This window comes from Rhipicephalus sanguineus, chromosome 3 (genome assembly GCF_013339695.2).
Source record: "Rhipicephalus sanguineus isolate Rsan-2018 chromosome 3, BIME_Rsan_1.4, whole genome shotgun sequence".
NCBI lineage: Eukaryota > Metazoa > Arthropoda > Arachnida > Ixodida > Ixodidae > Rhipicephalus > Rhipicephalus sanguineus.
In genome coordinates, this window is record NC_051178.1 from 24,535,398 (window position 1) to 24,679,576 (window position 144,179).

The 144,179-nt window shown below is 48.8% G+C and overlaps 2 protein-coding genes across 2 annotated transcripts; one reads left to right on the plus strand and one right to left on the minus strand.

Moving 5' to 3' along the window:
* Positions 1 to 324: 324 nt before the first annotated feature.
* Positions 325 to 62,530, minus strand: LOC119386499 (uncharacterized). The gene is made up of 3 exons (XM_037653766.2): positions 61,631 to 62,530; positions 976 to 1,244; positions 325 to 628 (listed from the first exon to the last, which is right to left on the minus strand). The coding sequence occupies exons 1-3, from the start codon at positions 62,528 to 62,530 to the stop codon at positions 325 to 327; spliced, it is 1,473 nt and encodes a 490-aa protein (XP_037509694.2).
* A 63,823-nt stretch (positions 62,531 to 126,353) lies between these two features.
* On the plus strand, positions 126,354 to 128,066 carry LOC119385326 (piggyBac transposable element-derived protein 3-like). Its single transcript, XM_037652790.1, has one exon. The coding sequence runs from the start codon at positions 126,354 to 126,356 to the stop codon at positions 128,064 to 128,066; it is 1,713 nt and encodes a 570-aa protein (XP_037508718.1).
* The last annotated feature ends 16,113 nt before the right edge of the window (positions 128,067 to 144,179 follow it).

Here is a 144,179-nt window from a genome sequence, read left to right on the forward strand (position 1 = left end):
CGCGCTTGAGAGCTCACGCATTAGCGCGATTCACTCATTATATGACCCAGAGCGCTAATATGGTCTCTAACGCCGAGCGTTGGATATGGTGCACAAGCGCTAGGCCTTCTTGGCGTCATTCAATTACTTGTACATACCACCAAAGACCGCTTGACAAAATTTGCCCAGTCAGTGCAGTCAGTAGCGAAGGATTGCTCAACAACATGGGTACATGACTTCATGTGACATATACGCAATAGGTACGCATGTTATTACGAAAAAATGTCAAATTTTCCGAAAATTACAAAAAGCGCAGGGAAATTGTTGATGAGAAAGCGCGCCGTTTCACACTACTGTAGCCGCACTGCCGACATCGCAAGAGCTGCTGTTGTAACGGTAAGTCTCTCTGGCCGCGCGCCGCTTCAACAAATCGTCCTTTCCGACAAACATGCGGTCGCCTGGCTTGCAGTCGAAGGCATCGTTGAACCCCGGGAGCCTCGGCAGAAGCTGGTTGCAATGAAGTCGCTGGAGCATTCCGGGCTTCTGGTTGCACTGGCGGAAGCAGCTGAGCAGGAAGAACAGCTGCTCGGACGGGATGTCCGCGAAGTACGCCTGTTGACTGTTGCTTGCCCAATCATCCGGGCCGTATCTGCGTGAGTTTGGCAGATGAATATCAGTATAACAATATTCATTTGGATAGAGGGGTCGAGAACAAAAACGCAGCAGAGTCATATCATTAGCTGAAGAGCAGCCTTTCTATGGCCTGTTGCAAAATTCATTAGGACACCTAAAGTGCAGTTGCAAAGTACCCACTAAGCCAAAACTCATTATCACTTTACGATGCACCGAGGTATCCACAACGCGTCTGTAACGCAATGTGTGCACAGCTGCGCTTCTGCCACGCACTATTACATCCGTTCCCGTGACTCCTCAACGATATGACGGATCTATAGGGTATTTTTACTTAGACGTTTTAAGGACTATTTCGAGACGTGCCTAGGAGGGCTTTCAACGCACCTGTGTCTCTCGGGTTCAGGCGGAGGAGCTGTGCCAGTGGTATTCTGTGTAGGCGCTTTGGATGCTGTGTGAGCGAGGAGGAGGGCTATAGCCTCGATGGTTGCGCTGTCGAGTTCGGCCTCCGGCAGCGTTGTGTTCTCGCTTCGCCGAATAGCTCCCCGCAGATCCTCCTGGAAGTGTTCCATGGCGTGTCTCAGGGGCGCAGGGAATACGTTCCGCTCATTTGGAATCTTCTGGAAGTTGCTGTCCTGCAGACATATTCACAAGGCTGCTTCCAAAATTGAGCCATACAGGAGCTTTTCTATGTAACAGAACATGCGAGAAGCTGTGGGAAAACAATTACACCATCTTCCACTAAAGTGAACCATGTGGGGATGCGAAGCAGCGCATGGGTGGACTTAAAGTTCCGTTCATCACGGGCACCTTGCCCGATGTGAACGCGTCCTTGCAAGTGGAGCACACCATGAATTTATTGTACGTAGTTTCCGTCGATGTTACTCGTCCCGAACTCTTGTTGGAGCACGGCAGGCGGGTTGATCACCACGCCACGCGGGAGCACGGAGGTTCATCGCGCGTCTGCAGAATATCGTTCGCCGACGCCATCACGTGATTGCCTAGAGAGTGTAACGGGGAGAGGCCACAGCGTCTTACCCAGCCCCTTACATAGGCCCGAACGCGTGAACGTGTGCCAGCGCGTTCTGACTAGGATACAACGCGTTGGTTCACCGCAAGTCTGCAGAATCTCGTTCCCTGACGTCATCACGATTGCTGAGACAGTGTAAGGGGGGGGGGCGATTACATGGGCGCCACTAGGCTCGAAACAAAAACGCGCCGTTGCTACGACCGGGATTCGGGTCGTAGCAACGGCGCGTTTTTGTCATCCCCCCCCCCCTTGGTAAAAAGGCGACGCTCAAAGCATCCATCCATTCATCCTAGAGCACTGTGAGAGGAAATCGTGAAAAATGCAAGGTGCGTTCATGTAGCCTCCGTTATGTGGTTGGTAGTAGCTCGGCGGGCTAAACGCCCGCCAGCCATCGTATGCAGTGAGCGCTCATGAGTTCGACTGATGCAACGGAACTTTTAATTATAGTTTCCTTTATTTGCCATCTGATGGCGCTCATTTTGCTGACGTATTTCCGTGACGGAAAGAGGTCAAGGAAGTCTTGCTGGACCCCGGGATAACACACTTTCGTTTTAACACAGTGACAGTTTCACCTCAACGGCGAAGCAATAAATGTGACAGTAAGAAATCGGTATGTCACAGGGAGAACTGCAAGCATCTAGAAACGTGCTGCGCGCTGCTCAAGCACAAAGGACGTACAAAAGAAAAGACACAAGGCCAGCGCGACCAACTGTCACAGCTCGATCCTTGCGGCGCGCCGCTAGAACACAAAGAAAGACGCACGAAAAGAACACACAGATATACATATGACGAGCACGAACGGTGACAGTTGTTACTCCAACCATCCCCTACTTTGGCTCTTCTAGCTAGCAGCTCACTCCTTTGGCAAGCGCTGCCGCTGTAGCGAGCAAAGTGACCTTTATGCGGTCTATAGCTTCAACGCAAACTTCGCGGTGAAAGCACAAAACGTACAAAACTCTCCCTCAAGAGATAATCGCGCTAACACAATGGACCACGCCCTGTATGTCAAACTAAAAGCCGGAGGCGCACATTTCATCTCTGGCGAAACACTAGAGAGCTTTAGAACTAGCAACCAAAAAAAAATTACAGCATATCCACGGAGTGAATGATGATGAGTGGGCGAAGCTGCGGAGGTTCATCGGTAAACCGTGAATCTTCCGTGAATTCTGCCCAGTACATCATCACCGACGTGAGATCGGGCGCGTTTATACTAAAGGTTCGATGAGAGTTATGACGACTTGCAGCTCACTTTAATTTTACATGTACGCTGTGAATTTTCATTGTTTAGAAAACCATTGCTTTAGAAAACATCTGGCGTCTTTCGTTAAGCAGCTGGCGGCTTTTCGTTTTGCTTTTAGAAAACATCTGGCGTCTTTCGTTGGTTTATTTCATCAATCAACGGCGTTTTGAACAAAATTTTTATTGTTTAATCACTCACAGGAGAAATCTCACCAGGCACTACCTTGGAGGTAAACAATGGCTGCTAATGGGAATGAGAGACAGAAGAAGTCGGCTTTTAGCTAACACACAATTACACTTCTACTTCTACTAACGTTTCCTACTGGAATATGCCAATGGCTGCTAATGGGGAATTAGAGACAGAAGAATTCGTCTTTTAGTTAACGCGCACGCTGCGAATTTTTTATTGTTCAACAACGCACAGGAGAAATCTCCCACCGGCACCACCTTGGAGGTCAAGATCTGGTACTAGCGTTATGACTGGTTACGCACTACGACGGGGACAAACGGGTGCCGCTTTAAGGAGCTTCGCCCCTAATTGCGAGCCGCAAGGACGCATGCATAGAACGCAAGCCACTATCGGACTCTTGCGCTCGCTTTGTCCGAACACCCTGCAGCGCCTTCCTTTGGGCGGCGAACAAAAGTGGAGAGCACGGGACCTCAAGAGAAGAAAATAAAGAGCGCTTGGCAGTGGAACCTTAAGCAACGTCTCGCGTTCCCTGCAGGCGTCGATTCTGGTCATTAAAAAAAAAACGTCATTTCAGCCTAGTTGGTACATGTTACTGAGGCTGAAATTACAGCGCTAACGCCCTTCCTTGGCGTTCTTATTTCTTCACATTTTTGTCCCTGCACCCATCTGAATATGATTTCATGTCTTCGCGTATATAATGCACTATCATCCTAGGATTGTTACACGTTCTGGTTTACAGCGATTGTTGTGTGCGAATGTGCGATAGGATTGCCTTGGACTTATATATGCATTGACGGATGAAAGCATAAAGGTGTTGTTATTCAGCGCTTGTGTCCTACGCTTGTTTTATTCGTGGGTGCCTTGCGCGTTTGCGCTGTAATTTTAGCCTCAGGATTCTGGTTACGGTGTAGCATTTATACTGTGATATTCATGTTCAGCCGTCTCGTTTCTTCCCTCCTGTGACATAAGCCCACAAGAGCCAAAGCGTTCCCACTAGCTCGCGCCACCACGAGCCACGGGACGCTCTTCTTTTTCCCTGGCCGACTGGCAAATAGTGGCGCGGCGCTAGAACCCCAAAATGGAAATCTAGCGTGGGTCGCAGCAATACGACGCAAATGCAGCGCGGGCAACGATGGAGCATGGCCTGCATCGTTGCCTGCACGCATCGCAATAATACGAGGGTACTGATCCTAGAGACACGGCACCTCGTAGATCATAACAACACTGAGCCTAGTTGGAAGGCGCTACCGAAAAATGCCTGGTGCTGTAACACGTACACAAATTGCGAACATCAATGACCACACAGCCTCATGCGGCCGCGAAATTAAAACACTTATTGCCCTGATAATAGCCTGCAATTCCTGCAATAAGTTTAGCTAATGCGATAGCGTACCGCGCATGCAGCTGCGCACTTTTGGAGGTAATATTCTGACGCAGGGCCGCGAGACATTGCGTTTTATATACATGTTCAAACGAGACAGTACACGCATGTCATCACATATACGCAAAATAATGTATGGGAAAACCCTCTTGAGTTCAGTGCGCGTGATGTTCAACACAGTTTTTCGGTTTGGATATTCCCTGTAGCACTGTATCTTAAAGGTGAATACGCCGTGGTAGAACAACTTCAAGAACATGGTATCAATGTCCTCTGGGCTTGCGCTAAGCGTCGCCAGCATAATCCATGGCAAAACAGTGTCGGCTATGGGAAATATAGTAATAGAGTAATAATAATAGATAGACTTTAACGTACGAACACCTCCATACGATTATGAGAGAAGCAGTAGTGGAGGGCTCCTGAAAATTTAAACACCTGGGGTTCTTTAGCGTGCACCTACATCTAACTACACGGGCCTCGAGCATTTTCGCCTCCATCGAAAATGCGGCTGCCACAACCGGGTTTCGATCTCGCTACCTGCGGGTCAGTAATCAAGCACCATAACCACTAGACCACCGTGGCGGGTTCTAAAGCGAATATAGTCGTGCATTAAAGTGTAGGCGCCTTTAGCTTGCGTAGGGTCGTGGTCACCGCTTCGTTCTGACAGCATCAGTGATGCGTGCTGTCACGATGGCTTTAGGTCATTCAACTGAGTGAATTTAAGAGGAGGCTATGGGAGGCGCTTTCCCAAGAAGCCAGCCCGCTGCGCTAAGGATGAAAGATCTGTTCAGGTTACCGTAGCCTGTGCCGCTGCCAATGTGGACACCGCATTTGTTCAACAACACATCAACAAAGCCTCTTGACAGCATGTAAGCCACAGTAGCAGACCCAAACTCTATATAGTGACCAGCTAGCTTCATGGCAACAGCATCGGCAGACCTTCTCATCCTGAATTACATAGGACCAGAGGACGACTTAACTGTAAAGGACTTATTCGACCTTCACCTCCACGCTACCGCTGCGTCGTGATTGGGACGGGAGATGGTCGTCAAGTTGAATGACCAGCTGACCAGTGGCGCGCCCCAATTTCATCTCCTATTCACCTTCAAAAACAACGAATTGTGAAAAAAATCAAGAAGAATACTTCATCAAGCAATTAGAAGTATACGATGAAGATTCGTCCACAACCCATCAGTTGGAGACATTTAAACTCTGTAGCCACTGTAAGAAGCATTCATGTAGCGGCCATCTTAGCAAAACATGGTCTTATGTGACGAAATCGCCTACGATGTTACCATGTTGTGAGCCGTTTGATTATACGAAGCGATTTAGAATGCCGTGCACGTACTCTACATTGTATTGTCTCTGCTCTCTGAAATGCATTTAAGCCATGTTCCCAAAAGGCCCAACCTTCGGCCAGGTTTTGCTTGTACGCAAAAATCGCCATAGCCTGCATCTTCACTGCACTACCCTATCGAGGCAATATTCAACCACCCGATGCACTTGATTCCTGCTCTTGCATACGTGACCTACCGCCTAATTTTGCATTAAGTGGTTCTGCTATTTCTCACAACTCGCAATGTCACCAGCTATAAAAGACAATAAATAGCCAATAAATTGGAACGACTCGCAAGAAAGTTGCCATCTTGAGCTAATGGCAGTAAACGTAGCCAAAAATAGCCACGCGTGCGTGAAGAGAACTGCGAAGTTCTCACTTCAGTGACTAAATGCAAGAGACTTTTTGTGGAAGCGTAAACCAGTACAGCAAGGACCCTTCAAAATTAAAATTGCTGAAATAAAGCAAAAATTGCTGACTCTACGAATCCTTTATTGCAGGATGACGAAGCTTCTTGCGCAGTTGCAAGCAGGGTGTCTGAACGAAATGTTTTTTTGTTTCGGTTTTAGTTTCGTTCCCCCGCAAAAAGTTCCATTCCGTTTCTGTTCCGGAACGAAAAAAAATGTTCCGCAACAGTTCGTAGCGGTTTCTTTTTATGCAAAAATTTGAAGTTAGGGTAATCTTAAAAGCATTGGATTTGTGTTGTTGTTACTTGCCCTCCTCTTAGGGAAGTGGGACAAGGGTAAAATGCGTTCTTCAGGGGAGCGGAAGTAACTGTACCGCGAATTCGTACCAACTAGCACAAAGCAATATTAATTTCAAAGTCTAGTATTTGTTTTCGGAAAAGACAAATACGACTTTCTTTTAGTGGACTCACTGTTTTGTGTCAAGGTAGTGAGCACGATCTCAGAAGAAGCACGTGATTGAGTGTACTCTCTGATGTCCAAGACCATTGTTCTGATAAAAGGATCACCAGGCCTATGCGGAACACGCAGCACAGTCACAGCGAAAACTGAAAGAGCGGACTTTGTAGAGCCCGTTGTGGAGTCTCTTGGGGCAACTAATACAAGTACACATGCAAGCTACCCACTACGTGATAAATCATCGTAATTTTTCTGAAGCAGCGAAGTTCGCATTATGAAATTTTTCGTCATTTTTCGGAAAATCGTTGTGCCCGCTACACGTATGTAAGGCATGCGCTCTTTATGCTGTGGCTGATGATGAGGAAGAATTATGACTGAGCACTTTGCAGTGGATGGGAAGCAATGTTGAGGAATGGGAGCCTCCATTCCATTCCGGTGAATTAGAACTTGGCGGAATTTCATTCCTTTCAATTCCTCGGAATGAAAAAAGCTTAGCCCATTTCTACTCCGGTAATGGCCGGGCAGTTCAATTCCATTCCTGTAAATCCTCAACGTAGGAAAGGCATCTTGATAGTTTTATCGAGTTAAGAATGAACGCCCCATAAAGCTCATGCCATCAGATGCGTTACGAACTGCAAAAATACCCAAAACACGTTACCTTCGAGGGACAGTAGCTTGGTGACATATGTCGTGCAGTACAATCACCCTACTAATTCCCATAGGGGCAGTTCTTCCACTACCTATAGTATATGCATGCTCAGCATAATTGAACGAATGGTGATGTTTTAATAATGTTTAAGCTTAAATGTGTGTCACAAATTAGCGGGTTATAAAGCGCGCGCGAGGCCGCTTTCAAACTGCTACGAGACAGAACGGCGCGAACCGCTCGCCAAGAAGCGAAGACGAAAAAACAAGCATCAAAAGACGCCGGCGCGCCGCATCCTCCTCACCCAATCGAGCCAGGCGCAGACGACGCGATCAAACGGCCGGCAAATCCTGGATGTTTCTAGAAGGAAGGGGGGACGCATCCGCGAGCGATGCCGCCGCGATTCGAACCTGTGCCTGGGCGAAGGAGCGGAGCGCAATGGGAACCGACCGTCGGCGTTAGTGCGGCTTTTAGCCGCCGGGCGCCGCCACCGTAGTAGACTAGCCGTCGCATCGTCGCTCGCGGAAACGAATGCCGTGGCTGCATTCGAAGCTGCTATATGGTTCAGTTTTCGGCTGTATTCGCGTTGTTTAAAGTATAATGAAAACTTGTAAACTAGAATCATGAAGCACTTGTCGTTCTGGGCAACGAGTCCATTTCGAAGGCATGTGTCTTTCGCGGCTATTTTGATCGAGACGCTCGCGCGTCGTCTGCTAGCCCGATTCCAGAGAGCGCATGCCAGTGATGCGCGGAAAATTGTTTTGTCACCGTTACGTTCGCTTGACTGAGAGGCGTTTATTGAGTGCCTGAAATTCGATTTTCGAAAGCAGCATTTGCCAAGAGCTAATACCGAAAGCTTGGGCGCTTAAAGTTCCCCGATGCGTGCTACCGTCTACTGGTGTAGCACACTATACGCAAGCCATGAGTTCATGCGCTAAATGGCATGAAATGTCACTAAGGTGCTTCAAGCGACAATGTACATAATGATTTAATAGAACTTTTTGTTGGGCTAGTTGGTACATGCTTACTGAAAAACCAAAAAGACGCGTACCATCAAGGAAAAAAGTAAAATTATGAAATTATGGAACCATACTATATTAGAAAGAAGAAAGAATGCTGTGTTAGTGACACATCTGTTGCTCTGCGTGGGGGTGAATTTAGTTTCATCGATTCATTTTTCGATTAGTTAATCTTGTTATCGCGGGTTTTTGACGAGCTTGTGAGGCGATGTGCGCGCGCAGGGTCGCTGTGGTTATATATGATGCTGATGTTCTGGGAATAAAGTTAGTTGCGAGTGACGCCCTTTCTGTCCTGTCCTTACTTTTTTCCTTGATGGTACGCGTCTTTTTGGTTTTTCAGTATACATAATGATTGTCGGTTGTTTCGCCGGTAGCGCATGTAGTGTCCATGGGCTCCGATTCTTCAGCTTCGGGACCTAATGTCAGCGCTGCATGCACATGGGGGCGATCGCGAGGCAGCGTTGCTACTGGTACTACATGCATTGGTTGACTGTTTGGACGCAACATGGTCACGTTTAGGGATACTTGCCATGCTTGATTCAGTTGTTACCTTGGGTTGCAAACATGAAGGATATTCTGCAAAGCGTGACGCTACTGCATCCTTCGTAAGCCGCCGCTTCTTATATTCTATGAAATCTCCGTGTCGTAAACGACGGCTGCATGTTCTAGTGTAGTTTGAAGATGTATTAGACCAATTATCCCACCTAATTACTGCAAGCCACCCCTACCGAACACCAGCGGTAGGAGGAATTTCATGGAACGACAGCCGAACAGTGTATTAAGGCGAAAGCCTTAGATGCCTCATCAAACGCGAAAACTGACCATCGGCGGCGTCAGCTTGAGTGATGCAAAAAATAATTACGTGATGACGTCATCATATGACGTCACAAATCATAACATTTTGTGACATCGTCGTGACGTCACGTAACGTGACGTCGTCATATTACATCTTCGCTTGGTCAAAATGGGCCGATCACGGAGGCAGTGCATGCCTCCGCTGATGTGCAGAAAGCTTGCACTGCCTCCGATCCTTGAGGCTGTAAGAAAACCACTTTAGGCGCAGAAATATTTCGGAGGGAGGCAGGGAATGTTCAATAGATTGACTAGAAGAAAAGAATAAGATGGCTTTCGCCTTGCAGTCGTCTTAGATGAATGCATAAGGGACCCTGTGAGATTTTTTTCTTTATCAATAAAGGGAAATAAAAAAAGACAATCGTGATTTCTTTCAGTTTCATTTGCAGAGTGGAACACAACAGTATCACATACTAAGGCATTAGGGCGGTTGCAATAGACTGAAATAGAAAATAAAACGCGAATACTATCAAACTCGAGTGCAAGTATCGAACCGGCAGCACGGCCTGACAGTCTGCCTGCGGAATACTTACAGCGGGGATGGAAAGACACGCGAACATGCAGCATCTGCATTCTTTACTGTTTCGCATCCATTTTCAAGTGGTTATAGCCTCGATGATTGATGAGAACACGACGTCATCCATGACACAATAAAAGACCAGCTAGCATCTTTTTATTGCCACCACGGTTAGAGCGTGGTGAAAACAGCGCGCCGCTATGTTCGCGTTTCTTTCCATCCCCCTGTACCTGTGAAAGCCTGCAAGAAGCACAAATGCAATGAAACTCGGATGCATACACGAATTCGTGAGCTTCGTGATACGCGCGGCCGCTCAGCGCCAGCTTCCCGTAGTCTACTTGCACAGCGCCACCACGCGGCAGCGACGAGCGGACGCGGAGCGCGCGCTCGACGGCCCGAGGAGAGCGTTCGCCCAGGCACTGTTCGAACCTACGAGAAAGCTCTCGCCCTTTCCCCAGGCTTAGCTGTACTGCACGCCGAAGAAACATCCCGACGCTTCTAGAAACCGGGGGAGAAGGGATAAAAGCGTGCAATCGACGACAGGCAGTCAGTGAGACAGTCAGCGAAGGAGCGAGCGAGTCAGTCGGCCCGGTGATGGTGAAGTTATGCGAAGTGTGGCTCCGTTATCCAGAGAAGACGTGTTTATGATGGTGTGCGGTCGGCCGATCGTCAATTTGGAAGAATTGGATGACGACGCCGTGTGAGCCGTGACAAGTCACGACGACGGTTCAGCTACGACGATCAACGCTGGAGCTGGCGTGAGTGTTTCCTTGAAGAGAAGCATTTGATTACCGTCCAAGTATTGTGGACTGGATACGCCATTATTTATTCAGGACTTTAACTGTCGTTGAATAGTTGTAATGCATGCGATTGCATGTGTAGCGTGTGATCTGTTTGTTTAGCTCCCGTTGTGTAAACACCATCTGAATTATATTGTGAAGCTGTAACGGGTACCAGCCGAGTGTGCATGTGTTTGTGTTATTTGTATTGCCTTAACTGAGAATATATTTCGTTTTCGTTTGTGTTATCGTCTCTCGGCTCTGACTCGGTCTTTGGACCACAACCGGCGTTCGCTGGCGCACCAAAGGACCAACTCTAAATTGTCCGCGCTTTCGTGGTGCATTTTCGGAGGGCCGTGACGCCAGCCCTTAGAATCCGCCCGGCGATTGCCGTCCCCATTAACGGGATTAGTGACAATTATTCTGGCGTCCGCGACACAGGACCTTTTTGGTGCACAGTGTGTCCAAAGTAGGGAGAAAGAGCCTTGAGACGTTGATAGTGCTTGCGAACGATTTTTGGTGGTTGCACCGCGTTCTCGTTAACCTGTGTGCAGAGTGTTTTGGAATTCGAAGTTAGGCAGAGATTTTGTGCACGCGGCTAGGTTACCGTTGACGGGCATCATGGATCTCGAGAAATTAGTTGCCCTTGGTGAGAAGATGGGGCTTTCTGGGGCCGAACTACGAAAGTGGGTCAGCCAAAAGGAAAAAGAAAGAGAAAGAGCTAAAGAAGAAAGAGAGATGAAGGAACAACAGCTGAAAGCCGAGCTTGAACGAGAGAGGTTGGCAGCTGAGAGGGAGAAAGAAGAGCGAGAGGCTAAAGAGCGACAGCTGAAGGAAGAAAGAGAACAACAATTGAAACGAGAGCTGGAGAGAGAGAGGCTAGCGTCTGAGAGGGAGAAAGAAGAAAGAGAGGCGCAGATGGCTGAGAGAGAAAGGCAACGGCAGCACGAATTGGAACTCGAACGGCTCCGTTTGCAGCAGCGCGCAGAAACTCCCGTCCAGGCTAGAGCCGAGGTCAGTGAAAGGGAAGATCATAGCTTCCGTTTGAACCCAAGCAAACTGCTTGTGGCGTTTGGTGAGAGGAAAGATGACCTTGATGCATACCTGCACAGGTTTGAGACAATAGCTAGAAGCCAAAATTGGCCGGAGCAGCAATGAGCAACAGCTTTGAGCACTTGTTTGAGTGGCGAAGCTCTCAGTGTGTACGGTAGGCTGACACCTACCGATGCAGCTAGTTACACGAAAGTAAAAGCTGCTTTATTGAAGCGATTTAGATTCACCGTGGAAGGCTTCCGTGATCGGTTCCGCACGGGAAAGCCAGCTGATGGCGAGACGGCAACGCAGTATGCCGCGCGGCTCAGCCATTATTTTGACAGGTGGATCGAACTTTCAGAGACGACACAGGAGTACGGTGAGCGTAGAGGGCTTCTTATCAGAGAGCAATTTCTCACCAGTTGCCACCCGAGCCTGTCGCTGTATCTGAAAGAGAGGAAAGCTAAATCGCTTGACGACATGCTTGAGTTGGCCGATCAATTCTTGGAAGCACAAGGTGGCACGAATCTAGCCAAAGTAAAAAAGGAAGTTCACGAGGAGTCGAAGAAATCGGCACCTGACGAAAAGAAGCGTGCACCGGAGAGTGTTCCGCGATGCTTTCTATGTAACCGGGTGGGCCATTGCGCTAACAGTTGTCGGACTAACTTCTCACGCCCCAGTGTGATGAAGTGTTTTAAATGTGGGCAGACTGCGCACAAAGCAGACGCATGTCGAATTGATGCGAGTAAAGCCCACCAAGCTGCTTGTGCGTATGCCCCGCCAAACAAGGAAACAGAAGCGATCAAAGATGAATTGACCGATCTGAAAAGCGGGAAGAAGATGCATTTCATTGGTGCTGCGGTGACAACCGACACAACGAAAGGAATGCCGACAGTTAAGGGGAAAGTTGCTGGAAAGGAAGTCACAGTACTAAGAGATAGTGGATGCACTACTGTGATCGTACGAAAGAAATTGCTCCGAGAGAGTGACTTCACAGGCAATTCCACCCCGGTTCGATTGCTTGATAGTTCCATTCGAATGCTTCCCGAAGCCAAGATTGAAGTTGAGACCCCTTACTTCAGCGGGAGAGTTACTGCCCTGTGCATGAATAACCCCCTGTTCGACCTAATCGTGGGAAACATCGACGGAGCTCGAGGGCCATACGATCCTGAACGTTTGGGAGAAGCCCCGAAGATGGAGCCCTCGTCAGTTCGGGAACCGCAACAGAAAGGAACCGCGGAAGAGAATCCCAGGAAGGATGCCGCCCGAGCTCAAATTGAGGCCGAGGTATCACGGAATATCAGTGAGGAGGCACCAACGGTCGCTGTACCGCCTGTGACGACGCGCAGAGCAGGTGATGTTGCAACTGAGCGGCCACCATCATCTGCGGCTCAAAAGATGACGAAGGTGGTCGTCCAAGCAAAACACCACGGCGCGCAGAAATTGGCGAAGCACCGCGAACGTTCCAACGAACGCGACGAAGCCTTGCCGGTGTCGAATGTGTCGACGGCAGCAGAGACGCCCCCCTCCGGCACCGTCAAATGGAACGGCTCGCAAGAAAAAGAAGAGAAACAAAAAGAGAGCGAGCGAGCACCGAAAGAAGGGGCGCAAGCGCGGCACGATTTAAACATTACAGGGTGTTGGAATTGAATTTGTTTGAAGTGTTTTGAGTTTGAAAGTGTTTGAAGTGTATTATTCCCTGTGTCATGTGTGTATGGCTAGTGAGCCCGAGTGTCGTTTACTTAACATTATGTGTACAATGCTATTGATATAATTGTATATGCATTATAATTGCAGAGCAGCTTTGTGCGTTCACATTGTTTATATGAAAGCTATGTTGGTGTTTTGTACTTATGTACTTGTGTTTATCTTTCATATGTTGTGACATTGAAATGCCCTGGAATTGTATTAAGAGTTCTATTATGAATGTGACGCGCATTGTGTGTGGACTGAGTTATGGACTCTGTATGTGGGACATTTTTGGATGTGTATGTCAGCGCTAATTTGTGTTGTTTGAATATTATGTGATAATATTCTTGAAGTGGGGGGCAGTGTCACAAATTAGCGGGTTATAAAGCGCGCGCGAGGCCGCTTTCAAACTGCTACGAGACAGAACGGCGCGAACCGCTCGCCAAGAAGCACGAAAAGACGAAAAAACAAGCATCAAAAGACGCCGGCGCGCCGCATCCTCCTCACCCAATCGAGCCAGGCGCAGACGACGCGATCAAACGGCCGGCAAATCCTGGATGTTTCTGGAAGGAAGGGGGTACGCATCCGCGAGCGATGCCGCCGCGATTCGAAACTACGAGAAAGCTCTCGCCCTTTCCCCAGGCTTAGCTGTACTGCACGCCGAAGAAACATCCCGACGCTTCTAGAAACCGGGGGAGAAGGGATAAAAGCGTGCAATCGACGACAGGCAGTCAGTGAGACAGTCAGCGAAGGAGCGAGCGAGTCAGTCGGCCCGGTGATGGTGAAATTATGCGAAGTGTGGCTCCGTTAGGCAAAGAAGACGTGTTTATGATGGTGTGCGGTCGGCCGATCGTCAATTTGGAAGAATCGGATGACGAAGCCGTGTGAGCCGTGACAAGTCACGACGACGGTTGAGCTACGACGATCAACGCTGGAGCTGGCGTGAGTGTTTCCTTGAAGAGAAGCATTCGATTACCGTCCAAGTATTGTGGACTGGATACGCCATTATCTATTCAGGACTTTAACTGTCGTTGAATAGTTGTAATGCATGCGATTGCATGTGTAGCGTGTGATCTGTTTAGCTCCCGTTGTGTAAACACCATCTGAATTATATTGTGAAGCTGTAACGGGTACCAGCCGAGTGTGCACGTGTTTGTGTTATTTGTATTGCCTTAACTGAGAATATATTTCGTTTTCGTTTGTGTTATCGTCTCTCGGCTCGGACTCGGTCTTTGGACCACAACCGGCGTTCGCTGGCGCACCAAAGGACCAACTCTAAATTGTCCGCGCTTTCGTGGTGCGTTTTCGGAGGGCCGTGACGCCAGCCCTTAGAATCCGCCCGGCGATTGCCGTCCCCATTAACGGGATTAGTGGCAATGTGTTAATGCTAAAATGACTACATAGCGTATTTTTATGCTGGAAAAAGTAGTATTCGAGAGATTACGCAGTTTTTCCACGCGCCTTGAGCGGTCGTGAATATGGATAGAACTAAGATTTGGTTAATCGGGAACAAAACCCTCTACATCTGCTGGTATTAGTTGGAACAATGCACCGCTAGGCCACCTTGTGCCTTTTCATCGAATACGCAACACTGGGCCGCACTGCTCGTCAGCACTGAGGCTTGTCAAGCGCGCCTCGCAAGCATAGATGGTGTGAGGAGAACTTTCTGTGTTCGCCTGTGCGCAGGTGTGTAGTGTCTTCCTTGTCGCAAAGGTTATTTACGTGTGTCATGTACTAAACTGCTCCTGAGAAAAATATTAGGCTATGCATAGAGTATTCGCCATTTTCGTATGGGAGTATCAATGCAAACCAACACGCCGGGGTAGTTTGTTTCTCCCTTGAGTATCTGCTGCGATAATGCATTTCTTTGTACGCTGACTTATGCCTCGGTTTGTAGTAGGCGCGTTGCTTATAAATTTACCGTGCTTGTAATCAGCCAAGTCATATAAAAATACTGCTTGATTGTTAAATTCGAGGCTGTGACTTACTAATGTTTGATGTTTGAAAAACAGCAGGTAGGCTAAAGCGTGCTCTATTTTCGGAAAAGGATGTTTTTTCATTACCATTCCTTTCCATGCAAAAGGCGCTTAATTCCATTCTCATTCCATTCCTCCAAGCGTTGTCCCCATTCCGTACCGGAGTCGCGAAAATGTGGAAAGATTTCGGTGTCATTCCAATTCTGGAGTGGCAACTCCGCAACACTTGTGGGAAGCATTAAACCACATTTTGCTGTATTACCATTGTGTGATGACTGGTTATTTTACTCTTCTGTCACGCTATATTGCGTATGTTAACACGATTTCTTGGCCGAAATTACGCGTGTATCGAGTATTTTTGTGAAAGAGTTACAAGCACCAGCGTGGCACTGTGGTGGAAGACTCGACTGCCATGCAGAAGGCGCAGGTTAAAATCCCATCCGATCCTAGAAATTCGTATCGCATTAAATTTTTTTCTTATTCACGCGATAGCGGTGACGGACACCGGCGGCGGCAGACAACTACGGCGCCAAAATCAGCTGTTGTGATCTCATAGCAGCTTTCGCTGTAACAAATTTCAGCGCCGACAATGCCCTCTCCAGTTTGCGTTAGTATTATAGGGGTTACTTAGTAACGAACAGATCCGCGCGTGCGAACCTGTCCCTCGTTTTTGGATCGCACCGCGCACTAGAGGAGTGTAGTTACTCGCTACTAGTGCTACGCAGCAGCCCTAACAGTCAGAGCTGTGACCCCTATCCCGCGGTTCGCGTAAGTTGCGACCGCGGCGGGTTTCAGGCCAGTGGGGACAGAGACAAGTCTTTCAACTGAAGGTGTTTATTCACCCCAGATGCCAATTGCAACAATAAGTAGCAAGCACATCAAGTTAACACCTCAGAGGCGGAGCGTTCCGCACTACTGGGGGAAACAATCGTTAACAAATAGCAAGCACACGTCGAGGGAATGATAAAGGCTCATCTCACCTCGCGTGGCTGCTTTTGCACTCCGGTCCGGGGCGGTAGTTCGCACTCCATGGCCGGAGCGCTGCAGGGGTTGATGGCGGCGGTGGTGCTCACGGCTTGGGTCCGATGTGGTCAGTCACACCGCCCAAAACCGAAGACCCAGAGGCCCCCAAGAAAGCTACGCGCATTCCTCGGGGTCTGGAGAGGAGTCTCTCCAGAAAAGGGCAAGGAGGGAAAACGGAACATCTCGACTTCGGCCAGGGAACAGGGCGAGAAGGCTGCGGGAGCGGCACAGTGCCCTCTCCCACGCAACCCCTCTCGCCACTGCGCGTACAAACGTAGCGGGAAGCCGAGGTGCCGCCGCGTTGAAGACAACGGGTTGCGTGTGCAACCCCACATCCCCCCCTCCTTAATTGAACCCTTTAGCCAAAAAAGAGGACCGCCATCACCAGGGGCTTTCTAAGAGGGGGGCTAGCGACTCCACCAGAAACACGGCGACGTCCGTGTCGATGAGGGAGCCGCGCGGAGACGCAGATCACAGCACCGTTATCGTTGAGTGATGGCACTGGGGAGACATGACAGCTGATGGGGGCGCGGCAGGAAACCAGGCAGCTCGGACCGTGCACGCTTTTGCTTGCCTCTGGCGTCGATCGCTGGCTCGGACTTCGCGGGCCTCGTGCTTTTGAAAGGGGGGGGGGGGGCACCCGGCTTTGGGCTCGATTCTGGTGGCCGTCCCGATGTTAGACGTTCGCTTGTGGAGGAATGGTTCTTTTTTTTTTCTTTTTGAAGATTTCTTCGTGTCGCGCGCCTCCGCTGCTCTGGGACTATCGGCACGCAAAGCAGCAAAGAAGGCGCCGACCCGTCCTTAGCGGCTCGCCACTAGTTGCTCAGCAGGGGGTCCGCTCTGCTCCTGCGGCCTCGTCCTCTCTCTTCCTCTTTTCTTCTAAGGCGTTTGGGGTCGAACGTCCCCCGACGCTTGCGGCTGGCGGGCTGCAACCACCGTTCTGCGCAGCGGGATACCACGCTCGTACCGCGGGTGCACTCCGTAGTTCGGTCGCCGGGTCTGCAACTCTTCGCCGGGCTGTGCAGTGGTTCCGCGAATTCTTCTCCACCGGGGCCATTCGGGACCGGAAGCTATTTTGCTGTTTTTCTTTCGCCTTGACTCTGGCTGCTGCTGTAGGCTTTGGTAGAACACTGTAGCTTTGGTGTCGCCGCTCCCTGCTCTGGAATGCGTGCGTTGAAAGTACCGGCCTTTGGGGCATCTGCCGGCGAAAACGGTGGTTTTGGCTTGGCTGTTGCTGAAATGCTGCCGATGGGTGATCTGCGACTCGAACAAGTTAGCCCCTCTCTCTTACTCTCCGAAAAAGCAAGCGCGTGCTCGCTCCCGAAGGTTGCATGCTAGATATCAGAGGAGCGTCCCATCCGATATCGTGCACAATAAAGTCCCTACGAACCGGACAGAGTTAGTTCTGCCGAGATCGCAAGTTGTAACGTCGCACTGAGCCCGTATGTCGAGCCGTGCCTTCGGATGCCACTGCCTGCGGGCGCGGGGAAGCGTTTCCCTCGGGCCACTCGCTCCCTCTGTCATAGTAGGGTTTGAGATCACAGACATGCACCGGTCCGCCGATCGGTCTTAGCGTTAAGTCCGTCAGCTTGTACACGAGAGAAGAGACAGTCTCTCCTACCCGGTACGGTCCTATCCACTTCGGTGCCAGAGAAGCTGAGAATTTCTTACTGGCATCGCTTAGGACATGATTGCGCTTCAACACCAGATCGCCCACTTTGTACTGAACGTCCCAATGAGAGCGGTCATACTGCGCTTTCTGCTCTTCACGAGCAGTGCTCAGGTTCCGTCGTGCTTTGCCCAAAGCCTCCGTCACCTTCGCGCGCAGCCCAGCTGCATAATCAGCGCGTGCTGATGAAGCAACCAGTGCCATGCTGCATTCCTGTAGAGTATGTTCTACAGCATTTGGCAGCTCCCTTCAAAGATTGAGGGTGGCGGGGGTAAAGCCATTCGAGCGTGTTCACAGTAGCCCTGAGAGCAATTGTGCGTCCCCGCAATTTCAACGAGCATGTGCTTGATGTTGCGGTTCCCACGTTCAATGAGATTTGCCTGGGCACATTACGTGGTCGTTCTCCTGCGCTTAATGCCGAAGGCTACGCAGGAGTGCACGACGATTTCGACAGATAATCAGGACGAATTGTCCGTTATCAACTGCTTTGGATATTCGAATCACGTGAACACCTCAATGAGCTTATGCACGAGTGTGCATGCCAACGTGCGGGAAATCACCGCTTTGAAGGACTCATGTGTATCCTTCTCCGCGGGGATTTATCTTAGCAAGGAGTGGTCAGTTCTCAGCGGGCAGGGATCGAAAGTAGGAGGAAACGCGCTCGCAGCGTTACTAGCTGCTTCAGAGCGCCGCGCACTAACAGCAATACCAGCTGCTTCAACGTGCGCCGCGGCCGCGCCGCCGGGCTCCCGGAGCCCATCAAAGACTTACAAAAGTATTTACAAAAGAGATCCTGCCGCTGTTCCTCTGACAACTCCCTTCGGCTAAGCAAGCTTTCCACTAAACTGACGCTAGTCGTAGTGGTTAGCGTTCTCGTCCTGCGAAGGTGGGTCGTCCGCCCTTCGTTTCGGACCGTCGCCGTCGAGCATTGTAACAGTTACTATATGCTCTCAGGCTGAGTTTCAAATTATCAGAATGAGTAGTAATGTTACCCCTCCTGACAACATTGAGCGTCGCAGCAGTTACGTCGCTCTCAGGCTCGGCGTCGGGCAAGGTGAGTTGAATAGTAATGTTACTCTTCTCACAGACAACGAGCGTACGCATAAGTGCGTCGCTACACGCTGTTCGTTCTCCCTCTGCAGCGAACAGTAAGTCGTATCGCTGCAGGAGGGGTGCCCATCGCGCCAGCCAGCCGCTCATACCCCTGCTCTGTGCTACTTCTACTCCTTTTGGCTAAAGTTCGCCGCAGGAATCGAAGGGTGCAGTAGCCGTTACCGCATCTTCGAACTGTTGCTTATTGGCAGCATCCGTGACAGCAATTGCAACGGCTGGAAGTCAGCCCTGTCTGCTGCCATGGTTGTTCGTGTAGTGGCAGTCACTCACACAAACTGACTCGCTCTGTCGTACCACTGGCCCCACGTTGGGCGCCAAATATAGGGGTTACCTTGTAACGAACAGATCCGCGCGTGCGAACCTGTCCCCCGTCTTTGGATCGCACCGCGCACTAGAGGAGTGTAGTTACTCGCTACTAGTGCTACGCAGCAGCCCTAACAGTCAGAGCTGTGACCCCTATCCCGCGGTTCGCGTAAGTTGCGACCGCGGCGGGTTTCAGGCCAGTGGGGACAGAGACAAGTCTTTCAACTGAAGGTGTTTATTCACCCCAGATGCCAATTGCAACAATAAGTAGCAAGCACATCAAGTAAACACCTCAGAGGCGGAGCGTTCCGCACTACTGGGGGAAACAATCGTTAACAAATAGCAAGCACACGTCGAGGGAATGATAAAGGCTCATCTCACCTCGCGTGGCTGCTTTTGCACTCCGGTCCGGGGCGGTAGTTCGCACTCCATGGCCGGAGCGCTGCAGGGGTTGATGGCGGCGGTGGTGCTCACGGCTTGGGTCCGATGTGGTCAGTCACACCGCCCAAAACCGAAGACCCAGAGGCCCCCAAGAAAGCTACGCGCATTCCTCGGGGTCTGGAGAGGAGTCTCTCCAGAAAAGGGCAAGGAGGGAAAACGGAACATCTCGACTTCGGCCAGGGAACAGGGCGAGAAGGCTGCGGGAGCGGCACAGTGCCCTCTCCCACGCAACCCCTCTCGCCACTGCGCGTACAAACGTAGCGGGAAGCCGAGGTGCCGCCGCGTTGAAGACAACGGGTTGCGTGTGCAACCCCACAGTATAAACATCTTTGGTTGCCACTGTTTTCGTTTATCGCACAATTTCAACATATTTTGCTCAGGAATTCCTGCCTGAGGTACGCGCTAATACTGCTCACATTATGGTCACATTGCACGAGCTGAGTTGCTCCGGATTGCGAAGTTTTCTCGTGAACTGAAAAACGATTGAAAAAATTTCGGTTTCACTCCAAAACGAAATAATATATCGAGTTTTGGTTACGATCTGGTTCCGCCCAAAAATATCGTTTTTTCTTCGTTTTTCGTTTTCGGTTTTCGTTCCGACACCCTGGTTGCAAGTATGACACTCTCTTAAGGGTCTTGCGTGACGTTTTTTAAAAGGACTAGAAGCAACAGTCTGTGGCAATATTAAAAATGAGTGTGCTCGAAATCACAGTTGCTGGGATTTAAGAACAATTTCCAGACACTTTCGCAAGTTTCTCGCGTGATGATATAGTGCGAGCAATCATTATTCGCTGGTCACCGTCCGTACGCAATGCTACGAAAGATGAAAAGTTGACAAGGAACATCCGATCTCTAATGTCAGTGAGTGCAGGACGTCCAGCATGCGGAGCGCTTTCGATTGTTCTGTTCAATTCCAAATAAATTTTAAAGTCGCGTTCAGCATTAGGTGGTCTGCAAAATGAGGCCCCATGCAACAGGTTTTCCCCGAGTCCAAGCCACGTATCCAAAAGTATTTCCTTTTGTGTAATGCAACTGGGGAATTCAATTTTGGGGGCTGGAAAGAGGCCTTCACCGACATGTTTTGACACCGCATGAACGCCGGCGGCTGCGACATCAAAAGATATTCATAATTGGGCTCAAATCCAGAAACGATCAAAACAGCCAAAGCAGACAAGTAGCGAAAGCATTTTTTTGCCGCCATCACCCTAGAAAACTAGTCAAACTGGCGCAATTCAGCCAGACCTGCCAACCCTGATTTAGATGGCTGCGTATGCAACAGACCAGGTGATATATCGGGAGATTACCGTGCTACGGCACGGCCTTTCCTAACGGGTCTCACGAGGATTTCGTTTAAAGGGACTGACAACCAATTTTATGGGCACCTATTTTCTTTAGCGCAACGGAAAGCTAACAGGTCAGAGTGTCTAGCCACGGAATGGTAACGTGAAAAACGCCGTCAAACATTTTTGATAAGAATTTAATTCTTTCTGGGGCGAATAAGAAGTAATAAACACACTTGGCAACACATGCTGCAAACAGTGAGCGCGACGGTTTACTGCGCACGCGTGCACTCCACGTGCATGCGCCGCGGCTGGACATTGGCCACTGGCGGCCTAAAGGCAGCGCCGCTTCTCACCGTGCAACTTCTTTTACCTCGTAGGCAGCACAGAACAGAGCGGGGATAGATAATAATATGCATACTCTGACTTTAAAGGGCCCCTCACCAGGTTTGACAATTTTGAGCTAACGAGTGCAATGCATACACTGGGCGTTCACGATCATGTCTGCCAAAATTTGCGACGCTACGCGCCGCAGAAATGGGCGAAATTTCAAGGTGAACGCTGCTTGCCCTTCCTCTCGCGAGGGCGCGCCTTAGAGAATGAGGGGAAGACGTACATGAGAAAATGGCCCTACGTAGATGGTAGTGCTGTGACGTCGCTCCTCTACGTAGAAGACTGTGCTCTGACGTCGCCAACAGTAGCACGTGACACTGCGATAATTATTTGACACGACATGTGTTCTTTGTCTAATTTGTTGCTGAATAGATTAATAAAACGAGAGAAATAATGAGACACACAAAGGGAATGTGTGCGTCTTTTTCATTTTTTTTCGTGAATTGCAGAGATGCGGGGCTAATGTGCCTCCCTTTCCCATGCGTTCGTGTCCCCGCGGTTAGCTCAGCGAGCAGACGCCAGCAAAGTAACGTTCTGGCGCGTTCGAGCACTCATTATGCTCATTTATTCTACCGCGTCCAAGTAAACGTCAATGCGGCACCGGCTCATGATACCGCCACTCTCGTGCCCGTACAATTGTCTCAACTTTCATGCCCGTCCCGCAGAAACAGGCAGTACACCACAGAGAACGCCGACAAAACGCCCATGGCCGCTACATAAAAAGAAGGTAGCGGCCGTGCAACGCCGCTCGCGTGCTCGGGCTGGCTGGGGCACGTCACGCGCACGTGACCATGCATGCGCATGACGTCTTCATGCGTATGTGTCAAGTGAAGAGGGCAGGGAAGGGATTTGGCTTGCGAAGGCTACACGGGGCGAGTGGCAAGGGTTTGAAACTCGCCTCCTCGCATCATGGTTTCGCGCCGCTACAAATTATTGTTTTTCTGGGCTCGTAATGGACCGATTTCAAAAATTCTTGTGGCATACTGCTCTTCATTCGGCACACAACAACTTCCAGAGTCTAACTAAAATTTGCTATGTGGCCTGGTGAGGGGCCCTTTAAGGATCAATTATGGCGCGCATGACAGCATCAGACTACGTGACTACGTACAGCAATGCGACCGACTTCATAATCCAGCTTCAAGGTTCTTCCGCTAGGCTGCGCAACTTACCTGTTTTTGTTAACTTTATGCACGATTTAAAAATATAAATTCTACTGACAACGCGAAAAGAATGCTGGAATCTGTCACTATATTGCACGGTCTTTTCATTTCTACCAGGATCTAATCACACGTTCTGCCCATTTGTCGGTCCCTTTAACATTTCCGCAAAGCGAAACATACTCTGAAAGAGTTGAATGTTGTGCGACATGGTGTTTTGATACTAAAGTCATCTTAAATAGCGCTACGACACGAGACAGCACAGAGGAAGACGAGCACTGGAGCGAACTGAAAAGTGGTTTTATAGAAACGAGATACACAGATTTCTGTCGAAATGTTTACATTTAAGGTTTATACACCCACAAGCTGCGCAGGCGCACCGTTACAACAAACATTTTATTTATGTTATATTTTTATTTTTATTTTATTCGTCGAAAAGCAGTTCGCCGAAAAAGAGCACATATCTACACGGCCAGTGGTCAACGTGAGCGCTTGTTATGGTAAAGAATGCATTAAGACATTCGTGACCGCGGAAAAATCTGTTTTTGTGTAGTCCAGAAAATGTTTCCTGCCAACGAAATTATTTTTTGCTAAAGTGTAGGGTATCAAATGGTAGAAGAAGAATTAGTCTTTCTAAGAGTATTTATGTCAAGCAGAGTAATTATTTTAAATATCAGAAAAAGTTATCAAACAAAAAATGCATCCAAAAGAAAAAAAATCATAACATCAACGCTGCTCTGCACACAGTCAGTATTAAAAAATATCGAAGTATTCGCTTTAAACGCAAAGCTCTCATAGAATAATAGTCCAAATATGAGCTCTATAAGTACAAAGGTTATCTACACAGATACAAAAATATAGGCCTTACTGCCTACCATGCCACCGCTCGAAGCAGTTTCTCGACGCGGTGAAACAAAGGCTGGCTGCACATGTTTCGCCAAAAATATTTTTTATGCTCAACTTCCCTAGCATAGTTTGAAGTTCTGGTGTTTTTCCATTTTTATGGTTGGTGCCGGGGACCCACCCTGAGCCAGCGTCCTCTGTATTCGTTGAAATGAGCAGTGTAGCCCGTTCTGCATCTGCAAAAACCCATAATGTTTACCCTCAATTGACCACTTTGTCCCCTCATATATTGCCAAATATCATACCGACCTTCCGATTTGACCATTTTCTCACCCACGGAAAGGTTAAGGCGCGCTTGAAAAAAAAAGCGCAGAAGAAACGTTCATGTGTTGCAAGAGAGAAGACACGTGGTGAAGCTTCCCGTGAGACGCGACGGTCGTCTTCTGCGGATCAGACACGCGCAAGAAGGCAAGCAACGCCTTGAACCTTTTCCGTGGCATCACTGACGGTGGGCGAAGGCCTCGAAATATGTGTCCTCGACACCAACAGCAATGCAGGCGTGGGACTTGAACCATTCCCGTGCACGCCTGAAGTCAGACGAACTTGTATATCGCCTCTTCAGTAACATCCCTCCGGAATCCGTCCCTATCACTGTACGTTGGCTTTTCGAAAATATGCATCCACGCATCTTTATCTGCATGATTGCACATCTCTCTGGCGGCTTCTGCAATGAAAAACAATATGAAGATTCCGCCGCGCGGCACTCCGGAGCGCTGGGTCAAGGTCCACTGCTCCGCGCCGTCTTCGAGGAGAGAACTCCGCTATTTCTGCAGCCAGCGGCAAATGCTTCCGCTCGAACGAAGTTTACACCTTGCAGATAAGAGCAGTTAACTTTAGTACGCGCCGGATACGTTTACATCGACGCGCTGCACGATCAAACGGGCCATGAAGAAAGCGAATCTTACCGGCGGATAGCTGCTGATGTTCCGGGGCGGTTTGACGCACTTTCGCCATCCGTACTGAAGTCTGACGAATAGAAGTCGTATTCCGTGTCCGTGGCGAGGTCCGTGTCGTAATCCGTCGGACCTCGCCGTTTCCGTGGAGCCCCCCCCCCCCTCCCCGACCGACGTCGACGCCATGTTTGAAACAACGAGCGCTCACCTACCCGACTGCGAACGACCTTTAAAGATCTCCCAGCGGCGGAAAAAAGAAACTCACAAGCGAAACTCATAAAAAACATGCTTTTTTTAACCTTTGGATTGCGTTACCTGTCCAGAAGCGTTCAGAGAACGTCCAAATTTGAACTTGAAGTCATCGTTACTATACTACCGATGGGAATAGGCGCGGTCTCGAAAGTGTTAATTAAGGCCTTGATTAAAGCGTAACGAATCACAATATTGCGGCAGCGTTCGCCGAAGCAAATGCAACAGGAGTGACGTCATAGCTCACGTGGTGCGCGATAGTGCGCTGGGTAAAAGTGGCGCCGAACAGCGAAAGGAGCGAGAAAACAGATACAAAATGTTTACTCAGTGCAGGAGCTCTGTGGTCTACAGCAGAAATTCATCGCGAGGACGGAATTCCGTGGCATGCCGGGTCCCATCATGGCGCTTCTTACGGCTGTTTGCCTTGGTGCTCGGGAAAGCAGCACGGTGAGGACAGTTGAGTGGGCGCGAAACAAACTGTTCGCGGGCATACGCCGATGCGGGTGCGGTTTACGCCGAAGAGGCGTCGAGAGGAGATGACTGTTGGCTGTCATGCGCGAGAAAAAGTGGTAGTGGCAGTGGAAATAATGGTAACGGCCGTAGTACTTTGTAAAGAGGTGAAGTAGGTGACAGTGACGAGCGCCAAGAGTCCGTCCCAACTGACAGGTGCACTTTGTCAGTTTGTTTAGATATGTAACATATCTGAGAGAAAGAGATATAAACACAGTGACAAAGTGCACGTGTCAATATGACTCTAAGCTCTGAATTATCATACGCTGATGAGCACACGACAAACCAATCGAAGCGGCGCGACGAAGACGGAGGATTGAGACGAACCAAGCCAGAAAACAGAAGTGAAACCGTTGCCAGGCGTCGCCGCCAGTCGGCGCCACGATGACAACACTGAGATCGTCGTCGTTATCGTGAGTAGCGAATCATCACTCAGGGGATGCGGCCGGTGTCGGCGGCCTCGCTGAACTCGTCAAAGTACTGTCGCTGTTACAGGGTGCTGAACGCCCCGTTGAGTCTTCGTACGCTGTTCACGCTTGAAATGATATTACTTCCACCGGGTAACGGACACAACTCGTACTTCGCTAAAGAGACATGGATACAAAGCAATCGAATGAAGGCCACATTTGGAGCTTGAAGTTTTACCAAATAGATAAAAAACCAGCGGAAACACAGGAAACAGGGAGAGGAAACGGCGGGACAGGCTGGCACTTACAGCTGATGAAAGCAGCATACATGAAAAGTGCATTTATACCCTACTAACTGCGCATGGGTGAGCAACCATGGGTCGCATTATACGAAATCTTAACGTGCATTCATGGTGTTTTGAAAGATCGTCTCTTTACCGTACGGATGCAATGACGTGTCGCTGGCGCAGTTTTTCTCTCTCTGTTTATATAGAAAGCTTCGAAGATGTCCCTTTCGGTCTTAGTAATTGTGCGTCTTCTTCACCGCAAAGACGCACATACCGGAGTGCTTGTTACGAGTCATAGCGACGGAGGATGATTCTTGGCAGTAGAGGTGTGCACGGGCTCCGGGTAGCCCGAAAGCCCGACCCGGCCCGCGGGCCGGGCTCGGGCGGGCCGATGTATTTTCACCTCGGGCCCGGGCCGGGCTCGGGCTACTTGGAGTTTTATTGGGCCGGGCTCGGGCCCGGCGCGAAGCCCGACTCAAGCCCGAAATATAGAGAGTGAACGGGAATTGTTTTCCAGCAAGCATACAGCGCCTTTTCCGCGACTGCCCTTTACCGCTTTTCCTTTCCATTCGCTATTTTAAACAAAAGGGGAGCAGGTAAAACACTGCCTCTGTTGCACTCCGACAAACAGAGAAGTAACACCACCTGAGATAGTGACGGCGCCACGCGACTGTTCCGCATTACATTTAAGGCCAAATCCCATATGAGTGAAAATGCACGCGACAGCGACGAGCGACCCGACGTAGATGGCCTTCGTGCAAGCTGACGCTTGCATGGGCATACCCCATAGATGTGACGGCTTTGGCGAGCGAACTCCATTGTTGCTGGCATGAGGCCGTCAACTTGTATAGCAAAAGTGCCGCGAACAGTCTCTATTAGAGACTGTTCGTCGTGTGTCGTTTGATCATAATTGATATGCTCAATAAAGTGCCAAATCGCCGGAAAACGATGTTTTGTTTTCGCAGCGAACCTTCAAAAAGCCGGGCCGGGCCCGGGATTGTGTTTCCGTTCGTCGGGCCGGGCCGGGCGGGCTCGCAGCCCTTTGCCGTCGGGCTCGGGCGGGCCTTCGACAAAGTCAGCGGGCCCGGGCCGGGCTCGGGCTCGGAAATACGGCCCGTGCACAGCTCTACTTGGCAGTAGTCGGCCGCTGTCTTCAGTCCAAGCTAGACGTCCTTGAAATCAACGACCCCTTAGCCGTCAAAGGTTCAGCCAGCGTCGTTGACGTCTTGAAACATGGTCTAGTAGGCGTGAGTACAGCATTTTCGGTGGACATTAAAGCACTATAATGTTCCGTGCCGCCCGATGAGCTCCTACCGGTGGTGCGTGAATTCGCAGAGCACAGTGCTGCAACGTCTTGGCAAGCGTTGTCCCCCTTTTCAGTGGGCAGTTTCTTAGAACTTGGAAATCTACGATTGTGAACTTCCGCGGTGACATATATGTTCAGAAACATGGAATCTGTATAAGCTCTGGTATAGCACCTTTGTTGACAAACATTTTCCTGGCAAAATTTCACCGTATGTTACGCGACAGTGCCAACGACGACCGTGTGGTCAAGGTTATGTTCGTCGATGATTTTTTGGTGCTTGTCGGTTTGTCATCTAGAAACTGTGGCCACAGATATTCTTAAGTGTTTTTGTGCTTGCGATGTGTCCCTTCGTTTAACACATGAATTACCGCAGAGTAATTCCGTTAGGATTTTAGACTTGGAATTATGGTTCTGCATTAATATGCATGTGTGCTGGGCCTATGCACCGGGCTCCCAGAAGGATATCCTGCCGTACAGCTCATGCCGCTCAAAGCTAACAAAAAGGGGCATTACAATGCTTCCTTTTAAGAACGCGCTGCGAAAGAGCTGCTTTTACGTGATACAGGCCAGTGTAGGGGAACGAGCTAGTAGACCGGGGGAGGGTATAAGTAAGTTTTTCAAGTATGGTGTTTTGATCAGTTGCAAGTGCCAGCCTGTCCCGCCGTTTCCTCTCACTATGTCCTGTGTTTCCCGCTGGTTTTTAAAATCCATTTTGACAATGTACCATCTAGACCAGTCCAACGCCTTGCTTGAAATTTTATGTCAGTGTTCTTTTAAAAAAAAGGAAATGTAATAGCATTATAAAGGTGTAAAATATATGGCAAACAGGAAAGCCGACACGGAGTTTAGAACCCAAACAGACGTTTATTAGCGTCCGCATGAGCCCAGAACGTAAAGATGGCTCCTTCGTTCCTGGTAGAGCGACCTCACGCGCTCGCTAGCCCAAAACTCGTCTTCCTCTTCTAGCAGGCTGAATGCGGGAAATTCAACACATTCCCGGCCGCGCAGTGGTGTCGCGTCTAGATGACCGGGTGCTTTCGGTGTTGTATTGTCACGTGGTCGTGACGTCGACGAAGACAGCAGTCGGCGTTTGCAGGATGAAACTGTTTATTTGGCCGAACTTGTGGCCGGAAAATGAGAACTAGAACTACAGCAATACACGCTGTACAAAGATAGCGGCGAACAGGGCGTCGTCCGTCGATCAACTGACAAGCGGTCAAGCGCGTCGGCTTTTATACAGGCGCTATCGAACTTTCCAGCAATATCGCTGGTGGCGGCGTTATCTCTAGACAAAGCTGGAACTTTCGCGTGCGGGGCGCAATCTTAACAGAACGATCTACTACAGACGGGAAGCTTCTCGAACACTGCTTCGCGGACAGCGTCGAGCGTTGATAACCGTCTCTGCCGGTCAAACCCGAATACATCAAAGCAAGACAAGAAGTGGGCATGGCAGTATTCTCCAAAAGGCACCCGTACACGTTGATGCTTCCGTTGCCTCGATGCAGCCTTGAGGTACCTTAGTCAGCCTTATACATTTCAATTCTATCCTTCAATTGCCGAAGATTCTCTCGCCACATGGCGTGGACACTGAGGTCTCCCTTTTCTGCCAGCTCGCAGATGTAGGTCATCAGGTTAACAGACCTCCCAGCACGCGCTGCTTTGACTGTTTCAGTAGCAGACTTCTCTTGCAAAAACGGTCCAGCAATGTCCTCAGGTTTGGCTTTTCTGTCCTGTGATTGCGGAGTTGGGCCACTTCCTTGGAAGACCGCACAACAGCGAGCCTTCGCAGCCTCGAAAAGTACTCGTGCTCCAGGCGCTTTTTGTCAGCCGAAACGTCTTTTGAGCATGTCTAACGCGTCTGCGTAACACGCTTCAGTGGTAAGAAGCCCCACTATACCTGCCGCCACGTCTCCTTTGAAAAACAGAATCAGGTAGTTAAATTTGTCGCTAATTGTACGATTCACGTTCTTGTTGATGGCCTGATCGAATTGCTCCCAGAGCTCGCTCCACTCGCACAAGTCACCAGCGAAAGAATTAACCGTCAGCTTCGGTAACTTGGCTCCTGGCCTATCAGCAGGTCCAATAGCCGCCGGCACGTCGCGAACTTCGATGGGCGGTGACACGGCAGATGTTTCGCTATGCTGGCATTGTTTGCTCCGGAGTTCGGCTAAGATGCGGGTTGCGTTGTCCTCATATTCAATTATCGTAGCGTACTCCATTCCACTCCACTGTCCTCCACTGTCGCCAGCTCGCCCGAGTGAACACTGAGGCAAGACAACAGAACCGCAAGAATGTCCATGATGCATCTCATAGTGCTGTGTTCTTCCACCCCGGCGACGAGGTGCTACTGCGGACACCAGTTCGCACTCCTGGCTTGTGCGACAAATTTCAACTTCGGTTTCTCGGCCCATACTCAGTCTTGGCGCAGACCTCTCCCGCTAATTATCGTGTCGAACCTGTTATTGCTCCAACTGACTGGCGCCGTCGCGGTACCGAGATTGCGCATGTATCTCGTATGAAGCCTTTTACATGGCGTTCTTCGTACCATAAAGTTGCGGTCAGGATGGCCGCTTGCACGCGGGGGAAATTAGTGTGGACATTTATCAGGCACTTCTTCATCATCTTTACACTATCATCACATTATAATCATCACATGGTGATCTTCATCATCTTCGCTTGTGGGGACACATCTTGATATTGTTCTGTGCCTCGGATGTGTTCGGTTCGCCAAGTCTCGAAGGCTTAATATGGGCGTGTGAACTGCGACGTCACAATATGGCAATGCCTGCAATGTATGTTCCAAGCCATCTGTATTTGTTTGATTTCATGCTTATGCTTGTGGGAAGACGTGAGGCGTTCACTTTCCCACATATTTTATTGCCGCTTGCTCTCCGATGGGCAACCACAGCCGCTGTCGTGCTTGTGGGCGTCATCTTCTCTCGCGCTAGGCTCGAAAGTGCGGAGCAGCTGAGGCGCAACTTCGTTGTCTTCTCTCGCGTTGACGGCTCGCCATATGCTTTTAGCCTACATCGCCAGATGAGCAGTTTAGAAGACGTTTTCTACTGCATTCTCAGATATTCAAGTAACTCTTTAGGCGCACAACCATTTATGCGACTACCATTCAGCATTGCATGACGCATACAGTAAGAACCTCAGCTGCTATTGCCTCGTTGATTCATTGATTGGTTTCTCAATCATGAATTGCGGACTTTTTGTCTTATATTCAAAACAAAGCGCCCCTACGTCCATGAACAAAAGCTGACCTATCGTGACTACGTAAACGTACATAACGTTACCTGGGTACAAGTGTAGGCCTCACCACATTTGCAATTTCCTGTTTTCTCTTGTAACCAACTTGGCTTAACGTATATGCAAACTTATATGGTTTAAACACAGTTAATTGTGGCAGCCAAATGTTTTCAGCATGCTTTGTGAGCCATCTCACAAGGCATCACTATGTTTTGGAAGGGCTCTTCCTCTCATTGCCGTCATGTTTGGCTGCAATGTAACAAAATGGATGGGTTCCTGCATGCCAAAGCCACAATATTGTTACGAGACATTCCATACTGGAGGACTCCCGATTAATTTTGACCCCCTGGTGTTCTTTATTATGCATTTAATTTTTAGCACTTGGGTGCTGTTGCCTTTCGCTCCCAATAGGTTTGTGGCCATCTTGGGCTCCACCCGCCACTGTGGTCGAGTGGTTATGGTGCTCGACTGCTGACCCGCAGGTCCCAGGATCGAATTCAGGCCGCGGCGGCAGAATTTTCGATGGAGACGAAAATGCTTGAGGTCACTGTGCTTAGATTCATGTGCACGTTAAAGAACCCCGGGTGGTCGAAATTTTCCGAGCCCTCCATTACGGCGTCTCTCATAATCATATCGTGGTTTTGGGAAGTTAAACACCAACAAATAATATTATCGTGGCCTCCAGAATCGAACCCCTGTTTTTTAGCTGCGCAGCGCAACATAACTTAAGCAATGTTCACAGTTCGTGTCCCATTTCAACATTTCAAAAATATTTGAGCGCAAACACACGGCACATTCGCACACGCACACACCCACACATCGAGGCACCAAAATCGTACAGCACTCACTTCCAACTATTTATTCATCTCACTAATGCTTCAATTTGTACATCTTCTGGCACATGCGTGCAGTAATACCAGCGAAGCCAACTGCACATATTATCAAGAGCATAACTCCTTTTCTTCTGCTCACAGTCTAGAATTGATAAACTGAATTTCATCGGGAAACCAAGATAGCAACGGTACGCTTAATACAACGGTGCTCATCTTTTTCAATAAAGAAAGCCCTAAACCTCGTGTGCTGGCTTCCTTTTGCTTCTGCCAAGAATATTCGTCTGAGAAAAACGTGCCTCACATCCACACAATACAGCATGCGCAACCAGGTGCGCATACTTTATTTTACTCAAGTTTTGGGCATGCTCCCTTAACCAGACATTAACCCACCTCTCAGTTTGACTGAACATTTTACAAATGGCCTCTCGTGATTCTCGCAGCCGCGCTTTTTGCTATTTTAAATGCATTGGCACAGCTTCCGGATTTTCACAGGCGTTGAGAACAATGGCTTAGGGAGAAATTTGGTTCGGGGAGGGCACGCCCTTGATCTGACGTGGGGTCCGGGCAAGCAAGTGTGGTCGAGTGTCATTTTTTGTCTGTATTACATGGCAGAAACAAATTCAGGAACGGAGGGGGGGTGGTACGGGCCCGGTGTGCCACCCCCAGGCTACGCCACTGGTTGAGAACACTATACTCCGCGCCTGCCCATGCTTCCGTACCGCTCGTGTTCCCATCGCCCGAGAAAATTGGCAAGGAGTGCCAACGCACTTGCATTAGCAAAAAGCGCGGCTGCGAGAAGAAGCATGAGAGGCCATTTATAAAATATTCCACGAGGGTCGTATACTCGATACCCTAGTATTGCGGAAAGATATACATCGGTCAAACCAAGAGGTTTGTTCACAACCGGCTAAGCGAGCACGACCAAAAATTATGTAAAATAGACAAGTATGCGAACCTGGTTGCGCATGCTATGTTGTGTCGATGTGAGGCATGTTTTTCTTAAACGAAGTTTCTTCGAAGAAGCACATAAAAGCCAGCATTTGAGCTGTTAGAGGTTTTTTTCATTGAAGAGGATGAGCACCGCTGTATAAGCGCACCATCGCTATATTTGTTTCCCGATGAAATTCAGTTTATCAATTCTAGGCTCTGAGAAGATGAAAAAGAGGTCTGCTCTTGGTAATATGTGCAGTTGGCGCGCATGTACCACAGGATGTGTAAATTCAAGTATTAGTGCGATGAATAAACAGTTGTAAGTGAGCGCCGTGCGTTTTTGGTGCCTGGATATGTGCGTGTGTAAATGTACAATGTGTTCGCGCTGAAATATTTTTTGAAATGGTTGAAAAAGTGCAGAGCCCTCACGGTCTGTAAAAATATGGGAGGCGTACCAGACGTCCAGAGCGTGTCCTGACCAGAGCGGGCTGCGACGTCGGCGGCTGTGGATAGATGTCTGTGGATGGAGTGGCGCTGCCCGGATCGTTTTAAGCGATGTATGCGGGCTTGAGCCTGTCAATCGAGACGCGGACGTCGTTCGCTTCAGTCGCAGAGTGAAGTTCTTGTCGTCGCGATGGTCGACCAGGTAGCGTGCACGATGCTAGCTCTTTGAACACGAAAGGTGTGGGTTTGCTGTGGTGGGCTGCAGGTGACGGGCGTAAGGCGGCGATGGTGCGTCGGAGCCGGGCGACGAAGTTGGTGGGATCTGACGCCGTAGTGCTGGATTGCAGTGCAGAGAGAAATTCACCTGAGAGACGGAGTGGTTCCCCGTAGGTGAGCTCTGCTGATGTAACGTGAATGTCCGGCTTGAAGGTGGCGCGAAGACTTAGGATGACGGCTGGGATGGCCTCGAGCCAGGTTGAGTCCGGCTGGCACATAATGGCTGCTTTGAACTGTCGGTGGAAGCGCTCGATCATTCCATTGGCGCAGGGGCGGTAACTGGTGCTCCTAAAACGTTCAAAACCGATGGTCAGCCCGCGGAGCCTGAAAAGGTGCGACAAGAACTGTCGTCCTTGGTCGGCGGGGGGCGCCTAAACGAGCAATTCAGCCGGTGAAGAAGGCCGAGGCGACGTCTTCCGCGGTGATTCCCTCGAGGGACCGTGCCTCGGGCCATCGAGTGTACCGGTCGATGGCGGTGAGGCAGTAGCGATAGGGTTCTGCCGGGGGAAAGGGTCCTATGATGTCGTGGTGGACGTGCGCCAACCGACCAGAGGGCTAAGGGAATGTTCCGAGTGGTGACCTGACGTGCCTGGTGACTTTAGCGCATTGGCAATGAATGCAGAAGCGCGACCAGGTGCGACAATCCCTCTGCATGGAGGGCTAGACATAGCGGTCAGCCACAAAGCGTGTCGACGCGCGTATGCCGGGCAGGCTGAGGTTGTGGAGCTGGTTGAAAAGACCACGGCGATGGGAGAGGAGCACATAGGGCCTACTTCGTCCTGTCGACATGTCGCAACAGATTGTGGTTGTCGACGCTTGAATGGGGACTTGTTGCAGCTGTAGCGAGGATCTCCCCTTGAGAAGTTCCTGCAGTTCGGCGTCCGTAGTCTGAGCCTCGGCGAGGACGTCCGCTCTTATCTGCGCCGAGCTGATGGCTGCTACACGTGAAAGTGCTTCGGCGACCACGTTGTGTCTATCCCGCTGACATGTTGGATGTCGGTGGTGAAGTGTGTAATGAACGAGAGATGGTTCTGCTGTACAGGCGGGAGTTTGTCGCGAAGTTGAGAGAAGGCGTAGGTAAGATTACTGGACTTCCATGTTACCCGCGAGAGCACGCATGTGGCGGAGTAATTGCGAAGGTTTGCGCTCGGCAAGTTCTGCGGACTGAAGTTATCGCACTTTCTGGTCTTGCGAGTGTGACAGCCGGCGGATGAGTTGGATCTTGAGCTATTCATACAGGTTGGCCTTTGGTGGGTTGGCAAGGATATCCCGGACCTCGTTGGCGTAGCAGGCGTCCATGTGGGCGACGATGTAGTCGTGTAGTCGTAGCGGGTCCGGTCTTGTGTGATGCGTGCCAGGGAGAACTGAGCCTCGACTTGGGTGAACCATATCTCAGGCGAGTCCGTCCAAAATGGCGGAAACTTGACAGTGGCACGCCAGACGTCCAGGTCGGCTACGGCCGCAGTGGTAGCAGCGCCTGCGCTGACAGCGACCGTTGGAACGGAGCTTTGGAGGGCTTAGTCCGCACGAAGCTGTACGGAGTCGTCAGACGAATGCGGTTCATTTTGCATGCGCTGCTGCTGTTCCTCAAGTTGTTGTTCAAGTTGTTCCACTTGCTGGCGAAGAGCGGCAAGGGCTTCCGGATCGGCCATGGCGGTGCGATTTGTTCGGTTTCCGGGTCACGAGATGTGGAATGCCGTGTCGATTAGACAAGAATAAAGAGCAGAGTTTGTTGGAATCTTTTGTTGCCTAAACGTACCATTCATACAGTAAATTCAAGCCGTAGAGCAGACAATCAGAATGTAATAAATAAATCATGCACACATGCTGCACCCGCATCCTGATGTGCCGTGCAATTGTAGAAAACCAAAACGAGCATCATGCAGATCGTACCTTTCGTCCGCCGGGATCCGAAAGAATTTTATGCCGGTGTTGCCTGAAGAATTTCGACACCACTCGGCACAGCACAATTTGTGATAACGGCGCGAATCCATTGATACGTCTGTTTCGCTGAACCTTGCAAAGGCTTCGCCAGTTTCGTTAAACAAACTTTACGGTGGTAAAAGCGGCCTTTGGGACACAGTAAACAAGCAAAGGCCGCTTTGGGACAAAGCGGCCTTTGGGATACATAGGCGCGCGACAAGAAACGCCCCTTTTTCGCCGTGAGAGATAGGACGGCGCAGTTCCCGTTTTCCACTCCGGGTGGCGCTCGTATTTTCGCAACCTCGAAGTGCAACCTCTACGTTCACTTGAGTATTAAAAACTCGGGAGTTAATAAGTAACCTGGTAATAAATATAAAATAAACAACAACGTTCATTTATGCTCGTAGGTAGTACAGCCCCCAAACATTAGGATAGCTGCGGTCACGGGACAGAAAAACCGCGAAGTTTAACCCCCCTGGTGACGAGGCGGAGGCTGCGCCGATTTGTGCGCAGTGTTTCGCCACAAGTTCTTTCACAATTTCAGCCTAATTTATTCGTAGAAAATTGACACAGTAAACACCGAATGCCTGCGGACGACCGTCAGTGCACTTCCATGGCATGCCTGGTAAACCATTCGGAAATTCACCGCAAGCGTTAGGTTCAAGACAACCTGTTCTGATGTTTCGCCGTGGTTCAAGAATGTATAGTGGGGGGTCAGAAGTTCGCAGGTCACTATCCATGCATTCCTATCGCCACGTAGCTTGCGAACTTTTGACCACTCCTGTACTTTCAAGCGCCGTTATCTTGTCGTTGAATGGAAGTTGAAGGGGTCTACTCTATGCACGGCTGGTGCAGAAGCTGAGCTCCGGTTCCAGCCGTACACACTTGAACCGTGCACGTGTTAACGACCCCTTCCCGTAGCGCGAGTAATCGCAGCTATGACCGGTTTGGGCGAATAAAGCAGCAGGCTAGATCAACAAACAACACTTTATTTCTATGCTAGCAATAACGCGTAAACGTCGCGTAGAGGCATAGTCCGGTCTATGTAGAAAACAAAGTGTAAGGCGTACTCCTTCGGTCGATCGTCAGCTCGGTGTGTCCAAGGGATGGTCTCGTAGGTGGTCGCTGGCACACAAGAGAGCGGCGCAAGAGAGGTGGTCTTTCTGTCCGGTCGGCTGTTTTATACGCCCTCCTCTTCCCCCCCCCCCCCCCCCCCCCCGCGAGGGCTGTTTTACTCGCGGGGGAAGGGCATTCTCTCCGGCGAGCGGGGAAACCGCGAGCTGGCTGTGGGGTGAAAGGGGTTCTCAGAAAAGGGGCTACGGTGTCCCTTTCTAAGTGGCCAGTTTGTCCCCGTTACCAGACTGCGATCGCGCCTCCGTTAAGGAAAAGAAAATGGGCGCGCGTATGCTCTCCCACATCATCCTCCCCTTATGAAGGCCCTCCGACGGCAGAGACCGAAGCATGAGGTAATATCTCCTTATTCATCATCCAGGAAGGCTTTGACGGATGGGACCAGTTCGATGCCCTCCTGCGGTTGGGCCTCTGTCTTGTGTGTTGCCAGTCCCCCACTGGTGTCGCTGCTGCTCCCGATGTAGCCACCGCCGGCATCGTTGCGCTTGCGTCATGGCGTCCCCAGTCGTCACCTCTGCTGTGCCTCCGCCGCCGTTGCTGCTGCCGTGGATACGGCGCCGGTAGCCCCGCGGTCCGGCCTGCGCCCTCATTTTCGTTATCCATCTGCTCGGTGGGAGTCAACACAGAAAAGGATTAACTCTCGCAGACCGTGTCGCGCGTGATTGCACCCCGCGTAGAACATATCAAACGCGGCCTGCCATGCAGAGTTGTCTCCGCCTGTTACGCAAGTAGTAACGCGGCTTTGGGTTCTTCATTCGGTTTCGAGGGATTTCATCCACCGCCTGCGGCTTGGAAGGGGACTGATTGTCATCCCCCTGCTCGTCCTATGACACGTAGCGTTTCAAGTCGCATACGTGTACCGGTCCGCCGCTCGGTTTGCCTTTCATGTACGCGAGCCGATAAACAAGCGAGGAAACATCTCGCACTCGGTAGGGCCCGGACCATTTCGGTCCGCGAGGCTGCGAATTGTTTGCTAGCATCGCTGAGAAAATGATGGCATTGCAGCACCAGATCGCCCACTTTGTGGTGTACACAGGCGTCCACTGTTAAAGTGAACATCGGAGCGTGTGGCGGCAGCTCGGCGCCACCGCCGGCCAGCGGCTCCAACGAGTTTCGCGCAGGCGCAGTGCGCGCTTTGAGTCGTGCTCTTTCGTCGTCTGCTGCCGTCTGCTTCCGCGCTGCGAATCGTCGCGAAGCGAACCGTTGACGTGACGAAAGAGTACCGGCATGGTGCTCACTGCGTCTGCGCGAATCTCGTTGCAGCCGACGGCGGGCAGTGGGGCCGAGCTGCCGCCACACGCTCCGATGTTCCCTTTACAGTGGATCCCTGTGTACGTTCCGATGCGAGCGGTTGTACTGCGCCTTCTGCTGTGCCCTAGAAGTGCGGAGATTACGGCGTGTTTTACGTAAAACTTCCGCTAGCTTCTCGCACAGCTGCGTTGCGTATTCAGTTCGTGCTGATTACGCGACTGGCACTCCGCTGCGATCCACGAGAACCGTCTCCATCGGATTCGGCAGTTCTGTTCTCAAGTATAGAAAAGAAGGCGCGTACCCAGTCGAGCAGTTCACAGTTCATTGTAATGCAAACCCGACTTTTGCAAGGTAGGTGTTCCAGTCCTACCTTTCGGAGAACGCGACAAGCACTGCGATTGTCTTGTTCCGTGGGGTTTGGCAGGTGGTCGTTTTCTTGTGCTAAATGCCCAAAGTAAGATGCGTTGCCTGCTATCATCTGTTCAGGAAACCCAAACCTGGTGAAAACCTCGATCAACTTAATCAAGATCACTCAAGCCCTCAGGTTTATAAGGGGGAAACGTTCTGCCCATTTAGTGAAGTGATCCGTGACAATTCAGCAAGAATTTCTTTCTGCTAGCACTTGTGGGGTATGGTCCCATTACGTCACATGCCGCAATTTGCCAGGGTGTCTGGCTGTTAATCGGCTGCATGGGGCCGGGCGGTCGTCCGCCTCAGGCCTTGAGGCTTTGGCACACGTGGCATGAACGGGCGCAAGGAATCACATCCCGCTTCATGGCTGGCCAGGTAGCGAGGCGACACAACTTAGCATAAGTCTTAGGGCTGCTCGCATACCCAGCAATGCACGAGTCATAAAAGTAGCGAAGCAGTACACCTTTCAACGTGTGCGGTATCAACGGTATCACAACCTTGAACGACTCACTTGTGTCATAGTCAGATGGGATGTACCTCAGCAGGACACCATCAGAATCCAGCAGATTCTGATCTTTCTGCTGAGCTCCTAACAGATCCCTTCTGCTGAAAACAATCGCCGAGCTAACGACAGTCTCTACGTGGTTCACGCTTTTGCCTTGAATTGACGTTTGTTCTGCTGTTTCCGTTAGAGCAACTTCGAGTGTCTGGCTCTCAGTCCGTTTCGGGTCAGTCTCGTGACTTGCCTCACATCGGACTGGAACACGCGACAGTGCGTCGGCCGCGGCATTGTTCTTGCTCTTGCGGTAGTCTACACAAAGGCGATAATTATCATCCTTCTTTGGAACTGGAACTAGAAAAACCAGGAAACCCCATGGGCTGTTTTACCTTTGCACGCCTGTGTCGTTGACGGCGGTGTGAAGTGCTTTCTGCTTAGCCATGCTAATGGGTTGGGGATTGCATTTTGAGGGTCTTGCATCACCCGTTGAGCCGCGAACGTGCGCAGGTGTTCCACGTCCCGCTGGCCTCTCTCTCGCTCCACCAAGGGATGATATTCCCCCTTCCATATCGTTCCCATCTGGAGTGCTTACTGCAGCAATTTAATTAGCCTCTGCTATCACACTCGAAGCAGCCGGCGGCGAAACACTGTTGGCGCATGTGGAAACAATACTACTCCGACAACGAGCCGTCACACGCTTACACGAAGCGAAAGACAAAGAACGTAACTGCGTCTACGACGACTCACCGATGCTAGCGCGGCCAATGTCCTTCGCTGGTATGAGACGCTTTAACCATAGCCTACAATATAGCGCGCCGGCGTGCTATCTTGGAGGATATGCTTTAACTGCGTCATCGCCAAATCGTGCTCTATCGGTGCTAGTAAGTGTCATGCCGCATTACTTCACTTCCCCGCTCACAGACGGCGGCACCGCCCCGCCCCGCCTCGCCTCCCCCCGCCAATACAGAGCACCGTGCGAAAGAACGTGCAAGAGATATAACGCGCGTTTGCGGAGTGTCGTGCATCTGCCTCGGAAGCTTAGTCAGTAGAACGCCGGCCGCTTATCGTCGGGGGCCAAGAGGTCATAGGCCCGAATCCCGGCGGGGAACTATTTCTTAGTTCTTTTTCCTCATCCGTTAGCGTACAGTTGTTCACCGTTATATATATCCGTCACGGAAATACGTCACTAAGGTCTTGGTGGACCATGGCAAAAAACACTTCCGTGTTAAAAAAAGACGGTTGATCACTCTGTCATAGGAATCGCTATAACACGAAAGTCAAACGTGTCGTCACTGAAGAGGTTGATTGCATTAATGTATTGGTATATCAGAGCTTGCATAATGTCTATTGTTTGACAGATGTAGCACCGCCTGATGTGGACAAACTCACGTTGACGCCTAGTGGCACATCTCCGTACCGATGACTACGCCCATGATCATGAATAAACCCTTGCGGTAGCTAAAGTTGTTAACACATACGTGGACACCGCATAAGATGAATCCCGCGCAAATATGGCATCAACAAGCACACAATGAACACTGATACTCGGTATGCACTCCTCCAAAGCGTCGTGAAACGCGAAGAGAAACGCTACGCGCGTTGTGCCTTCCCTCTAGCATGGCAGTTAATTCTTACAGGGCAAGCGGGGAACGCGCACTGATCTCCACTAGGAGGAGCTCGATGGCGCATCGAGCACGCGGGCGTGAAGCCACCGGAAGCCGCCGTTTTTGTCCCGGAAGAGAGTTTTCTGTTCTTTTTTTAAAGAAATATCTGCCTGTAGCGCAGTAAACTGTACGAATCGACCGGAAAAGTCGTCAGGGAAGACATTCCACTTCTAAGTACCTCAAAGTTGCATTACTTTTTACGCATTTTGTACGTTGCAGCACTCCGCCATATTCGGACGGTGTCGGCACGGCGTCTGTCATCTTTCGTGTATCGCTCGTCGGCGTCTAAAGTGAGGCGTAATCGCAGCGTTTGAAAAAACAAAAAAGAAAAACGATCATAACAACAGCTGCCACCGGAGAATATTTGAATTGCGCGACTGAGACGGACAGAAGACGCCAGCTTCCGGGACAAAAAGGGGACCTTCCGGTGGCTTCACAAGCGCCCGCCTCGCAGAGCGGGGTTGCGCCGTCCAGCCTTTTTAATGGAGGTCAGTGGGAACGCGGTGCGACAGCCAGGCGAGCGCCGGAGAGCTGTTTTTTTTTTTTATATAGATGGACGCTATCAGCGAGGCTTGGGCTGAAGCCACCACCTCGCGGTATGTTAAACAAAATTGCACTTCTATTGAAAACGCGCCGAATGGGACGGTCGCAGCAACGGCGCGTTTTAAAAGTGAAGCATTTCTTAGCGAACTTCTGCGACTTTGAGCGTATCTATCTATCTATCTATCTATCTATCTATCTATCTATCTATCTATCTATCTATCTATCTATCTATCTATCTATCTATCTATCTATCTATCTATCTATCTATCTATCTAGCCACCTACGACTTTGTGCTCTCCTGGCCGTTTCGTTAATCGGATGTATACCAAAATCGGTTTGTCATAACATGGCCTTATTACGAACATAAATGACAGGTCATATCATGAAAATCATGACATGCATGTCATGAACAGCATGATTTACATTCCACCGCCTTTGGGCTCTTGCGGCCGTTCCGTTAATTTCATATATACCAAAATTGGTACGGCGTGACAAGAGTTCATGACGAACATAATGACAGGTCCTAACATGCAAATCATGACACGCATGTCATGTGCAGCATGATTTACATGACATGGTCTCGGGGCGCTCGCGACCGTTTAAACGAAGGGATACATACGAAAACTGGTATGACGAGACATTTCTGTATGACGAACATAACTGACACGTGGTAACATGAAAATCGTGATATGCATGTCATGTATGACATGATTTACATGCCACGCTCTTGGCGCACTCGCGGCCGTTTCGCTAGATTGATATACACCAAAATTGGTACTGTGCGTTGTGACTTTATAAAGAACATGAATAAAAGGTGGTAGCATGAAAACCATGACATTCATGACATGTACGAGGGGCGTTCAATAAAGATTTCCCCTGACCCACTTCCTGTGGACGGAGAGCAACGAAACTTTGCAGATTTATTATTCCTTCTCTACATAGGTGCCACCCAGGGACACACACTTCCCCCATCTTTTTATGCAACTGTAAACACCTCGCTTGTAGAAGTCGACAGGTTGCTGCAAAATCTATGTTGTAACTTCAGAAATCAGTGTCTCATCATCTGGAAAATGCTGCTCTTCAAATATGACTTCAATGTTGGAACGAAGTGGAAGTCCGACGGTGCGAGGTCGGGTGAATAAGGGGAATGCGGTAGAAATTCAAAGCCGCAGGAGCGTGCTTCCGTCTGGGCAACATGTGAGTTGTGAACTGGGGTATTGTCTCGCAGAAGGCGGACGCCTTTGGTGAGCATGCCACGTCTCTTGTTTTTGCGCAGCAGTAAAGCATAGTATGCCCCAGTAATCGTGGCACCTTTTGCTAGGAAATCCATCAAGACTACTCCGTGCTGGTCCCAAAAGACTGTGAGCATGACCTTGCCTGCCGAGGTCTGGGTGCGTGCCTTCTTTGGAGGCGGTGAGTCCAAGTGCTTCAATTGCATAGACTGGACTTTAGTCTCCGGATCATAGTGATGGACCCAGCATTCATACTGTGTAATCAGTCTGTTGAAAAAGTCCTGCTGGTTTCCATGGCACATGGTCAAAAGAGCCTGGGAGCATTCGACTCGTTCCTGCTTTTGGAAAGGTGTGAGCAGCCGGCGAACCCAGCGATCGGATACCTTACGCATATGAAGATGGTCCTGAATGATTTTTCCATGGACATCACACTAATCTTGACATGTTGGGCTAGGTCTCGAACGCTAACGCGGCTATTTTTCAAAATGGCGGCCTCCACTTGCTGGATGGTGTGTTCATCGACAGCGTAGTGGGGTCGCCCTGCAATCGGAGCCGCTTCCACGGAAATCAGACCGTATTTGAATTGGCGATGCCAGTTATTCACTGCATCATATGATAGGGAATCCTCCCCATAAACCTCTTTTATCTCATCGAACGTATCCCTTGGAGTGCGGCCTTTCAAGTACGGGAACTTGACGGCTGCTCTGTATTCCACTGCATCCATTATCACACCTCACACCACTTCAGCACCTCTAAAAGAAAGACCGTTACTAGTTTAGAGTTGCAAATTGGCACGTGACCTACAGTGACTTATGCCATTACACATGCGCAGTTTCGGCATCCTGCAATAAATAAAAGTCAGTCAGGGGAAATCTTTATTGAACGCCCCTCGTATGTCATGGTTTACATGTCACGCTCATGGTGCACTCGCGTCCGTTTCACTTGCGTGATATACACCAAAATTGGTGTTACGCGACACGACAATATGACGAACGTAAGTGAGACGTGGTAGCATGAAAATCATGACATGCAAGTCATGTACGACCTGATTTACATGCCACGCTCACGATGCGCTAGCGGCAGTTTCAGTAGATTGATATACACCATATTGCGCGATGTGACTGTATGACGAACATAAATGAGAGGTCTTAACATGCGATTCATGTTATGCATGTCATGTACGTTATGATTTACATGCCACTGTCATGATGCGCTTCCGGCCGTTTTGTTAACGTGATATATACCAAAATTGGTATGGCATGACACGAGTGCGTGATGAACATAAACGACAGGTCATGCATTTATATACCAGAATATGCGTTTCATTGGCATGGTGTACTCTAGATTGTGCATGCATGCGTGCATGGCAAACATGCGATATACCGTGGACTAGATGCCATGACATGAATGATTTCATTTGGCTCAAAGACAAACAAGGCGATGTGTGCAGCTCTTTGCTGACTGCTTCACATTACATCGATTCCCACAGTGCGTGGGATCAGCCGAATTTTTTTGTTTTGTTTGTCGAGCCTGGTGGCACACATGTCACCACCCCATTATAAAGGCGCCTCTCATAGCATGCATCCGTGCAAGAGCACTGTGAGAGGAAAGTGTGAAAGATAAAAGGCGCATTCATGTAGCCTCGGTTATGTGTTTGGCGGTAGCTCAGTGGCCTAACCGCCAGCCATTGTCGCGAACCGAGAGGTGATGAGTTCGACTCCTGTCAACGGAACTTTTTCTAAGATTTTTTTCTTTGCCATTTGATGGCGTTCATTTTGCTGACGTATTTCCGTGACGGAAAAAACGCACCACGGCTTCGACTGGGACCAAGCTTCAGTTATCGCCCGGGAAAAGAACTGGATGAAACGGCACTATCTTGAATCTTTGACTATCCTAATAACAGGTAACACGCTTAACCGCAACGACGGCAATCTACCGCTTGCGTATGCAAGATGCCTCAAGTGATTATTTTAGCGGATTTAGGATGGAAGCTTCGGCCTCCCAGCTTAGTGAACAAAGCTTACGTGTGGAATCCGAAAAGTTATTTTATTATACTTTAACGCGAAAGTGTTTTATGCCGGGGTTCACCAAGACTTCAGTGACGTATTTCCGTCGCGGAAATGACGTTGAAAGAATATACGCAATCAGAAGGCAAATAAAAAAAGGCACCGTCAACGGGCATCGAACCCACGACCGCTCGGTCCGCAACAACAGATGCCGGGCGCGCTATCCACTGCGCCACGGTCGCAGACTCTGGCGCCTTTACAAACGCGCCTTTTATATCTACCAATCTCCCGGTCGCCTGGGTGGCGTTGACCTCTGGGAGCGGTAAGGTAAAGTAATTCGTCATTGCTGTGGCCTCCGCGACTAGCACCTACAACGCGTTATGCGTCCGTTCCATTCGGCGCGTTTTCAATAGTTTAATTTTGTCAATGCCTTAACACACCCCGAGGTGACAACCTTTCCCAATTCGTTAGGGAGCCTACATGATCGGCCGTTTTAAAAAAAATCACAGCATATCCACGGAGTGAATGATGATGAGTGGGCGAAGCCGCGGAGGTTCATCGGTAAACCGTGAATCTTCCGTGAATTCTGCCCAGTACATCATCACCGACGTGAGATCGGGCGCGTTTATACTAAAGGTTCGATGAGTTATGACGACTTGCAGCTCACTTTAATTTTACATGTACGCTGTGAATTTTCATTGTTTAGAAAACCATTGCTTTATAAAACATCTGGCGTCTTTCGTTAAGCAGCTGGCGTCTTTTCGTTTTGCTTTAGAAACATCTGGCGCTCTTTCGTTTTGCTTTTATAAAACATCTGGCGTCTTTCGTTGGTTTATTTCATCAATCAACGGCGTTTTGAACAAAATTTTTATTGTTTAATCACGCACAGGAGAAATCTCACCAGGCACTACCTTGGAGGTAAACAATGGCTGCTAATGGGAATGAGAGACAGAAGAAGTCACCTTTTAGCTAACACTTACACTTCTACTTCTACTAACGTTTCCTACTGGAACATGCCAATGGCTGCTAATGGGGAATGAGAGACAGAAGAATTCGGCTTTTAGTTAACGCGCACGCTGCGAATTTTTTATTATTCAACAACGCACAGGAAAAATCTCCCATCAGCACCGCCTTGGAGGTCAAAGCGTAAGACTGGTTACGCACTACGACTACTACGACTACGAGGGACGAACGGGTGCCGCCTTAAGGAGCTTCGCCCCTAAAAGTTACACCATTTCCCGCTAAAGGGGACCATGAAGCCGGAGCACTTGCACGATCGCGTTCCGTTGGCGTTCTTTGGGCATGCTACCGACCTCGCGTCGTGGAACGCGAAAAGGAACGCTACGCGTGTCTTGTCTTCCCTTTAGCCTGGCAGTTAATTCTCACAGGGCGAGCGGGGAACGCAGTCGGCAGGCGTGCGAGAGGGGGGCAGCGTAGGAGAGGAGAGAGAGGGGGAGGGGACGCGCATGCGCTGGTGCTTATCGGGGCGTTGCGCAGGAGAGACTTTCGGCATGTCTAGCCCGCGTTTCAGAGGAAGAGTGGAAAGGGGGAGGGGAGAGGGGAAGTGAAGAGAGGGAGGGGAGAGGGAAAGTGGAGAGGGGAGGTGAGGTGGGAAGTGGAGAGGGGAAGTGGAGAGCGGAGGGGAGAGGGTGAATGGGGAGGGTATGCGCATGCGCAGTAAGGGTGGTCACGCCGCGCACCACCACCACCGGATTGAGCTCCGCCATAAGATACTTCGCATCTAAAAACACGGTTGATCCCTCCGTCATAGGAATCGGAATAACACGAAAGCAAAGCGTGCCCTTACAGGAGTAACTGAATGCTTACTGTGCATTGATATAAGAGAGTTTGGAAAATGTATATTGATATCTGGCAGCTAATGACGCCGTTTAACGTGTATGCACCCACTTTGATAATTGGTGGTACATCTCCATCCCGACGACTAACATCCATATTAAATGATTTGTGGCGAAGCAATTGGTACTGTTTAACGGTTGCGCTCTCCAGCGGCTCCTAGTGGGTCGTCCTCTTCTAAAGGCCGCTCGCGCTCGGACCCCGTGCCTTTGCCTTGTCTGTCGCCATAGCTCATTGTCGCCGAGTGCTGTCCAATAAACAGCTTAACAAATTGGTGGAGAATGCTGTGCTCCCATTCGATGCCCCTGGAGCTTCGTTCCCGTACTCTGCCCTCTACCATGCCCCAAGACGCCGCTCAGCAAACGCCGCCTCCCGCACCGACCACATGTCCCGGTGTCCCACGCATCCGCGATCCACCTATCTTCACTGGCGCCGATGGGACCGACGTGGAGGACTGGCTCGCCATTTACGAGCGCGTGAGCGTACCCAACAAATGGGACGAAGCAGGCAAGTTGAGCAACTTGGTCTTCTACCTCGCGGGAGTAGCAAGTTTGTGGTACAACAACCACGCGTCCGATTTTGCGACTTGGTCGGATTTCAAGACCGCCGTCATCAACGTTTTCGGCCGCCCTGCAGTTCGTAAGCTGCAAGCAGAACAGCGCTTACGCGAACGAGCTCAGCAGGCCGGTGAATCTTTCACCAGTTATATCGAAGACGTCCTGGACTTGTGTAAGAAAGCCAACGGCACCATGTCCGAGTGTGACAAGATCCGGAACATCATGAAGGGCATTGACGACGATGCCTTCACCATGTTGCTCGCCAAAAACCCTTCCACCGTGGCCGAGGTCATAACACTGTGCCAGAGCTACGAGGAGCTCCGCCGGCAACGTTCGATGACCCGTCGCTCTCCATCACGCGACGACGAGCTTGCTGGCTTGGCGGCCATACCTGACCAGGCCACACTGCTGGCAGAAGTGAAGGCATTCGTGCGCGAGGAAATCGCACGGCAGTTCTCTCTCCTGGCCTTCGCCCTACCCGCCGCACGTTCAACAGTCGTCGACGACCCTTCTTCCTCCCCTCCGACGAGCAATTGAGCAGGAAATTGCCGAGGTGATGCCTGAGTACCACCAGCAACCTCCGACTCCTGCGCCACAGAGTTACGCTCAAGTTGTCGCCAGGACGCACCAGGCAATCCCTGCGGCTGCTCCATTGAGCTACGCCGAAGCCGCCGCTAGACCTCCGTCCTTCGAAGCGGGCGTGCCGGCTCCGTATGCTGCCGTCATCCCTAGGCCCCGACTGCAACCCACCATGCAGTCATTTCAGCAGCCGCCCCGTCAATCGCATCCTGCGACATGGGCGCGACCTGCCCCGGCGAACCGATGGCGCACACCCGACAATCGGCCCATCTGTTTTGCATGCGGTTATGCCGGTCACGTGGCACGTTACTGCCATCGCGTGCAGCCGCCTCGAGTCGCGTCACCCACCACCAGCCAGTCCAGCCGTGCATTCTACGACCCGCCTATGTCACCGACGTCACGCCCAGCTCCATCCACTCGCCGCTCTCCGTCTCCACGGTGTCGCTCACTCTCACCAATGCGGCCACGTTCTGTCGCACGAGAGCAGGAAAACTAGTCGTCGCAGTCCACGAGGCAAGGGCTGCGACGCTATCGAACTGTAAAAGCCCTCAGCGAAGTCCATCGAATGTCATAGACGTGTTTGTGGACGGTGTGCGCGCATCTGCCCTTATCGACACTGGAGCCGCCGTATCCGTTATGGACGCAAAATTTAGCCGCTTACTCCGAAAAGTGACGACGCCACTTTCTGGGATGTCCCTCCGTACCGCCAGCTCCCAGAGTATTAGGCCTATAGCAGTATGCACTTCTCGCGTCGTCATCCAGGACGTTCTGTACGACGTCGAGTTCATCATAATTGCTGCATGCTCCCACGACGTCATCCTGGGATGGGATTTTCTCTCCCGCCACGACGCCATAATTCACTGCGCACCAGCCGCCCTCGAACTCTCACCGTTCTCACATTTGACGCCGGCAGACAGTCCATCGGCATGCACCAAGATCCTCGTCAAAGACGATACCAAAGTTTCCCCAAGCTCGTCGACGGCCGTGCCAGTTTACTGCGCCGGTCTCTGCAACACCATTGCACTCATTTCGCCATCTGACCGCGTTCGCACTAGGAAAGGGTTGCTGGTACCTTTCGCGACCGTGCAAGTCACTCAGGGTAGCACCGCTATTTTTGTTACCAACCCATCCCCGCACATTGTTACGTTGGTGCGAGGGGAATGTCTCGGCAGAGTGGAGCCCCTCGAAGACGCACAAGTTCTGGACGCACCCGATGACTCGCACTGCACCAGTTCCCGTACCATCAGTGCCATTTCAACGTCTGATTCATCACCCGTGGATGTATTTGGTCCCGCCATTGCTGACAACCTTACGTCGGTCCAGCGTTCCCAGCTTCTGTGCCTGTTGGAAGAATTTCGTTCTTCTTTCGATGTCGGGCAAACTTCTCTCGGCCGCACGTCCGCTGTTACGCATCGCATCGACACCGGCGCCCAACCGCCACTGCGGCAACGTCCATATCGCGTGTCTCCCACAGAACGACGGGTAATTAATGAGCAAGTCGACGATATGCTTCGACGCGACGTTATTCGACCCTCGGACAGCCCATGGGCGTCTCCTGTTGTTCTCGTTGCCAAGAAGGACGGTTCTGTGCGGTTCTGTGTGGACTATCGAAGGCTCAACAAGATCACTCGGAAGGATGTCTATCCGCTGCCGCGCATCGACGACGCGATTGACAGCCTCCAAGGAGCAGAATCATCTCTCGATTTGCGCTCGGGGTACTGGCAAGTACCCATGGCTGATGATGCTCGACCGAAGGCTGCCTTTGTCACGCCCGACGGCTTGTACGAGTTCAACGTCATGCCGTTTGGTCTGTGCAATGCGCCCGCGACCTTCGAGCGCATGATGGACACCGTTCTGCGCAACTTGAAATGGCACACGTGCTTGTGTTACCTGGACGACGTCGTCGTTTTTGCTCCGGACTTCTCCACGCATCTTCAACGTCTGCGGCATGTTCTGACGCGTTTGAGCAACGCCGGCCTCCAACTGAATCTCAAGAAGTGCCGATTTGCAGCACGGCAGCTGACAATCCTAGGCTACGTCGTGTCCAAGGACGGAATCCTTCCCGATCCGGCCAAGCTTCGGGCCGTGGCCGAATTGCCCAAACCCACGTCCGTCAAGGAACTGCGCAGTTTCGTCGGACTGTGCTCATATTTTCGACGTTTCATACGCAACTTTGCCACCATCATATCGCCGCTGACGAAGCTCCTTGGGAGTAACGGGCCCCTACATTCGTGGTCGTCCGAATGCGACGACGCGTTCGCCAAGCTCCGTCGTTTGTTGACGTCTCCTCCCATACTACGTCACTACGACCCTACGGCCCCAACGGAGGTGCACACGGACGCGAGCGGTGTAGGCCTCGGCGCTGTTCTTGCGCAGCGCAAACCAGGGTTCCCCGAATATGTCGTAGCATACGCAAGTCGTACGCTTACTAGAGCCGAGACCAATTACACCGTCACGGAAAAAGAGTGCCTGGCGATCATCTGGGCTCTCACAAAATTCCGACCTTATTTGTATGGTCGCCCATTTGATGTCGTCACCGATCATCATGCACTATGCTGGCTGTCGTCATTGAAGGATCCCTCGGGCCGTCTCGCCCGCTGGGCACTTCGCCTGCAAGACTACGACATCCGCGTGCTGTACCGCAACGGACGCCAGCATGCTGACGCCGACGCCCTCTCGCGCTCCCCCTTGCCTGACGACAATGCCTCCTGCTCAGTATCTCACAGTATTGCTGTTTCTTCTATCGATGTTCACACCATCGCTACCGAGCAGCGCAAGGATAAGTGGATCGCCTCGCTGATAGACTTACTCACTGATCCGTCGGCAACACCAACACCAACCTCTCGCACGTTGCGTCGTCAAGCCCACCATTTCGCCATTCGTGACGACCTACTGCACCGACGCAATTACAACGCCGACGGCCGCCAGTGGCTACTTGTGATACCCCGAAGTCTGCGTGCTGAAATATGCGAGTCCTTCCACTCTGATCCGCAATGCGCGCACTCTGGGGTATCCAAAACTTACCAGCGCATTCGACAACGATACTTCTGGCGAGAAATGTACCGCTACGTGCAGAAATTCGTCCGCTCCTGCCTCGATTGCCAACGCCGAAAACCTTCAACGCACGTGTCACCAGTCGGTCTACAACCATTACCTTGCCCTAGCCGTCCGTTTGGGCGCGTGGGCATCGATTTATATGGACCACTTCCTCTGACGTCGGCTGGTAACCGTTGGGCCATCGTCGCCGTCGACCATCTAACGCGATACGCCGAAACCGCAGCCCTCCCAGCGGCTACAGCGCGCGATGTTGCCTCCTTCCTGCTACACCGATTCATGCTGCGTCACGGTCCACCCCAGGAGCTTCTCAGCGATCGAGGCCGTGTCTTCTTGTCGGAGGTCGTCGAAGCCATTCTCAAAGAGTGCCATGCTGTTCACCGCAAAACTACTGCTTACCACCCGCAGACGAATGGCCTAACCGAACGCTTTAACCGCACGCTCAGCGACATGCTCTCAATGTACGTCGCCGCCGATCACACAAATTGGGATGCCATTCTGCCCTTCGTCACCTACGCCTATAATACCGCCCCTCAAAGCACTACTGGTTTTTCACCCTTTTTCCTGTTGTACGGAAGGCACCCGTCGCACACCATTGACACGATCCTACCCTACAAGCCGGATCCATCTGAGTGTGCGCCTATTTCTGACACAGCCAGGCTTGCTGAAGAGTGTCGCGAGCTTGCAAAGTCCTTTACAACGCACGAACAAGAGCGGCAGAAGAGCCTTCGCGGTGGCACCACCACTTCTGAGTCCACGTTCCTCCCCGGAGCGCTCGTATGGCTCTCGGTCCCTACCACTGCAACTGGTCTCTCGTCAAAACTACTGCCGAAATACGAAGGCCCCTACCGGGTCGTCGAGCGAACATCCCCGGTTAACTACCTGATCGAACCCATCGAACCAGCTTCGGACATGCGCCGTCGAGGGCGCGACATTGTCAACGTGGAGCGCCTCAAAGCCTACTATGACCCACTCATAGTGACGAGCTGTTAGGTCGCCGGACGGCTCCCTTTTCGTACCCGGGGTAATTGTGGCGAAGCAATTGGTACTGTTTAACGGTTGCGCTCTCCAGCGGCTCCTAGTGGGTCGTCCTCTTCTAAAGGCCGCTCGCGCTCGGACCCCGTGCCTTTGCCTTGACTGTCGCCATAGCTCATTGTCGCCGAGTGCTGTCCAATAAACAGCTTAACAGATTAAACAAACACTTGTGGTAGCTGAAGTAGTTAACGGTGAAAGCGTAATCAGCGAACGAGGTGTGATAGCCAGAAGAGCGCCGCATATTGGACGCGGTACTTTGTCGCCATCCCGCGGCATGTTAAAATGTGATTGAACACAACGGCCGGACTAGAGGGAAACGCAAAGCGCGTCGTGCCGCCTCGGTAGCCCTGCCGTGATTTTTCGCGGGGCGAGCGCGTGAGCATGGAACGCGGTGTTACAGCCAGGTGAGGCAGGCGCGCGTCGCTGAGCTATTTTTGCTTTGTATTAGCGTGATGCTGAGCGAGGCCTACGCTTTTACGACGCTTAGGAAGCCTACATGACCGGCCGTTTTAGGGGCGAAGCTCCTTAAGGCGGCACCCGTTCGTCCCTCGTTGTCGTAGTCGTAGTAGTCGTAGTGCGTAACCAGTCTTACGCTTTGACCTCCAAGGTGGTGCCGGTGGGAGATTTTTCCTGTGCGTTGTTTAACAATAAAAAATTCGCAGCGTGCGCGTTAACTAAAAGCCGAATTGTTCTGTCTCTCATTCCCCATTAGCAGCCATTGGCATGTTCCAGTAGCAAACGTTAGTAGAAGTAGAAGTGTAAGTGTTAGCTAAAAGGCGACTTCTTCTGTCTCTCATTCCCATTAGCAGCCATTGTTTACCTCCAAGGTAGTGCCTGGTGAGATTTCTCCAGTGCGTGATTAAACAATAAAAATTTTGTTCAAAACGCCGTTGATTGATGAAATAAACCAACGAAAGACGCCAGATGTTTTGTAAAAGCAAAACGAAAGAACGCCAGATGTTTCTAAAGCAAAACGAAAAGACGCCAGCTGCTTAACGAAAGACGCCAGATGTTTTCTAAAGCAATGGTTTTCTAAACAATGAAAATTCACAGCGTACATGTAAAATTAAAGTGAGCTGCAAGTCGTCATAACTCATCGAACCTTTAGTATAAACGCGCCCGATCTCACGTCGGTGATGATGTACTGGGCAGAATTCACGGAAGATTCACGGTTTACCGATGAACCTCCGCAGCTTCGCCCACTCATCATCATTCACTCCGTGGATATGCTGTGATTTTTTTTTGACACCTCCTTGGTCGGCGCCCTGTCTTTTTCTTTCTACAATGAAGAAGTATGACTGTAGGGGCGTAGCCAGGGGGGGGGGGTGTTGGGGTGGTTCAACCCCCCCCCCCAAATTAGTTTTGCTTGCGTATATAATATACACGCGCACATACAAACGCGCGCACGAACATACACAAAGTATGGTTGAACCCCCCCCCCGAAAAAAATTTCTGGCTACGCGCCTGTATGACTGAGCTTTTTGTAATTTTTAGGAAGCATTAAACAAGCCACTCGTTACGCAATTCGCATTGTGAGCGGCTGTTCTTTTAGTTTTTTACCACGCTATATTATATATTTTAACGCGATTACCTGCCCGATATGAACTATGTATAGGGTCTTTTGCGACGCAGCATTAAGCACAGGCGTGGCTTTGTGGCACGATACTCGGCGGCCGTGCAGCGGACGCGGGTTCGAATCCCATTCTATCTTAGATAATTTTGTCATCTCTTTTTCTTTTTTTATTTTGCGCAATAGCGGTTACGGACACCGGCGGCTGCGGCGGACAGCTACGGCAATGTTGTCGTGATCTCATAACAGCTTTCGCTGCACAACATTCAGTATAAACAGCAGTTTATGTTACTTTAGGTTAATACTATGCAAATACTATGTTGGTTAATGCTGTGAGATCACGACAACATTGCCGTAGTTCTACGCCGCAGCCGCCGGTGTCCGTACCCACAATTGCGCAAAATAAGGAAGAAAAAGAGATGACAAAAATATCTAATATAGAATGGGATTCGAACCCGGGTCCGCTGCATGGCCGCCGAGTATCGTGCCACAGAGCCACGCCGGTGCTTGATACTGCATCGCAAAAATACCCTATACATGGTTCATATCGGGCAGGTAATCGCGTTAAAATATGTAATATAGCGTGGTAAAAGACTAAAAGAACAGCCGTCCCACAATGCGAATTGCGTAACGAGTGGCTTGTTTAATGCTTCCTACCAATCACAAAAGGCTCAGTTATACTTCTTCATTGTAGAAAGAAAAAGACAGGACACCGCCCAAGGAGGTGTCAAAAATATAATAAAATAACGTTTCGGCTTCCACACATCTCATAACAGCTTTCGCTGCAAAACATTCAGTATAAACAGCAGTTTATGTTACTTTAGGTTAATACTATGCAAAGAGGTTGTATTCGCGTACTTTAAGAATATCCTCCATTATAAATGGCCCCGACGCGGGCGCCCCTGGCGCCCTAAGATGAAAGTGCATTAGGGCGAAATAAGAGAGAGGTGAGTAGATCTCCCTGCGCTTCAAGGTAAAGCCCGATTTTTCGTCGTCTGCAGCTGGCATAGGGTTCGCGTCTTCCTGAAGGTGTAGATGGGTCATAATGCTAGGCCCGCTGGTAAGCAGCTTTGTGGCGATGCATAAAAAGTGGAAAGCAGCATTCGCCGAATAAAGAACGACGCCGACGGCCATTCTCATTTCCAAGAGCGCAAGAAGCTTGGTCACGCCGAGAAACTGCTTCTTTAAGATGGCGAAGGGGAGTTTAACAATGCGCCATGCCCACGAACTATAGGTGGCACCCTGTGCGATGGAATATTTGCGCCCGGAGGAGGGTCAGTCCGTTTGTTAGCATTGCAACAGACAGGACGTGCGGACGTACGGCCCGTGCGACTTTCACCGGATGAGGTCATGAACTGCATTGGAGTGTATATCAGGCCAACATACTTGCCCAAACGATGGAAAGTCCGGAGGGCTCGCTAGCTCATTATTTACCGCGGTGTGGAGAGGTTATATATCGGCTCCGTTACCGTGCATCAACGATGCTTTCCGAAATTCTGTGCGCGCTACAGGAAACGTATAAACAGAATGGCACTCCAGGTATACGTACCGTGCCTGCCTGTCGGGTTTGCCTTTGAGGCGAAAATGTTTGAGGCCCGTGTGCATAGATGTAGGTGCACATTAAAGAACCCCAGGTGGTGGAAATTTCCGGAGCCCTCCACTACGGCGTCTCTCATAATCATATCGTGGTTTTAGGACCTTAATCCCCAGGTGTTATTATTGTCGGATTTGCCATAGTAATAGACCGCTAGCGAGTAACTTCATCGTTGCTGCGCAGGATCGCATGTTTAGCGTGACGAGAGTTTCTAAACATGTTGCTCCGTCATCATTATTTGTGTGGTGAAGAACGCGTAGCGCACTGTTCACATCTCTCGGGTGTTACACATTTCATGAGTACCTCGAAACGAATGCGCACGCAAGCGCTTCCCAACGTGGAATTATTTCTGAGCAACGACGGTTCGGACGGTGTTGGTCAAGTTCATTTGGCAGCTCAGCGGCGCGGCTTGAGGACAAGATTGGACGTTTCGCTTCCGCTCGTCGAGCATGTTGGCCGCATGCGGCCACAAAAGTTGCGCTCCGTGCATCGCATCAGAATAATTATGTTTTTATTTTGATATCAACAATGTTGTACAGTCGCGGCCACTGTTAGAGGGAACGCGGCACGCGTGGCCGCTCTCTTCGGGCGCACCAAGCGGGCGCCGCACGAAGAATGCGGCGCAAGCGCAATCAGCGCCAGAGGGGGAGTTGGTGCGCGTCGTCTGCTACAGTGCCTCCCACTTCGCCGCACGCGCTCTGGTTCAAAATACTGTAGCTATGGAGCTCGATAGAAAGTATTTGAACTGGGTTATCTGGGCGCGCCGTGCATGCTACACCCAGTATTTGGCTTCGAGTTTCAGACGTTCGTTTTCGTCGCAAAATGAAGTTGGTCGCTGAAATTTCAGTTGGTTACAAAAGGAAATAGAGGACGTGGCATAAGATTAACAGCGTGTGCCTTGGATGCTTCACATGTCAAACAGCGCATTTAGGCGACAAAAGTTACGCCCACTTTTGATAAAACTCTGCTCGTTATGGGTTTAAAAGGAGCTGCATGTGTTCTTAGTGTGGCATTTCGTCAATGCAATACCTTCTGGCATGGCCATAGTTCCTGAGAATGAGCGCTGGGAAATCGTCGAGCTTTATTTCAAGGGTAGGTCGCAGCGAAAAATCGCCGAAGCGACGGGAAGAACGCTCAAGACAGTCAACAAGATCGTAAGAGCATTTAAATCTTGCCGCCGGATCAAGGATGCTCCGCGGAAGCCGAGGTCTCGAGTTACGACTGAACAAGAGGATGCTTGGATCGTTGCGGCGGCAGCCGTGGAGCCAGGTCTCTCTGCTCAGCAAATCTAAAATATCCTCGACTTGAGAGCATCCGTGACAACGGTCAAGCGACGCCTCCGGGAAGCGGGTCTGAAGAGCAGGATTGCAGCCCAATAGCCTCTTCTTCGCGCTCAGACCAAAGAAAAACGGCTGCAGTTTTCTCGACGGCATGCCCAACGTTCAACTGAGGAGTGGAAGCAAGTTGTCTTCACAGACGAGTGCACGTTCACTACATCGTGCAATCAGCAAGCCCGTATTTGGCGCCCTGACAACACCCGGTAAACTACACGAGAATGTGTTTTTGCAAACGTGCTTTTTGTAAGAAAGAAATGTGCTTCCAGCATGGGCTTCCAATTTTGTACTGTGAATACGTTTAAATGGGTGTGTCATTCCGTTTGCATGCATACATCTCGAGACTGCCGGATGCTTTCGTTTTCATGACGATTATTGATTACGAGGTTTAACGGCCGACGCTACACAGGCGATGCGACGCGTCGTGGGGGGGGGGGGGGGTCTCCGGATTACTTTTGACCACGTAGGAATCAATAACGTGCACCGAAATCGTTTAGAAGAACGCAATGACGACTTATGGGACTGCGGTTAATCGTAAAGGCATTTCAAACACTGCACGTTTAAACATAGCTTGAACAAGTTCGTAACGGCTTCAGCTATCTGTACGTTTACTTATTTTATGCGTTCACAATCGGTAGTCTAGACACCCAAATGTTCTTTTCTTTTTTTCCTTGACGCAGGTACCAGCCAAAGTTCTTACAAAGAGTCTCGAAAAGCGGAAGGTCAACTGTAAGTGTCTGGGGCATGATCACAAAAGACGGTCTCGGACCTCTTGTGAGAATCGACGGCAAGTTCACAGCGAACAAGTACTGCGAAATTTTGACCACAGTGGCCCATCGCGAACTTGCAAAGGTGCACTTCTCCGGGGCTGGTCCTGTATTCCAACACGACCGTTCGCCTGTGCACACTTCGAAGAAAGTCGAAGCGCTACTACGCCAGCTCAACATCGCCGTTTTAGAGTGGCCGCCCCAGTCCCCAGACTTCAATATTATTGAAAATATTTGGGGCCAAATGAAAGCGGCACTCGCATCCAAGCCCCTCCATGGAACGTCAAGGGACAGCATTTGGAGAGCAGTCCACGCTGAATGGGAACGCCTTAAGCTGGATGCAACCCTTGTGGATTCGTTAAACAGTTCCCTGCCACGTAGGATGGCGGCCGCTATTGCCTCCGGGGGAGATGCAACCAGGTACTAAAATTCGCCTTCGTCATTGGTTCGGACATTGCACCTTGCTGCCTCGATTGTCTCCGAAAGGAAGGAGACCATCAGCTAAGCTTCAGATGCAGCTGTGGTCTTGGCTTCATCGTATATATAATAATTCTGAAGCACAGATTTATCAATATCTCTTGTTTGTCGTGTGATTTTTTTACTTCCTTAGCATGCCAATTCTGAAACCCACCCTCTGTGATCAAAGGGAACTTTTAGAAGAAAAAGGCGCAGTTAATATTTCAGGCGTACAGCATGCCTGCGCGCTTTCATAACTGATTTAGAATAGTATCTGTTGACGTGCCATTGCTACAGGGTGTGTGTATTCCAAAGCACGCGCGCAATCTAGGTTTCGCCGCTCGAGGCAAAGTGGAAGGCACCATAGCAGACGACGCGCAGCTAACTCCGCCTTAAGGGCAAGTCTATGTCGCAAATAAAAAAAAATCGGCAGATCCCACGCAGTGTGGGAATCGATGTAATGCGAAGCAGCCAGCATAGAGCTGCATACATCGTCTTGTTTGTCATTGAGGTTAATGAAGTCATTCACGTCGTGACATCTAGTTCGCTATATATCGCGAGATTGTCATACATGCATGCGTGTAAAATCTGGTATATGCCATGCTAATGAAACATCTATTCTGCTACATACATACGATGCGTGACCTGTTATTTATGATCGTCACGTTCTCCTGTCATGCCATACCAATTTAAGTATATATCCAATCAACAAAATGGCTGCGAATGCACCATGAGCGTGGCGTCTAAATCACACCCTACATGACGCGCATTTCATGATTTTCGTATTACAGTGAACTCTCAATTGAGTGAACTTCAAGGGACCCAAGGAAATAGTTCACTTAACTGAAAGTTCACTAAACTGAATATTCACTAGAATATGGAACAATATTGGGCACAGCAGACATTAGAGTCAAAAGTGTGAAATGCAATTTATTTTGAAAAGAAATCTGTAATTTTCATTTGGACTGGTGCCCTTAAAGCGCAAGAAGAGACAAAGCTTTCCAGAGAGTCTACGCTTCTGTGCACTGCCTCTGGCACAGCTTGTTGCTGAGACACGAAGTCTCGCAACTTTCTAAAGGCCCGAACACACGTACGCGTTGCAGCGCGTCAACGCGTGACTTTTTGACGCGGCGTCGCGCCCTCTCCCTATGGAGAGGGAGGGCGCGCAGCTTCGCGTAGCCGCGCGCCCTCTCTCCCCATAGGGAGAGGGCGCGACGCCGCGTCAAAAAGTCACGCGTTGACGCGCTGCAACGCGTACGTGTGTTCGGGCCTTAACATACTCTACCGCCTCGGCTAGAGTTACAGGATTTGAACGTGCCTCAGCCGTTACGACTTCCTCGTCGCACTCTTCTTCTTCTGGTTGATGTTACAAGGGCGCACGGCGCGTAAAATGCGCTGTTGTTTCCCGAAATGAAGATGGCCGCACAATACCGATGATGCCGATGAGACAGACAAAAAAAGAAGGGGCGAACTGATGCGCACGTGGCTCGTTTTCGTCACCCGCACGGCCGCTTTGCCTCGGCGGCGCTGCATGCACAAGCGATGTCGCGCCGCCGCCGATGGATGGGCGATTTAGTGGCGGCTCGCATCGGCTATGCCAGTGCTGCAGTGCACAAAACTTCGTTGAATCGATTTAAAAAATGATCCTGGGTCCGCGGATCAAGTTCGTTCAACTGAAAAATTCACTATTCTGAAATTCGTTTAACTGAAAGATTTTTGCATAGAATGCATAAGAAAATTGCCGGGGATTTTCTAAAAGTTCGTTATTCTGAAATATTCGCTAAACCGACGTTCGTACAAGTGAGAGTTTACTGTACCACCTGTTATGTTCGCCACACAGTCCCGTTGCGCAACACCAATTTTGGTGTATATCAAGCTAGCGAAACGGACACCAGACACCATGATCGCGGCACGTAAGTCATGCTGTACATGACATGCGTGTCATGATTTTCATATCAACTCCTGTTATTTATGTTCGTCACACAATCACGTCGCGAGGTACCATTTTTGGTACATATAAAGCTAGCGAAACGGCCCCCAGCGCACCATGAGCATGGCGTCTAAATCATACCCTACATGACGCGCATTTCATGATTTTCGTGTTACCACCTGTTATGTTCGCCACACAGACCCGTTGCGCAACACCAATTTTGGTGAACAGTTGAAACCCGCAATAACGAAATCGGCAGGGAAGGCACAAAATTTCGCTCTTGCGGGAATTTCGTTGGCGCGAGAATGCGGCACAAAAGACACAAAAAACAAATTTTATTTCCAAAAGTCAGAAAGTTTGCTCTGGCGGGCCTTACCATGCAGCAATTTCATGCCTCTCGATCGGGAATCTCGTTTGCCACGGCACAAAGTTCGCGCCATGCACTGGTCAGGGACGGCGGCACTGCGCTGTCACCAGTACCGTCACCAAGTGCGCCTACAGGCGAACCTTCTTCCGGCTCTGCTGGATCAGCGCGGATCAGCGCAGAATCCTGGACAGCGAGCTGCACGCAACGCCGAATTCTTCGGCGATGTCCATTTTTTTCCTGCCCTTTTCCACCTCACTGATGATGCAGCCTTATCTTCCAGCGTGATGAACTTCCGCTTTTTCGTTGGAGGCGGCATCTTCGCAGACAGCGAAATCGGACGAAGCAATCGCAACACACATTTCACGTTGAACCAAGCAAACGCTCCACAAATGGCTTCACCAAGGAGGTTGGGCTCCACACACGCCCCATGTGCGCGCAAAGACGACAAAGCCAAGCACAGAGCCAAGCCAACAAACGAAACTCCATGAGAAATGTGGCTTTGGCTACGTAGTCCGCGATAACGAGCAGGTGTTTCGCCAAGCCATCATCACCATCATTGTCGCCAGCTTTATGTTTTTTTGTAAACAATGATGGCAGCTGCTTCTCAAGTGCGCTGTAGCGATAGTCTTGCACATTTTAAGTGTAGCATCAATGCATTTCAGCAGTTTTCGAATGTAGTTAACGTTGCGAGAGTAGATTATTTGCGCACTCGCGTTTCAAAAATTTCGTTAATGAGGGACTGCGGTATGAATATCTTTCGTAGTCGCGAGTTACGAAATGCATTGACTCCTATGGGCGTTCGCCGGTGCTCCGAAAATATTTCGTTGCGGTGGGAATTTCGTTCCCTCGGGATTTCGTTATCGCGGGTTTTGACTGTATATCAATCTAGCGAAACGGCCGCCAGCGCACCATGAGCGTGGCACGTAAGTCATGCTGTACATGACATGCGTGTCATGATTTTCATGTTACCACCAGTTATTTGTGTTCGTCACACGGTCACGTCGCGAGATATCAATTTTGGTGTATATCAAGCTCGCGAAACGGCCGCCAGCGCACCATGAGCGTGGCACGTAAGTCATGCTCTACATGACATGCGTGTCATGATTTGCGCGTTAGGACCTGTCACTTATGTTCGTCATACACTCTTGTCACGCCATACCAATTTAGCTATATATGAAACTAACGAAACGGCCGCAAGAGCACCAAAACAGTGGCATGTAAATCATGCCGTTCATGACATGGATATCATGATTGTCATGTTATGACCTGTCATTTATGTTCGTCATAAGGTCATGTTACGCCATACCAATTTTGGTGTACATCCTATTAACGAAACGGCCAGGAGAGCACGAAGTCGTAGGCGGCTAGATAGATAGATACGCTCAAAGTCGCAGAAGTTCGCTAAGAAATGCTTCGCATTTAAAAAAAAAAAACTCCGCCTGTGGCACTGATTGCGCTTGCGCCGCAATAGCACGGCGCCCGTCGTGGCGCTCCGCGGAGCGCGGTCACCCTCTCCGTGTTCCCTCAAACTGTGGTCGCGACTGTACATCAAGTACAGTCAAAGTGACTTACGATTCTGCGGAGCTTGTCGCAGCGATGGTTAACTAGCAAGGCACGTTAAAGAGAATCGCTGCTGCAGCTTCTTCATCGACGCTGTCACTGTCGGTGCTTTCACAGCCTTCAATGTCCAGTGAAAAATCCTCGTCGTCAAGGTCCAAGGTCTGTTTGAACACCACAGTCAAAATCAATATAAAGAATTTTCCTTCCGCGAGAGCTGCATTGCCTTCTCCGCGTTCTGGGCTCAGAGAACACTTTGCTTGCAGTGTGCTTCCACCTGCCAACAAAGTAAGAAACATGCAGCGCAACAACACACGCGTGAAGGACAACGTTGAGAGCGGGCCTGCCGATCAAATGTCGCCAGCTGGGGTCCTCTAACGTAGATATACACATCTTCCACCTATAAAACAATCCCGTTTGATCTCCGTCGGAATGCATCAGCTGAGGGCAAGATTGAGCCCGCAACGCAGCCGGTACTTAGTCGTAGTTCACGATAGCCGTGTAGCGAGCGCAGCCCGGAATGACTAAATAATCACTTGCACAATTATTTTCTGACGAAATGTAAGCCGTTTTAGTTTAATGCATCACCTATTTATTACGAAAGCCCTCTTATTATTCAGTTATGGAAGACGACATCGCGAGCTCACGGGACACGCCACGCATAATACGGGTTTCATATACTACGAAACCACCGACTAATATAGAAGCGAAATAGCGCGAGCTAAGACAGAAAATGAGAGACAATAACATTTCACTAACCTGCGTGGCCACAGAAAACTTCGTGGAGCTGAAATGTGTACGCTGTGTGCCATCATTGGCAGCACGGCTTGCCGAGGGTGCTTCACCACGTATTTTCGCAAAAACTTCGCGTTTCGCAAGAAAGAATCAAATTTATCTCGTCACAAATGGCCCGGTTTGTTCACGGATTCACGAAAATGCAAAGTCGTAGTGTTTCTTTTCAACCAACGCAATAACAATCGGGCTAGCACAGCCGAACTAGGGAGCGGTTGCCGGTTTGTCGTCTGCTAACCCTCCTCCTGACATCCGGCTGGTCGCGTGACAGTCTGTGGGCATTGCAATACAAATAGTAAGTTGAGATAGACTGCTACTCGTGACAACAGTCCTTGTGCTCCACGCGGCGCTTGTCAAAATTACGAGCAAGTTATATGTGGCGACAGACTTTACAGAGAGATATTACAAGCGCGTCACAGATAGCCGCCATTTTTCGTATTGGCGAAACGCGCTTCGATTGGTTCGTGCCGAGGGAACATGGTAGTAGCTGCCGAAACAAATCGGTCCGGCACCGATTGGCGTAGACAGGTCTCTTCCGGCGGATTTCACCGCCGCCTAACCGCCTTCCGCGCCGCTCTAGCCGCCGAATGTCTCAGTGTGAACGCGGCTTTAGCCGTTCACATTGAGAAGGCAGGTGTGACGCTCAAGTGGATTTTACAACACTCCACAAGATTGGGAACGAAGCACGCAAGTAGATACTTACAACAAAGTAGGTGTAGTATATCATCTCAACAAGGCCGCGCGCAGTGTGCCATCCGAAGCCAGCCATGAGCACCGGCAGCGGGTAGTCGACGTCGAAGAGCGGCCACAGCTGGCTCGAGAGGGGCACATATATCTCTCGAGCCGCGAGCAGTCGGTAGGCGCGCACCTCGGATAACTGCGGCACGTACACGTAGCTGCTGTTGGGCCTCCGAATCGATCGCCGTAACAGGGCCGACTTGTACTTTTCCAGCTCCTCGTACATCTGAACAAACGTTCCGCGCGCTGTCGGCACGAACCGGTAGATCCTCTCCAGCACGTCCCATCCGAGCGACATGTTGTAAACGTTCAGTGAGAGGGTCTCGATGAAGTCGGACATGTGCTCGGCCACATCAGTGTCGTAACGGGCAACCATGGTCAGCAAGATAGAGCGCAGAGACGCGTACGCCTCGAACGCGACCTTCCTTGCTACCCGAGTGACCTTTTCCTGCCTGGCTTTCCAGAAGGCAAGCGTCAGCGTGTTCTGCACAAGGCTCGAGCATCTCTGGCGAACGAAGTCCGTTTCTTGGCCCTGGGCACCCATGTCGGTCATCAGCGAGCGCGTAAGGTAGGGCGACGAGTAGGGTGCGAGGTACCAGACCAGGTAGGCTCCGGCGTACGACTTGAAGGCGGAAGCCTTGGCGGGGTCCGCCAGATGCTGCTGCCGGAAGCGGACAAACACGGCCCGCTGCATGCACACCATCTCGTCGTCGGGCCACTGTTGAGATTCGTCCGGCAAGTGGCGGTTCACGGCCACTCGCAGCGTCACGTCACTGAAGTTCATGAACTGCGGCTGGTTGACCTCGAAGCTGTACTTCAGGGCCCTCTCGATCTCCCTGCGTTCGCAGAGCCAGATGTAGCACATACTTCAACGTACCATAGAACAACAGAAAGATTATCACCGTCTCTTCTGAAAATATGCTATAGTAACTATTGTCACGTGGCTGGGACGATGAGGGACGAAATACTCTAGTCCGTAAAGATAAATCTTATTTTCTGGGCGAACTCGTGCCCAGGAACAGAAAGACAAAATACAAGCAATACACGCTGTACACTGATAGCGACGAGCACAGTTGTCGGGCGTCGGTAAACTGCTCGTCTGCGAAATGCGTCGGTTTTTATACGTGCCTTATTGATCCTTCTAGCGTTATTGCTGGGGCTCACGTTAGCTCTAGAATAAACTAGGTTACTCGTGTTCTGCGCGTACTCTTAACAAAATAGTCTGAAACAATCGCGAAGTTTCGAAACATTTGGGTGCGGCCTGCACCGGGTGGTGGAAACAGGTTTTTTTGGGTGAAGGCCGATCACATTAAAAATATTTAAGTGCGCGTGGAATTATCTGGTCGACAAACGCTCGCCATACGCGTTATGGATGCTGCAAGAATAGCTCCAACCACAGCGGCAGGAACCGACGAAATTCATGGGTCACGAATGTAGGAATCACATTCTATGTAGACTATGTACACTTCTCACCCTTGAATTACGTGCCTCTGCTTTCCAACAACGTCCATAGATGTACAATTTCCTTGCGAGAATATCGCACATGAAGGCAGACGCCGCACGTACAAGGAAAGGCAAGAGAACTAGCATAGATCGTCGAGTTACTCACAGATGTGTGCGAAGTAGGTGGCGTATCATGCTGTCGTACGACTGGCCCTTTCCGCCAACGTTTTCCGCACACCGTCGCAGGAAGTTGGCTATCTTCTTGTTCTTGGCCATGGAACGCACATGCCGGAACCAAATGCTGGTTGTCCGGTCCAGTATGACGTACACAGCGTTTTGTCGGTTCTTCCGCGGATGCCGGCCCACTGCAAAGGCCCAGAGCAGCGGCAGACTGTACTCGAGCGAGGAGCCTACAAGGGTGTCCAACATCTCCAGCTCTGTGGATGGTGTCGTCGCAGGCCACGGCAGCTCCAGCGCTCGGAGGATGTGCGCCAGCGAGCTCTCGTCATTTTCCTGTGCAAGCGACGAAAACATGTACCGCAGGTATGTTGTCCATTAATATACTCACGCTCTAAAATGACATCTAAATGCGAAGAACCTCAGGGGAAGATGGAATTTATTTATTTTATTTTACTTTTACATACTGCAGCCTCAGCGAGGCTATTGCAGGAGTGGGAAGAAACAACTGAACATTCAGGAAGAGGCTTCCGGCAATTCTTTAAATGGTAAGGAACGGACATTTCTGGGCAACGCATTCCAAGCTTCGATTGTTGAAGAAACAAACATGTCAGTGCGGGTGAAAAAGTCTGCAATTTTAAGGACTTGTTCGCTCCTCGTAGGTAAAGGTTTGGAAAACCTAATATAACTGTCTAGAGTGTCAAGGCGGGGAGAATTCATTAGAGTGTAAAGAAATTTCAGGCATCCAACGTGGTGAGGCTTTTCTAGTGAGACCTAGCTGTGGAAGAAAATTCGACGCAGAAAAATTTCTGTCATACCTTTTGCATACAAAACGCACAGCTCTTTTTTGAACGGATTTTAGTTTTGTGATGTCACATTTCCTATGAGGGTCCACTCCACGCAACCATATTCGAGAATGGGACGAATGAAAGTCTTGTGTGTAAGTAGTTTGGTTTCTTGAGGAGCAAGACGATGTAAATAGCCTAGTTTCTCAAGGCCTTGTTGCATGTGGGATCAATGTGTTCGCACCACGTCAAATTGTTTGTCATAACGACACACGGTACATAAATTCGAGCACCCTGCACAAATATTAATAAAACCATAGTCAACAGCCAAGCGGCGTGAACGTTGGGTAATGGACATATCTTGGAGAAGTGAATATTCATTTGCCAAGATTTAGACCAGTTACAGAAGTGAGAGAAGGGATTGTTGAGGATGATATGATCAATCGGAGATTTAGTAGCATGGTATAGTACGCAATCATTTCAAAAATGTGTATCCTCACAGAAGTGTGCAAAGGGAGGTCATCAATAAAAAACAGCAATAAGACGTGCCTAGCACAGAACCCTGGGGAACTCTTGATGAAGCAGGCATCAAAGGCGAGTTATTAGAGTTGAAACACATCTTGTGAACGCTAAGAAAGAAAGTCCGATCTCTAGACAATCAAGGAGTCTTCAACTTCTGCAATAGTTTTGGATGTGAGACAGTGTCGAAGGCATTAGCAAAATCTCTGAAAATGCTGTCCATCTGTTCACCTGTGTCTGAAAAGCTGCTGATGTCGTGAATGAATTCTATAGGTTAAGGAATGATGCTAAGATGACGTCTGAAAATATGATAGTACTATGCTGAATATTGATACGCTGAAAAATCCTTGGAACTCGGTGTGTAGCTGGAGCTAGCGCTTCGACAAGTGTACTTTTCATGAAAGCTGCAACTGTTGCCTTGTAGTCCCAAGGATTTTGCGGCACTCTAAAAGAGCGTGTAACTAACGAGGCCTATTTTTAACACGAAACTGTTTTATGCCGGGGTCCAATAAGACTTTCATGACGTATTTCCGTCACGGAAGTACGTCAGCAAAATGAACGCCATGAGATGGCAAAGAAAAAAAACTATAACAAGAACTTCCGAACGCATGACCGCTCGGTCCGCGACGATGGCTGGCGGGCATTTAGCCCACTGAGCTACCACCAAAAACATTAAGGAGTCGATATAAACGCGCCTTTTATCTTTCACACTTGCCTCCCACAGTGCTCTTGGGATATATGGATGCTATGACCGTCCCCTTTATAACGGGGCGGTGACATCTGTGCCACCAGGTTCGAAAAAAACAAAACAAAAAAAACGCGCCGTTGCAACGACCGTCCCATTCAGTGCGTTTCCAAAACAAGTTTAATTTCGTCAACGCTTTAACACACCGTGAGGTGGCACTTGTAGCGCAAGCATCGCTCATAGCATCCATCCATATAGTCAAATAGCTCTCCGACGTTCGCCTGGCTGTCGCACCGCGTCACCCGCTCGCACTGTGAGCGGGGAACGCGCTTCTCACCGCACTGTGAGAAGTAACGGCCAGGCTAGAGGGAAGACACGACGCGCGTAGCTTTTGTCTTCGCGTTTCACGACGCTTCGAAGGAATGCATATCGAGCATTCGTGTTTATTATGTGCTCGTTGATGTCATCTTTGCGCGGGATTCACCATATGCGGTGTCCACGTATATGTTAAGAACTTCATCTACCGTAAGGGTTAAATCATGATCATGGGCGTTTGTGGTCGGTACGGAGATGTGCCACTAGGCTTCCACGTGAGTACGAAGCGGCCACATCAAGCGATGCTATATCTCCCAAGCAACAGGAGACATTGTACAAGCTCTCATATGTCAATACTACTGTGACAACACGTTTCACTTTCGTGTTATATCGATTCCTGTGAAGGAGGGATGAGCCTTTTTTTTTTCAATGATCGATTGGTCACTGAATAAACACCACAGCGATTAGCCAATGACGCAACGCGCGTATGTTGCGCAATCTCTCTAATATGCCTGCCTAACGCATGAGGTCGCAACTATTAGTTCTGAAAACGCAGCGGGAATATAAACATACCTCGGCTTATAGTCTGCCGCCTAGAGGGAAGTGCTGTGATTCAATATCTGCATGCTCAGGGGTGCATGATAGCTGAAATTCATCGAAGAATGAATAATGCGTGTGTCATAACTTTCATTAGTGTCAACAAGGGGCGGCACTGGTGTAGGACATTTCAAGTAGGACGCACGGAGGGCCATCATGCAGGCGGACAGGGAAGCAAGCGAGTGTCAACCGACGAACTTGTTCAGCGAGTGGATCGGGCAATTCAAGAAAAACGTAGGGTCACAGATATTCTGCTGAGTAATTCGTTTGCCTTAATTTCGTTGTTGTGAGTGACGTAATCTAGATCCGCAAGCTCTGTGGTAGGTGGGTTCTCAAGATGCTGACCAGCCATCCCAAAACGCAGCTAATGGGTGCCGCCGTAGCGCTTCTCTAGCGCTATCATGATGATGGAGAATATGTTTTTTGAACAGAATGTCCCAGGGGACGGGACGTGGGTCCGTTTTTAAACTGACAAACGTAAGCGCAATCCAAAGAGTGGAAGCATTCTGATTCGCCGAGAGCGAAGAAGACCAAGCGAACCCTCTCCAGCAAGAGGTGTTCTGGGACAGAAATTGTGTTCTCTTGGTGAAATTTATTGAACCTGGCAAGACCATCGCTGTAGCCTCGTACAGCGTGACTTTTGAACATTCACGAAGAACAATTAGGAAGAAGCGAATAGGAATGTTGCCGTCAGGCATTCTCCTTAATGACAACGCGCGACGGCACAGTGGAGCTGCGGCAAAGAAGCTCCTGCACTGTTTTCGGTTGGGAGTGTTTGATCACCCACCATACAGCCCGCGCTTAGCACCCACTGATTATCATCCCTTTGCTCACTTGAAACGCCGGCAAGGACAGGAGTTCGACTAAGACAGCGAGCTATAGACCAGCGGACAGAACTGGTTGCAAACACAGGTGGCTGCCTTCTACGAGGAACGGATAAAAAAATTTGGTGCCGCGCTACGACAAATGTCTCAAACGAAACGACGACTATGTAGAAGCCGCTGGTATGTGTGCCAAAATAATTCAAGTAAAGCAGTTTTAATGTTCCCTCTCGTTTTTGTTTCGCGACCGATCAGGCCTTGAAATAAATAGCACTCGCGTAACACGTCTGTCGTAGATGTCATCCAGTAATCATCACCGCTTAAAAGATGGCCTTCCGCCTTGTACTTATTTATGCGAAGGATTCTATGGCTACTCATGGTGGGTTTTGTTCTCCTTTTTTGACTGAATAAAAACATCTTACATTTTTCAATGGGAATGCAATAGTGACTTTATAAATACAAGGTACAGTATAACAGTGCATTACTGGAACCCAAACGAAGTAGGTAAGCTAAGCAGTAATGTTCCGTCCCCTCTTCAAGCGTGCGGCCACGCTTGCCCTTGAAGTGTCGCCTTAGAGGGAGCTTTCTTCGCCCCTTTCTGCAGAGCCATGCTCCCAACCGAGCTGCTGGAATAGCGTGGGTCGAGACCCACCACTGTACGCCACGTCATGCTTATCGTCTTTATAGCCATGTCACGATGTTCCTTCACCTTCCTCTTCTTTGATAGCATTTTCACTGTAATGTCTTACATATGACAAAGGCCCCCTTCCTCATGATTTTTCTCCGTATGAAAACTTCTCATGGCCCCCGGCGTCTTCATATAAGCAACAATCCGAATGTCTTCGGTAACCGGTCTTAACCTAACCTAACTCATATGACAGTACCGCCAATGCCTTGTATGACCAGAAAGTACACAACTGGAAAAAACACAGCGGTTGTCCACAAGTGACACTTATTCGCATTATTACATATGCCCACAACATCCTCACGCACCGTGCTAGCGTAGACACAACATTGATCGCCTTGCAACACCAAACAGTTATGCATACGAACGAGTCTGCAGGTTCACCTGTTTGACCACGCTCATCATATCGGCGCCAATATATTCCTTGTTATTGTACGCTGACGCAGGTCGTGCGACCTTACTTAAAGCCCTACGTCACTCTGGACAATTAACCAAAAGGATTTCTCTGTGATACGCGACATCGTTCACTTCACACCCTGAGGCCCGTGTACTTAGATTTAGGTGCACGTTAAAGACCCCCAGGTGGTCGATATTCCCGGGGCCCTCCACTACGCCGTCTCTCCTAATCATATCGTGGTTTTGGGACGCTAAACCCCAGATATTATTATCATTATTATGATTCACACCCTGGTGTCCGGCCATAATGCTATTACATTCGATTCAATTCAATTCAATACTTTACTCACCTTTCAATGAAAGAAAGGACTTTTCACAAGCATTATGGCTCCAATCAACACTGGGAAAGTGGTTGGACAGCGGAGCTGTAAACGACACCCAGAACGATTATACATTACGACGTCGCTTCAATGGTCTTGCCCATTAGCATCTTACAAGAGTAGGACTGGCGTATGACCTTCACTGGGAGCGATGGCCAACAAGTTCGTCTGATTTTGAAGATCAGCCATGCATGTTTCATCGTACACAACCGTCTGACTCGACGCGTTCATAGTCATGACGCATTGTATGGGTCATCCAAATCGTCAACGTCTGTCAGCCTCTCGAACCCATGTTCGCCTCTCTCCCCTTCGTCCGCGAGGCGTTCAGAAGTCTGTAGGTTGAAGCGAATGTTGTTGAACTCGTAGAGCGGACTCTGGAGAAGAACGTCTATTAAATTTAGAATCCGTACCCTTGAACTTCGTCGCTTACGCTGAGCATTCTCGACACAATGTTCACCCCTGGCACGAGCACGACGCCGTTGTTCACATTGTCTTCTCTATTATGGACGTTGCTCCTCGTATGCACGTTGCTCTTCACGAGACCCCACTATAGGCTTCCGAAGCAACGTCGAGTGGAGCCACTGCTCTTTTCGCAACTGGGGGAATCCACGGCCACAACACTGCCGCTCCCGCGTCTGCGCACGCGCAGAGCTCACGGATTGCATCTGTGGTGCGTCACAATGTAATACCCCTGTCACACGGCACATGTAATGTCATTCGTTGCGAATGACATTCAAAACGAATGTCATTGCGATCTTGCGTTCTGGGTCTACACGGCCATATGAAATGACATTCACAATTGATGTCAATGTTTATCGGCAGGCGGCTGTGATAACAAAAAGTTACAAATTGTACTTTTAATTTACATCTTTTTTTTCCGGGGTTCGCATCCATGGCTGGCACATATGTATCCAACACGTGCGTGCAACTATCGCTACGGCTACCGCGGCGTCACTTCACCAAAACAACAGTAAGCGTTCGTAAACATGGCCACATGGCTGACAGGAGGTGGCGCTAGCGTCAAGTCGGAGTAGTCGGAGTATGGGAGGGTGGGAGGCAGCTCTGCCCAGCTCGGATCCAGTCCCAACAGGCCCTCGTGAAACGTGCGAGGACAGCGGCCCGCGCCAGTGGGATACCGGACTAAGGATCCCACTCACCGATCTTCTCAAGAACATCAAATAAACGTTTTATTCTCTCTCTCTCTCGGAGTATGGGAAAGAGAATATAGCTGCACAAATTGCTTCCAACATCGCGTTGTACGTAAAAAAGTTACCGAAACGTTAACAACAACCTTTAACAAGAACGTTAACATCGTTTACATATTGCTTTAACATGCTTTAAGATATCGATGTCGCAATCTTTTGCCAAGCGCCTGTTGACGAGAGTACACATGTCGCGCCTGAATGAGTTCGGTGAGCTCATTCAACGGGCGAATGCCATTAGATGTGAATGTCATTCGCTACGCCCGCAACAAAAATGGCACTAACACCTAATGACTTTCGCTGCGAATGACATTACATGTGCCGTGTGACAGGGGTATAACTATTGCTGAGTAGCAGTGCTCCTGGCCGAATGAGAAGCGCATGCGCGCACGTGTGCTTGCGGCCACCGGTGGCAAATTCGGTGACAAACCACCTTCGCGGGCAGCGTCTGCTCCCAGTAACGCATAGCGCAGCAGCGCGAGCGTCGCACCCACACTTGACCTTGGGTTCATGATACGTGGCCAACCCCGTCGCAACAGAAATTGAATGCCTTTCTACCCGGGCCTTTTTATATATCTGTAATGTAGTGACGTCACGTCTAATGTCACAAACTGTGCTGTCGCAAACCAGCGCTTTAGTTTATATTTTAAATGGTTAATGACATCCCGCCGCCTGTTCACCCATCATGCTGTTTTAATGACTGTTTTAGGGTTTTCTTTATTGAAATGAACGTTTTACGTGGGTATTGACGTCACGCCATCTCTTACAGGCGCCTTATCATCCATCATGTGGCTTTGATGCTTGTTTTGTGCTATTTTGTATTGAAAAGAATACGGAGCTGTATGCTCTAGGCCATGTGCTTTTTGCAACGCGTTTTTCGGCCCATGGAGACGAAAGCATTCGGACTAATGGGTATGCAGCTCCGCTCTAAACACTACTGCAATGAGTAGCTTGACATGTTAGCAGCCCCCGCAGGATGAGAGCAATGGATCTCGGTCACTCCTCTAACATACCTGTATTCATGAACGAACGTTTATGCCAAACCCTAAAGGAGCTTCTTGTTGCGGCAGCAGCTAAAACGACAGCGTGATAGAAGTTCGTGTGCAAAAATGATGGGCGAATTCTTGTGCGGAAGGATGAAAGCTCACTTGCACTGCACATTAGCGACTCAAGCGATATCGAAAAAATTGCCTAAAAGCGTTCTCTGAAATTGAACAATTGTAGTGCAGCTTTTCTTCCGCCACGGCAATACCACCGTGTGACCTCAATCACCTTGTAGGAAATCGGTGTAGCGATAATCTGTGCTGCCTTCATCTAAACATTCGTTCAGCACGACACAAAGCAGCCGATTGAATTTTTTGATACGTTTTCGTTTTCTGTCGACATAACAATGATTACGGAGACTTAATACACTTCAGATGACGAGATTTACAAGCGGAATGGTTATAATACTTGCTTTCTTAACAGAACAAAGAAAAAAGGTTGTGGCTTCATGGTTCTAGTGAAAAACTGCATAGAATCTCAAATAATACCAGAATTTTCTTATGTTATTGCCGACATTGTGCGCTTAACTTAGATTTCACGTTTTACGTTTATTCTTTCATGTAGAGACCACACGACTCATACGTGAATAATTTCATTAGTAATCGTGAAAAGGTACTAAATTATGTAAATGACAACCACTTAAAAGTGATTCTTGACGGTGACTTTAATATCGACATACTGGAGTCTTCCGCTGTCGCAATTACGTTTGTGTCTATGTCGAGTCAAGTGGATTCGGCATAGTAACGGAAACTCTCACACGTGCAACGCATATAATAAAAAATCTCATATCATATCAGAATCTCACAAGATGCAATACATATCATAAATCGCGTGCTCTCACATTTATCTCTTCAAAAAGATCTACTACAATCTCGAATGTCCCCAGATATTCTGGGAAAGCAAAGCAAAATTAAAGTTCACAGGTTTGCTTTGCTATCCACGTTAGCAAAGCAACAGTAGAATCCACCGGTTCACTAAAGCGTAAAAAACGGCTTAAGGCGCACGACAAGGATGACTTCAGGTCGTCCATGTCATGGTCAGTGAGACCATTGGTGTGTGGGTGGTAGGCTGTTGCCCGGCGGTGGCTTGTTTCGCTGTATTTCAAGATTGCCTGAGTAAGGTCAGCAGTAAAGACCGTACCTATATCGGTGATGAGAATTTCTGGGGCACCATGACGCAGCACCATTTTCTCAACGAAGAACTTTGCTACCTCGGCGGCACTGCCTTTAGAAAGGGCCCTTGTCTCGGCGTAGCGGGTGGGGTAGTCGGTAGCTACAACGATCCATTAGTTTCCGGAAGTCGATGTCGGGAACGGACTCAGTTAGTCCATGCCGCTTTGTTGGAACGGCTGGCGCGGTGGCTCGATCGGCTGAAGAAGTCCAGCTGGCCTTGTCGGAGGTGTCTTCCGTCGCTGAAAGTCTCGGCAAGTCTTTACGTAGTGGGTGACGTCGGCAGTGAGGCGAGGCCAGTAGTACTTTTCTTGTATTCTCGTGAGCGTGCGGGAAACACTGAGGTGTCCAGCCGTCGGGTCACCGTGTAAAGCTTCCAAAACCTCTGGACGTACTGCTGAAGGTACTACGAGGAGATAGTTGGTCAGGAGTGGCGAGAACTTTTTCTTTAGAAGAACGCCATTCCGCAAGAAAAACGACGCCAGTCCTCGCTTGAATACATTTTGAACAACGGTGGTATTACACAAGACCCTTGAGTTCCGGGTCATCAGCTCGTAAGGTTCCCGAGAAGTAGCCACCATCCTGGTCGTCGCGTGGCGCTGGGTCAACGGGGGCTTGTTTTCTTCCAGACTTGTAAACGACGGTAATGTCGAATTCCTGATGTCGCAGACTCCACCGTGCGAGGCGACCTGAAGTTACCTTCAAGTTAGCTAGCCAACACAAGGCGTGGTGGTCGCTCACATCTTTGAACGGCCCGCCTAAAGATACGTGCGAAACATTGATGTAGCCTAGATGATGACAAGGCAGCCTAGATGATGGCAAGGCACTCCTTTGCTGTTTTGGAATACTTGGCTCCCGCCTTTGATAGAGAACGGCTAGCATAACTGACAACCATTTCTAGTCCATCGGTCCTCTGCACTAGGACGGCTCCGAGCCCTATGCTGCTCGTGTCGGTGTGGATTTTCGTGTCGGCGTATTCGTGGAAGTGCGCAAGTATCGGTGGCATCTGCAGGCGTCGTTTCAGTTCTTGAAATGCTTCGACTTATGCCGTTCCCCACTTGAATTCCACGTCGGACGAAACGCCCGTAATAGTCACGGAAGTACAGAAATCGGCGTATGCCCATCTAGTCAGTGGGCGGCGGAAAGACAGCGATGGCAGCTATTGTCCGTGGGTCCAGGTGAACTCCAGACTTGCTAATCACGTGGCCCAAGAACAAGAGCTCCTCGTACACGAAGCGGCACTTCTCTGCCTGCAGGGTAAGTCGAGAGGTTTTGATTCATTGAATTACAGCCTCAAGGCGCCGGAGATGCTCGTCGAAGCTTGAGGCAAGCATTACGACGTCGTCGAAGTATACGAGGAAAGCTTACCACTTCAAGCCTGCCATTACTGTATTCATAACGCGTTGGAAGGTCGCAGGCGCAGAGCAAAGACGGAATGGCATGACCTTGAACTCGAAGAGGCCGTCTAGTGTTAATAAAGGCAGCCGTCTCTTGGTGCCTCTTGTCGACTTCTATTTTCCAGTAGCCAGTCTTGAATTCCATCGACTAAAAGTACTTCGCGTTGTGGAGTCGATCCAGGGCGTCGTCAGTACGTGGGAGAGGATACACTTTCTTCTTTGTGATTTTGTTCAGGCGATGATAATCGAAGCAGAAACGTAGGGTTCCATCCTTCTTCTTCACCACCACCACGGGTGACGGCCACGAACTTTTGGACGGCTGTATGATGTCGTCGCGTAGCATTTTGCCGACTAGTTTTTTTCACGGCCTCGCGTTCTCGCGTCGAAATTCTGTACGGGCTCTGCCGGAGTGGTCTGGCACTTTCCTGTGTAATTGCGACTGGGGTCTGCCCAATTCTTGACGACGACGAAAAGCAGTCCTTGTATTGCAAGATCAGGGTTTTGAGCTGTTCTTTCTTATGCTTCGGAAGGCTAGGATTGACGTCGAAAGCTGGTTGAGAAGCTTGGTTCGTCGGAGTAGCCTCGCACAAATCTGCGAGGGTGAAGGCATTGGTGGCTTCAAAAATATTGATACCACACAGCCGCCGCAGCGTGGCTGCATGAAAGACGAGGAAGACGACGTCGCTTCTCTGGTTGTTGCTGGACTGACGCCATCTTGTCCACCCTGCGCTGTTTAAACGATTTAATAAATAGTTACTGAGCTACCCGTAACATTATTCGTGGAGGTGGACGATTCCCGTACCTCCATGGAGACGCGCAGCGGTCGCAACACCGGCGAGCCCTCACCGACTTCGCCTGCCGGAACTTCATCACCATCCTCGGGCGTCGACATTGAACGAGTGGTTTCATCGGACCTCACGTCTGATCAAGCTGCAGCTCTTTGCCAAGTTCTGGAGCGCTATCGCGATATTTTTGATTTTGCCAGTACATCCTTAAGCCAAACGACCGTCGTTACGCATCGCATCAATACTGGCGATGCGAATCCGATTCACAGGCGTCGATATCGTGTTTCCGCGTCGGAGCGTACAGCAATACAACAGGAAGTCGAGAAGATGCTCGCGAAAGACATCGAACCCTCGTGCAGCCCCTGGGCTTCTCCTGTCGTCCTTGTCAAAAAGAAGGATGGAACATGGCGCTTTTGTGTAGATTATCGGCACCTCAACAAGATTACCAAAAAAGATGTTTACCCTTTGCCCCACATCGACGACGCCCTAGACTGCCTGTATGGTGCTACTTATTTTTCAACTATCGACCTTCGGTCTGGCTACTGGCAGATAGCCGTCCATGACATGGATCGCGAGAAGACCGCATTTGTCACTCCTGATGGTCTTTATCAGTTCAAGGTGATGCCCTTCGGTCTCTGTAATGCGCCGGCCACCTTCGAAAGAATGATGGACTCATTGCTCCAAGGGTTCAAATGGTCCACCTGCTTGTGTTATCTCGACGACGTTATTGTTTTTTCGCCCACATTCGACTCACATCTCAGTCGTTTAGAGGCAATTCTTGACGTTTTCCGTAGAGCCGGACTTCAACTGAACTCCTCCAAGTGCCACTTTGCTCGCCGTCAAATCACCGTGCTTGGCCACCTCGTCGATGCCACAGGCGTGCGCCCAGATCCAGAAAAAATTCGCGCCGTTATAAACTTTCCTATTCCGAAGTCCCCAAAGGATGTTCGCAGCTTTGTGGGGCTGTGCTCCTCTTTCCGGCGCTTTGTTAAGGACTTTGCGACCATTGCACGCCCCCTCACAGACCTCTTGAAGAAATACGCCCCGTTTTACTGGGGCCCTGATCAAGCCTCATCTTTTTCCCAACTTACGACCCTGCTTACCACGCCGCCAGTCTTGGCCCACTTCGACCCATCAGCTTCAACCGAGGTCCGCACTGACGCCAGTGGGCATGGCATAGGAGCAATGTTATTGCAACACCAACGTGGACACGACCGTGTTATAGCCTATGCAAGCCGACTGCTCTCTCCCGCCGAGCGCAACTATTCAATCACGGAGCCCGAGTGCCTCGCTCTTGTGTGGGCAGTCGCCAAGTTTCGCCCATACTTATACGGGCGCCCATTCTGTGTCGTCACCGACCATCACGCGCTCTGCTGGCTAGCCTCACTCAAGGATCCCACAGGACGACTCGCTCGCTGGGCTCTACGCCTGCAAGAATACATGTTCTCTGTAACGTATAAAACAGGGCGATTGCATCAGGATGCGGATTGTTTATCCCGCTACCCTGTGGAGGAAGCAACCGATACTGACACCATCGCAGACGCTTTTTCTGTGTCGCAGCTGCTCAATATTGGCGAAGAGCAACGCAAGATTCTTCTTTACGAGCCATTATTGACCAACCTGAGTCCACGCCTCGCGACGCGCCTGTACGAATGTATCTCGTCAAAGACGGGATCCTATACCGCCGCAACCTCGATCCACTCGGCTCCGACATACTCCTCGTCATACCAGCCCACCTGCGTTCGACTGTCCTTCACCAACTTCATGACGCTCCCTTGGCGGGCCACTTGGGCGTTTCCCGCACATACGACCTTGTACGTCGTCGTTTTTTTTGGCCTGGACTTGCCCGTTCTGTTCGACGCTATGTCGCCGCTTGTGAGCCCTGCCAGCGCCGCAAAAGGCCGTCTGCCCTTCCAGCTGGATGCCTTCAGCCGATCGACGTTCCCGCTGAACCTTTTTTTCGAGTTGGTCTCGACCTGCTTGGTCCTTTCCCACTCTCCAGCTCCGGAATTAAATGGATTGCTGTCGCCACAGACTACGCGACACGGTACGCTATCACACGAGCGCTTCCGACGAGTTGCGCTACCGACGTTGCGGACTTTCTGTTGTACGACATAATTTTAGTACACGGAGCCCCTCGCCAACTTCTCACTGATCGTGGCCGCACCTTTCTCTCAGCTGTTGTTGACGAAATCCTGCGGTCTTGCAATACCAAACACAAGTTTACGACTTCGTACCATCCACAGACGAACGGCCTCACGGAGCGCCTCAACAGGACCATAACCGACATGCTCGCGAAATACGTTGCGGCTGATCACCAGGACTGGGACATTCATTTGCCATATGTGACGTTCGCCTACAATTCCTCGCGTCACGACACTGCCGGCTATTCACCATTCTATCTCCTATACGGACGAGAACCCGCACTACCCTTGGACACCTTGCTGCCCTCCGCCACCGAATATGCCGCAGAAGCCATCGCCCGCGCCGACCACGCGCGCCAACTCGCCCGTAATCGCCTCGAGGCCTCGCAGGAGCACCAAAGACAGCTCTATGATTGTCGCCATAGAGACGTGCACTTTTCTCCGGGTTCTCTTGTGCTCGTCTGGTCTCCCACTCGGCGTGTGGGGCTTTCTGAGAAACTCCTGTCACGGCACACTGGACCATACCGTGTCGTTCGCCAAATCACTGACGTTACGTATGAGATCGTCCCAGCCGATCCAACAACGCCATCATCAGCTACGAGCGACGTCGTTCACGTGTCTAGGCTCAAGCCTTATTAGCCTCCCTCGACCACATCTGTGTAGATTAAGCACCGAGACGGTGCTTCTACCACCGGGGGGTTATGATACCATACAGCCGCCGCAGCGTGGCTGCATGAAAGACGAGGAAGACGACGTCGCTTCTCTGCTTGTTGCTGGACTGACGCCATCTTGTCCACCCTGCGCTGTTTAAACGATTTAATAAATAGTTACTGAGCTACCCGTAACAATATTTTCGATCTAGGTGACCGTCGTGCCTTTGTTCACGTGCATAAATTCATTGCTGAAATTTGTGAGCATCACTATTGCTTTCCCTCCCCGCCAGTGCGCTTCGGTGTAGCCTGTAGGCAGGCTTGAGCGATTGTGTTGCTTCGTCCGCATCTCGAGTGAATTTTAAATTGTTGTAGCCTCCGTTAGGAATTCTGTGACTGTCTTCTTTGGTTTCCCCACCAATCCGGCAAAGAGGTCTTGTTTCTCTCTCCGCATAAGGCAGCGCACCTTTTTCTCCTTAGGCGTGGCAGCATCCGCCAGGCGGAGAAGTCGCGTCATCTCTTCCGTGTAGACAGTGACGGTCTCCTTCGGTAGCTGCGCTCTTGTCTCCAGCAAAGCAGTGGCCTTTTCCTTGCGGACGATGCTCGTATAGGCATTGACGAACGTCATCCGAAAGATGTCTCAGGTTTGAAGTGTTGATTCTCGGTTCTCCAACCACGTCTTTGCGGTGTCTTCTAAGTAGAAGTAGACGTGGTGCCGCTTTTCTTCGGAGTCCCCGTGGCTGAAGTTGGCTACTCGGTCGTACGTCTCCAGCCAGCTCTCCGGGTCTTCAAAGGACGATGCACGGAAAATGGGTGGCTCCCTTGGTTGCTGCATCACGACCGTTGTAGGCGACGGAGCGGCCGTCATTGTGGCTGTCGTCTTCGTCGTTATCGTCCTGATCTTCTCGGGTAGGGGTCCGTATTCAGGTGGGACACCTTGGTGCCTGCGGATGGCTCGTTCGTCAGCGTTGGCATCGATGGCGCCTTGAAGGTGTGGGCTTGGCTCACGGCTGAAGGGGGGACGTTCTGTACATTGACCGGGAAGCACCTCCACCAGGTGTCACCGGGTTGTGACGGCGACAAAGGCAGCGGTCGGCGAGTCCAAGATGAAACTCTTTATTTGGCCGAACTTGTGGCCACGAAACGGAAAGTCAAACTGCAGACATATACACTGTGCACTGATAGCGGCGAACAGAACGTCGGCCGTCGATAAACTGATCATCACTGGGACGCGCCATCTTTTATACATCGTGCATCGAACTTTCCAGCCTTATCATTGGTGGTTGTGCAAGCTCTGGAATAATACTGACTATTCGCGTCATGCGCGCAATCTTGACAAACTCATCTACTACAATCTGGAATCTTCCCAGACACTCCAGCGCGGCCCGCTCTAGACAGCGATTTAGTTTGTGGGGAACCCGCTCATGTTTGTTACAATTTGTGTGCATAGCACTGTTCTTGTGTATTGTATTGTTTGTTCCGTTATATTTTGCATTGTACTTTGGAATTTTCAAAGTAACGAACTGGTCATGTATACTAAAGTTTCCCTGCATAGCATTAGTTGTACATGCATACTTGAACTTGTAGTGCGCTAAACATTTCATTGTCTATGTTCATTGACCCATCGCGCATATGTCTTCGTTGCTTTCCATGTAACTGGAAGGATCGGGTTCTCCTCAAGTGACAAACGTCACTTTACCCCGAGCCTGCCCTCATGCTTGAGATGAAATAAATATTGAATTGAATTGAAGTGACAGTGCGCAGGACAACAGAAAATATTAAAATGATATTGCGATCTCAACAGTGCCTCTCTAAGACACATTGTTATATAAGTGTTGGACATCCCTTTCAGAGCTAAACTTGCATTTTCTAAAAAGACCATTCCATTGCTCCATTGCTTGAAATTTAAACGATGTGTAACTAACTCCGTCTCCTTTTCAGTGCCTGCCCTGCCTTCTCAAGGGATCCTTGCAGGCTAGGATCATATTTTTACTTATTTGCAATTTCCGTAGGTGTTATACTCAATGACAATATAGCCGTAATATGAAGCGGACGCTGCGTTGGCCTTCTCTCCGGCCCTAGTATCTACTCCTGATGAAAATCTAACTGCGCATGCCCTCTCCTGCGCTGTCTCACACCTCTTATCATTCTCGATCTTTTGAATGTCGCGCGCTCTCCACTCAATATCAGGATCATCGACGTTTCTCGCTCCCAGTACACCGCCCAAGACGAGGTCGTAAAGCGGTCAGTCTAGATATTTCGCCATTTGCTGTCTAGTGTAATATGGTGTTGACACACAAATCTTAGCTTCATGATGATGCCTAATCGTGCTCTCGGCATGAGTCACAGAGCATGCTGTCCAAGATATACTTGTCCTTTATGCGTCCAACAACCACTAGCATTGCTGATTTTGAAGCAGGTGTTGTATATACCACCTCATTATCCCTTAGTGACCCTTGTCTCTTAGGCTGTCCAACTGCAGGTGCTCTGTGAAACTCAGTAACACATGCCACCCTCTCCTGCACTCGATATCGGCATTCTTCCACTGTATGCCCTATCCGTTTGGAACCACCTGCATCTCTCAGGCGGCACTACTAGTCCGGCAGTCAGCTGCATGGTGTCCGACATTGTCACAAAGGAAACACCTTATGGATGCTCTACACCCTAACAACGTGTACCGTGTTAGTGTAGAGTTATCGGTGCTCTATACTCTAAGAACGTGTGACGTGTAAATGTAGAGAACCTTATAGGTGCTCTGCACTATACACGTCACGGCACCGTGATCCTCTTCGGGTAATCATTTGACCCCTTTTGCAAGGTAAAAGCAGAAAGAGAGCACTTCTGCGGGAGTCACGATACTCTCGTGAAGCGCGTTTCGGTTGGCTTCCGTGATGAAGGCGCTGTCGTATGGGCTGTACATATCGCGTGTTTGCCGTTCAGCGCCGTCGTGACGCCTTGGCTCGCCGACGCAGCCGGACTGGGGCGGCGCCTCCGCCTCCTCTCTCTCTCTCCTCGGTCTTTTGGAATGCGTTGCGCTGGTCGCGCGGGTTGCGTGTGTTGTAGTTTTGTGCTCGTGCGAACATGTGCATCTTCGGTGGTGGTGACGCCAGGCTCCGTGCTCGAAGTGACGCTTGGAGGGTGGAATATTCATGGAGCTGCCGTCACGGACAACGTGCGCCTGTTAACGGTGAGTGTACTGCTTTCGTAGGTACTAATTATACAGCTTTAGCTGGGCGTCTGCAGCAGCTCTGCGGAAGTAGGCTGCCAGCCGTTTCCAATAGCAGCCTGCGTCCGCGCGGCTGTTGCGGATGCAACAGCTGCGCGGACGCAGGCTGTTATTGGTCAACTGTCGCCTAACGAGTTGACACCGCTATGCGCGTTGTTGTACTAGCTCCCATAAAATGAGCGATGCAAACAATTATCAAGAGTCATTGTTTGCTTACCCCACATTGTGTCTGCACTGCTGAAGGTGCTAGATCTCGCTTTCAGATGCCCTTGTGTCTACTTCATAGTAACATCTCCATCGACATTGAGTCTGCAGCATGCTTCCGCGAGTGGGAACGTGAAAAAAAAAAAGTCTGTGTACAGAACACTTAGACGCGCTATATATAGTGATTTTTGTTGGCCTAAATACGGTAGTTTAAGATGCACGCCTCGTCGATAAGGTGAAATCTCGAGACTTTCGACGGCGCACGTTGTTGGGGCCGCGGGCCGCCGTGCACTCCTTTCCCTCGTTTCTGTTTGCTGTTTTCGTCGTTTACCTACACTTGCGGTGACGTTTGACGTTATAACAGAATGGAGTCTGTGTACGTGACTGTGGGAGCTGTGTGCTGCAATTCCAGCATAACATCTCTGAACTCGATGTAGACGGCGTCCGCGCGCGCTGGGTGTCGTTCGGGCGTTCGTAGTCGCATGTGTTTATATGAGTATTTAAGGATGGGTTACGTTTGCAAAACACGCGGTCAGTAACCGGTCATGACATGCCCCTGACTGCCGGAGGATTCACTTCGGTGTTGGAATCTGCCGGCGCAAAGCCAGGCTTATTCTGAAAGCAAATATCGAAGCTATTTCTCAGAAAAGAGGCGCTTTGATTCGTGCATAGCCAGTGCCTATTGCGAAACGAAGTTCCCACCTTCTTTTACGTGAAAATTTCATTTCGTTGCGAAATTATTTAAAACGAAACACACGTGTCAGATTTGTGTACATGTGTGTAGAAGATACATGTGTGTTTAAATACAACTAATCAGTATGTCTGTGTGCTGTTTTTTCCCAGAATCCCGGATCACTCTTCCCGCCTCTTCATTCCAGTTAACAGCCACACTCGGGAAAACGAAGGTGCCGCTATGGTCTTGCATAGCCACTCGTTATGGGAAAATCAACAGCGGCGTTCACCTTGTCAACGAGGCAGTCGGTTTCACATTTCCTTTGGTTGGACAACACGACGTAAGAAAAGAGGTGAGTGGCACCCACGCAAAGGAGCCTAAACCAATTTCGTTTGTTGTTTAAAAGAGGCTCACATCATCTCGAGCTGCAAGTATGTCGCCAAGTGACGTGTTACAAAGTCTACTATTTGCCATTTGTGTTTTGTCATTTGCCATTTGTGCCATAACGGAAAAAAACTTGGTTCCTTACCAGGCCTGTTTGTATTTGTGGTTTTGTTGTGAGCCTTCATTATGTCTGTGTAAATCACTGTTTTTGTAGGTTTTGCAAACTCTTACTGCAATTCCGTTATCTCATCGTAATATCACGTTCTGCTTTCCAGATACCATTTTTCTTGGCTGCTCACGCAGAACAGGAGCGACAACATAGCAAGTCACAAGTCTGATGCCTCCAGCCGTCACCACTTTTTGATTTATTCATAATCATAAGGAATAAATATGGAAACATGATGCTGATTTCTGCAGTTTATTTTGCACCATATGACACCATGCACATCACTGTCACACATTTTAGTTGGTTATACTCATACAAGCATTTAGATAAGGAACACCTCGACGGGTTAATTGGAAATCACAGACCATCTTTTCACGCTTTCTAGATTACTCTGCTGGAAAAGGCGTGTTGTTTTGACGACTTTCATTAAAATTATGCTAATATTGAACTCTTCTTTTTTTGCAGTCGCTTCGCACAAGGTCTAAGTAATATTGGACTTACAGAAAATGTATACTTCATTATTTCCAATGGTAGTCTCGCAAAGGTAAAGCATGGGTCAATTGAGTAAATAGTTGTTGAGTCGCTTGACGCTTCGGTGTGTGTCATTTGACCCCCGTAGGAGTATTAGCGGTAAGGTTCGTCTCACTCCCTCATCAGCGTGTAATGTCATCCTTCGGATAAGAGTCCTTCGAATCTTCCTTGAGGGTCAGGGTACTCTCCTAGAGTGTGCCTGCTCTGACCTACCATGAGAGTCACTGTGACTTTCCAAAGAGAGTCGTACATGTGGCAAGCCAGAACTCTCCGAAAACAGTCACCTATACTCTGTTTTTTCTTAGAGTGTAAGTGCACCGCCGTAGGTCTTTGGTATTCTTCAATTTACTTCCATGACCGTTTCTCCTTCCGGCCTAACCATACTTATGTTTCCGAGCCCTGGAGGTTGTAAAATTGGTCTGCAGCATCCTCAAATTCATCTCGAGAATTTAACTTTCTTTCAGAAAAATCACTATTTGTTACCACAACAGGCTCAATACTGCTGTGTGACCATCTTGTCACGTACAAGTTGGAAACTTCTTCCTATGTTTGACATCTGCACCCATCTTTCGAAATAGTTCGCCCAGCGGCAAGAAAATTGCTTAGCCGTCTCAGAATCCCCAAGTTTCACGCTCCGAAATCTCTAAAGAAAAGCCAACGCGGTTAACGTGAATCCTTCAACGACAGCCCTTTTGGCTTTCTCGTAATCCGTGGAGTCACTAGCGGGCATCCTACATAATACATTTAAAGGGGCCCTGCAGCACAAATTAAGCATGTCGTTTTCATCGCTTCTTCTGGTGCTGCGAAATGCCGCGATATTGTTGCGCAAGTGGCAACGCCGAAAACGAATCCCTTATAATTTTATTTCACCAAACAAACTGCCTAGGTTTCGGACTACAGCGACACCCATCGGCTATTTTTATGGGAAGTGACGTTTGGTGATTTGGCAGTTACGACGAATGCCGTTCGTTTTTTATTAGCTTGACGCGTCAACTAGCATGTAATATCCATATGGTGGTAGCTAGGCCATATTACTGAGCGCTGGAACTATAACACCTCTTTTTATCATACCCAGGAATTCGGGACATCGCTTTTAGTTCACTTTTTTCACACCACGTGGCGTACGAATTTTCAACCTTCAAAATTCGCGCGATGAAGCTTGCCGTAATCGCGCGAATCGAGAAAACCACAATACACAAAAAAAGCACGACGACGATATCCGCTACAATCAGGCAGCGCGAACCTAAATCACCGAGTGATAACCGCAGCGCGTGCAACTAGCGGCCGGTTGGGCTGCTCGATCGTGAATCAGCAGTTCTGCTGCAATGAAACGGGGCATACTAGTCGCTCGGCTGTGCTTGATAACGACGAACTCTCGAATAGCGTGTTGCCCTTCTTCTCATCCCCTGCCTCTTCGATATATTTCGTCCGATTATATTGTTGCTGGCTCCCACGGGTTCCTAAAAGAAAGCAAGAACGTCCTTTAGCGCTGCTGTTTTTGTAATTGGAAAAAGCTAACTTCCAGAGAATAATACGAGTTCGCGAGGCAGCGATGACGATCACCGGTTTGAAATTGTGCAGACAGACGCTTCCCGTCCCTAATTTCAGTTGGCTTAAATTTATGAAATCAATATTTTGCGCTATTACGTGAAGATGTCTGGCCGTGTTATATTCGCTGCCACAGACATTTCTCTTTAAAGCTCAATAAGCAGCAGAAGTAAAGGAAGAATACCTCTGCAAGCGGAATATTATTCGATGATCTTCTTCAAAAGAATGGTTTTAATAAGGTCACTTTAGTTTCAACAGCGGGTTTTAGTTTTTAGGTAACATAATTAAAGACGTAGCACCGACTTCATTATGCTCATGACATCCTACCCAGGCCGCGTTTTCCTCTCGGCTATGTATTGGTGAAAGAGCGATGAAACAGAGTGGACTGATATAAGGTATCGTGAAACCCGCCTTCTTGTTTGGCTGCCTATGCTAGTCTGTTGTTAGGGTGCTCGACTGCTGACCAGCAGGTCGCGGGATCGAATCCCGGCCGCGGCGGCTGAATTTTCGATGGAGGCGAAAATGTTTGAGGCTCGTGTACTTAGATTTAGGTGCGCGTTAAAGAGCCCCAGGTGGTCGAAATTTCCGGAGCCCTCCACTACAGCGTCTATCATTATCACGTCGTGGTTTTGGGACGTTAAACCCCAACAAATATTACTAATAAATTATGCTGGTCTGCATAATTGTAGGAGGTTGCGGCTTGAAACCCGGCTCTTGCGGCCAGTATTATTCTGGGCAAAATAGCGTGTTTGTATTTTTATATTGTAAAGTTTCGTTAAAAGGTCTCTCGTCAGGACCCATTTATTATTTTCATTACGAGTTGAGATCTTTTGTTTATGTGAGCAAGGGGCTTGGAACGTTCTCGAAAAGCCGTTTTATTTTTATTCTCTGCCTTGTGTGTTTGTTTGCCGACAGACAACGTACCACTTCATCAGGCGATGTTTCTGAAATAGTGGATTACACCGAAAGTTGTTAAAGGCAAGCTGAGCAACCTTCCACGAATATCTTTTTTTTTGTCAATTAGTTCACTGTTGAGCGTGAAACAGCGCACCGAGACGGGACAGAAAACGAAAAAAAGCACACATACACATCGCTTGGTGTGCAACTCTTACTATAGCGGGTACACCCCACAACACTGGGGTGTACCCACTGTTATAAGAGTTGCAAGGCATTGAACTGCCCTGTTCTGCCGCGGTGGAGCAGTAACTATGGTTCTCGGCTGCCAACCGGAAGGTCGGGAGTTCGATCCTGGCCGCGGCGGTCGCATTTCGATGGATGCGAAATGCTGTGCGATGTTAGTGCACGTTAAAGAACACCGGATGGTCGAAATTTCCGGATCACTTCTCTACGGCGTCTCTCATAATCATATGCTGAGAACTTCTCAGCTATCTCGGTTATTCATACTTCGACAACTGTCAACCATACTTTTGAAGCTATGCGGCCTATACTAATCAGTACATTCGGTCTTCTTAAGCTCATTAATAAACTTGGCCTTCATTCAGCACCAGGATGTGATAATATTGGTGCGAAGTTTTTGAAAAACACTTCTACCTATACTGCGTTAATCCTGTGTAAACTTTTTCAGCAATCACTTGATCATTCCGTTCTTCCAAAAGTGTGGAAAATTGGGAAGGTCATTCCAATTCACAAGTCTGGCAGCAAAACATCTCCTCTTAACTATCGCCCCATTTCTTTAACCAGCACATGTTGTAAAATGTTTGAGCACATTATATTCACCAACCTTGTCAGTTTCCTTGAATCGAACTCTTTCTTCTCTTCAGCACAACATGGTTTTAGAAAATATTATTCATGTGAAACTCAGCTCATATCATTTACTCATGTACTACATCAAGTTCTAGACCGATCATCAATCATCGACTGCATATTTTTAGATTTTTGTAAGGCATTTGACAAGGTATGTCATAAATTACTACTGCTTAAACTAAACAAGCTTAATATTGATAATAATTTACTGAAATGGATTGAGTGTTTTCTTTTAAACCGCTCACAATTTGTTTCCTTTAATGGCTCTAACTCTGAATTTACAAATGTGTATTCAGGCGTTCCTCAAGGCTCAGTCCTTGGGCCTTTATTATTTCTAATCTATATTAATGATCTTCCTTCCGTTGTAAACTCTAACATTCTTCTATTCGCGGACGACTGTGTCATTTTCAGAGAGATAACGAATACTAACGATTCTTCCTTACTCCAATCTGATCTTGGTGCAGTTGCTAATTGGTGTAACGAATGGTTAATGAAGCTAAATATTAATAAATGCAAAGTCATGCGCGTTTCTAGAAAATCTTCCTGCCCACCACCATACTACATTGATAACATTAATTTAGAATCACTCACTTCATATAAGTACCTCGGCGTGTACATTACAGCAAACCTGAACTGGTCTACTCATATCGAGCACTTAATTAACAAAGCTAATCGCATGTTAGGCTACCTTCGTCGAAACTTTTACCATGTTCCTCCTTCCTTGAAACTCCTCCTTTATAAAACACTAATTAGATCGAAATTGGAATACGCTACACCGGTCTGGCATCCCACCCAAGCAAACTTAATTCATGCTCTAGAAATGGTTCAGAATAACTCCGCACGTTTCATTCACTCTAATTACAGCCGCACCGCCAGTATAACTTCCATGAAATCAAACCTTTCCCTCCCATCATTATCATCGCGCAGAAAAGTGTCACGCATTGCCTTGTTTCATAAGACGTATCATCATCCTGCGCTACGTGACCGCCTCATCCCAGAGCCATCTTATCGCACAGACCATCGTCATAAAGTCGGACTCGCCTCATGTAATACTGCGCACTTTTATCATTCATTTCTACCACGAACCTCTCGCGATTGGAATGGCCTTCCCGCGGACGTTTTGAACATTATTCATCATGAACAGTTCCGTAATTCCATAGCTAACATTGTATACTCAGGCTCTTTGTAAACTCACTGTAAATTAACATTTTGCCCTATTGTTTCATGTGCGTTTTCTATTAATTTTTGTTTGTTTTTTTTTCCTTCCTTTGTTTCTGTTTTTTTTTTTGTCAAAGTGTTGTTACCACTCCCCCTCTGTAATGCCTCTGGCCCTGAGGGGTATAATAAAATGAAATGAAATGAAATAAAATATCGTGGTTTTGGGATGTTAAACCCCAGATATTATTAACGCAGCTCTTAGCTCTGCCACGGCGAAGTTCTGCAAGCGGAGTTCTTTCTCTGCATTCCCTTACGTACCTTAGGCGATGTATACATAATGTACTCTGTTTTTCTTACGTAATGAGCCCCACCTTTTTTTCCGTTTTGCTTCGTGGCGCTTCTAGAGTGGCCGCATTGAGCTTCTCGCATTGGGAGGTAAACTGAAGTCACGTGCTGCAGGCAATGACGCTGAAAGCAGTGTGCTGCAGTGCGCGGCTCACACCTCGCGGGAAGTGTGGCCACCTCTGAGAGTCACGGCCTACTTTTTGACAATTTTCCTACTTTGTAGACACGATATTCGCTTACTAATCTACGGACCAAATTTGTCCCAAATCTTACATGATGAAACTTTTCGGTTGCGTCGCATCCCTCATCGTCATCGTCTCAATCATACAGTAATGGCAATAAACATTAGAGGGGCTAAGTAATAGCATTAATCATGATGTTATGATCGGATTTCACGCTCGGCGCCGCTGGAATTATTCGCTGGGAATGATTCGGCGGCATCTGCCCTGCTTTCTGCATCGTCAGCCTTCTCCAAAACGCACCTCATGCGGTGACAACACGGCAGTCGTGCCCTGGACCCTTCCAAGCTGCCAGTTCCACTCGTCAATTGCCCTGGGCACACTCGGCCGAGTTCGACGGTTTTATGGCCTGGAAGTGAGCTGTTTGCAGACGGGGCTGCTCGGAAGAGGCGGTAACTTGCGCACTGCTTTGTCCAACGTTCTGCGAGATGCACCGGACAATTAGCCGAGCGCCTGAGATCCCTCATCGGGAACCTTTCTCTGTGGTGCCTTTATGCCTCGGTGACCCGGCCAGCAGCTGGCTGTCAGCAGAGCCGGCGCCGCTTTCGAGGAGAGGAGGAATTTGAGCCACCGCGATCCCTTCACTGTGTGTATGGTGCCATATTGTGTCTTCTGTTCACCTCCCAGGCGCCGTGCGTGATACATAAAAAAAATACCTGAAAAAACAACCCTGGACACACGCGTCATCATTAATGCGGGTGTGTCACGCACCGAGTTTTGCCTAAATTAATATTCTGCATGTTCTATCACAAGCATCTGCTTATCAATAATTGGGAAGTATCTGTGAATGCGCACGTGGATACTTCGTAATTACGCATGCTTTTGACGTAGGATCGAAAAATCCAGATAAAAAGGGATAAGGTGATGATATTCATCTAGTCTTTCTTGCTTTGTTCGCTAGGCCGTCTTGTGGCGCTGCTGTCGCATCCGAAAAGCTACAGCACAGTGTGTATTTTCGCGAGGTGCAAGTAAAAAAATGGCTCCTCCTGGTCTCTGTATACATATATTTCTTGCAGTCAGATTGCAAGTTGTGAAATCCACAACCCGACTAGACGCTTAAGACGTGTGTGGTTTAAACCGGTGCACTGTGGAGACAACGATAAACCAGGTTCAATACAAATGCTTCAAGCTTTCATTTTTGGTAATTCAATATACATAAAGCAACTCTCTACCAGTGTCACGCGTTAGTGGGACGCCGTAGTGGAGTGCTCCAGAATTATTGACCACTTGGGGTTCTTTACCGTGCACTTAATCTAAGGTTTCTTCCAGTATTTTTATATATGGTTGGACGAGGCCTTGATTCCGTAGTGCCTCTATAACTGCTGATGTATCCACCGAATCAAATGCCTTCTCGCAATCTATGAAGGCTATGTATAGGGGTTGGTTATATTCCGCGCATTTCTCTATCACCTGATTGATAGTGTGAATGTGGTTTATTGCCGAGTAGCCTGTACGGAATCCTGCTTGGTCCGTTGGTTGATGGAATTCTAATGTTGCCATAATTGTATTAGCTATTATATTTGTAAATGGCTTGTAGACAACGGACAGTAAGCAGATCGGCATGCACCTGATTGTTCAAGTCCTTGACGTCCCCTTTCTTATGGATTAAGGTGATGTTAGCATTCTTCCAAGATTCTCGTACCCTCACTGTCAAGAGACAATTCCTATACACAGTGGCCAGTTTGTCTAACACAATCTGTCCACCGTCTTTCAACAGATCTGATGTTACCTGATCCTCGCCAGCGGCAATTGCCTTTTTGCGTCCCCTCTAAGGATTTCTTTACTTCCCATGTGGTTACTGGTGAGATGTCCGATTACTCTGGCCTACTAATACTTCTTACGTTATCGTCCTGGTTGCCCCGGCTACTGTACAAATATTTGCAAAATTCCTCAGCTATTTTAACTATCCTATCCATATTGATAGTGACTTTGCCTTCCTTATCCCTTAGTGCATACGTCCGGTTTTTGCCGGTGCGCAGTTTTCTCTGCATCTCTTTGACGCTTCGTCCGTTCTAGAGATGACTAATAAAAGGATGGGACGAAGTTAGTCACGTGCGAGCCGAGCCGCGTGTTTGAGACCCCTGCCCTGCAGCACAAATAAATAAAACTAATACAGCTCGGCTTGCTAGATAAAGTCCAGGAGCGGTCTATGCAATTCGCGGATTCATTTGGAATCAACGTCCATCGAGACTGTCGACGAGCGCAAGCTTGTTGTGATATTTAAACAGTCTTCGAGACAGCATAGTCAGCGTTTACTGAAATAAGGTATACATTGATTAGACCGCGTGCGCGTCGCTCGTGCCATATATATAACAAATGATAAAAATCTATCGCCCTTCGTTGATACTAACTGCAGTTGTTGCATTTTAGAAATGCTGGTCGCGCTTTCACGTGCCGGCTCGCAGGTGAATGCATACCGTAGGTATGTGTAGTCGTGCGCAAGATAAGTGTCGAACACTGAAATTATCTTTCAAATGCGCCGTAACGGCTGAACGCAGTGAGCAAGCGCAAAAGTGTTCATGTCACCGAATGCTGAAGCGGAGAATTGTCTATGGCAATTCAGTACGTCACATTCCCATTAGTACCTTACAAGTATTCATACACTATACATGAATTGGTGTTTCGCTCATATTATTGACAAGAGAACGTTGTGACGGCATCGGCACGCATTAACGCACATACCGCTTAACTGCTACGTCCGATATAGATACGCTCGGCAATACCTACACTGACTGCGTTATTCTCTTCACATATCATGCGTAGAGATACAGGCAGATGCGTTTGTAGTATATGTGTAGTCTTTTACGATGTAAGAATATTAAACAAGCGTCGACGTGTACGTTCCTTTCGCTTCGTGCTCGCACGGCACCAACGAGCAGCGGGCGACCGAACGGCCGGCTCGCTCGATGTACACACCTTTCCCATAGTGCGCCACGCTCCCGCGGAGCGTTCTGGGATTGCTTGAAAAAAGTTTATTAGCAAGAATCTGCCAATGAAATCACCCTCTCTCATTAGGCTATCATTTGATGCTTTGCAATCATATCCCTCAATTTATTTTATCATATATCTCCACTAAATTATTAATTGCCTATAACTATTAGTACGTTTAATCACTCCTTTAAATTTCAGAAGGGTGTCTTGAAGGGGCAGTTGGTACATGTTACTGCGTTGCAAACAGCGCCAAAACGGGACGAAGGCTAAGGAACAAACAACAGAAGCGCTGTTCCTTAGCCTTCGTGCCGTTTTCGCGCTGTTTTCAGTGCAGTAACGTGTAGCAACTGGCCCTTCCAGGCATCCTTCTGCAATTTGTTTCTCTTACATCAGGCTCTTTCGCAGCGAGTGTTTTGCATAACTCATCAATGTGCGAGCGCTTGTGTTGTTTATTCCTTAGACTTCGTCCAATTTCCGCGCTGTTTTCAACGCAGTACTCCTTTAAATCGTGGTCTCTCGTAAACGTTTCTTGTGACACTTGTCGGTGATAGATGGTATCTATATTAAACGAATAATTGTAATTGATTATGAATTAATTATATTTATTACTGCAAGTAGTAAATCATATTCCACTATTTCCCGCCATCGTAATATAACTGCATAGATTGAGGTACTATCTATCTATTTTACTTATGTCTTACAATGACAGCTTTCACCCCTAAATTGAAAATTTGTTGAATTCATTGACGCCATTCATTAGTAATGCACTGTGGGCCAAGGTGCGAATGTAGATCGACATCAGTAAGTTATTCTTACGGTGAATTCTGCTTGGCTGACCTAATTTTAAAAATTTGCGCAGCTTGCACTGAGTCGCGCAAAACTGGGCTAGGCCAGAGCTGGTCGCCACTTGGCTGCTCCTGGCTTGACTACACACGTGCATTCACACGCCGATGCACGAAGTGTTCACGGGATCACATCGTAAATCACGAGTATAGACTAGGTGTTGATCGGATTCGATTGAGTATCGCTTGGCAGTCCCAACACCAAGCAGATTAATTAGTCTAATTAGAATAATTGGGATAATTAGCGCAATAGGCCTAATTTGCACATTCGAGACTTGGTCTCGCTTAGCTTGCATCCGTAGTGAAGCTAGCGTTAATTATATCTTAATTTAATTACGATTATCTGGTAAATTATATTTTTGATTAGTTTAATTATGTCTTCATTAGTTTAATGAGCTTAAATTATATTGCCACGTGCGTTTCTTACTAATACTTTTGCTGTATTCGGTTTTCGCCCACAAAAACTGCCAGCAACGCTCAGCGCAAACCGCGCCTCATTGTTCGAGAAGCTTCGCGAAGATTGCAGATCATTTTGTTAAGATTGCGCGCAAGACGCGAACACTCGAGCTTGTTCTAGAGATTGCGCGACAACCAGCGATAACGCTGGAATATTCTACGGCACATGCATAAATGCCAACGCGCTTCACCGCTTGTCAGTTGATCGACGGTCGACGCTCTGTTCGCCGCTGTAAGTGTATTGCTGTAGCTTGAATTTCAGTTTCCCGGCCACAAGTTCGGCCAAACAAACAGTTTCATCTCGGACGTGCTGACTGCTGTCTTCGTCGACGTCACGACCCCGTGACAATATAATCTACACATTCGAGACTTCTTCTCGACTAACCTGGATCCCAAGCAAATCTAGCCATAAAAAAACATAATTAACACTAATTAGGCACATTCTCAATTATTAATTCAATTTCGCTCGGCATCTCTTGCCGAGCTCAGCATGATTACGCACACTGGAATCTCAACTCGGCCTAATTAGGACTAATTTGCCTTTGGATGAATTATGCTTGGCTAATTAGGTTTCACCGTGTTCAACTAAGCTTAATTAGAATTGGCTATGATTGACGTGGCTTAACTAGGCACAGCTATGCTGAGCACGCCGGCATAATGATGATTGTATTTTGTCTACATCGCAAGTAGGAAAAAGCATGGGCATAACAGCTCTGCTGCAAAAGTAAATAATAATTTTGACTAGGCTGCAGAGCCCCTAATTGTCAATTCGCATAACATTCTTAATGTATTCAGCCTCTTCCTATATGCTGTCATTTGATGCATTACAATGTTATCGTCCTGCAAATTTATTGACCATCTACCCGAACTTGACAATTGCCTACAACCATCACTAATAGACTATGATCGTCATCTCTTGCTTACCTTTTATTTGACACCTTTACTGCTAGGTTCCATAGCTTTTCCCCAAAATTATCCCTGATTGCTAATTATCGATAACTATCACTAAAGATAATTACATGTTATTATCTATATCGGATCGTAATTTCATACATTGAATACCCATATATATAACGTACATGTCCTTCTATACTGAAATATTTCTATTATAAGCTTAAAATTGGTGAATTCATTAATACAAGTGATTACTTATATCGTCAGGGTGCAATTGTGCATAATGTTGCTGAGTAAATCTCAGTCAGTGTCAATTCTTTGGGGTCATTGTCAATTTTGTTAATTTTCCATACTAATTAAGCTAAAAGACCCTTGATCACTAATTTACAACCTAAGATATTCTTATATCTTTGGTCCTCTTCGTCTTCACATCCATGTGATACTTTACAATGCAATCCTCTGATTAGCTGATTCTTATTTACCCCTTTCGTATTTAAATCTAAGTGTAAGTATTAATAATTCCAGAATACAATTACCATATCTTTTACACGTTTGATTACTAATTAGCTATAACAGTATGTACTGCAAGTTACTTACATGCGACAGCCATCTTGTGCTAATGGTGTACATTGCAATAATATCTATAAATATATATATTATATATGTCCTTCTATACTAACCACTTCCACCAATAAGTTTTAAATAAATTGTTAAATTCATTAGTACATTTGATTACTTACACCGAGTGGGGGAAGATTCGTGTGCGTATCGATGTATCTTCTCAATTCTTACTTTTAATTACGAGGAGCTATTCTCATTTTTACCATCTGCTCTAATTAACCTAAGACTCCTCATTGCTAATTATCAACTTAAGACCTCCACAGTATTTATACCCTCCATATGTTTAGCGGCTTCAAGAAAAACAAGCTTATATAAAAAACACTGACATTTTCACTTGTTTTGGGCAAACGTAAACACTATGAAGCGTATGCACCCCTATAAGGTAGTTTCGCTGCAATGCACCTTATACAAAAGTTTGCGTCGAACCTCAGAAACTTCGCCGACACCAGCGAAACTTCACATGTACGAATATTGAAACATCGAGACTGGGTCAGTTCAGTGATTTAAGCAGGCGAGGGCGCATTGTTTTTATATGAATTTTTAAATTATCTCCTATAGAGTTTCACATAGCACATAAAAGTGGCTGTCGAACCCAGGAAGTTTATGGGAATAAAGCAAAACTTCTCGCACTGTGGTATCATGACTCCCAGATTACAGGGACGAAATGATTTAAGCGTATATTGAAGCGTTACACTACAATAAATGTTTGAAGGTCGTTTCCCATTGAGTGACGTTGTCACTCAGCAGCCAAAGCAACAGATGGCGCTAGTTGTCGATGTCCCGAATCCCTGGACATGGCCTTCTCAGAAACAAATGATTTTTGTTTCTAAATGACGTATTTTCAAAACTACGGACACGACATTAGGTGCGCTGTGCAGCTGGCGGGAACAAAGCGAGGCAGTTAAGGGGGAAAGTTGAGCTAGTTGGTATCGAGCATAATGGGACTTGATTAGTAGCGTAATCTCGTCCCTGTCTCCTTTTACGCTAGTAATGGTGTCCTATTGTGGTGGAAATAAAGCCGCTCTACCTCTCGAAAACTAGCGCCAGCCGCTCTCTCCTCCGCTGTCTCACTCTAGTTTTTTCTTATTTCTTACTGCCGCGAAGAAGTCGACAGTTCCGTGCCATCGGAAGTCCGAGGTTATGCTTTCGAGTAGGGTCACTGAAACGCTGAATGCAGCGCTAGTGCACCACGCAGCGCGGCTGTTGGCAGGCGCGTCGAATGCATACGGAGAGTAGACAGGAACTTTCAGCATGGTGCTTAGGTGTAAAAGGCTGAATATAAAGAAGTGAAACCGCACGCTATCTCACGTAAATGCAGTCGCTCAATCGGAGGTGCAGGAGAGAAGGGAGCGACGATGAACAAAGGATGGCAGTACTTTTCCGAAGGTAGAGGGGCAACGGCGCGTCCTCATACGGCACGAAACGAAGGGCATCGCTCCGTTGCAAGAGCTCGCGCTCGAGGTCTGTTAGGCCATCCAGACTCATTGTGTGGACTACGCGACCAACGATAGCAGCGTCTGCTAGCCGACGCGCGGGGTTCGTCGTAACCATGGTAACAGCCCCGTCAAAAAGAGCGGCAGCAAGATACTATATATGTGAAAGCCACCATGAGGCGAGACTTCCGGTATGTCTCTAAAGAGCAGCGGGGTGATTGGAACCTGCCACTGATGTCAGCCGACGAGTGAAATGCCAAAGGGAACGTTTCTTGACGTCTGCACGAGTTTTGACATAGAAGACACTTCAGTTTTTGTGCAGGATTTTTTTATCATTAATCGTGTGTTCGTCTCGGCATTTATTACCACACACATTCCAGTACTAAAGAAGTCAGACGCAAAAACGTCGCTAAAGCTGCGCTCCCATCCTTGCCCCAAGGCTATCCACTCAAACCGTTGCAAACATGCATCCATGTCATTTCCTCTGTCGACAAAGGGGCTACCAACTTTCTATACGAGGCTGTCGTCGATCTAGGAGACTCAATCTCTGCAATTGGACTATCATTATCGGGGCTCCTCTCACTACCTCCCTCCGCGGTTTTCCACAAAAGAAACTCCATCTCGCACGCAATCCTCCTTGTGTCGCGTTCCTCCTATATTTCTGCCGCTGAAGAGGTTGGAGGACATCCCGAGAATATCGTACTGGGATAATGCCAAATCACAAGATCTCGGCGACATCCTGCTACAATACGAAGCTGCAAAGACTGATCCGTTCTTCGCAGTTCTTAGCTATTTGGATACTGCAAGAGGAATAAACAAAACTGTTTCGAGTTGCCATCTTTGCTTGAAGAAAGCTGGATATCGGCAGCGTTCCGTAGAATTCAGTATGATATACTGACATCAAACTTCCTAGAATCGTTGCTGACATCCTATGGCCAACATGTTGAAGCCCCAGCTGCACAATGGGATGCTGCGTTTCTCACGTCATGTACAAGCCGGCTTTTGCTCTACGACGAAAACATTCTCTGCCCACTGGAGCCGCTTGTTATCACCATCATTCCAGAAGCGGCTGGTCGTGCCCATTGAGTCTATATCTACATATGCGCCTGACATCAATGCAGCACGCATGCTTCCTTAGCACGCTCATGTTTACTACGATTCACATTGCTCCTAAAGTTGCTAGCTTACCTTCGTGCAACATTCTTATTTGTTACTGTCGCATTCATTGATTCGCCTTTGCGCGAAACTGACTTCTTTATATTCTTCCTGTTGCAGCTACAGTGTTGAAGATACAGAACAATCCAGGTTCACATAGGCGATCTGCCATGACTTTGTCACAGAATAAATAATGGGTTCGCCTCACTTCGCTTTCATTAACAGTTGCCGTAGCTGCAGCACGCTTTGAAAAAAACTTGCGGCGAGAATTTTTTAAAGACCAAACAGTTGCAATGGACTCTATCGGTATATGTGTTATATGTTACAAAAATAAAACAGTTCACTGATTTAAAGGGAAGTTGAAGAGGTTTTAGAAGTCAATAAAACCTCGTGGATAGCAAGGACCGACATTATTGTCGACGATGTCGTAATTTTTTCCGCGGTTGTTGCAGCAGGAGCTTTAAAATACGCGAAAGAAAAGTTTGTCTTGCTCCGCCCACGCGAGCGCGCCGAAAGCGTGGGCGTGCAAACCTACAGCACCTTCGGGGCCTTCTGCGGAACCGTGCTGCACTCTGACGGAAGGTTCCCGCCGCTCACCGATCCGAACTAAGTGCGAGTGCATTGCTTATGTGACGAAAGCTCAAGTAAGTATAGCGAAGGTCAAAGTTTTGCAGCTGGATTACGATATCCGGAATAGCGACAAACAGCCAAGCGCTACGTGCACCAGCGTCCCTCGTATCTTCAACCGCGGCCTCCGTGACTAGCTCGTGAAGTGCCGTTGCTGGAGCTAATCGAGGAGGCTGCGCTTCACCAGTGCTGCTGTTGCAGATAACGCGGCGTACGGAGGATGACGTCACCGCGTTCGCTCAGCATCTCAAGAAGCCCTGCGGCCACAGCCTACGTTTTTTCGCCAAAAAGTGCTATTTGCGTTCCGGTTTGAGAGCTCTCACATCCCTTTTCGAATTTAGCAGGAATCAAACTGTCCTTACACGCTTCGAAGTCATTTTTCTTGAAAAGTGCTTCATCTTCCCTTTAAACAGAGCGTTATTAGAGTGTAATATGTACTACTCAAAAGCATCGTCTTTGGGCTCAACACTTGTTGCTCGCTGACACCGAGATACCTGACCCGGGTTTGCGATTTAAATAGAGGCGTGCAGTTCTTCGACTATAAACTGCATGCCTCTATGGAAAATTTTGTTTTGCTTTCTGCCTTCATTTAAATGGTACTGCTGCATTGCAACTTACATTTTCTCTACGTGAACATTATTACCTTTCTTTGGGAACTTACTTGGCAGTGTGGATGCACGAAATAGAGCGTAGAGCAGCCTCGTGGGCAGAGCTTGCATTATTTTCGAACGTTGTAAGCGACTATGGCCTCCTTCATATCCTGAAGTTCTTCGCGATATAAGCACTTAGCTTTTAGCTACCAAGTGAACACCAATTAGTGAGCGCCGCAGAAGTTTCGTGTAATCGCGGTCAGTGATGCTTCGCGATAAGGTCACGTGCCATTCTATCGCGCATCCTGCTCGTGAGTTGGTCTCGCAGAACCTCACCTGTGACCGGCACTTGACGAGCAGCTTGGACATTTGGTATCTCACCCCGCCCAGCCGTTTGCTGGAGAGGCGGCTTTTGTCTTCCATGAAGATTACTTCACGCAAGAAGTCCATGTCTTGGTACGAATCGTACTTCTGCCTGCGTGGTTTGTTGGATAACATTGCAGAACACCGCCAGAGCAACATCTAGATAGTTGAAAGCGGATTTGGTTTCACAAAAGCCACTCACATGAACAATAATGCTGATCGCACGAAAATACAAAATACACAATTTGTAATGTAATTACACAACATTACAAATTACAGCTCGCCGAATGTAATGCAATTACACAGTATTATTTCTAAAGTTTCGAGGCGGATTCGAGACCGAACACTGTGTGGCAAGCAAGTACTCTGCCACAGAACCACGCCAGCCCTTGAAAATTTTTCAGGAAATGTCCTTATACAAGAGCCGTGTATGGCGTGGAAACGCGTTTACAGGTGTAATATTGCGTGACACAAGAGTTGAATCGAACTAGGCGTCACACCATGTGAACTTCTTAACGAGTGAGCGGTGTAAAGCTTCCCAGCGTCTACATAGGGCTCAGCGATACATCTTCATCCTCGTCATCATCCACGAAAGCAACAAATTTTGCATCCACGTAGGTTTACATATTGCCCTAGAGAAGCGTATTGCTTGCGTCGCTACTTCGCAAAATGTGACGGTTTATTGCGTAGTGGGTACCTCGCAACCGTAATACTTGTACGCGCCGTAACGCACTTTCCAACGTGCTCTAGGACGGCCGCTCTTCCGGCTTACGCTGTGACCGTGCTGCAGGTTGCGCGTTTTCGTTCCTATTTTAGTCATTTTTCTTGTGAATAAGAGTAGCGCACATGTTATATTGAAGTGAAAAATATGGGGAAAGTAACGAGTAGCCCCATGCAAACTACGCGCTTGTTGTAATTCATTAAACTACTGGATTACCAGCCCACAAAGGTAATTCTTTACATTACTCATTGCACCAACAAATAATAAGTTACTGCATAGTGTGGGCGCGATTAACACTGATTGCATGGTATCCTACAACTACCTTAGGCCCCTTTATTATTACCGCTTTTCGGCACACAAACATTTCATGAAAACAAGAACGTGAATTATTATGCATTTTTTTAGTAATGCTTTTTGTTAATGCGCATGAGACTGACCCTAGAGGCCTTCAACCTACTGCACATACTTTCTCATTGCATTTGGAAGTAATAAGCACTTTGTTTATTTGGTAATATTATATACAAGATGCGCAGGCACGATGAAACATCGGTTCAATACAGCTAGAGCACATGGTCAGCGCAAGAAATTTTCTAAAAATACATATAGCCCTAACAACACATTTCACATGCCTCGTTCGTAGCCCATGCACTGCGGACTACGACGTATTGATTTCGCTACTTTGTATAAACTCACACTCACAGCGTCACGAGAAAGTAAACGACATCCGTGTGTTCACAACCTGTTGATGCTACTCACGCTTCAACAGGTGACTGCAGCTCCCCAGATTTTATGTCAGTTTTCACGCTTTTCCAGAGTGCCACATAGGACTGCAGCGAATATTACTAGTGAGCTTCAGTGCTGTGTACGAAGGCGTCCGTAACCGTGTTGCGTACGTGAGAACGCTGACTTTCGCACAGTGCGCATAAGCAGAACTTCCGCGCACGCGCTTTATCCAAAACGCGGTGCTGTTACGTGCGCAACGCCGTCACGGACGCTACGTACGCAATTCTAAACTCGCTATTCACGCCACACGTGCCATGATGAACGAATGAAGTCCGTTGTGCTAACCACCGAATGCGCGTCAAAGAAGATTGCCTCAAACCAAACACGCAAGGGTTTTCGTTCGAAAGAACCACTTCCTTTGGCGAGCCGCTTTCGGGGATTATGTGGAGCTTCTGAACGCTAGACCGATACCCGTGGTTAGGCACGGCTTCGTAGCTCATATATGCCGTTGACACACACGCGCGCACGCACTCACAAAAACGCACACAAGCACACGTACGTGCTTGCAAGCACGCACTCGCACAAACACACACACTGTCACGACTCGGAGCCGAAGCACAAGCTTCTCCCAAGATGTGGCATGGGGTTTAGTCCTCTGGTGTATGGCTTGCGCCAATCGCCGGTATGAAAGAGTCAAGGGCCTTCTCCAATCAACGAACACAAAAAAACTTTAATAATGAGTTGAAACAAAGAAAAAGATATTCCCACTCGAACAGAACAGTTATCTAGAATACAAGGGTGAACTAATTGTACATTCCACGCCAGTGAATTCAGGGCTTCCCAAACCCAGGTTATGGGCATGTTTCAGCAGCTCCATACTTTATTGGAGGCAAGACTGCCCCCCGTAGTTGGCCAAGCGCCAACATTGGACAACCTGTTGCCTCATCATGGCCCCTCGCCAACAAATTGAGGTTTGGCAGTGGAACTGCAGGGGCTTCCGTCGCAAGCGGGGTAACCTGCAGTTACACGTACAAAATCTGGATAGTAAGCCGGACATAAAGCCTTACAAGAGGCTAGTGGTTCCGTGAAATTACCCGGATTTAAGGCATTTACACCGCAAGGGATTGATCCAAGGGGCGTATCGCGCGTCTTTACCGCAGTGTTAGTCCATCGCAACACCACCGCCATTCAGCATACCGTACATAGCAGCAGGGAAGACTATGTACTGCTAGAGATTGTGCCCAAACGAAAGGATGAGAAGAGTCTGTTTGTACTTAATGTATATTGTTCTCCAAAAGATACGGGATTGGGCTCGCCACCGCTCCTGATTCAAACTCAACGGTTAGCGGCTAGTGCTCAGCTTATAGTGGTGGGGGATTTCAATGCGCCTCACCCAGAGTGGGGTTACATCCGAGCCAGCCCAAAGGGCAATCGGCTTTGGCAAGTTGCTCGGGATCTGCGGTGGACGCTCTTAAACAACCCACAAGATCATACGAGGATAGGCAACAGCATTAGCATGAATACTTCTCCGGTCCTTACGTTTCTCAAGGGTATCAGTAATGCAAAGTGGGTTAACACGGGACAAACGCTAGGAAGTGATCGCTATATCCTTTCCACGACGTTTAGTGCTTCGAAGCATAAAGACAAAGTGAAAGGCCATAAAGTTACGGATTGGGACAGATTTAGGAAAACCAGGGCAGACACGGTGAACGGGGAAATTGAAGACTTGGACACTTGGGTTGAGGCGCTCAAGCAGGATGTAAAGAGTACCACGGTAGAAGTGCCAATCGAGGAAAAGGAGTTTACTGCAGACTCTAGGCTGTTACACATGTGGGAAGCGCACGCGAGTCTCCTGAAAAGGTGGAAGAAGCAGAAACATAATGGCGTCCTTCGCAGAAGGATGGCCAAGCTAGAACGCCAAATTGAAACCTACACATTGGACTTGCAGTGCAAGCAGTGGGGACAGATTTGTGATCGTATGAATGATCAGTCCGGATGCAAAAATACATGGCAGTTGTTGAGGCACCTTTTGGATCCGGCGGCAACCAAGTCGGCACAAAGGGGACAAATGATTCGGTTAGTGCATCAGTATCAAGGCACGATTGGAGAATTTATAAAAGAACTCCGGGATCGATACATAACAAAAGGATTAGATGGTTGCTTACCACACTATTCGGGGGCGGAAAACTCAGAACTAGATGAAGACTTTACGGTGGCGGAGGTGGAGTTTGCCATGGGGCAGCTCCGCACTACGTCAGCCGCGGGCCCGGACGGGGTTACTAATAAAATGCTGAGGAACCTGGATTTCAAATCGCTGGGGGCGCTCACGGACTTAATGAACAAGTATTGGGCGGCCGGGGAGATCCCAGCACAATGAAAGCATGCTAGGATTATATTTATTCCTAAGCCAGGCAAGAAGCTCTGCGTGGAGAACCTGCGCCCGATCTCGCTGACATCATGCGTGGGCAAATTGATGGAGCACGTGGTTTTAAACAGGCTTCAGGGTTATGCGGAGGACAAGGCGATCTTTCCCGCAACTATGATTGGTTTCAGGGCCAATTTGTCCACGCAGGACGTCATGTTACAGCTGAAACATGACGTAGTCGATCCCGGGAACGGCACGGGCACCAAAGCTTTATTGGGGCTCGACCTGAATAAGGCTTTTGACAATGTTTCCCATGAGGCAATATTAAAGAACCTATCGGACGTTAGCCCAGGGGCCAGAACCTTCCGCTACATCAGATCATTCTTGGAGAGCAGGACTGCGGAGATAGCAGTTGGAGAAATCAAATCGGATTCTTTCCCGATGGGGGGCAAGGGGACGCCACAGGGTTCAGTTTTGTCGCCGTTCCTGTTTAACTTCGCTTTGATTAAGATACCGCCGAGGCTGGAAGAGATACCGGGACTGAAGCACACATTTTATGCGGATGATATTACTCTATGGGTGACCAGGGGTAGCGACGCGCAGTTGGAGGAAACACTGCAACAAGCAGTCAATATTGTAGAAGAGCTCGCAGGAGATGCGGGACTCTCATGCTCTCAGCCCAAGTCCGAGCTCTTTGTGATTCGGGGCAAACCACGAGGTCCACATGCGAGGCACTATATTCCGCCACCATCGCTGGAGGTAAAAGTGGGGGGTATGCCGGTCGCCGAAGCCCAAACGATCAGAATCCTGGGCCTATATTTACAGACTAACACGAAGAATACGGTGGCCCTTGAAAAGCTTAAGAACACGGTCAACGCTGCCGTAAGGCTAATCAGGCGAATTGCTAACCGTAAGAGCGGGATAAAAGAAAAGAATCTCTGTAAGCTGGTACAGGCGTTTGTGCTCAGAGGATTACTTATGCGACACCTTACATGAAATTGGATACCACAGAAAAAGGCAAGGTCGAGGCTATGATTAGGCAGGCTTACAAGGCAGCCCTTGGGCTTCCTAACAATGCGTCAACAGACAGGCTACTAAGATTAGGGGTGCACAATACCCTGGAAGAACTACGGGAGGCGCACCTGGTGACGCAGCACGCTAGACTTTCGACAACGGAACCTGGCAGGGATATATTGGAAAGGATTGGCGTTGGCGCCGAGGCTCCTGCTGGTGACACTAAAGCTCAGGTGCGGCGAGAATTACACAAGGCCTTGTACATAAAGCCTTTGCCCAAGAACATGCATCCGATCCACCATGAGGGACCCAGGCAGGCAAGAGCCAGAAATTTACATGTTCAATATGGGGAGTACAAATCGGCAGTCTATACAGACGTCGCGGAATATAAGGACAAGGACGCATTTGCGATTGTGGTGGTGGACAGACGGGGACGCTTGGTCGCCTCTGGATCAGTCAAAACCCGCTCCTCGGAAACTGCTGAGGAAGCGGCAATAGCGCTAGCTATCACTAATTCTCAGTCTGACCTGATTCTCAGTGATTCAAAAACAGCCATTCGAAATCTGGCGAGGGGTAGAATATCGGTCACCGCCGCACGACTGCTGCACCGAGCCGCGGGGCGAGAAATTCGGGAAATAGAAATTGTCTGGGTACCAGCACACTCTGGAAACCCTGGGAACGAGGCGGCTCACCTGAATGCTCGAGGTTTCGTCAGCCGGGCAGGTGAGCCGCCCGTTCCGAGGAGATCCGCGAGAGATGGGCTGGTGTCCTTTCACGACATCACCAATCATTATAAACTAGAGCGTAGGCTTTATCCGCCCCCGCACAAACGGTTGACCAAGGCGCAGGAATGCGTCTGGAGAAAACTGCAGACGCGATCTTTTCCCAACCCATACGTGTTGAGCAAAATATACCCGGAGGAGATTAAGCCACAATGCAAATGGTGCCAGGCAGTGGCAAGTTATGACCATATACTGTGGGAATGTAGCATGGTGCCGCCACCGGCGGATATTATGCGTGATCCCTCTCTCGAGCAGTGGGAGGCCGTGTTGACCAGCTCAGACCCAGTCGTCCAGACAAGGGTCGTGGAGTGGGCCACACAGGTCGCCGTCAACCTTGGGTCGATGGCCATCTAACACGGAATCGTCCCCAACTGTTTTCTGACGAAATAAAGTTTTTCCATCCATCCATGTACATTCCACAATTATTCAGATAAGTGCAGCATGCATGAAAATTCAAATATGTCAAGACACTGAGAAGTATCAAATGAATTACCAACAGCAAGAGCCGAGCAAATAATTAGAGTCCGCAGTCCACTAAGTTCAAGCGAGTGACATACGTAACCGGGCGCAGCAGAGTCCTTCAACACCGGCGCCGTTCGTGAGCGACCGTCGAAGCTGGCGAGATGGGTCAGCAGCGGCTGCACGATGACCGGGGGTGCTGGGTGGCTGCGTTTTGTCCCGGGAGTTGCCCAGCGTGGATCTCTTCTCCGGCGCAGAAGCATAGGATGGGGCCGTTTTTTATACGTTTCTCCGGCCGCCGGTCCCAGCTTCTAGTGTAGTGTCGATGCATCCTTGAAACGGTCACGTATGCACTGGTTGCTACCGGGCATGGTTCACACTTCACTTTCGGTGCCTTCACGGGCGAACCAGCAGCTCACAGACAAAACACCAGTCACGCGGTCGCGTAGGCACACGGTCTAAGACGTAGCTCGGATACAACGTCCCGTGATTCAGATTCCGCTGTCGGTGACTTGTACGGCAAGCCGTTTAACAATAGACAAAACAAAAGCACATGATCTGCAACGTGGCTAGGACACAACGTCCGGTGGTTAAGGCACAACACAAACAAAAGCTCATTCTGGTCGAACTGCGCAAAGGACGGGACAACTAGCCCGTCCAACTCGCCCAACTCTCCACGATGCTTACAAACAAAAGCACATGATCTGACACGTAATTCGGATGCACGTCTTAGGGCTCTGGCTCTGCAGGCGGTGACCTTCACGGCAAGCAGTTCCATACTAGACAAAACAAAAACACGTCACGTAGCTCGGATGCTCGTCTTACAGCTCACGCTAACCCACACTAAGCGGTGCGCGCACGTTCACGGCACACCATTCTTAGAGCAGAATTAGAGCGCTTTTCGCCTTGGGCGTAAGTGAAAAAAAAAAAGAAACCCTTTTCATGGCCTACCTTAGGACATTATGCGCAGGCAGTGTTAAGCATATGCGACTTTTGTGACGCACACACACACACACGCCTGCAATCACGCACACTCACACACATGCACACGTACGCATAGGCGTGCGCACAGGGGGGCGGCCACCCCCCCTAATCACCTAAGAGGGGGGCGCAAAATCTGCCCTACACATTGACCCTTCTAGTCAGCTAAGAGGGGGGGCGCATAATCTGTCCCATACATTGACTTAGTAGGGCGGGGGGCGCTGCGATGAACATTTGCCCCCCCCCCCCTAATGGGGAACCCTGCGCACGCCAGTGCACGTACGCACACAGGTACACATGCACTCGCACACACGCACGCACGCACGCTCACACAGACGAACGCAGCCACACCTACACACGCACGCACGCGCGCACACGCGCGCGCACGCATACACGCATCAATTGTGGCTTTGTATATAGATTTCATGCTTGCTGCTGAGTTCGGTTCAAGGACGTAGTAGCAAGGAGCAGGCATTGCTGATAGGCTTTTACAAGCAACACACGAACTTAAGAACTTGAGATTGAGCACGGGGATCATGATGCACGAACTCGACTTCACAGCACACGCGAGCCACATCACTTTGTCCCCTGGCACTGAACTGCGGAGGTGGCTATTGCTAGGCGCACCCCACAATGAATTTACATATGAAAGCGTTTTGAAATTACAAAGAGACACGTACTGTACGCACCTGCTAAAGGGAGCTTAACTTTATCATACTAGACATCTTTTCTCCTTACATCTTCAAGAATTAAGCAGCGTGTGCCTCAAATACCGCCAGCAAGGAGCCCTGCGCGCCGAGCCTGTCGACGCGCAAAAAAAAAAAAAAAAAATCGCAGCCATGTGAAACAAAGCCACCATTATGATGGCCACCATAGAATCGAATACAGAAACCACATTAATATTTACTTTCGCTGCACTTGAGGCATGTGACTTAGACTTCGTACAGTGAAGTACTCTGTTCCTCCCGCACTATTTCGTTCAGGGCTGGGCAGTATCGCGATACAAAAGTATTGCGATAGTGTTTCAGAGATACTTTTGAGTATCTGTATTTCTGTATCGAGATACATTTGAAAAATGTATTTGTATCTCAGTAGTGAAATACTTTTACGATGTATCGTTTGTATCGCGATAATATGCAGGACACGAGTATCCCGTTACATTTTATTGTCGGGAATGAGTTGAGGCGTGTTTCCAAGGGGGGAATGACGTTTTTTTGTTTGTTTTTGTGCCAAGACAAGCATAGGCGAGCCGGTGGTCGCCGACAAAAAGGGCGGCGATGGTTTCCCCTCATGCGCAGAATGGCCCATGTGGTAAAGCGCGCGACGCCACACACGGCTGAATCGCGGAGACAATGTTGTCGGCCTCTGCCAACGAAAGTCGCGGTCTGTCAAGGCCATTGCAGCACGCCTACTTTTTTTTTGGGTGCCAAGCCATCACTTCGTGACCCCCGCGCGCGGGTACCGCCTTGGAAAAGAGCCTTTGCAATGCTTCGCGTGCGTTCAGTTCTCAAAGCGGCGGCACATCGAAAAGCTGTTCCCGTTGTCGCGGCGGAAGTGATTAGAAGATGGCTATCTTTGTCGCGCTTTCAGCCACCGCTGCAGCGTGTCGGGGTGCGTTCCTAATTGATCACAAGCGTGAAACGGTCTTTTGTGGTACCAGGCTCCCCCAAAGTCGGAGCCGACTTCGCCTGTTCCGGCTTGCTGAAATGGGTGCTGGTAGCGTCGGTGGTGGTGATGGCTTTATTGAAGAGTGACCCTTTCGGCCTAGGCGACGAGTGCTTGCTGTAGTTTCTGATGGGACGCTATGAGCAGCTGTCCCTGTTTCCACGTCTGTTTATACCTGGCGACAACTTTCTGTGGCAGCACAGCCAAGGCTACGCAACCGAACCGCGCACTTTTTTACTCCGCTTCTGTATGTAGTCCGCGAACGCTAGCTTTTGTAGAATACGTAGCATAAAAGAAAACATAAAAAGAAAAGAAATAGGTATTACGTACAAGATTGCTTGCGTTGAAAGTAAGAATGATAATCCCGTAAAGGATTTGCGATTTTTTCTCTTTCGCGTTTTCAGGTTTTCTGGTGTCCGTGTCACGTTTTCCGTCCCCACTAAACAACGATGGCGTCGCTCGGCTGCAACAGGTGCACATCGAAGCTTGCAAGTGAGCATAAGCGCGTGTTCGTTAGGTGATCTGTGTTCATCGACCAGAAAGAAACGAAGACAGCGGTGCGTTGTGAATTATTTTGTTGATTTGCCCATACTATCACCGAGAAAGAAGTGTGCAAGTGATACCACCATCGCAAGTGGGTCTCTCATCGCGATAGCTTTCTTGACAGTGACGACGGCGACCTGCAAGTCTTCAGCAAGAAGAGCCGCTTGAAAGCAAAACTGCGATTGGAAACAGTACGTAAAATAAGTGGCCCATTTCATAAAATGCGTTGCATATATGGTCGGTATTTCGTTTGCCTACTATTACTGATACAGTCGCACCGTAGATTGCGTCTAACACCATGCCCGTCGGCGTCTACGGCGGGAGGTGTTTTGGCGTTTTGAATGAGAGCGATTTACGGTGACAAAATCACCCATGCACAGCTTTGCCTCGGCAACGGACGCGTTCATGACTATTATGCGACTGACAGCGTGATTTTCAATTTCCAAAAAAAAAAAGCATTCTTGACCACGGGAGTAAAGAACGCGTTTCACCCGTTTGTATAATCGCACACGTGAGACGCCCGCTCCTGACTGGTCGTGGCCAAGATATCTGCTGCCTTTCGATGCCTTCGCGTCCCCTAACAAAATAACGCGAGCGTCTCCAGAAAGTTATAGCGTCTCCAAATGTAGCAAAACGACGATGTCGACCCTGTGTGCACCGAAATTCAGAAAATGGCTTGTTACCTTTGCGTAAGATTTCCAATTGCGCAGTTACTGCTGGGCCGTGGCTTTTCTTTTTTCTTTGAAAAGTAAAACCGACCGCTTTAATAAAGCTGATTCCTGCGTTCCTTCGCAATACAAAATATTCTATCGCTTTCCCAAAAAATAAATGTAAACAATACTAAATGCTGCTCGCTTTGCACGTGGACTTGAACCGCTAGCGCATTAGCGTTATATAATTTGATTTGCAGAAGAGCTCAGCAACGATTCCAGGTATTTGTGCTGCATGCTTAAGTATATCAAGTCATGTGGTAGATTTCGACTATATCTGTGAATAAACTATCTGCGTAAATTCCCAAATAACATCATGAGCCATGAATACTCGTATGGAAACGCACATGTTGTATGCGCTCGCGAAACCAAAACCGAAATCGCCCGCGAACGGACTACTTGGCGTAGTAACACATGTGCAGAAGCTCCGCCCACGTAGCTTTGACTGTGCTGCCACAGAAAGTTGTCGCCAGGTATAGAGAGCTGGAAGGAGCGACTTGGGAGGGCTTAACCCCTCTCACCCCCAAACAACGTGATTTTAGGAAGCCAATGTATGAATTGTGCAGTTTTAACGCATTGGGTTTCATTGTGCTTAGGTAATTATGGCCGGCCTATGTGGGCAGTGGAATCCTCAGCCGTCTGACCCGGTGCCGACCGGGCCAGACGGCTGAGGATTCTAAAGATGGGGACCGACTTCGGCTTCTGAACAGACAGAACAACTCACTTGAGAGCGGAAGTGTTTCGGTATCTAGATGACCCGAGAAGAGAGATCGCCACGCTGCAGGGCTATCCGGCTATGAAGGCGGTATTTATTCACTATAACGCGAATTTGTGATCGTCTGCCGCGGTAGAGAGACTTTTCTTCTGTCGCGATGCATGTGCTGAGGCCGAACTGACGCTGCCTAGAAGACAGCCTATTTGAGATGCGCATACTGCAACCTTCTCAGCAAAGCAGAATTTATGTGCAAAATAAATGTATACTTTTTCTCAGTTCCCTGGTGTTCATTAGAGATTCGAGTGATTTGCTTAAACTGTGCTATTTCTAGCATAGTTCATTTTGTTGTCACCAAGTATGTCGATTTCGGTGTCAAATGCTTGTTACTCTTGCTGTGAAATAGCGTACTTTTTTATTGCAATTGATACGTGCAATTATGTAATTATTACTGATTATGTACTTTGTAACCCCCCGGTCTGTAATGTCTTAATGGCGCTGAGGGTGCTGTAATAAATAAATAAATGAACTGAAAGTATCAATGTATCAATGTGCTGCAACTTTACTTACAACATTATGCTGCACTGTCTTTGCGGAGTATCAGCATCCTTGAAAAAAACATGGTTGATCCCTCCGTTATAGGAATCGGATTAACACGAAAGTAAAGTGTGCCCTTACAGAAGTAACTGAATGTTTACTGTACATCGATATAACAGAGTTTGCACAATGTATATTGATGTCTGGCAGCTATAGCACCGTTTAACGTCGATGTGCCCACTTTGATGATTGGTGGTACATCTCCATCCCGACGACTATAGTCCCTGCTAAATGATTAAACAAACCCGTGTGATAGTTGTAGTAGTTAACGGTAAAAGCGTAATCAGAGAACGAGGTGTGACAGGCATCCCGCGGCATGTTAAAATGTAATTGAACACCACGGCCGGACTAGAGGGAAACGCAAAGCGCGTCGTTCCGCCCCGGTAGCCCTGCCGCGATTTTTCTAGGGGCGAGCGCGTGAGCGGGGAACGCGGTGTTACAGCCAGATGAGGCTGGCGCGCGTCGCAGAGCTATGAGCGACGCCGACGCTTTCTCTATGCTTTTACGACGCTTGGCTAAGGTCGCCACCTCGCGATGTGTTAAGGCATTGACAAAATTGAACTTCTATTGAAAACGCGGCGAATGGGAGGGACGTGTAACGCGTTGCAGGTGCTAATCGCGGAGGCCACAGTAATGACGAATTACTTTACTATTACTATACTTTGCCGCTCCCAGCGGGCAACACCACCCCGCCGACCGGGAGAGTGGTAGATATAAAAGGCGTGTTTGTAAAGCATCTAGAGTCTGTTACCGTGGCGTAGTGGACAGCGTGCCCGGCATCTGTTGTTGCGGGCCGAGCGGTCGTGGGTTCGATGCCCGTTGACGGAACTTTTTTTCTTTGCCATCTGATCGTGTATATTTTTTCGACGTCATTTCCGTGACGGAAATACGTCACCGAAGTCTTGGTGGACCCCGACATAAAACACTTTCGTGTTAAAAAAAAAAGAAAAGTATTCCAGTATCTGTATTGCTGTATCTGCATTCCGGAATACTTTTCTCGCCCCATTGCGAAAGTATCTCCGAAATATCCCGTTACACTAAAGGCAAATGTATCTCAGTATCTGTATTTTAGGCTTCCGGTCCATGTATTTCGATATCTGTATTCCGGAATACTTTTCCGAGTACCTCTGCCCAGCCCTATTTCGTTTGATGTCCAAACCCGTCGCAATGCAGCTCAGACGACCTGTTGAACGTTGAAGCGTTATGAGAATTTCAATTCCAAAATCTCACAGCAGACATGCTTACTAGCTGTTGATCAGGGATGACAACCTAACTCAACGTTTTATCCCCATTTTGTCCCCCGAAAATTTTCTACATTACAAGAAAAATGTCTACGTTCAATTTCTGATGTCGTTATTCAGGCTAATTCACCTTTAACCAAGTCTAAAGATAGTTCCCTATCTGACCCATTTCTTCTGAGTGTTATCAGAAGTAAAACACAGCATATTGACGGCCACTGAAGGCCTTCTTTCAACACTATCTCAGGAGTAAATACGCCGCACCCTTTCTCGAAGAATGCGGCAACTCTCGCCGTGAAACCGCTTTGCTATACCTCGCGTATGCGGCCGATGTAGCCAAGACGCGACAGCAGGCTGGGGCGCCGCACGCACCGTGGGGCCATTTACAGGGTCCCTTCTACATTCACCTAACACGACTCGACGGTGCAATCCATCATCGTCTTTTTCTTCTCAGTCGACTTCCCCGCCTCTCTTCGAGATATTTCTGCCCCTAACGTGTTTTCTACTACTTCCAGGATCGCAGGCATTCACCTGGCTTTGCACTGCCTCTGTGATCGGCCCACATTTGACCTAGCGACGATGTCGTGTGATGACGTCATTATGTAACATCACATTACGTGACGTCATGATGACGCCACATATGTTTGCGATCTGTGACGTCATGATGATGTCATATGGTGACGTTCTGACGTGATGATGACCTTTTTGCATCGCTCGTGTTGCTGCCGACGTCGCGGGACGCCGGTCAATTTTCGCGTTTGATGACGCTTCTAAGGCTTTCACCTCTAAAAATCACAGTTTCACCGCAACGGCGAAGCAATGAATGCGAAAGCAGCAAATTGTAATGTTATAAGAAGTAAGGCTGGCAGCTAAATCTTTTCAATCCGGTCTCACGTGACTCTACAAAACGCTGGTGTAAGAGAATACGGCCGTTCCAAGGAGAGAAGACGTTTTTGAACAATCTCTTCACGTTGAGAGTACAGCACATGGAAGGGTATACGAGCCGTCTGCTGATACCTGGACAAGGTAGTGGGCGTACCAGCGATCGCGACCGCATCCTTATACTCAAAGTTCACACTTGCTGCTGGAGCGACACATCCCTCCCCCGTGTTTCTTCATGCTCTTTCAAGACGGGCGGGGCGTGTCCCGATTGAGCAGCAATCGACGGCAGGCCTCGCACGCGGGCTGACGTCATCGCGTGCGCCCTCCTTGCGATGGAGATGGGCCGGCTCGTTTCATGCCTGTTTCGGCCGCGTTCGTCGCGCCCGCTCGCGCTCTTTTACCCGCAGGTAGAGCATACGACGCACGAGTGAATCTTATCGACATGAGCTTTATACGGAACATGACGGCGTCGGCAAAAAACTGTCGAGCGTGCCCATATAATTGTTATCGCACAAAACGGGCTTGCAGATGGCGCCATTTCCTACAGAGATAAGAGAGATTTGCCAAGTTTACTTTGCCCACTGATTGAAATCCTAGATGTGATTGTTCGGGTCTATTGCAACTCTGTAGCGCCTTTCATGCGCTCGCATCTTGCGAGGTCAAGGTCCTGTCTAGTTATTCCTTTCTCTTGTGTTTGTTCCACTGCGCTTGCTAGGATGCACAACCCACGAACTAGCCCAAATTTCCGCGTTGAATAGTCACTTTCTAATTTCCCACATTGGCAATCAGCGTTGCATGGTATGCAGTAGAAATACAGGGGCGCTTTCTTACTGGCTGAGAGCCATCGTGTGCACTTTCGAATAGCTTCCCATGTGGCCAAATATTTTTGTCAATTTTTCTCTATTACAAGAACGGCGCCACAAAATGAATGAAAACGGGTTCAGTTTTTTTCGTCTTTCCTTCGCGTCGTTTTATTAAAGAACCTCATCCGACTGTCAGTCCTACTTTCGCGCTCTTTCGATCTGTCTCCTGGTCCTTGCCCTGGTTTCTAAAGTCTCCCGGTCCAGAAGTTATTTGACACGGAGAAACTTTTCCTTGCAAGTGCATGCGGCGAGAGTGAACTTTTCATGTTCTCCTGTGCACGACGAGTTGCAAAAACTGTAAGGCAGCTTTCATGCGCAGAAAAAATCATGCATAGCGGCGGTGCGTTCCGTCTTTGCTACAATTCTTTGCGTTTCACTAGGACATATTGGGACTAGAGGGCAGACGCGGCGTGCAAAGGCAGACGCCCTTCCAGCCCGGTCATGGCAAAATTGGCGCCTCCGCGTTGGCGATACACGCGAAACGCTACACTGCATGGAACAATCGTAGCAATGATGGGACGCACCACCATTGTACATGATTTTTTAGTGCAGGAAAGCCACCTTTGAAGGCTTTGCAAATCATCGTATTGCTCTTTGTTTTCGCTGAGCAGCAATTACTCGGGGCGCTCACGATGATACGCGCGTGCATGCTAAACACTTAACGGCGACAAAGCTTCATTTCCCCCCAGTATTCAGCATAAGTTCGCTTCGCGTTGCAGAACTGCTATCGCCTTCACCCCGACCCGCAGAACAGCTAACTTCTCTTAAACGAAGAACAGCAAATAAAGAGGATTATTGCTTTTTACAGCCTTTCTAGTTGAAAAAGCATGATAACTCAGTAACGCCTGTCATTAGGCCCCGTAACGTAACATTTCCAGAAGAGCCTTACAAAACTCCCTAGAATCAATAAAAAGATCAAAATCCCTGAAAGATATGGAAAGCCCCTATATCTGGGGATAAATCCCTAAGGTTGGCATCACTGGTGCAGACGGACGCACTTCGGCAAGTGAAAACAAACTGGCGGCTCACCGGCTCGTCGACCGGGTGCGACGGCATTCGTTTAGTTAACCGGGATTTTAGACTGGCGCGCACTGGTGTCTCAGCAGAGAGAGTGCGCCGTTAAGCCTTTCGTAACCGCGCTACGAGAAATGCTATGCTCTCTGATCGTTTAATGCTTGTATAAGAGTATTGCATCACATTCATTTGGCCTAAAGCATAGTTCATGGCGCAACTTTTCTTCGCAGTAATATGAACGCTGGCAGGCGTGCGGGCGACCTTGAATAACAAACGAGTGTGCGTACAGAGGTCCGTCGTAAAAGCGTTCGAACTGCGTCCAGCGACCGCAGACGTGCTGGTAGAAGTCGTGGCACGGGCTAGCCGCCGGGTCCATTGCGCGCCGGAGGTCCGCCTCCAGGGAGACGCACTTGACGCCCTCGCAGCGCACCAGGGCGTGACGCACCGCCACAGGGGCGCCGATCCACACGGCAGCCGTGACGAGGCCGAGTGTGCCGACGAACACAGCGTGACGTTTCCTGCGTTGTACGCGGAATGGCCCTATACAAGCAAGTCTAAGGCAGAATGCCTCATCAAACGCGAAAATTGACCGGCGTCCGGCGTCGGCGGCGTCAACACGAGTGATGCAAAAATCATTATCGCGCGATGACGTCGCCATATGATGTATTCATGACGCCACAGATCTAAAAAATTGTGACGTCATGTGACGTCACAGTGACGTCGCATGATGACGTCATCACATGACATCGTAGCTTGGTCAACGGTGGGCCGATCACGGAGGCAGTGCAAAACCAGGTGAGGTGCCTCGGATCCTGGAGGCGATGCAAAACCACGTTAGGTACAGAAAGCCTTCGCAGTGTGGCGGGACGGGTACAATACATCGACTGAGAAGAAAAAGAAAATGGCTTTCGCCTTCCAGTGGTCTCAGGTGAATGCATAAGGGACGCTGGGAGTTTTTTTATTTTTACCGAAGAGATTTATACGAAAAGAATCACAAAACAGTAGGCAAGTTAGCGTAGAGCCAGCGAAGTTATTTGGTTTATTTGTTTATTCTGGCTTCAGAATGAAGCCATAAGCAGGAGTGGCCAACATACAAATATAGCAGAATGAAAATGTGCACAATAACTTACGCACATTATAAAAATACCGCACACAATTTTGCACACGATCAAAATAAGCATGACATCGCAATATTATAAAATGCATGAGATGTAATGGCAGATAGCGTAACAAATATAGGATGCGTACTAATGTCACATGAAAACAAGCAAAAATAAACAGAGCTGTGCCAACGTCGCTTATAAAACAGTAGTTATAAAACAGGCTATTCTCAGGAGCATAAACAAACATGACGTTATTTTCTTTTTTGTATTTTCTCAAGCGAGTGTCATCGCAAACAAGGGCAATTAAAATAGTAGGAGAAGCGCTACATAATGATAATAAGAGGGTTTACGTTGTTTATTCCACCGAAAATTCATTTTCACTTGCCTTTCTGGCGCGAAATTCCCCGAATGGATCATCTTTCCCGAGAAAATTACTAGGTTTCTGTACAACAGACGCCAAAGAAAACAATGCATCAGGTGATGCAGCATGGCGCATGGTATGCTCTGCATGCTTGATATAAAGAAACCCGCGCAGAACGAGGCAACTGGCCCTCGACTTGTTTTCCACTAGGAAAACTCTTTCACTGTTCCGAGTAATTACTACTGTAATAATTATCTCGACGTAAAGAATTTGCGACGTACCTACAGTGCAACGTTTAGCTGTCAAATGTATACGATCCCTTCCTAATCCGAAATTATCAAGATTGACCTCATCAACCAGCGTCCTTTCGAACCTGTGACTGCTTTCTTGAAACATGTTAAAGATCTATATTATTATCGGCCTACCAATCAACCAACTCACAGAATCGAAGAAAAGATCGATAATTTTGGTAGTTGCATTTCCAAACACCAATGGCATAAGCTCGCCTGCTTTTCTTGGCCTGTAACAGGCCTCCCTTTGTGTCGAATGGAACAATGAATTTTTTTGTGCGATAGCAATTGTATGGACACTCGGCGGATCTTGCCCGTCGCCGCATGTCGCGGATATGTATATGTATTATTATTATTATTATTATTTGGTTTGGAAGCATAGGACAGCACTAAGACACAGTGGAAATAGGGAGGGATGTACATATACATAAAAACCATGAATCAAAATTCATAAGAAAAAGGAATTCCAAAGAGCGCGACCAGGGATTCGAACCTGCAACCCCTCGCATCGCAGCGCGCTGCCTAAGACAAATACGCCATGCGTCATTCGTTCTCCAAGACACTAACGGCAGAATACAAACGCACGCGGCGCTGGGTGGAACACACGGGACGCCACACGAGGCGGAATTAAAATTATGCGTGACGCGGGCCATGCTGCTTCATTTCCCGCGCTCCGTTTGCGTCCTATCGCTGGTGACCTACGCTAGTTTTTATTTCATTTTTATTTTTTTTATTACACAAGCCCCTGTAGCGCCACGAGGGCATTATTGCAAGGTGTCAACTTGACAAGAAATATTCACTTAACAATATATATGTACACACAAATACAAAGATGAAAATATTAGCTAATTACGAAGCGGTGTATACAACATGAAAAATTGACAACACAATTCAGGAACAATCTCACCAAGAAAAGAAAAGAAAAAAGAGACAGCAAAAGCAAAGGGGGAGGCAGTTTATGGCTCACTGGAGATTAGAATGTAAAAACTATTGGAACTAGGACGATGTTTTACAATTAGATATACCCTTAGAAAGTCTGTTCCAGCGCATGGAGGTGTGCGGAAAAAATGAATATTGGAACACAACCGTGCGACAGCGCGTTTCGAGGACCTTACAGTCATGATCACAACGCGTAGAGATGAAGTGAGGGGGGGAAATGTACAAGTTTTCATCAATCGCTGTGAGAGTAACTTCAGGTAGAAAAGCTCTAATTTCGTTGCTTAGCGGCGTTGACCTAGAGTTTTCCAGCCGAGGTTGTCATTAAATAATGAAATGCCGCTTTTATAGTTGTAATTACCAGAGACAAACCTGGCTGCGCGATTCTGGACACGCTCAAGTTTATTCATAAGACAGGAGGTGTCGGGGTCCCATGCTGCGCAACCGTACTCAAGTATTGGGCGAACATTCGTATTATAAAGTTGTTCTTTACCACCTTTTGGGGCTTTGTGAAAAATGCATGTAATGAGGTTAAGCCTTCGGGAAGATTTTAAGGTTACATATTCAATGTGTCTAGTCCCAGGACAGGTTTTATGAAAAATAAAGCCCAAGATATTTGTAATGTTGTACCCATTCAAGTGATATATCGTCCGAATAACAGTCTGATCTCACAGGCAAACGTTTGCGGGTAAAAGATATATATTTACATTTAACACTGTTCAAAGACATACACCACGTGGAACACCAACTTTGAATTGTGTTTAAATAGGTTTGTAGGCTAATATTACCGGGTTCGTTTATTATATTCCTATAAATGACGCACCCATCTGCATATAATCAGACATTGCATTGAAGACCCTGTACAATATCATTGATATGAATCAAAAGTAACAAAAGTCCCAAAACAGATCCTTGTGGCACGCCTGAAGTAACGGTTATTTCAGTTGACTTAACACCATTTATCATAACATGCTGTGTTCTTCCGGAAAGGTAAATTCTAATTTCTAGAAATAGAAGAGGAGAGGAAAATAGAAGGAGAGAAAATTTCTAGAAATAGAAGAGGAGAGGAAAAAAGTGCGCGTGACTTCGCCGGGGCTATATCTAAGAACGTCTGATTCTCTATTGTCGACACGCAGTCTTGGTCAATCCCCCTGAGTGGGTATGTGCCATAATTTTGAGGAAACAAACACACATTGTCGACACTTGCAGCGCGTTGCTCAAGCACAAAGACGTAACAACTGTGACGTTGTTAGTACACGCTTGTCCTGTGTATAACTGTGCGTTCATTTCGGGTGTTGTTCTTTGTGCCTCAGCGGCGCGCTGCAAGTATCGAGCTGCTTGTCGTTCTTGGTGTGACATTCCAATTTCTTGCAATTGCATTCATTGTTTCACCCTTGCGGCGAAACCGTGACATTTTTTATATGTACGTGGTGCGTTGTTTACTTCCATGAGGTCCGTGGTCACACTCAAACTTCAAAGTCGCATGAAGACTCCGTGAACGCCTTCGCTCTAGACTGAGAATTTACCACTCCGACTAAGCAAAGAGAGTCAGACACAATACTCGGGTGCATTGCCTTATACCAGCTGGCGATGTAAGCACGCAAAGAATAGGGCTTTGCTCCGTGAACCTCGGTACGTGTAGTCAGCTCTCAGAATGCCCCGCTGATATGCCTCAGAGTTTAGAGCACTCGGGTGGAATGACTGGACAAATACGAGTTCGATCCTGGCAGGAGTTACCGTATTTTAATGCAGGTGAAATGCAAAAACACTTGTGTGTACCTAATTTCAGTGCAGGTTAAAGATCACCGGGCCTCAATCTCCGGATATCTGGGTGTATCAATTGCAAAGTTGTTTCGTGAATTTCAATACCCCAAACCAAGCGAAACCACTCCTCAGAAGATTGCAGTAATGTATACATTTAACTATTGCTATGCTACTGAAGACACGGACCGCTCAGTTGTCAAACGCTGCAAGTACACAACATGCTACAGTGCGCGAATTGTGCTTTCCTGCAACGCCTTCGCGGTTTTCTCGACCGCTACAAGCACGGAGAGAGATAAGTTTGCTTCGCAGCAATGCAGGCGCGCCGCGCTCCCGCGCTTTTCAAACGAAATGAAGTCCCGCCTCTAAGCCTCGTGCGCCTGCTCTGATTAGCTTCTATACGCGGCCGCACCGCGAGCGCAGCCACGCTGCGCCCTGTTCGTACCAATAGTGGACCACCCTGTACATGCCGTGAGTAGTCTCTTCACTTGGTAGTGAGGTCACATGGAGGCGGCTAGCTACGGAAATGGCGCGAGACGAACAGCTAAGAAACGTGCTGCGGGATCTAGAAGCTGGAAAATGCCTGAAGGGGCCGTGGAATCGATTTGAGGGAGAGTTATCACACCTGAAAGGAGTCGTGCTCGAGGACTAAAAAGTGGTTATTCCGGCTAGCATGAAAAGCAAGACACTAGAAAGAATTCACTAAGGGTTCTTGTGAATCAGCAAGAGCAAAGCCAGGGCAAGACGACTATAGTTTTTTTGGTCGGGAATGAACTTTGTCTCGTAGACACATGTTGTATCCATAGCAAAAAGTACGCATCTTGGAAGCCTCTAAAGCCTCTACTGATGTGCCCCGTGCCGGGCCAACCGGCACGGGGAGCATCATCATCACGGGGGCAATATTTTTGAATACGGCGGGAGATCGTACCTGTTTGTTTACAACGCACTGTAAAACCTTCCCGAAATTGAACTGCTCAAAGACACCACGGCCAAAACAGTCATTGGCATAAGAAGCGCGATTTTTTCTAGGCACGCCATTCCCATACAAGTTTGTGCTGACTATTGCCCTCAATTTCCATGTCTTCAATTTGCGCTGTTCGCATAGTTGTACGATTTCAGGCATGTCACGCCTAAACAGTACTCAAAAGGTGGGCGATTTGACACTCATTCATGACTTCTTTTGCGCAAAACGTACACGGACAGAAGGAAAAAAAGAGGCAGACAACACGGGCGCAAACTCACAACGTTTATGTCACCCAAAAAGCTGTCAAAGTTGTGCCCACCACTTCGAAAGATGCTGGAGTCCGGCACTACGCAGAGTAAGAACAGCTGCCAGATGAAACACAGCCAACGTTACAGGTCTTGCAAAACAGCAGTGGTATACCAGGTTCCGTTCAGCTGGGGCAGATCTTATGTTCGGTAATCTGGAAGGTGTATAAACACCAGGTTGAGGGAGCATGACTGTGCATTACCTAGTGCAGGACGAACACATCTGGTGGATCATTGCAGGTCTTGTGGGTGCGCACCAATTTTTGCAGACACAAAGATTCTGTCAACTCACACTCAAAAAATTAACAGGGAGTTGATTAAAGCATTCCATATTAGAAACATGGGAGAGAAGTGTGTTAGCCAAGCTTCCATCACAATGTCCGATAAAGAATTCGACTTCCTGAAAGGCACGTGCAACAATCCGTCTACAGATGCGCGAACTCCTCGTAAAGTTTTGTTTGTTCTTTGCTTCTTATCATGACATAGCGCTGAATAAGTTTTCTTTAGTTTACCTCGTGTGTTCCTGGGTCCACCGGTGGGGGGCTTTTGTTATACGTGAAGATAAAAGTACAGTTTGTTGTGCAAAATTAACCAGCTGCGAGTTTGCGCCCGTGGTCTGCTTCTTTTTTCCTTGTGTCCGTGTACGTTTTCCGCAAAAGAAGTCATGGATGCCACGTCTAGTTCGGGATACCCACGCTCCAATGCAGTGGTTCTCACGTGGGGTTCCGCGACACTTCACGTCGTGACACCCCACGTCCGCGAAGACATTTCTAGGAGTCCGCGACACCCATCCTCGGAAGAAAAAATGTTGCAGTGGCTTATCTCGGCTATGCCAGGATAACGTAGCGTTAGCAAAGGTTCAGCTAATTATTCCTAGCTTTCCTGATTGTCTAGGATTAGCTTGATTATCATGCTTACTGCTGCTCCAATGACACAGACACGGTATACGTATTATGTGGCACATATATATTTACTTTGCCAGGCAAATACTTCGGGATCCGATGAGTTAAGCTTCTCCGCTCTTCTGCGCCGTTGAGCAGCATTTGCGCTCTCCTTCTCCATGGCTATACCACACTGGCAAACGCCAGTCAGAGGCGCTATCAAGCGGCTCCAGCGCAGTGTTAGACGGCGACTGCACAGCGAAGGCGAATAGCTGCGCGCGCGCCGGCACCAATACGTCTGCCAAGGCTACGACGTCACTCCTCTGGGAAGCGCAGACCGGCGGCGGCGGCGGAGTGCGCGGGAGCTGCCGGCTCCGGTGCGTGACATCACTGATCCTCGCGTATCCTTAGCCTGCGCTACCATCAATTATCGTGTGCAGTAAAGCCTGTTCTGTTTTTCCCCACCACCCCGCGCAGCATAATTGGTTTCCTGGACACTACTATGCACCCTAAATATTTGAAATATCAGCCTACACTATCTCGCAATAGCGAGGAAACTAATGATGAGTTTTGTACTTTTCTAATCACGGGTATGGTGGGGAATCTCTGCAAACTTAGGTACGTCCCTGAGCAAAAACCACCTGTGTGAGTAGACTTTCCATCGCATCCGTCGATCTTTCTTGTATTACTACAAGAGATACGTTGAAGGCTATTTACGATGCAATAGGAATAGGCATTCCGGTAATATCGCTGTCCCGATTATGCATAACGCAGGCATATTAGTCATGTACGCGTCCTCTTACCTGATACCACCGGGCGGCGGTTGCTCTTCGCTGTCGTGGCTACTCTGACTGTTTACCTCACGGGGCAAGGCTACAGGTACGGGCTCCGGTGTAGGCAAATGTCCGCTTGCCTCCTCGGTGTTTTCGGAACCCATGTAAGGTGCAGAACACACGCCTACTCAAGATGTCCCTGATGACTAGCTTCTTCTTCTGTACAAAAATAATAAAGAGGTGGTCGCTGCAAACCATGCCGCGAGACGCGTGCCATTCACGAGATGTCACGTGATGGTCGCTAGCCTCTCCGTTTTCTTCTTTCTGAGCATGACGTTTGCCCAGGGAGAAATCATCATCAGCCTGTGTACGCCCACTGTTGTATTCCGCTGATGTGGTGTCCCTTGACCCCGAGCATGACGGAACTGCAGACCAGTCGGTCACCGTCTCGTGGGTTCTTCTTACGCCAACATCAGTCGAGAGGCCGCCGCCTTCACATTAGGCCTCCCACTCTGGGACTCGGCGAGTTGATTCTTACACCGTGGCCTCGGCCCAGCGGGCATAACAAATACATGACCAAACCCCTTCGGTTGTCGAACACAGGCTCTGTTTAATTAGGTCGGAAAGGAAAGGGCATGGAGGAAAGAAACATAAAGGAGGGAGCATTACGTCATGCAGCCAGCCTTTGCAAGCCAACTCGTTTTGAAGCCAGCAGTGTTGGTCCAACACGTGACCTTTTGCGTGAAGATCACGCACGAAATGAGATTTGCCGAGACTTCGGGTATGGCGCCCGGTAGCTTTTATTCGAAGCGCCCTTGCTCGGCGCAGACTGGCCTGCTCACGGAGGCGGTTCAAAAACAGAACGCCGCCGGTAGTACTAAAACCTACCGCGCGCTCTGACGTTTTGATCACGTGTTGCGCCGACAAGGTGGGCTTCAATCGCATGGCTTAATGCTCCCTTTTTTCTTTTTTCTTTTTCCATGGAAAAGGAAACAAGAGAATAGCGGCACGCGGCGCGCGCACACAGTTCGTCCATGACCTCCGAGATTGCATTGCCGGCGAGTTTATTTACGGTTCGTCGCGCACAGTACAAAGGCGTGTTCGCAGATGTCGCTAGGTGTCCACACTACATACAACGCCCAATTCAGGGCAAAGGCCTCTCCAATGTTCCGCCGATCAACCCGGTCCTGGTCTTGCTGCTGCCACGTTATACCCACAAGGTTCTTAATCTCATTTGCCCAACTTTCTGTCTTCCTAGAATAACAGAGAGCTGAGCTAGTTGGTAAGTATTCATTCTAAAAAGACAGGGCGTGCAAACACGGACACACTCGGCACACACGGACACACCCGGACACACCAGGACACCACCCGGCGTTTGTGGTGTTCTGACTTCTTTCTTGTGTCCGTGTTTGCACGCCCCGTCTTTTCTGTCTCCCCCTCGCGCGTTGGCATTTTCTTGGAATCCAGTCAGTTACCCTTAGTGACCTGCGGTTATTTGGCGTACGCGCTTCATGGCCTGTCTATTTCTTCCTGATTTCGTCTGAGATGTTCTTAACACCCGTTTGTTCTCTGACCTACTCTGTTCTCTTCTTGTCCCTTAAGGTTACACCTATAATTTTCATTTTCATTGCTCGCTGCGTGGTCCTCAATTGAACTTGAACCCTCTTTGTAAGTCTCCAGGTTTCTTCCCAGTAGGTAAGCACCGGTAAGATGCAGCTGCTATATATATTCCTCTTGAGGGATAGTGGTAAACCACTATTCATGATTTGAGAATGCTTGCCGAATGTGCTACACCCTATTCTTATTCTTCAGTTACTGAAGTAGTAAACATGCACGTGGACACAACATATGCTGACTCCCGCGCCAAGAAGGCATCAACAGGCACATAACACCTGATATGCACTTATTCCTAGCCTTGTCACTTGAGCAGAGAAACGCCATTGTGTGCGCTCTTCACATTTAGGGTAACCCACGCCTGTGCACATGCGTATACCACACAATGCTTCAGGAACGCGAGAGGCATAGTTCGTAGATTGAGCCGCGAACGCGGGAAAGCATTTCACTTCCCACTGGCGTGTCTCTCGTTGCCTCGAATGCTGACACTACCGAAGCGCTCCCTGTCGGCGCTCGTAAGTGTTGTGATGCAGTACGTCACTGATCCCACACGGTGACACCGGCCCGTACAAACTAAATACACTGTGAAAGGAAGAAGGTGCGAGACATGGCCTATGCCCCGGAGTGGGTTGCGCAAGATACTGAGCACCCAACCAACCAACCAGATATAAGGCGCGTTTGTGAAGGCGCATGCATGAGCGTCGGTAGCGCAGCGAGTAGAGCGGGCACATATCGCAGCGGGCACACAGCGGGCACATATCGTCGCACACCAAGAGGTTGTGTGTTCGAATTCCAGGTCATCCATATCAATTAAACTTTTTCTTCTGGTTTTCTTTGTCATCTGTATTTCACTGGCGTATTCCCGTGACGAAAATACGTCGGAAAAGTCTTGTTGGACTCCGGCATAAAACACTATCGTGGTAAGAAAAAAACTTGGAGCACGTTTGAGCTTCCCTTTCAAGTGTAGAACGCGATAGCGTATTCGGCCCCCGTGCGCAATGCCTTCTCAAATGCCAACCTAGCTTCGGTTCTCGGTGCATGCTTTAAGCGTGCCGTAACGAAACGAACGGCTGTACGCTTAACATTGGCCGTTTCAAAATATCCTAGAATTCCTACTGCAAGTAGAGTTGTGAAGTGTCCACTACACCATAATGCTTCCTTTTGCGAATCAGCGAAGGGCCCACTACGCGTCCGTAAGGCAACGCGCGAACCTACGCAGCTGTTCACTTTGTTGATGCTTTTGCTGTTGATGATGATTACATGTGTCTGAGCACTTTGTGATAGATGGGCCTTTAAAACACTCACTGTTTGCGCAATTCACATGTTTTGACACCTAGCGTGATTCTAGGCTTCTATTACGCAATATTACATGCGTGAACGAGACTCCTTCCACTACATGTTAATCATGTGGTCTTTTTTCCCCAAGTAGTCGCAAGCGATAGCGCACCTCTGTGGTAGAACACCTGCTTGCCACGCAGGCAATCTGGGTTCGATTATTACTCGAACCGAAGTTTTTAATTATTTTATTTTCATCTTTCTCCATGACATTCATATAGTGTTTATTTTTTCGAAGCATTTCCAAGCAATAGCGTGCCTCTGTGTTAGAACACGCAGACGGCCTGGGTGCGATTCTCACTCGAACCGAAGTCGTTTTATCATTTATTTTATTTCCATCCTTCTCGACTTTTCGGTCACGGACAAGACGATTTTTCGCTCATAACAACGACGCCGACACCGGAATTTCTGCGAAACGAGCTCTTCAACGCTGTCGCGTTAAAAACGCCATGCCTGCGCAGAACACACAGCACAGTCCCAGCGAAAGCTAGAGCGGCCTTTCTTGATCCCATTGTACACTCCATTGCGAAAACTACTACAAGTACACTTGCAAGTCGCAAGTACACCCACTACGCCACAAATCCTAATTTTTGCGAAGTAGGGAAGCAGCCCCTATGCCATTATTCGTCATTCTGCGGAGAAGCGAGGTACCCGCTACACATTTGTAAGTTATTATGTTCACTTTTTTGATGCCGTTACTGATTACGATGAAGAATTATGGCTGAGCGCTTTGGAGTAGATGGAAAGCTTTAAACGACCCACTCATTACGCAACTCGCATTGTGTAATGCCTGGTTGCTATTTGACTCTTCTACCACGCTCTATTGCATCTGTTAACGGGACTCCTTGCGTGACATGACGCCTGTATAGGGTGTTTTTGCAAAAGAGTTTTAAACACCGTCGTGGCTCAATGGTAGAATGCCCGACTGCCACGCAGAGGCCCTGTGTTAGAATCTCGCCCGATCCGCGATGTTTCCTCATTTCACGCAATAGCGCTTACCGACAACGGCAGCGGCGACATCGACACCTATACCCCCAAAATAGTCCTTTGTTGTGGTCTCATAGCACCTTTTCCTGTAAAAAAACAAAATAGGTCAGCTTTGCACTAGTGGTGCCAAGCCTGAAATAACAGCGGAACTGGGCGGCCTTCTCTGTCTCTCTCTTTTTCTTTCTCTCTCTTTGTGTATGGCTTTTTTGTCTCTGTTTATATTTCTTTCTCTCTCTAGCTATTTCTATCTTTCTTTCGCTTTCATTCCTTTCTTTCCATCTCTCTATTCTCGCTTCCTCTTTCTTTCTATCTCTTTCTCTATTGCTTTCGCGTCTTTCTTTGGCTCTCTCTGTCTTTCTCTTTCTGTCTCTTTCTCTGTTTTTCTAACGCTTTTTTGTCTCTGTTTCTTTCTATATCTTTCAAAGTCTGTCTATTCTTTTTCTGTTTTGTTTTTTCTGTTTTCCCATCCTTTCCCTCCTCCTCACATTTCTCCTTCTCACCCTCACTTTTCTTGCCCAACCCTTGCTCTGCTATACAATACAAGGCTATGCTACCTTCTCCTAGTGCGCCTGGATAGTAGAGTGGTTACGACGCTCGCAATTGGATCGCGGGCACGTAGATTCGAATCCCATCTCACTAAGAAAACTTTTCGCCAGGAATTTCTCTTTCTTTCTATCTCTTTCCTTCTCTGTGCTCGGTCTCTCGGCCATCAGAGTTATCGCATACTACGCCGGACAAATTGACGCACGTGTTCTGGGAGCGAAGCAGAAAATGAAGAAGCGGACAAAGAGGAAGAAGAGTGTTGATTTTATAGTGGCACTACGCATGAAATATACACGCACAACACACAGGTAACCTTAGCTGTCTGTGGTGTGTGTATCTTTCTTGTGTGCCTGTGATGGATAAGTGCGCGAGTGTCGTGCGTGGTGTCGCATCGAGGACATGACCAGATTGAACAGAGAAGGGCAGTGATAGGGCCTGCGCAGGGATGAAGATGACGAAGGGCTTTGGCACGCGAACCTGAGAACAAAAGGAGAATCTGGCGGTTGGCGCGAGAGGCGGGTGCGTGAAGGGCCACGCAGTAGCCACGGTGGAATCCATCGAGATGGAGTATGGCAGGCGTTTCTCGGCCAGCAGCACGGTCGGGCGTAGACCCGAGTGCCTGGCGGAGGTCAAGAGTCGGAGTGTATGGCTTCGCTCGGCCTCAAATTTCCAAATCAAGTCGATGGAGCGCTCTCTGCAAGCTGTCGCGTCCACCAGGAACACCGTCGGGTGTAGGCTCAAGTGTTGCCCTGCCTTGCGAGAGCCATGGGACGGCTTCACGTGGCCTCATAGCTCGACATCCTTTTAGGAAGACCCAGATGATCCCCGCTGTTAGTGATGCCATCGGGCGTAGCTCCCGAGCGTTCCTTTCTGGAGGCCACGGAAGATGGTCGAAGTCAGCATCACGGTCGGGTGTAGTCCCGAGTGTCTGACGGATGCCAACGCTCAAGTGCACTGCTTCGTTTAGCATCAAGTCTCGACGTCAACTTCGTGGCGTTCCCAGGAAGCTGCAACGTCTATTCGCAACACCGTCGGGTGTAGGCCCGAGTGTTGCTACGCATTACTGCACCAACGAGTCGGAGCACAAGGTTCTGCTTGGCCTCCGCAGCAGCTGTCCCTATCATCGCTCGACCCTACGGCAACGTCCATTCATGCGATGCCGTTTACCTTGCCAAGCCACTGCGACAGCTGCGTTCTCGTGCCGACGCTCCACCCACGAAGGTGTATCCCGCATCAGCTGTTTGTTGTCCCGGTGAGACTTTCGCGCGCTGCGACTGTCCTGGAACTTGTCAGCGATGGTGATGCAGTGCACGTAGCACTATACTTGCTGACGTCATCGAAAAAGGCTCGTAAGTGGATTCACGAAGCAAAAATATGCACAGAAATAGCGTGCCTACAATAAATCCTAAGAGTGGTCCGGTGCACTCTTACGAAAACATTAATGAAAACTAACAGACAATAATGCCAAGGAACTTTCCTTTGCATTATTGTCTGTTTGTTCTCATTAATATTGTGTGTAACAAAGAAAAACGAGCCCTTAAAAGTAGTCTTCGTACGAAAACATGGTGGAATAAAAAATGGAGCCGCGGCGGGGTATTTGGTTGCCATGGCTTTTTATGAGCTAATTCACTGCCAGGTAAGGCTGCCTGTTGATTGCAGGTACGTTTTGCTTTATTTAGGCGCGTTTAGTTTCGTGTGTTGTTTCCCTTGTACGCAGTGGACAATATTGATACTCGCGGTCGCCCAATAATCTTGGAGCCGCAGTAATTAACCCTTTACTGTCGGTTGTCGCGAATTCGCGACATACCGAAAAAGGCCGACCAAGCAACTTACCACACGTGTACTGCCTTCAACGCCGGCTGTCACGCCTTCGCGAAGAACGTAGCTTTCAGTACGAGACATCTAGCGCCATCTCACGTAAGGTATTCCAGGCTAGTACCCAGTGTTGTGTCCCAGTTGGCGGTGAGCGCGAAGCACGTGCAACAGCTCTCATTTCTTCGTTGTTTTCTGCCTGAGCGACGTAAGTTCAACCTACTATAAAATTTTTTCAGTGTGCACGCAGCCAAGAGATTGCACATGACACGTTACATCGTTTTGAAGTACATTTTTTGTTGCACGATCCTTGCTTTTGTGATATGTCGCGAATTCGCGACATCTGGCATTTGAGCTAGTAAGTGGTGACTGACGATATGATAATTTAGTTTTTCATTTCTTGACAGGGGATGGACTCCCGCTCATTTTATGGGAAAAAGGGGCTTCGTACGCGCTTGCCACCTGAAGACAAAAGTGATGACAGCTGTCTCAGTGACAGCGAAGACGAAGATGTTGTTCCCTATCATCATGCACAAGCTCGAGTCTCTTCATCTAGCAGTGAGGATGAAGACGAAGATGCGGTAGATGAACCAAGTGCCTCTCGAAAACATGCGGTGCGATGGAAAAAAACAGATTGTCAAGAACAGCGACAAGTGATACCCTGGGAAACCGCTCTTCCTAAGGCTGACACTGTCCGAGCTCCTATTGAATATTTCAGGGAATTTTTTTATGACAACTTCATGGATCACATCGTTGAGCAGAGCAACGTGTTCGCGACGCAGAAAAATCCTAACAAAGGACTTGCTCTGTCTCGTGATGAGCTGGATCAGTTTCTCGGCACCGTCACATTCATGTCGATCTGTCGACTCCCAAGAAGTCGGCTCTACTGGGCGGCCGAGTCCAGCGTCCCCACGGTGGCCGACACGATGTCACGTGATCGCTGGGAGGCCATCAAAGCAAATTTGCATTTCAACAACAATGACTACATGCCGCCACCAGATGATCCACACAAGGACCGTCTTTTCAAGGTTCGGCCAATTATTGACTTCCTCCTGCCGAAATTTCAAGGTATCCCAAAAACGCAAGCCCTCTGCGTTGACGAGCAAATGGTACCGTTCAAGGGACGCTCAAGCCTCAAGCAATACATACCCAGCAAACCCCACAAATGGGGTTACAAAGTCTTTCTGCTGTGCGACCCACAGGGCATGGTGCACTCCTTCGAAATATACACAGGAAAGATTGATGCTGTCCCTGGAGAGCCTAACATTGGTGCCGGTGGCAATATAGTCCTCAAGCTTTCGCAAAACATTCAGCCAGGACTGAACCATCTTCTTTTCTGCGATAATTGGTTTACGTCCCTGAATCTTTTCAGCTCATCAAAGAAAGATGTCCACTGTCTTGGCACAGTCCGTGCTAACCGACTGCAAGGTTGTCCTCTGCCTTCTGATGCAAGCCTCAAGAAAAAGGGCCGAGGATACTTTGAAGAATTCGAGACGGTGGTTGAAACCACAAAACTAATTGCGCTCAAGTGGTACGATAACCGAGCGGTCACAACATTGAGCACGTTCGCAGGTGCCGAGCCAGTTGCGTCTGTAAGCAGGTGGGAACGTTCAAAAAAGATGACCGTACAGGTTGACTGCCCAAGTGCGGTCAGCATCTACAACAAGTTCATGGGAGGCATGGACCAGCTGGATGCACTGATTGCATATTACAGAATCCATATAAGGTCCAAGAAGTTTTACCTCAAGATTTTTTTTCATTTTGTTGACATGGTCGTCGTTGTCGCCTGGCTGCTTTACAGACGTGACTGTGATGCGCTGGGCGTTCCTACCAAGCAGCGGATGGACCTTCTGAAGTTCAAGTTCTACATCACTACATGTTTGCTCAAGCAGGACAAGGACACTGTAACGAAAAAAAGGGGAAGGCCGTCCTCATCTGTGGAATCGCAGCTTGAGTGCAAGAAGAAAAGAGGCCCTATGAAACCTGTGCCAGTCGCTATGTGCGCACGGACAGTACGGGTCACTGGCCAACTGTCGAAACCATACGCCAGCGGTGCAAGCGACCAGGATGCAAGGGGCAAACCGTTTTCAAATGCACAAAGTGTGACGTTCACTTGTGCTTGAACAAGAATGCTAACTGCTTTGTGGATTTTCACCAGCGTTGAAACGATATGCTGCTACTAAATCCTGGGTAGAAGATATGTTTTGCTGAAGGTTTTTGAATGAATAATTCAGTTTTTGCGAAATAAATGTTTGCCAGCGACGCCAAGCTCCGTCGCCCTGAGTAGACTCGGTTTATTGATGCGGCGATGCCATAGCTGCGTTGCTTTGAATGTATTTCTCGATTGGGCCACATATTGACACAAAGGGGCCCTGCAACACTTTTTGAGCAGGGTCAAAAAGCGCTGCCAATCGGTAGTCGAGGCTCCCGAGAACACGCGAGCCAAATATTATAGCGAAGCGAGCGGCCTGGAATTTACAATAAATTCTCAAAGTCAGCTGAAAATCGCTCCCTCTTCTCTCGACAATTGATGTATTAGTCCGCAATATATGACGCGATTGTCGGCAGTTCCACCATTGGCTGATGTTATAATCACGATAACACCCTCATTATTACCTTCGTTTTTAATTTTGAGTTCAGTAAGTAGATAATATGTATGTTTATATTGTGTTATGCCGTTAAAACACTGAACAAACATTAATATTAGCACTTCCGGTCTCACCGACAGCTCGTCTGCTCGTAATTGCGTGGTTGCGTTTTCTTCACCATGCACAGTGCCGAAATCGTGAATATTTCTGTGCTTTTGACCATCGCCGGTTGCCGTTGAGAGTGGCAGCCGTTCGAGTGTTGCCTCGTCAGCTGGAAACTGCATCGTCGGCACGTTCTCACGACCGACCGAGGCAGCGGTGCAGCATTTCCCCGATAGCAATGCTGGCGCCGGCTAGTTTAGGAAACCTGTGTTCGCTGTATGGTGAGAGTCCCATTCGCTGTCTGTTCAGTATGTCATCGAGCCGTACCTCGGCGTATCCTCCCCGTAGTTTCACGTTCCCGAGAAACCGCGACGCAGCAACCAAGCGGACTCGCATTTTCACGGTAGCTGCAGACAGGCGGGGGATGGGTCCGCGCCGGCCCGATGCCCCACGATCCTTTCTTCTAGTCTTTAGTTCTTTGTTGTCAGCACGCACTCGCTGTGCGCCCGCATTCGAAGAGCAAACAGCATCGAAGTACCGCCACTGGGAGAAGGGTTCACGCAGCTTTGCCGTGTTGAATACGATTCAAGCGCGAGCAGTGCGACGAGGCGGTGTATCGGAGTGTGGGTCGAAACCCATCTCAGCTGTCATTCGTTCCAAACGCGACGCAGGTTTGCGTCCATGGTTGGCAGAGCGATGAAAACACTACGGCAGTTTGAGGTGCACACCCAACATTACCAAACCGACTCTCAGTTTTCAAGCACGCGCGATACACGGTGCGATGGGCTCCGCTCGACGACGGCCACGCAAGCCGACCGGAAGTGACGCCACAGACCTCGTGGTTGCGCCGAGACCCCAGAGAGAAAGAAATGAAGAAAAAAAATGCCGCCGGCGCTGACGTAACTCTTCGGCGCCTCCTCGCACCTCCGCCCTCCCTCCCTTCGCGCCCCACGCAGCTTTCCGCGCGCTCGCGGCGTTGAGTTGAGGGAGAAAGCTGCGGAACGTGATCTCTATAATTTGGTAACACCACTTAGACTTGACGGATTCGAAAAATTTTTGCGGCATATGACTCGTGAAGAGTCATACTTCAATAATGAGACTATTCCAATATAACTAAGAAAGGTGTTGCAGGGCCCCTTTAAGTGCCTGTTGTCGCGAATTCGCGACAAACCTAAAAGCACGCAATAAAGTTGCATTTCAGGTAATATAATTTCCGAATAAAGATTGCTATTTAAAGCTGAAAAATGAAAAATGAATTTTTTTCTGTGGCGCTTTCATAATTCAGGCAATAAAGGGTTAAAGAAGCCTATTGCGTATCAATATCGAAAAATCGTACATGCAAATGCTTGTGTGTTGGATTAAAACAAAAGTGCTACGCCAATGGTCGGTAAAGTCAAAAGCGGCGTGGTGTATGGTCAACGTTTTTAACACGAAAGTGTTTTATGCCGTGGTCCACCACGGCTCCACTGACGCATCTCCGTCACGGATAAGACGTTGAGACTAACATATGGCAAAGAAAAAAGTATAAGAAAAAGTTCTGTCACCGGGAGTCGAACTTACGACCTCTTGATCGCCAGCGCGCAGCGCGAAACGATCGGTGAGACTTTCGGTGAAACTACCACTCGAGGAGCCTGCAATGCGCGAAACGACTCCGCCACATACGGCATGTTCTCTGCTATGCTAACGGCGAGCTACTTATGTACACCATTTGCCGGTGGCGGTACTCAAAGATTAGCGGTACAGCGTGTTTTCGTTATCACTAGCGAGATGGCGCGAAGTGCTCGAAGAGCGCGCTTTAAATGTCGTCCCGCACGCGGATTAGCGCGCGCCTCGACAGGGCGTGGTCGCTCGTGCGGGCGCTTATCTCGTGATCTCAGTGGTTTGTACGTATTGCGCTCTGCCTGCAAGTTTCCGTTGAGAGCACAAAGGTCACCTCGCTCACTGCAGCGGCCGCTTTTGCGAAAGGAGCGCGCTGCTCACAATAAAATAAGTTACAACTGTGACAGTTCGCGCTCATCCTGTGTATCTTCGTTCCGCGCGTCCTTTCTGCTTGAGCAGCGCATTGCAAGTTTCGAGCGGCTTGCCGTTCTTCGCGTAACATTACATTTTGATGCTATAGCGTTCACTCCTTGGCGCTTGGGGTGAAAGAATGCACAACAAACGCTCAACTATTACTGTGAAGACACATTTCACTTTCGTGTTATACCGATTCCTATGACAGAGGGATCAGCCATGTTTCTGTTATCTTGTTGTGTTGCGTCACACTTCTTTCTATGAAACGTCCAACCAACGCCTCCTCTCTAGAGGAGGCGTTGGTCCAGCTTACGATGATGTATGCAGCATTGCTTAAAATTACCACCCAAATACGTTCAGAGGAACACCTGATCGGACAACATGCGTTCCGAGCAGCTAAGTGTGGTCGAGTGTCATTTTGTGCTCTGTATCCCAGGGAAGAAAAAAATTCGGGGGCGCACGGGACCGGTGTGCGACCCCCTGGCCTCGCCACTGCCGTGTTCTGAATACCGTTGCTTACTCAGAGCGCGCAAGCCATGGATGTAAAAGCGTGCAAGCGTTCTGTGCATGCAAGCCATGTGTGAAAACTAACGGCAGTATCTCGCGGTGTGCGGTGAAGCGTAGCGAATCCTGTGCCTTGGTGTGTGCGGTGAAGCGGGGATTGGCACCTGCGTAAAGACGGTAACTACCACTCGAGGAGCCTGCAATGTGCCCTTGAATACCGCTAACAGTTCGCTTTCTTTGCATTCCAGTCTCTCAGTTAGTTGCAGTGCGGCATTTCGAATTAACAGCATTTGGGCACGTCACTCGAGTGATTCCGAATACGTACGGTAACTCGGGAACTACGCTGTGTATTGTGTTCTTGCTTCGCCACTGGTTAGCCTGCGTGCTTCTATTTTCTTCCAAGCAGTCCAGGAAAATGCTCTGTTCGGTAGTGAAATGATGTACAGTGCCGTCCACCTTTAGGGTGAACACGGCTCAGCGTGGCAGCCCTCTGAGGAGCGCTACATTATCCGGCGTGGCCTCGCATCGAATCAGAGTGGCGCAGGCGCACACGAGCGCGCCCCTCTTGCTGTACTGCAGCCAAGCAAAAGCGACGCTGGCTACTACGGAGCGGCGCGCTCGAGCGATGTAGCAGACGACGCAAAGTATCCCCGTGCACTCCCGTGTGTCCCTTTGCGCATGCGCCTCCACGCTTCCATGCACGGCCGCGCCGGCTGCACTGGCGCTCCGCGGAACGCGACCATAGAGTCACTGGAAAAATTTCAGAGTATCGCGTCTGTTTTCCGCGCGCCGCCGCCGACGCGATTGTCTTACTCGCATCACGTGACCTCTCGCCGCCATATCCCTTCCAAGCGCTTTGGGTGCAGGCGAGTTGAACGTAGAGCGTGGCCGGAAATTTAGCAGTACCACGGTCCATATAAGTACTTCGTCGCTTTTTTAAACGCGTCATGCAGATGCCAGAGAGTAGCTCACCAACAACCGAACGTAATCTGGGAATCTCGTTCATTTCTGCATTCCGTGTGGGAAAAATTAACGTCAAAGAGCGTCGTTCTACGGGGCTGCATAGTTGGCCGGAATGAATTCGCCCCCCTCGAAGAACACACTCCTTTCTGCAGTGAACTACACAAACTTTGCTGGAAAAGCTCTCATGCGACAGGATACTTTCCCTTTTCGGTTCGCTATGTTCAGCGATATTGAAAACTACATACTACATACCTTTCTATTTGCTCGGCTGTTTATATCTCGACCTCCTGAACAGATTGTGCATGCATTTCGAGTTTTAAGCGTGTCATGCACGCGAGCGAAATCGAAGATTTAATAAAATAATAATTGTTTACTGGTATACCTCGATGGCAACTGTGGCATGATCATTTGCCATTGCGCAAAAAAAAGGAGCGTGTGACTTTGTTGATGAACATGGTATAACGCAATGTTATTTAGGCTTAACTGTAGAAACAGCGCTAAAAGACGGTCTTTTAGCGGTCTTTTAGCGCTGTTTCTACAGTTAATCATGAACCAACCAGCCCATATGCGTACCTTATTGTTATTTAGGCGTATTTTTAAATTTCTTGCAAAAAAATATTGCTAATGCTGCAGTGCGCCCAGCGTACCCTTACAAAACTGTTAAGTGGGTGAAAAATGGTCACAGCAAAAACAAACAAACAAACAAAAAACAAACGGCAGATTCCACACATTGAGCGAATCAATTTCATTCGAGCCCTAGGTCTATATACTTACTGATGCAGTAGCATGCGCTTTAAAAGAGTCCGGGATGTGCTGTTACTGATCAAAAGAACATAAAGCACTGTGTCGAGTAAGTTTTAATAAGAGTGCATTATAAAAAAAAGTTGAAATTAAAAGCAGAGCAGAAACCGAACCCCAGCGCCAGCTGTTTACGGGCTGGTAACGTCAACAACAAAAAAGAACTGTTTGTCGGAACACAGAAAAATATTTGCAAATCCACTGCAACGTTGGGAATATTAAGGAGACAAAAGATAGGAAATGAAACACTTAATTAGTGATGCCAGCCATTTTTGATGGCCTAGTTTCTACGTATCTGTTAGGAAATGACAACGTATTCGCAACATAAGATGCACCTTACCTACCGCGCGCCGATTTGCCTGTGCGTTCGGCTGCTGGCGTTCCGAACCGAGACATAAATACGTCGCGCACAACTTCCAATTACCGTACACACACCATTTCTATTACACGTACACCCAGTTGAACAGCAAGCGCGGTGCGCAAGCAAGGTATGCGTCAGCGATCATCCGAAGGACGCAGTGTTGAATCTTCTCGATGTTGTTCGATAATGTTCTCGAGTGCGCTATGAAGTGAACCTGAACACTGACTGCAAAGCTAGCGCAAACAGACAAGATTCACCGAGTGTCGAAGTAAATGGCATCTCGCACGAAGTCACTGCGCTAATGCAACTATGTTTACAACTCCGGACCTAGCGAACGCACCCGGCCGTGATACGAACAGACACCGATGAAGCCATGAAGAGAGTTAGCGAGCACATGGCAACATTCGCCGCACGTTTCATTAGTTACACCGCTTACCGCGCTGTCGATTCATAATTGTCGATGACTGGACATCACTTCTAATATCCTCTTGAAGAAACACACACACATAATGCAGTTCCGCCGAGCGTAACAAGGCTCCAAGGCTAAAAGATCGGCGACTTCTCAACACACGCTAGCAACGCGCCGGACGGTCCGGAAGGGAAATGGCCGCCGCCGCCCAATGTTGCCCGCGTGCAGCCTACCTTTGCGGTACTCTGATTTTCCAGTGACTCTACGCGACCACGCTGAGCCGTGTTCACCGTAAGAGTGGACGCAACTGTACGTTGCGAACAGTGGTGCTGTGCTGACATTTGCAAAACTTGTGAAGAGGCTGTGCTTAATCGGACGCTGGGTCCGAGATAGTTATTACTGTGACATTATGGAACCGTTAAGCGCACAAAGACGGGAAAAGCGCTCTGTGTGTCGTCTTCTTGTTCCCGTCTTCGTGCGCTTAACGGTTTCATAAGGCTGTGCTCGTGTGACCGAAGATTTAAAGACAGCGTTGACGACTGCGTTTTTTCCTAAGAAGTTGCGATGGTGGTTTACAAGGGCTTCAAGGTTTTGGCGTTGGGCTTGGCGTTTTGTTTTAGGGGCGAAGCACCTTAGGGTCTCGGCATGTCGGTGTGCATCATGCCATCGTCTTCTGCTGTCGCGTGCGCGTCGTCGTCTGCTTCATTTGCTTGAGCGCAAGAGAGGGCGCCACCGTCTCAGCGCTCGCCGTGCAGCGAGAGAGAGTGTGAACGGCGCGCGCTGACTATGGAAACGCTCTTTCTGCGATGAACGCTGAACTACCAGCTCTGTAGGAACGAGAACGCGTCCTCGCCCGCAAGAGGCAACGCCGATGGGGGCAGCGTTTGCTAGCGAGTTTCTTGATTGAAAAATCCGACTGCTCGCGCTGCACAACCGTTCACCGGCCACTTGACCTGCAATGTAGTGCCGTTGAGAGATTTCTCTTGTGCGTAGTTGAAGAATAAAGATTCCCAGCGTGCACGTTAACTAAAAGCGGATTGTGGGTCTCTGTGTCTAATCTTTCTCCTGTCTTTCATTACCCATTAGCAGTGATTTTGCTGTGGGAAACACTGGCGCAAACTGCATGCTTCGCCCCTTCACAGGTTTCACGTTAGTGGAGCTAAAACACCCTTCGTTACATGCTTCCCCCTCGCCAATTTTTTTGAGCTCGTTACTGCATCCATTGCAACGCTGCATCGATTGGACGCACGGGCAAATCAATCGTCCTTATGACTTGGAGCACCTGTACAGAAATAGGAATTCGCTGTACTCCCTAAATGTACAGGTATATTGCAATGCTGAGGTTGTCATCATCCAGACGACCGCGAAGTGGCCTTGAAGCAGGCATGGCAGCCTCATCTAGATTGACGGTGCTCTGCGAGAGAGCTGATTGGTTGCTAGGTTTCATTTTTTTTTAATTGGAGAATAGAGTAAACACCAGTTAATGTGCCCACCTTCAAAACCCAAACATCGCTTCCTAACAGTGCATGACTAAATTATTCTCACGCAGCGATGCCAAATGGACACCTTAAGGAGAAGCTCACTACGTGAAAATTGACAATGTCGAAAGAGTAAAGTCTGCAGCTTATGAATTTAACTCCATACATGCCAGACTGAAAAGCTTGTGCTTTTAAAATAGCACAAATACTTTTATTCCTGATTGAACTCTTGAGCTTGTGACTCGCTCAGTGTATCAAGTGCTTTGCATGGAAATAGCAAGGGAGTGAAAGTCGCCTGGCTGTTCGCAATTTGCAGCCAGAAAGGGCTGTTCAAGCCTCAGGCCACACATGTGCAGTAAATGCGCGTTTTACCTACCTCAGCTTTTTTTTTTCAATATTGTGGCAAGTTGTATTTCCGTCGTACATGCTTTCAGCACAATAAGCGTAGTGATGCACTTATTTCTACCAGTCGCATGTGACCTAAATACACGCTTCTTGATCTGTTAAGGTGACCCTTTCTGTGACCAGTGTTGGCGGTAACGCGTTACAAGTAACGACGTTACGGGTAACGCGTTACTTTTTTCAGTAACTTAGTAACGTACTCGTTACTCTTTGGGAACTGTAACGGGTAACGTACTTTCGTTACTATTTTTCGGTAACGTGAGGTTTCACATTACTCGTTACTTTTCATTCCAATTATCCTCGCAGTCCTACACAAAATTAGTTCGTCTTGTAGGAGCGCCTTTCTCAGAGCTCGCCCCGACGTTATTTTGTCCCTCTCCCTTCATTCATACTCGCACTTTGCTTCGGTTATTTTGTCGCTGCGGCAGACTGCTGTCGGCCTGCCAAGCGCTGACAAAGCGAGGCCACACGGGGTCCTATTGCGCGGGAGAAATTGCAATGGGGAGCAAACTGCCGAAATAGTTTTGGCTACCTTGCTAACGAGTTTCAGTTGTTGATTGGCTATCGAGTTTCAAGTTGTCGTTCATTATCGATGAAGTGAAGCGAAATGCAGTCCTCCTATCCGTCAAAAGTGAGCTCTCGAGATTTCCTAGGCTTATGGACACCAAGGCTAGGTGTGAGCTCCAACACAACGGAAGATGACTTCTTCGGAAATGCCTTCTCGACATCATCGACATCTGAAGATGAGAGACTGTCTCAGTACCGTTGGCGCCGCATGATATTGCGTTGAGCGGGCTCAAGGAAAACTTTCCGCGCGTTCACCAGCTCTTCCTGACAGCGATTACACGAGTACCATATAGCGCATCTGTCGAGCTCCTATTTAGCATAGGTGTGGACGTATTCGCTAAGAAGCGAGTCAAGTTGTACGATGACAGCTTTGAAATGCAGCTGTTGCTTGCATTCAGCACTTAGTAGTTACATTAGGAAGTTGTCCCTGCAATACTTTAGCATTGTTCATCAATTCCGTATTCAAAATCAGTTTTGCTTCTTGCTATCTGCAACTGCGACTGCGTTTCTGGTTATTGAATTCCTGCGACCGAGGCTAACGCTGAACACCTTCACATACACAGGCGCCATCTTTGCGGTAATTATGCAAGTTAAATTGAAAAAAAATGTCCATATGCGCAAATACTTTTCCCTACATTTATGCCATTTAAACATTTATTTACTGCTAAAAAATTGCGCATTTATTATGTAAGTAAAAGCACGCCGTCATAATTACTGCAAATTTGTTCAGTGACGTTTTCTTTGCGGATAAAGTTGACGACGAAATTCATCACTTTTATTTTATTGTCCCACCGCGAATAAATGACTTTCCCATGTGCCACAGTGTCAGAAGCCGTCACATGTAACTATATAGGCAACCTTAGCCAGTACTGCCAAGGTACAGCGCATTTCTGTGAATTATTCTCGTTAAAATTATATCAGTACTTCGAGTAAAATTGTTCTTTCGGCTTGAACTATTATGTTAAATTTAAATATGGGCTTTATAGAGTTGCTATTGTACCTTCCGGCTGCGAAGGTGCGCTGATTAAGATTTCTGATCATGGAGTAACGGCATTAGTAACGTCCGTTACTTTTTTTCGGTAACGGTAACGGTAACGCGTTAACTTTTTTTATGGGTAACGTAGGGCGGTAACGCGTTCCTTTTCCTTTAGCGTAACGAGTAACGTATTTAGTTACTTTTTTTTGGTAACGCATACAACACTGGCTGTGACTGAGAGTCATGGCCATGGTGTAAGAAAAATAATTTAGGCGTTGACACTCCGCCTCACGGCGCATTTTGATAGTGTCCGGCAGTTTCGGTCCCTCGGATGGATGGATTGATGGACGCTATGAGCGCCCCCTTTATAACGGGGCGGTGGCATGTGTGCCACAAGGCTCGACAAAAAAAAATTGTTTTCCTTTTTCTTTTTATGCTGGCCTAGTGCCTTGCCTACTTCAATGAAATCGTTCTTACTATTGGCCGCGAGATCGAGCGGAGTCGCCACCTGGCGGCTCCTGACTGAACCGCGCCTAGTGTGGATTGCTCCTTGCGTCGTCTGCTAGCCACGTTGTGTTTGCATGTGCGCGTACGTCATGCAGGACCTCAAAAGGCGGTTTGTTCCGTGCGTTAGTGCAATTTTCACCACTCGTACGTAAGCCTAACACAATGTAAAGCAGGATTTGGCCTTGATCGGCTGTTACGTACTGTAATAAGATCAGCGAGTGCACTTGTCGGGAGTGCTGTGTGTGGTCGTCGTACCCTCCGTTCGAGAGTCATATCAGTGTAGGTGCCGCTCTGTGGTTCCAGCGCATTGCAAAGTGCACTTCGCGTTGTCCTAAAGCATTAAATCTCATGTGAATATAGCCTTTTATCGGCTCGGGGATAAAAAAAAGGCTCTCATGCACTTGCGCGTTGTGGTTAGATGTATCACTTCGGGACTGTCGTTCATAGGTTACGCGACAAGCTTGAGTTGTGTATAGTCCTGGTCCCACTACAGAGAAATATTTCTGTCAAGTCACGTCCGACACTTCGGTACTTAAATTGTTCCCTAAAAATAACAGAAAATGGAATGACACGGAAACCGCAAAACTGAGTTGCCTTGCGCAATTTTAACTTGTGGCGAAATTTATACAAAGACACCCGTGTATTTAGATTAAGGTACGCGTTCAAGACTTCACATTTATGTCGTAGTAATTTGACGCGAAGCCACATCTCTTTTTCTTTACATTATCTTGAGCGTTTGTGTTGCGTTGTAATAGACTGACGGAAAGCAGCGGACATTATTCGCGTGAAAAAACGTACTTTGGTCCTGTGAAATAACCGGGCCTTTGTTCCATTACTGTCGTGCAAGTAATCAATCGAAGAGAGTTCCGTGCTGTACAGTTACCTTTGTGTATTGTTACTAGAATAAAAACAAGCGCGTGTGTGTTAAACGCTTCTGTAGCGCTAAAGCGCTGTCAGCCACATAGCGTTCCTCAGTAAACCTATCAACCGTCCTACATTGAAGAACTGAATAAGAAATGCGTATGAATATTTGAACACGCAGTGTACAATGTGCTATTTGAAATCATCGTGCAAGAATAAGGGCTTTCTTTTTGTTGCGGGGTATCCAGATCAACAAGAAGTAAATACTTAATTAGGTCGCTCTACAGCAGTGCGTAGTAGAGAGAACACAAGTTGAACATGTACAAATAAAACAAGAAAACGTCATCCATTGCGAAAACGTCGACTGTTGCCGAAGGCGAGCAACCCCGTTCGTTGGCAGAATGCGCTTCTCTCACAAGTAATAGTAACGTTCGGCGCGCTTCGTGCATTAATTCGGGAATGAAGAGCGCACATATTAAGAAAGCTGCAGTCACCGCAATTTGTTTGCCGGAAATCGGGTCAAATCGCTCACAACGAAGCGCTGTTGTGTGCGTTTGTATACGCGCCGACAACCGCCTATCCACACTAGCGCGGCGACGGTGCTGCCACCTCTAGCCCGATCTCGCGGCGAATAGAAGAAACACATATATTAACAGCACACTTCTCCGTCTCTTTACGGCCGAATGTCCTCATTTTCCCCACTATTTATGTTTGTCCTTTTTGTCTAGTTTTCTACCCCCAATACTCTAGCCGTCTCTTACTTATTTCAATCGCGGGTGTGTTCAGCTTTCCATTGTTGTCCCTAAAACCCAAGGCTTCATGTAGACTCGTGCCCACACGTATACCTGGGTGAATATCGCCACATTCAATCAGTACATGTTCCATCGTTTCCTTAGTTCCCCCGCAGCATGTGCATTGTTCTTCGCCTTTACGGAATCTCGCTTTATAACTACGCGTTACAAGGCAACCCGACCTCGCTTCAAACAGTAAAACGCTTCCCCCTGAATTCTCATAAAATGCCTCTCTCCTTACTTAATTTTTGCCCTTTCGGTAGTTACTCAGAGCCGGTCTTTAGATGCGAAGCAGCTTTTGCTCGGTGCTGTGTCCGGCGGTGGTGGTGGCGTCCGCGCTCCACTGTGCATGCGCCTACCCTCTCTCCCGCTCTCTTCCTTTACGCAGGTGCTCAGTCGCCCTTCTCCTCTCCTCCCCCGCGCTGCAGCCGCGGCCCAACCTCTCCTCCCACGTGATGCAGCCGCGTCGCAGCCAAATACAGCCTGTAACCCACTCTCTCATCTCCCTCCCCCATTAAATGTGTGTATAAGCGCGTGCGCTCGGTCGGCTTCCGTCATTCTCGCTTCGCTCCCATTCAGAAGAGTTGTAACGTCAACGTCGGCGATAACGGAAAGCAACGCACAAACAAAACGTAATGATAACACAAACACTAAATGCAAACCTCTCACACTAACGAAAACACCGAGTGAACGTAGCGGAAACTTGGTGCGCGCCCCAGTGCTGCTTCGGATCCCCTCATGGTTCCCTTGAGTGGGAGATGGTGTGATGTTTTTTTTTTCGATCGCTGCCATCCAGTAAATCCTCTCCGGCTCTCTGACTTTTCGCTTAATGCTCTTTGTTGCCGTATCTCTTACACTGCCAGCCGTACATTTCCTAGTGAGCCTCCTTGATCTTTTTCTCCACTGTGTGTCAACGCGCTTCGTATACAAATACCGGAATAGCTTCTCTGCCCATCTACTCTGTTTCATATTCCTTAGCCTCTCTTCCAACCTTATTTTGCTCTGAGCTTCCCTCGGCTCAAAAAAACATGGCTTATCCCTCCGTCATAGGAATCGGTACAACACGAAAGTGATACGTACCTACACCGAAGTAGTGCTTATTCTGTAATGATATAAGAGAGCTTGTACAATGTCTATTCGTGTTTGGCAGCTATAGCACCGATTGGCGTAGATGCACCCAACTTGACGCCTAGTTCGTAGGGGTTCTTAGCTTGAGCCGCGAACGCGTGCGTCCCGCTGGCCTCTGTCTCGCTCCACCAAGGCACGACAATCGCCCGTCGATATCGTCTCCTTTCTGCAACATGTGTTGCAGCGGTTTTATTAGTCGGTGCTCTCGCAATCGAAGTAGTCGGCAGTGAGAAATCCCGTTGGTGCATGTGGAAGCTGCACTACTCCGATGAGCCGGCGCACGCTCACACGAAGCGAAAGGCAAAAAACGTAACTGCGTCTAAGGTGGCTCGGCGACGCCAGCGCGGCCAGTGTCCCTCACTGGTATCGAGACACTTTAACCATGACCTCCGATATCGCACGCAATCTCGGAGTAAGCGCTAGTAAGTGTCGATCGTGACGCATTACTTCTTTTCACCTCTCACAGACGGCGGCACCACCCCCGCTCCGCCCTGCCTATCTTCACCGCGAACAGAGAGCACCGTGCGAGAGAAAATGTGTGAAAGATATAAGACGTGTTCGTGCTGCGCGCTGCATCTGCCAAGCTGGCTTAGGTGGTTTAGCGTCGGGCGCTCATCGTCGCGGCCGCAGCGTCGTGGGTTCGATTCCCAACGGCGGATCGTTTTCTTGGTTTTTTAATTGCGAATGTATTACTTAGTCGGGCTATGTCAGGCGCCCGGTGTTGTCCGCGGCGCCCTCTCCCATAGCAACAGCTGCGGGCGCGCACGCTTATCCTCGCCCCTAGCAACCGGAGCATTTGGTGCGAGAGAGTGTAGGAGAGGGTAGGTGCAGTGCTTCGCCGCTGCTTCTCTCGCCGTTTGCTCTCTCTCCTCCCTGCGCCCCACTCTCCCGTCCGCTCGCGCCTCACTCTCGACCGTTCGCTGGCTGGGCGCCTCTCAAGAACATCCGGAAATGTGTGCTCGAGACGCCGCTGTGAAACGCCAACGCCGAGCCGAGAACGCTGGCGCCCCACTCTCCCCTCCGCTCGCGCCTCACTCTCGACCGTCCGCTGGCTGGGCGCATCTCAAGGCGATGGCAGAAGTCGGTGAAGGCGAATGTCTGACGGCAACGGTACCCTTTCTCGGCGCAAGAAATGCATTCGCATTTCCTCACGATTCCCTTCGGCGAGGTGGGGGCATTTTTTTCTTCCTCACCCGTTGGCGTTCATTTTATGAACGTCATATCCGGCAACGGAAGTACTTGGTGAACCACGACACAACACACTTTCGTGTTAAAATTGTCCATCCCATATCGCCATTTACAGCCTCATTTGTCGCCTTCCCGTGAGCGCCTAACGCAAGGCGTCCAACATTCCTTTGGTTCACATCCATTCATGATTGCACCTCTGACCTCATGCACACCACTGAGTTTCCAAATGTAAGCCCCGGAAACATTACACCTTTCCACAGACCTCCAAGCCCCTCGTACGTATTGTATCCTCATAATGCTATGTTCATTATTGCGGCATTCCTGTTTCCCTTGGCTGCCGAGGCTTTTTGCTGTATCTCCATGTACCTATCACCCTCATTTACCCATACTCCGAGGTACTTGTATTCGCTTAACCTCGGTATTTCTTGGCCCTGTATTGACACTGCCTGATCATTGGGATAATTTAAGACCATCAATCCACATTTTGTTACACTAAATCCTAGTCGTAAAGCTTCTCCTTCCCTTTTACATATGTCCTCAAGCCGCGGTATATCATCTCGATTGTCCGCAAATAAGACAACGTCGTCGGCATAAAATGAACCTGGAAACTTCTGCTGAATTATCCCGCCGGCCTGTTTTTGTGACAGATTAAAACCAATTCATTTTGGTTGATACAGTGCACACGAAACGACGACGAAGTAAAAGAAAACGCAGGACAGGCGCTGATTCGCAGCTAAGGTTTATTGGGAAAAAACACGCATATATAGGTGATGTGCAACATAACAAAGAAAAACGCCAAAAGCGAAAAATCCAAACAGGTCTCAAGCAAGGAAATGCAAAAAAATATGCCTGATCCCTCTGTCATAGGAATCTGTATAACACGAAAGTGAAAGGTGTCTTAACAGACGTAGTTGAGCGTTTGTTTTGTATTCTTTCGCCCCAAGGGCGAAGGAATGAATGCTACAGCAACAAATTGTAATGTCACGCAAAGAACGGCAAGCAGCTCGAAACTTGCAACGTGGTGCTCAAGCAGAAAGGACGCACAGAACGAACATACACCGGATGAGAGCGAACTGCCACATTTGTAAGTTATTTCTGCGTGAGCACCGCACTCCTTTCGCAAAAGCGGCCGCGGCAGTGAGCCAAGTGATCTTCGTGCTCTCAACGCAAGGCGTACGAACCACCGCGATCACGAAATAAGCGCACGCACTAGCGACCACGCCCTGTAGAGGCGGGCGCTTGACGCAGCGGCGGCGACTTTTCAAGCGCGGTCTTCTTACACTCTGCGAGCCCTTCGCGCCATTACGCTAGTCATATCGAAAACACGCTGTAACGCCGTTCTCCGAGTACCGCCACCGGCAAACGGTGTATATAAGTAGCTCGCCGTTAGCACTGCGAAGAACGTGCCGTCCGTGGCCGAACCGTTAGCGCTGCGCGCTGCGAAGCGAGGAGTCGTGTAAGTTCGATTCCCAGTGACGGAACTTTTTCTTCTGGTTTTTTCTTTGCCCACTGTTAGTCTTTATATTTTACAACGTCATATCCGCGACGGAAATACGTCAGTGAAGCCGTGGTGCTCCCCGGCATAAAACACTTTCGTGTTAAAAAAATAGAGACAAGTATCATACTCTGCAGATGTTGCAAAGGTACAAATATTCTGCGCCACTCAGCGAAATCAATGGCATACTGACACACTTATCTCCTTTTCTTCTAATGTGGAAGGCCTCAGTCACTTCCCTTGCTACCTGCTCTTTATGATGCGATAAAATCATTGTGTCACTCAAGAAGGATGCGCAGCCGCATTCGTGGCAATGAGCGGCGAGAGAAAACCGCTTTGTTTCTGTTAATTATCCTTGGTGTTCACGAATACGAACAGAACGGAATGAGAGATGGGATGGTAAAAGATATTTTCCCCTATGTTGATGACTATTTAGTGCTTTTCGACGCTGGCGAATATTGTCGATATTCCGTCAATATTGTTACGTGAAGAGACGAAGACTAGAGACTGTAAACAAGTGTATTTTCAGGAGAGTACTCGGGCAAGGCAGCCGCACACAACAGTCTCCAAATCGTCGTCGTCATCTTCAGCCTGTTCGTCTTTTGAATGCGGCCCGCACCATAGCCGCCGGCGGTAAAAGCACCGTCCCGGAGCGTTTAAGATTAGGGGTCAGACACACTGGAGTAGGCCTTGAGTCTACTGACGTGCACGATGTCACATGATGCCGCGGCAGAGGGTGAAGGAGGATTGATCAGAGTAACCTCGTAAGTTACGGGTGTTACTTGGCGGATGACGCGGTAGGGCCCTGTATCTAGACAGGAGCTTCTCCAAAAGTCCCACATGACGAGAAGGCGACCAGAGCAGCACGAGCGCGCCAGGCGAGAACTGTACGCCGCGGTTGCAGGCATCGTAGTAATGTCGCCGTGTGTCTTACGAAGCAGTCAGCCGAGTACGAGCAATTTAGCGCGCATGGTCGGCAAGTGCTATGGCATCACGTGCATACCCGGTAGTTGGGGTGGCAGCCAAAGGAAGAACAGTATCAAGTGGCGGGGTGGGTTTACAACCATACAGTAGATAAAACGGCAAAAATCCGACAGTGGCGTGT

Coding starts and splice junctions, on each gene's coding strand:
- LOC119386499 (XM_037653766.2), bottom strand. CDS start 62,530: ATGTGCTACATCTGGCTCTGCGAACGCAGGGAGATCGAGAGGGCCCTG. Junction 1,245..61,630: donor TATACTACACCTACTTTGTT/GTAAGTATCTAC, acceptor ATATGTCTGCAG/GACAGCAACTTCCAGAAGAT. Junction 629..975: donor TGCGTTGAAAGCCCTCCTAG/GCACGTCTCGAA, acceptor AAACTCACGCAG/ATACGGCCCGGATGATTGGG.
- LOC119385326 (XM_037652790.1), top strand. CDS start 126,354: ATGGACTCCCGCTCATTTTATGGGAAAAAGGGGCTTCGTACGCGCTTG.